The 144,179-nt window shown below is 43.7% G+C and overlaps 3 protein-coding genes across 3 annotated transcripts; 1 reads left to right on the top strand and 2 right to left on the bottom strand.

Moving 5' to 3' along the window:
* Nucleotides 1-19,206: 19,206 nt before the first annotated feature.
* TXLNB (taxilin beta) lies at nucleotides 19,207-73,015 on the bottom strand. The gene is made up of 9 exons (XM_073335218.1): nucleotides 72,574-73,015; nucleotides 68,774-68,865; nucleotides 57,731-57,901; nucleotides 39,597-39,791; nucleotides 37,273-37,392; nucleotides 32,509-32,583; nucleotides 28,659-28,751; nucleotides 20,940-21,035; nucleotides 19,207-19,752 (listed from the first exon to the last, which is right to left on the bottom strand). Exons 1-9 carry the CDS (start codon nucleotides 73,013-73,015, stop codon nucleotides 19,207-19,209), a joined length of 1,830 nt encoding a protein of 609 aa, XP_073191319.1.
* A 21,255-nt stretch (nucleotides 73,016-94,270) lies between these two features.
* On the top strand, nucleotides 94,271-96,266 carry LOC140908264 (uncharacterized). The gene is made up of 2 exons (XM_073335219.1): nucleotides 94,271-94,962; nucleotides 95,550-96,266. Exons 1-2 carry the CDS (start codon nucleotides 94,380-94,382, stop codon nucleotides 96,089-96,091), a joined length of 1,125 nt encoding a protein of 374 aa, XP_073191320.1. The 5' UTR covers nucleotides 94,271-94,379; the 3' UTR covers nucleotides 96,092-96,266.
* Nucleotides 96,267-106,082: 9,816 nt separating this feature from the next.
* Nucleotides 106,083-108,844, bottom strand: CITED2 (Cbp/p300 interacting transactivator with Glu/Asp rich carboxy-terminal domain 2). The gene is made up of 2 exons (XM_073337485.1): nucleotides 108,607-108,844; nucleotides 106,083-108,027 (listed from the first exon to the last, which is right to left on the bottom strand). The coding sequence occupies exon 2, from the start codon at nucleotides 108,018-108,020 to the stop codon at nucleotides 107,319-107,321; it is 702 nt and encodes a 233-aa protein (XP_073193586.1). The 5' UTR covers nucleotides 108,021-108,027; nucleotides 108,607-108,844; the 3' UTR covers nucleotides 106,083-107,318.
* Between the last annotated feature and the right edge of the window lie 35,335 nt (nucleotides 108,845-144,179).

Consider the following 144,179-nt stretch of genomic DNA (forward strand, 5'->3'; position numbering starts at 1 on the left):
CAGCGCAGGCTAGCTGCCCTGGGCACAAAGCAGAGCCATGCAGAACCTGGGTGAATCTTTCTGTCGTTTCCTTTGGGTCACGTGGGACTGCCTGAAGTTTGGCGTTAATATGACCCAAAAAATCTCAAAGATAAATTTACCTAAAACTGACACATGTTGACTAGCTTCTGGTTGAAATAAATTTATTTATCTTCGCTTTTTCTCTAGCACCCATTGCCATGGTATATAAGTGCTTGACCAAGAAAAACTGCCGAGTATCTCCATAAGTCCCTATTTGATATTTGAAGCTTAGCTCAAGTCTACTGAACAACCTTTCTATGAGCCTGGCCCAAGTCTTGTGTTTGAAAAGAAACCTGGAACTGGGTGAGTTTTGCTCTGTTTTTGCATTTTGTTATGAAGGTTTTTGCCCAACGAGCTGCAGTAAGCAGAACAGGGCTAGTAACTGGAAGGGACACCTACAGGAAAAACTTAGCTGCAGCAGGAAGTGTGGTCAGCGGTTCATGAATGGATACTTTGCTCTCTGCGCTATTCCTGGAGCAGGGGTTAAGAGGGATTGTGCTGCTGGAGGAACTGTCTTTTGGTAAGATGTAAAAAGTCATGACCACTTGCAGTCATTAAAGATCCCCCTTTGGCACTGTTCTCCAAACAGGGATGTTTAACAGAGTGTCCTGACCAAATTTTCCTTTGAGTAACTGTGCATCTAAATGTCCCCTGCCATTTCAGCTGGGTAAAATATTCACTTCCTCGGAACAAAGGAATTGCCTGTGGTTTATGCAGTTCCGGATGTTGGGCTAGACTCTTAGATGATGTAAATCAGTGTAGCTCTATTAACTTCAAGGAAGTTATGTAGATTTACACCAGCTGAGAATTTGACTCTTTTTCTCAGGCTGTGGTCATACCTACATGTTTCAGAGGAAGCTGCAAAAGAGCCCCATAATGAGCAATTAGGGAATAATCTGATCATTGGGAAAGCTTCTTCCTAACCCCAGGCAATTAATTAGTAGCTGGACTATACTCTGGACTATACTCTGAAGCATGAGGAATTTATATTCCTTATCTATCTAATGAAGCCAACTGTCCTAAATTCATTTTTACTATGAACTGTGAAAAAATGGTTCCAGTCCACCACAGAGCTGGTTGTTTTTCAGCAGTGGGTGAAGTGATTTCAGAATATCCATTGCTTGTAAAACATTTTGGGATCCTATGAGATTAAAGATGCTATATGTGATATATTATTTATAAGGCTGTGATTTAATCATGGGTATTTTCAGTAAAAGTCATGGATAGGCTATGAACAAAAATTCATGGCCCGTGACCTGCCCATGACTTATACTATAAATACCCCTGACTAAATCTGGGGGGGGGCATTGCTGGGGGGGCACCCTGGGGAGGGGGGCGCTGCAGAGGGGTGGGGCTGCTAACAGCAGCTGCTCCGGCCCGGGGACCACTGCCATGGGCCACCGACAGCGGCTGCTCTGGCCCCTTGGACGGCTGCTGGGGGGTGTTCCTGGGGAGGGGTGGGTTACTGCTGGGGGGGGTGTGCCACTGCTCGGGGGATGCCCGGGGCCAGTAGCACCAGCTGATGGGGGCTGCCAACAGTGGCTGCTCTGGCCACCCCCGGGACCACTGCTCAGGCGGTCCCTGGGGCCAGCTGCCTGGGACCACCCAAGCACCAGCTGGTGTGGCTGTCCCCAGGGCCACCTGAGCAGCTGCTTGGGCAGCCCTGGGGTCGGCCACACTGGCCGCTGCAGAAGTCACGGAGGTCATGGAAAGTCCCGAAATCCATGACTTCCGCGACCTCCGTGACAGACATGGAGCCCTTATTATTTATGGAAAGCACTGTGTAAAACAAATGCAAATAGGAGGGCATCAGAAACATCCGTGATAAAAAATAAGGAATATGTTACAAATTCTTAAATTATATACTTGGCTCCAAAGTTCTGACATTTTAACAAGTTCAGTAAGAATGAGATGATTTTCTCCCCTTATTTGTCCCATGCCTGCAGCTATCTGGTGGGAAGCCTTTGCCCAGATTTCAAAATATTTTTAGCTGAGTGTGGTGCATTTGCTGATGTTGCTTTTCATTCCCTTTGCATTATCATAGGTGTGGCAGGTGAATCACAGAGAAATAATTACTTACTCAGGTGTAGACTTGTATTCTACCTTATTTAGCAGACAGACTATTGCATGGAGCTAATATTTCCAATGGGATATTAAGAGAGACTAGCCTCAAAGCACATGTGCAGGGGGGAAAGCTCAGCTGCCCTGTGAAAATGCAGGAAGTCCTCATCCTATACAGGCCTCCAAAACTGGCCGCATAACCTCCGTCACTATGTAAGGCATGACTGCACTCTGTGACCACTCTGAATAGTGGCGAAGAGTATCAAAGGAACATTACTGCTGTTTCAAGAAGGATTCACTTTAACCCGCCATCTATGTGATGCAGATTTGGTCAGGGACTCAATGTACAGCAACTATTTCCTGATTCGGTACCCTGCTGGCTCTTCAGACTCTTTTCTTGCACAGCCCCTCATCCATGTGAACAGGGAGTGCATTGGATGCTGTGGCAGCCATGCTCCGATAGAGTTGCCTTTTCCCCTTTGCAGCTGTTCATAAATTACATTACACATTTATTTTTTGTGATTTTCAAAACTCACCCACCCCTTGGAACACTGAAACAAACATGCAAAATTAAGGACACCCACACCCCTTAATGCATTCCATAATTTATGGACAGCCCCTTCATCACATAGCCCAGAATCTGCTTTTGCCTTCCCACTCAGGATGTAGAAACAGGGAGCATGGGGGCCTATGTAACTTCAGTGTCCTCTGAAAGTATTCATTGTGCTGCTGGCAGGAAGGCAATTTTCTTTGTCAGGGAGGGAAACCCTAACTCTTTGTGTACTTTGTTTTGGAGGGTCGTTTTCTGAAATCAGGATGTACCTCCCCTGCTGTGCATCATGGGAAGGGACTCCTAGCAGTTTAGGAAAGTACAGGACTTCACAGCTCTTGTGCTAATTGGAAAAGAGACATAAAAAGGGAAGCAAACTAATCATATCTAATATTTTTCCATGTCTAAGTAAAGGTAGTTTATTTAAAGTGTTGGGAATCAAACACACTGCAGTATAAATAAAGGACAACTTTATGGAGGGATAGATAGGGTATAAATACCATGATTGATGCTATAGTTTCTTAAACAAACTTTTAAAATAAACACCAAGGGCCAAATTGAGCACTGATGTACATCCTGTGAATGCCATTCATTTCAAAGGGTAAATCAGCACTGAATTTTGTCCCGTGGGTGCATATGCAGTGCTCACTGATTGCAGTATAACAGGAGCTGTGTATACATATCCCAGGGAAGAATCTGGCCTAAAGTTAAATTGATGTAATTATTAGAAGGTGGGGGGAGTGGGGGAGGGGGAATTTAGAGAGAGAGAGAGAGAGAGAGAGAGAGAGAAGAGGGAAGGTCCTGGAAAAAGCTAGACAGGTGGCCACCCTAGAGAGTATTATAGACAGTTCTGGTTGTGACACCAATAGTTAAGTTTGCCCAAGACTTGCTGTTATAAGATCCTGTTTTCAGTTGCTTATAGTTTGGCTAAACATTTGAGCTGAAATTTTCCTTGAGGAGTGTCTGCCTCAGACTGACTTTTTGTGGGAAGTTTCAGATAAAATGGTTTTTATCTAAAATACATTATTTTATCCATGTTTGTCATAAATATAAAGGGAAGGGTAACCACCTTTCTGTATACAGTGCTATAAAATTCCTTCTGGCCAGAGGCAAAACTCTTTCACCTGTAAAGGGTTAAGAAGCTAAGGTAACCTTGCTGGCACCTGACCCAAAATGACAAATGAGGGGACAAGATACTTTCAAATCTGGAGATGCGGGGGACAAAGGATCTGTCTGTGTGATGCTTTTGCCGGGAACAGATTAGAAATGCAGCCTTCCAACTCCTGTTAAGTTAGTTAGTAATCTAGCTAGAAATGAGTTAGATTTCCTTTTGTTTAATGGCTGGTAAAATAAGCTCTGCTGGATGGAATGTATATTCCTGTTTTTGTGTCTTTTTGTAACTTAAGGTTTTGCCTAGAGGGATTCTCTATGTTTTGAATCTGATTACCCTGTAAGGTATTTACCATCCTGATTTTACAGAGGTGATTCTTTTACCTTTTCTTTAATTAAAATTCTTCTTTTAAGAACCTGATTGATTTTTCATTGTTCTTAAGATCCAAGGGTTTGGGTCTGTGTTCACCTGTAAAAATTGGTGAGGATTATTATCAAGCCTTCCCCAGGAAAGGGGATGTAGGGATTGGGGGGATATTTTGGGGGAAAACATCTCCAAGGGGCTCTTTCCCTGTTCTTTGTTTAAAATGCTTGGTGGTGGCAGCATACGGTTCAAGGACAAGGCAAAGTTTGTACCTTGGGGAAGTTTTTAACCTAAGCTGGTAAGAATAAGCTTAGGGGGTCTTTCATGCAGGTCCCCACATCTGTACCCTAGAGTTCAGAGTGGGGAAGGAACCTTGACAATGTTAAAAAAATGCATACAGCTCGTTTCCTTGAGAAGATGTAGCAACTCTGGGAGCAGGGACTTGACATTTGGCAGGGGTATTGTGAGCATCAGGGATGTGTCTTTTGCCATCCCTGTGGAAAATCTGCCCAAATTTGGCCAAGTTATAAGCCTCTGAAAAATTTCAGCTTACACATGCTCAGGGAAGGCTTCTTAGTTTGTCAACTAAATTTGCTGAAGATTTTGTCTTCACTGAGCTTGCTCTACTCCACACAGTTCCTACATGAGACTGGACTGGGCATGTGGCCATCCCCACACAGTGACTGAGCATGCTTCATCCTGGAGCTGCAGGGGCTAAGCCAGGACTTTCATGGCAGCTCCTCCTCCCATTTACTGCAGGCCACTGTGGTGCTGGGTGCCTTAACTAAGAGAGGGAGACTGTCTCTTCTGTGTTCTCAGTCTTTCTCTGCTGGCACCCAAGCAGTGTGGAGGAGAAGGAGGAAGCAGACTGACTGAAACACAGAGAGGTGAGTAGGAGAAGGAGGAAGCAGACTGACTGAAACACAGAGAGGTGAGTAACTATGGTAGGCCATATGGTGAGGCCCATTATTGTGCCGTGCCATTCCAGCAAGAGGGGCACTATATAGTCTGTGAAATTTGATTCAGACAATAACATGAGAGATTTTATGTTAAAAGTCTTCTGCAAGAAACCTTGAAGTTTTTGTCATGGCATATCCAAAGTTATCTGGCTGGCAACAGTTTTTGACACCATGCTTATTAAAGAATTTTTGCCTATAATTTCCTGAATATTTGCCTAATCTTGGCCCAAGATGTTCAAAATAATTGAAATATATTCAAAAATGTCTTGCAATGATCAGTGAAAGCATAATACAGCTTATAGATGATACATGGGTGAAAACATGCTCAAAATGTTCAAAAAAATGGTCAGAGTTTGTATTTTATCTTTGAATTATGCATGGAATTGTTTATAAGGCCCAGAAGTCTGGTCCACCTAGTGCATAATATACACCAACATTTTTCTCATTTATCATGCAAACAGATTATGTGCAATAATTAGCCATATCTCTATTTTGGTAAAATTAGTGGTGCAAAACTTTACCCTGCTCCCAATTTGTCTTATCATCAGCAATACTCATGGTTCAGTATCGCTATTAATGTGTTCCATTTTAACTCCAGGCAAAGAATTTGGATGATAAATGCATGATATTTAAAATTAATTTTTTCCTAAATATTCATAGTAACATGTCTTTTCATGGCAAACAGCATATTTTTCTTAGTGGCAGTGTTATAGAAAAATAGCACATACAGTCTTTTATGGGGAGATTTTGATGTCTCAAATGATGATACATTTGATTTCAAATAAAAGGAAGACAGTGTAGGAACACAACAAAGGGTGCTTGTACCTAGCACCACTGCATTTTTGTAGCAGCAATTAATATTTATGGCACATTGCACGTACAGCAATAAACATTGTCAACCATGTAGATTTTCAGAAAGTGGCTTTGTGTTGTCTCCTAGATGTTGCGGTTTTTTTTCCCCTTCATTTTTTAGCATCCAGTGTGCAAATGTTGGAAAGTTAACCCAGTATTGAGCCACTTGCACCACATAAAAAGAGACAGTAGTAAAGCTTGGCGGCTTTGAATTTGACCAGTTCCATGTATTCAACCAATATGGTCGTGCTCAAGGATGGTCACGAAGACCAGGAAATCCCTTGTCAATCATCTAAGATTCCAAAGAATTCAGTTTAATAAAACTGGTTTGCACTGTTATATGTATCTAGCCTCAGTCTCTGGGAAATCTTGTCCTACTCCTTGGCAGCAGTTTCCTACCCTTTTGCTAGTGCTGATGATGCTCTGGTAAAAACCAACAAATCAGCTCTGCTCTATCTTCAATTCAAAGGTGGAGACTGCCTTACTGACCACATTCCAGAGAATAGTGCAATAATCTTTGATGGAATGGCTGTCATCCAAGCATTACGTGATATTCTTTCAACATTGGGTGAGCTTGCAGATGCCCTTTTAATGTACATAATTAAGCTTGCAAGAAAGTACAAGTGTACTTTCTTTGGACTTTGTCACAGATCTGTAACTCAATGTGAACATCAAAAATGTGGAACAGTCACGCTGAGCAGCAGGTGGCTCCCAAGTGGTACAAATCTATGGAAAGGACCAGAAAACCTCCAGTCAGTGGAAGAAGATTCTTTCTTATGGCAACAATAAGGAAGCACTTCAGACATTCTTGTACATGATGTGAAGGGATGCAGATTTGCAAGCTGTAGGAAAGGACATCATTCTCTACATAGCTCATGGAGAAGAGTGTTACTGTCTGGCTGTGCAGAAGGGTTCAGTGACAGTCACAGCTGTTGATGAATTAAGTTGTGACCACGAAGAATGTGACTACGTGAAACAGGCTGCAAAGGACTACCAGACTGTGATCATTAGGAACCCAGATACAGATGTTACAGTCATAGGCATCAGTCTTAAGTCACAACGGCCAGTCAATTCGCATTTCTTCAGTTGTGATGGGAATCAAAGCCACACTATTGATTTGGAGAAAGTCACTTCAACTCTAGGCCCGAAAGTAAGTATCCCCTTTATTGGACTCCACACGTTCACAGGATGTGATTCTGCAAGTGCCTTCTATAGAAAAGGAAAGAGAAAGGCATTTGCTGTGGCTTCTCAGAGTGAAGAGTTCCTGGATGCTTTCACAGACCTTGGGAAAGACTTTACACTTCAAGACTCAACTTTCCTTGTGCTTGAGAAATGTGTGTGCCATCCAGTATGGCCATGCTTCACCATAGGATGTCAGTGATGCCCGATGCAAGGTGTTCTGCCTAGCTTCATCTTCACTGCCTGAACTGAGCGTGCCACCAACATGTAATGCTCTACACCAACGCAGCAAGCAGGCAAATGACCAGGCTGCTATAATGAGGTACTCTTTTGTTGACAGGATGAATGCTCATTCCCCCGGTGGCCCTGGATAGCATTTAGAAAACAAGGAGCTTGTCATGACCTGGATGGCAAGAAATCCAGCACCAGATTGTATATTGCAGTGATTCATGCTTGCAAGCATGTAAAATGTCAAACATGGTGATGTTCCATTGTTCCTGTTTTGCTGCTGGGCTTTCCTGCCCAGGCTTGTGTCAGAAGTGTGAGAACATTGACCAAAAGGCTGCTGAACCTGTTATTCACAATGATGACGTGTCCGGCAAGAGTGATTGTGGTGAGTAGGATGCCGGACTGGGAAATAAAAATGTACTTTACTCAGGGAATAAGCAATACAGGGCCAATAACAATATATATAATTCACAGCAAACACTGGACTTGAAATAGAAAATACAATTTTGACTTATATCAATAATTATGTCAGTTCATACCAATTCAGATAAACTGCCACTTATAAATATTTGAGCAAGAAATAAAGGGCAGTCCAGTCAAAAGATTTGTGTTTTACTTGGTTCAGTGTTGTGGCTGAAGAAACATGCTCATTGCCAAGGAAAATAACGTTTTAGGCATTTTCATAAATTTAATATATTTGATGCATTTTTCTATCATTTCATGTAGTTAGGCTGGTGCACAAACACTTCTCTTGAGGGTAAATGGTAACATAATTCAGCCTACAGTGAAAGGTGAGTATTGCCAAGAAAAACAAATGATAGGGATGGGGTAATACTTTGACCTATACTTACTACGAAAAGCTAGTCATGGTAATTTATTGCACATTATCTGTTAGACTGATGGTAGAAAATATTAATGCATAAACACGCCAGTAGGGCAAGAATTTGTAATTCTTTAGCACATTTTATTATCCACAACTACTAAAAATAAAAGATTTTTCACCCAAATTGGCTATTTGCAATATTTTTTCTTGTGTATGACTTCTAAGTTCCTCAGTCCATTCTGCCTTGCCTGTAATATACTTCCATATACATTTCAATCATTTGCAGTCAATTTGGGCCTTTACAGGGAAAATATTAATGAAATTATGGACAAGAACTATTTTCGGTATGGTATCAAAATTGGTAACTTTGTGCCATGACAGAAAAATGTAGGGTTTCTTGCAGAGAACTTTTAATACAAGGCCTCTCAGGTTATTGGCTGTATAAATCTGCAGAGAGTAAGTGGTACCCCTAGTGCCAGAATGAAACTCATTTTCTAAGCACAATAATGGGCCTCACTGTCTGGCCTATGCTGTGGGGCGGTAGGTGAAGAGATGCAGGGTTGGAAGACACGTGCAGGAGCCTGAGGGAGAGGAGGGAATTGGGAGACTTGGGGAAGGGAGTTAGGAGCAAGAGCTGGGATGGGAAGAGAGGCATGAGCAAAAGTGGCATGATGACATACTAATTTTCCACAGGACCTCTACCTTAGTCAGTGCACAGGATGGGTGGTGTGCTGAGAATGAATCAGGGTGGTGTTGGGGGTTGAGGCTGTTGTCTGTTGGTTACATGAGCAATGTTAATTCTGGTGTTTCCTTCCTTCAGAGTGCATGACTTTGTAAACTGAATGTTCTTTTAATGTAGTTTTGGGGGATGTAATTGGATATTTAAGTTTGTAAGGAACTTAGATACAATGGTGGTGAAGACATTATAAAACAAAGACAGGTATTAAAATGACAAAAAACAAAAACAAATGAATAAACAAAAACCCCCCAAACCAAACCAAATCAAAGCCCCAAACCCCAAAACAAAACAAAACCCCAAACAAACCCAAACCAAAAAATTCACAAATCACCAGAGCAGAAAGAGATTTAATGTATATATGAATCATGCTAATTTAATTTAAAAACACCCTAACAACAAGCAAAACTATATGCTTCAAATTTATACTCAGCTTCTATAGACACAAAATCACTGGAACCTAAAGAAAGTAAACCACATGAGTATAGATTTTCAACAATTGAAACAATTAATGTATAGGCTAAAAGTTTCAATGCTAGGCATCTAAGCGGCCTGATTTTCAGAGGAGATTACCAACATTTAGGTGCTTAAATATAAAAGGAAGTGCCTAACTTGAGGCATCTAAATTTTAAAAATTTTAGCCATAACGGATAAGGCCAACTCCAGAACAAACAACTGTCACAAATCATACTGTGAATACTGCAACAGATAACTTTCCAAAAGATTGTACCAAACAGTGAAAATAATGAAAAAAATTATATTGTGTTAACTGGGCTGAATTATCTCTTTGGGAATGAATGAAGATTAAAAATGGAGACTCATTTTTGGGTGAAATGGAACAAGAATTTTGTGATCACAGTATCTGACAAATGACATCTTTCCGCCTAGGTCACCAATATTTCAATTTAAATCTGCATGTATGATTTTCTAGAGCATTTGAGGGTTTCTCGACTTCTGTTCTCATATTAGTGGCTTTTTCACAGTGTTGAGATAGTCAGACCAGGAACTGGTAGCATGAAGGCCTGGACTAAGTATTCCTATTGTGGGTACTGGGATTGGTGGGCTCTGGATTAAGTGTACCTATTGTGGTAGCCAGAAGCTGGGAATGGGCGACAGGGGATAGATCACTTGATGATTACCTGTTCTGTTCATTCCCTGTGTGGCACCTGGCATAGGCCACTGTCCGAAGACAGGATACTGGGCTAGATGGACCTTTGGTCTGACCCAGTATAGCCGTTCTTATGTTCCTAAAAATGGCAGGCCTAGTCCCAACCATAGTTAAAGGCCTGCCCCCTGGTGGGGGAGGAACCACTAAGCTCAGGCCACAAATGATTACGTGGGAGAACGAATTAGAAAACAGCAATGGGAGTGAAGGTCAAAGGTTAAAAATCAGGGATTCAGAAGGGGACAGAAAGCAGAGAACCCTGACAGTGTCCACCACTCCTTAAAGATGTCTAAGGAGTCAGTGGATACCACCCACAGGAATCATACCAGTGGTATGATTTGATAAGGGACCAAAAATAGGCCCCAAAGTTGCCGAGTGCTTCTCCTGCCCCACCAAGCTTTCTCCTCCTGGTTTGGTGGTGGCCATTTTGGCCAGTGCCAGGAGCAGGTTGATGGGGAGATCTCGCAACATCCTGGGACCATGGATAAGGTGTGCAAAGATAAACAGGTGAGGGGAAAAGTGCAGCCAGAACCTCAGTAAAAGATTCTCAAGGAGCTGGAAGAATGGCTGCAGCCTGACATACTCTACATAGATGTGACCCAAGGTCTCTTTCTTGCCACAGATAGGAGAGGTGTCATGGGATTCCATAAACTGTGCCAAATAACGCCTGTGCTCATTGCTCCATCGAGGAACTGCCAACTAATATCCCCAGAGAGTCATGAAACCATAGCAGAATACAGACTGGCCCACTACGGCTCCCTGCCCACTGGATTAAGTGCAGAGGATGCATGCTGGGGATGAGAGAGGGATTCTAGCAATGGGCAGGCAGGGCAGATTAGGACTCTCCATCAAACATAACTCCTGACATTCCCTGCTGAATGCCCTACAAGCTCCCCCTTTTGCTCATGACTCTAAAAACAAGTTGATGACACACAGAAGCTGGCTAAAATAGTGAGGGCCAGAGTGTAAGGGGCCCTTGAGTGGGCTTGCGGATGGGTAGGGGCATCCTTCCTTCCTCTCCGATGTTCTACATTCCTGGCACTCAGGGGAGCACAGGGATTGTTTGCTTTTGTTCCACTCTGAGGAGCAGGATACCAAAAAGGGAGTGAAGAGGAAGCAGCATAGCTCAGCTCCCGTTCCTGACTGTACCAGCTTAAACACCCAGGTTTATGCTTCTGGGAGCAATCTGTGGACAGAGCAGACTGTACACCACCTGTGCACAAAGAGAAATCGGGGAGAGAGTATACCTGCCTGAGACACAATCTCTGGTGCTCCTGCTGAGGCAGGGCTGTTGCTGATGTAAGCAGTGTCAGGATGAGCTCCACCCTGACATCTGGTGGTGAGGTGTGGCAAGTTGTGGAAAAGAACTTCAGGGGCAGATCTCATTTGCATAGGCACACCCACCACGCCTAGAATGAGACCATAGCTGCCCAAATGGTCACTTTGGCTGCTGTGGGATCCCCAGTGTCTCTGTTATTGGGGCAGGAAGAATAAATTGTTATTACCCTGATTATGGGAACTGTGCTTGGAACTGTACGTGGCCTTTTGTTACGATGGAGGGATTCACCATCATCTAAGTAGCACTCGCTAGGCAAGGGTCATGGGTTCCAAAACTGTGTGAATGGAGAGAGGCTGGGGACAAGTATTAATACTTGGTGGCATGGGCCCCTTGGTGAGGGCCTTACATGCTGATTGCACTTCCTCCTCTCTCCACTGTGGAATATCAGAGCTAATTTTGATTTCATTAGAAGTCTAGTTATAGGCTGCTGAGCTCACTTTGGGCTGACAGTGCCCCAGCACTGGGGCTCCCCTACTATAAGCTGAATTCACCTAAGAGCTGAAATCACTGAGTGTTGTGTTAAGTAGTGGGGGAGCCTGAAGATATATTGTGGAGCAGTTTGCGGGAGGGCTGGTGAAGCAGTTCGACACGGAGCAGTGTGTGGATGGCAGGAGCTGCTTGTGGGCCGTGGAGCTGAGTGAAGGAGTTCGTGGGGCGGCTGGCGGAGCGGAGCGCAGCTGAGCGAAGGAGTTCGTGGGGCGGCTGGCGGAGCGGAGCGCAGCTGAACGAAGGAGTTCGTGGGGCGGCTGGCGGAGCGGAGCGCAGCTGAACGAAGGAGTTCGTGGGGCGGCTGGTGGAGCGGAGTGCAGCTGCGCGAAGGAGTTTTGTGGGGCGGCTGGCGGAGCGGAGCGGAGCGCCGCTATGGAGCTATGGGGCGGTCAGCTTCAGATCACGTAAGGTGCCTCTTACCCCCGTCCCATTTCCACCCAGGTTGGGAGGTAAAGCTCCGCCGATAAACTTTCGAACTCTGGGGCTGCCCTGACCAGGGACAGAGACTTTTGGGGCATTGGACTTTTGGGGTTGCTGGACTCAAGAACCAAAGGGAAAAGGGCATGCCCCAATTTGCCTGGGGTGGGGTTGTTTTTGCTCATGGGTTGTGTTATGAATCCGGTTGGTGGTGTTTCCCCAACATAATGCCACATTGTTTCTCTCTGTTATTAAAAGACTTTTGCTACACTCAGACTATGTGCTTGCGAGAGGGGAAGTATCGCCTCTTGGAGGCGCCCAGTGGGGGTGGTATATATTTGTCCCAGGTCACTGGGTGGGGGCTCGAGCCGGTTTGCATTGTGTTATTGGAATGGAACCCCTAGATATTGAACCCGGCCCTTGTTGCTGCCAACTCTGACGGGCAGAAGGGTTACATTTTTGGGGGCTCGTCCGGGATCGCCTGGGTCAGTACCCCTCGCAAGCACCTGTTGAGTGATCCACTACATTGGGAAACAATTTATATATTTTTTTTGTTTGTGCTTATATTTTGAGGAAATTACTGTTTGTATAATGGCTAATATGTCAGGTTTGTTGGGCCCTGGCTCAGCAGCTTCTAGCTCGGAGGCTGCAGCCTCGGCTGATGATTGGACAAAAGCTCTGGGGCAAATATTGGAAAAGGTTGTGCTGCCCCATGCTGAGTCAGACTCTTGTCGTAAGTTAAGATTATTTGCTGGGGAGGAGGAGTTTGAACCCTGGTTAGAGCATACCACTGAAATGCTGCAAGAGTGGGCCGTACCAGATGCAGAAAAGCGAAGATGCCTTATAGAGAGCCTTGGCGGCCCAGCATTAGATGTGATTCGCACCCTGAAGCTCATTGACCCTGGGGTCAGTGTGAAGGACTGCCTAGAGGCCCTTGAACACAACTTTGGGAGCGTAGAGGGCCCTGAAGACAGCTACTGTAAGTTCCTTAATTCCCGACAACAAAAGGGCGAGAAGGCTTCAGCCTACATACAGAGACTGGAGAGACTGCTTCAGAGAGCTGTCATGAGGGGAGCAGTGACTGCTGAGCAGATGGATCAGACCAGACTGGCTCAAATTGTAAGAGGAACTCAGTATCAGAACCCGATTCTACTTCATCTCCGGCTAAGAGAACGACGGGAACATCCCCCAAGTTACTCCCAGCTGATAAAAGAGGTCCGAGAGGAGGAAGAAAGGCAGGCTGCCAGTGAGTTTTGGGAAGCCCAAACATCGGAGCCAGCCAGCACAACACCACTGCAAATGGCCAGTGTACTGATGGTGAGCACCAGAGAGGAACTTGCCCAACAAATGCAGGTCCTGACGGAACGGATAGCTGAGCTGCAAAGTACCGTTGACCGAGTTAAGACTTCTAGGAATAAGAAGCCTCAAACTGTGGCGATTGAGAAGCCCGCACTTAGAGCCACCATCCCCCCCAGGCGAAGGGGGAAAGGTCAATTCTTCTGCTACCGATGTGGTCAGGATGGACACAGTGCTGCCAAGTGCCGTAATGAAGAAAACCCCTCCTTAGTGTATGGAAAGCTGAGGATCAGTTGGGAGAGATCCGGTAGCTGCCAGAGGGTCTGGGGACGGGGACCCCCCAGGTCTGCAGGATTTGAAGATTCCCCCAGAAAAGACTTTCCAGCTGGGATCCCTGCAGGACTGATAGGGCCTCGAGCAGAGGTCATGGTGAGGATCGAAGGGGTGGAGTGTAAAGCAGTGCTTGACACTGGATCTCAAGTGACTATTATATTTCAGTCATTCTACCAACAGATGCTTAGGCACTTGCCTATACAGCCACTGACTGGCCTTGGCCTATGTGGCCTCAGCATGGATGAATACCCCTATCAAGGGTATGTCATAGTGCACCTGGAATTCCCAGAGGAGGTTGCTGGGGTAAGAGAAGAGGTAGACACAGCTGCCTTAATATGCCCTGACCCTAAAGGGACTTCTGATGTGTCTGTGCTGATAGGGACCAACTCCAGTCTCTTCAAGGTACTCGCGGATTACTGCAGAAGGCGGGCTGGGGACCAGTACCTGAATACCCTGATGATCCATACGCTTTGTGCTGAAGCCTATAGGAAAATTGAGAGCGCTAAAAGGGACACATCTGAGCTACCGCTTGGGGCACTGAAGTACGCGGGCACAACCCCCTTAGTAGTGCCTGCAAGGACGGAGCAAGAAGTGCTTGTCATGAGTACCTGTCTGAAAGGCAGTAAAGGGAAGTTAGCAATGATAGAGCAGCCGATGGGAGGAGAGCTCCCTGAAGGAGTGCTGGTCCCCAGTGGAGTCATAACCCTACCTGCTGAAGCCCAGGAAAGGGTGACTATACTGATTGCTAATGAAACGAGTCGTGATATTTTTGTGAAGCAAGGACAAAAGATAGCAGACCTCTTTGAGCCTGAGTCGATTGTAAAACCCCAGTATGAAACTCCAGTTCCGGCAATAGACCCAGCAAAGTTTGACTTTGGAGATTCACCAGTGTCCGAGGACTGGAAAGATCGCCTGAGGAAGAAACTTTGTGAAAGATCCAAGGTGTTCTCACTGCATGAGTGGGATGTGGGATGTGCAAAAGGAGTAGAGCACAATATCAGACTACATGACTCTCGACCTTTCAGGGAGAGATCTAGGAAGATTGCTCTCTCTGAGATGGAAGATGTGCGACATCATCTTCAGGAGCTGGCTGCGAATGGCATCATTACAGAGTCCCGCAGCCTATACGCCTCACCCATTGTGGTAGTCCGCAAAAAGAATGGGAAAATCCGGATGTGTATTGACTACCGCACCCTAAACAGCCGTACGGTGGTCGACCAGTACACTATGCCTCGAGTGCAAGACGCCTTAGACTGTTTGCTGGGAAGCCAGTGGTTCTCTGTGTTGGATCTTCGAAGTGGATACTACCAGATCCCTCTGGGAGAAGAAGATAAGGAGAAGACAGCCTTCATCTGCCCATTAGGGTTTTATCAGTTCGAACGCATGCCCCAAGGGATTTCTGGAGCACCTGCCACCTTTCAACGTCTCATGGAGAAAGTTGTGGGAGACATGAATTTACTGCAAGTGTTAGTTTATTTGGATGACCTGATTGTGTTTGGAAGAACCTTAGAGGAGCATGAAGAAAGACTTCTTAAAGTGCTTGATAGGTTGGAGGATTATGGTCTGAAGCTTTCAATTGACAAATGCCAGTTCTGCAGAACCTCAGTGAAGTATGTGGGTCACATTGTGTCCCAAGAAGGTGTGAGTACTGATCCTGATAAAATAGAAGCACTCACTACATGGCCACGTCCAAGTAACTACAGAGAACTCAAGACCTTCCTTGGATTTAGTGGCTACTACCGCAGATTTGTGAAAAACTATGCTACGATTGTAAAGCCTCTGAATGATCTTACCAGGGGACATCAGTCCAGCAAGAACAAATCTAAGTCCAAGAATAAGGGGAGGTCCCCAAAGCCTCCTGTGCAGAGACACAATGGCCCCTGTGCACCATTTGGGCCACGGTGGGATGAGAGATGTGAAAGGGCTTTTCAAGAAATCATTACTTGCCTAACTCATGCTCCAGTCCTAGTTTTTGCTGACCCAAGCAAACCATTTATCCTGCATACTGATGCCAGTTTGGAGGGTCTGGGAGCAGTCCTGTACCAGGAAGTGGAAGGCAAATGTAAACCTGTAGCCTTTGCCAGCCGAGGATTGTCTGATAGTGAAACTCGCTATCCCACCCACAAGCTGGAGTTTTTGGCCTTGAAATGGGCCATCACTGAGAAATTTCGAGACTACTTGTATGGTGCTCAGTTCCAGGTGTGGACAGACAACAATCCACTGACTTATGTGTTAACAAGTGCTAAGCTGGATGCTACAGGGCAGAGATGGGTGGCCGCCTTGGCTAGCTATGAGTTCAGCATTCAGTACCGATCAGGGAGAAGCAATGTAGATGCAGATGCATTGTCCAGGCGTCCGCAGGCTCCAGAAGTTGCTGTGATACCCACAGATGGAGTGAGAGCTATTTGCAGTGTGAGTCGCCGAGAGCCAGAGGCCCGTGAAGACTTTCAGGGATGTGTTGCAGAAGCTTTGGGCCTGCCCCCTGAATGCATGCCTTCTGCTTCGGTGAACTATATTGCATTAGACCAATCTCCTTTGCCCATGCTCAATGCGGCTGACTGGCAAGAAGCCCAGCGGCAAGATATTGACATTCGTGATACACTACTTGCCAAAAGGGAGGGGCGAAGCCCGACTGCGGTTGTCCCACCTAACCCGGAGGGTAAACTACTATTGAGAGAATGGACCAAACTAAAACTGATTCAGGGAGTGCTACACCGAATGACCACTGACCCTTTACAAAAACAACGAGCACAACTAGTACTGCCAAAAAAGTACAGAGCCCTGGCCATGAGGGCCCTGCATGATGACTTTGGGCATTTAGGGATGGAGAGGACCCTGGAACTTATTCGTAGTAGGTTCTATTGGCCCCGAATGGCTGAAGATGTTCGCAGGAAATGTGAGACTTGCGCTCGATGTGTTCAAAGGAAAACTCTGCCCACGAGGGCTGCATATCTCAAGAACATCACCAGCAACAAACAAACAGTAATTTCCTCAAAATATAAGCACAAACAAAAAAAATATATAAATTGTTTCCCAATGTAGTGGATCACTCAACAGGTGCTTGCGAGGGGTACTGACCCAGGCGATCCCGGACGAGCCCCCAAAAATGTAACCCTTCTGCCCGTCAGAGTTGGCAGCAACAAGGGCCGGGTTCAATATCTAGGGGTTCCATTCCAATAACACAATGCAAACCGGCTCGAGCCCCCACCCAGTGACCTGGGACAAATATATACCACCCCCACTGGGCGCCTCCAAGAGGCGATACTTCCCCTCTCGCAAGCACATAGTCTGAGTGTAGCAAAAGTCTTTTAATAACAGAGAGAAACAATGTGGCATTATGTTGGGGAAACACCACCAACCGGATTCATAACACAACCCATGAGCAAAAACAACCCCACCCCAGGCAAATTGGGGCATGCCCTTTTCCCTTTGGTTCTTGAGTCCAGCAACCCCAAAAGTCCAATGCCCCAAAAGTCTCTGTCCCTGGTCAGGGCAGCCCCAGAGTTCGAAAGTTTATCGGCGGAGCTTTACCTCCCAACCTGGGTGGAAATGGGACGGGGGTAAGAGGCACCTTACGTGATCTGAAGCTGACCGCCCCATAGCTCCATAGCGGCGCTCCGCTCCGCTCCGCCAGCCGCCCCACAAAACTCCTTCGCGCAGCTGCACTCCGCTCCACCAGCCGCCCCACGAACTCCTTCGTTCAGCTGCGCTCCGCTCCGCCAGCCGCCCCACGAACTCCTTCGTTCAGCTGCGCTCCGCTCCGCCAGCCGCCCCACGAACTCCTTCGCTCAGCTGCGCTCCGCTCCGCCAGCCGCCCCACGAACTCCTTCACTCAGCTCCACGGCCCACAAGCAGCTCCTGCCATCCACACACTGCTCCGTGTCGAACTGCTTCACCAGCCCTCCCGCAAACTGCTCCACAATATATCTTCAGGCTCCCCCACTACTTAACACAACACTCAGTGATTTCAGCTCTTAGGTGAATTCAGCTTATAGTAGGGGAGCCCCAGTGCTGGGGCACTGTCAGCCCAAAGTGAGCTCAGCAGCCTATAACTAGACTTCTAATGAAATCAAAATTAGCTCTGATATTCCACAGTGGAGAGAGGAGGAAGTGCAATCAGCATGTAAGGCCCTCACCAAGGGGCCCATGCCACCAAGTATTAATACTTGTCCCCAGCCTCTCTCCATTCACACAGTTTTGGAACCCATGACCCTTGCCTAGCGAGTGCTACTTAGATGATGGTGAATCCCTCCATCGTAACAAAAGGCCACGTACAGTTCCAAGCACAGTTCCCATAATCAGGGTAATAACAATTTATTCTTCCTGCCCCAATAACAGAGACACTGGGGATCCCACAGCAGCCAAAGTGACCATTTGGGCAGCTATGGTCTCATTCTAGGCGTGGTGGGTGTGCCTATGCAAATGAGATCTGCCCCTGAAGTTCTTTTCCACAACTTGCCACACCTCACCACCAGATGTCAGGGTGGAGCTCATCCTGACACTGCTTACACTTAAAAGCCAGGATCTGCCCCTAAAGATTAAAACAGCAATATTAGGAGGCATCGTGCGAAGAAATTTCCCCTTTCACGATGGTTCTGTTGAAAGCAATGACACAATCACAGCACTGAACAGAGATGGCAGTTAGGGGTAGATGTTTGGAGTTGTGTGTGGGTGTTTAGATACAAAATTTCCAATAACAAGTTAGTGATTTGTGCAGGTAACTTTTGCAAAAATGTGCCATTATTGTATTTCTTAATGGCTTCAGTTTACCCTATCAGTGCTTCTGCTGTGATCACAAATCCTCATCACCTCATTTATTAAGCTCACCTGGCTTCTAAACAGGGCATGTTTTGTGCACCATCAAGCCAAATTGATATATTTAATTATATAGCTTTAAAAAATGTGTATCCATATTGCAGCAATTCTTAAAACATGAAACCTCAACACTTTGCCTGGATTTTGTCGAGTGAGATGACTCATTATGCCTGGAAAGAAGATCTTGTAATTTTGTTATATTTTGCTGACATTAAGAAAATATTATGCTTTGCGTATATCAGGGACAGCCAAAATAGCAAACCCATTATTAGTGTGGGGTGGTGGCAAAGAGGTAAGATGCGTTACACACCCTTATAAAACACATTTGAGCATGTTTTCAAGCCCCATTTTTTTTTGTTTCAGAAAATCAGTTTTGGGAGAAAATGGAGCTGTGACTGACAGAAAGACAAGCCAGAAAACAGTGTTACGTTTAATCTACTCCTTCCATGTCAGCATCTCCTGTTTGCTGTGTGGGCTGCTCTGCTGGGGTGCCTTCAAATTTTTCAGCCTTTGGCACACATTCAGTGGACTTCAGAGCAAGACTCAGCTGCCCAGAGGGATTCCCTGCCTCTGGCTGAGGGGTGGGATGGGAAGGAGGCCCTGGATCTGTGAGACAAAGAGGACTGCATGCTTGAGGGTCAGCTGGCTCTGGATTACTGGTCTCACTGGAGACTGTGAGGGGATCCTGCACGTGATGGGTCACCATGAATGCTGCAGCTAGATTCTTCAGGACGTTCTCATCAATCATGGAGAGCTCTGCACTATCCTGTTCAGTAACGGAAGGACTTGCATCAGCCTCTTTTCCCAAGATGTCATCATTTCTATCCTCCTCATCCTCCTCTTCCTCGTTAGTGAATTTTGCTTCTTTTATTTTTTTGTACAGTTCATTCCTCTCTTCCTGCAGCGCTCTGCAAAGGTTCTCTAGCCTCTGGATTTTCAGCACGAAGCACTCGTACTCCTTAGCCCTCATTGCTTTCTGTGATCAAATCAAAATCAGGCAAAGGTGTAGAAAAATGGAGTTAATATTCACGAAGTTCACACACGTATGTTGCAGTTATAAAGATATAATTTGTTACATGCAACCTTTCTTCACTGCAAGGTAGCTGGAGTCCCCAGAGTAATCAGATGCAATTACAATCTTCCTAATTAAGTACTAATTCATCCCAGTTAACTGAAGTGTGTCACTTAAGTGGTAAATAAGGCATTCTGCAGGTCCTCTGCACTCAGCTGAATTTCACCGAGAGATATGAGGCATAGGCATAGCCATGAATAATCTCTAGTGATAGAAGGATGATAAAACATTCAGAATGTCAGTACAGATAAGCACCCAAAACCTGTATTGCTTATCTGGACTTCCTGGAACACTGTGTTGGAATTTTCCTGAGAACAGGCTGCCTCATATTTTCAATCCACCTTGTTTTTGGTTGGCTGGAAATTCTGTGAGAACAGCCTTTCTTGCAGCATTTTGTGGACATCTACATTTTCTGATTCTAGCTGGACGTAGAAGTCCACAAAAATGACAATACTGGAGGTTGCAGCGGGGACGTTATTCATTCTTTTTTCAAACCTCAGAAACTTAGTCCAGGTTACAATTAAGTTTGGGATGAAACTTTAGGTAACTTCTTATTTTATCTGAATCAGTTTCCACATCCCTACTAATTTTCTATGCAATTTCTCTATATAGGGAACATTTAAATCTATTGTGGTCCCCAGTGACTTCTATATTGGAAAATAAGCTGAATTAACCAAAGGTCTGACTTTAAAGTGCATTATTTAAAGCACATTAAAACCCCTGTGTGGACACTTTCTTTCAGAAGTCAAGTGGCCTTAATCTAAAGTGAACTAAAGCCACTTCACTTCTGAATGAGAACATCCATATGGGGGTTTAATGCACTTTAAATTCACCCTTTTAGTCAATTAGGCTTAACTTCCCGTGTGGACAAGCTGTTAGTGTATGCACAGAGCCAGGCCCAGTAATATCTTGGTCTCCATAGTTAAGATGTTTTTTCCAAGATCTGACTTTATCAACATATACTAGGAAAAAGGGCCCTGATCCAGAGACCATCAATATCAATGGGAGTTTTCCCATTGATTTTAGTGGGCTTTGGATCAGCCCCTAATTAACTTGAAAATATGAAAAAAATTGTGAAGTAGGTTTCTCACCTCTTCAATCATGTCCAATAGAGCTTTATTACAGTTCTCAAACCTGGCTTTCCATGTAGCTGTATCCTTTTCCAGCTTCTTCATCTTCTTTGTCATCTACAGAAGCAGGAAGAGAATCACAGCAGGTATCCCAAATGTTATTTGAAGTTAGAACAGCATTTTAGTTATCTTTTCTTAAACCTCTACTTATAGCTCTGTTACCAGTAACTACAATAAAAATTAATACAGCATTGTCAAAGAATGATGGCTGACTAACATATAGCGAGAGACTTGTTTAATTTCAACTCCCCAAGCGTTAAACTTTGACACAAGTGAATACCCTCTGCCATTCACACCCACGTGCTTCAAAATAGGAAAAATATATTACATGGTTAAAAATGATTATACATGTTAAAAATAGTTAAGGCTGTGAGGAAGGAAAGTTAATATTTCCCAAAGGAAATCTACATGAAGAAAAGAGATATCCTGGTGCCACAGCCTACACAAAATGGTTACTCCAATAGTAATGGCCAATTTCTAAACTGATCACTCAATTCTCTCTCACTTTCTGCTGCAAAGATTACAGTCTTACTAGTGTTTTAATGTGAACAATTACAAACACTTGATAGGGAGACTTCTGATTTCCTTAGGGCCCAATCCTCTGAGAAAGCTGGGGGGGGGCGGGGGCTGTTCTGGATTTGATTCTGACAAATAGGGAGGAACTGGTTGAGAATTTGAAAGTGGAAGGCAACTTGGGTGAAAGTGATCATGAAATGGTGGAGTTCATGATTCTAAGGAATGGTAGGAAGGAGAACAGCACAATAAAGACAATGGATTTCAAGAAGTCAGACTTCAGCAAACTCAAGGAGTTGGTAGGTAAAATCCTATGGGAAACAAGTCTAAGGGAAAAAACAATTGAAGACAATTGGCAGTTTTTCAAAGAGATGTTATTAAGGGCACAAGAGCAAACTATCCTACTGCATAGGAAAGATAGAAGTATGGCAAGAGACCACCCTGGCTTAACCAGGAGATTTTCAATGATCTAAAACTCCAAAAAGAGTCCTACAAAAAGTGGAAACTTGGTCAAATTACAAAAGATGAATATAAACAAATAACACAAGTATGTAGGGACAAAATTAGAAAAGCCAAGGCACAAAATGAGAGCAAACTAGCTAGGGACATAAAAAGAAACAAGAAAACATTCTACAAATACATTAAAAACAAGAGGAAGACCAAGGACAGAGTAGGCCTGTTACTCAATGAAGGGGGAAAGACAATAACAGAAAATGGGGAAATGGCAGAGGTGCTTAATGACTCTTTGTTTCTGTTTTCACCAAGAAGGTTGGTGGCAATTGGATGTCTAACATAGTGAATGCCAGTGAAAATGAGGTAGGATCAGAGTCTAAAATAGGGAAAGAACAAGTCAAAAATTACTCAGACAAGTTAGATGTCTTCAAATCACCAGGGCCTGATTAAATGCATCCTAGACTACTACAAGGAGCTGACTGAGGAGATATATGAGCCATTAGGAATTATCTTTGAAAAGTTTTGGAAGATGGGAGACATTCAAAAAAGCTGGAAAAGGGCAAATATAGTGCCCATCTAGAAAAGGGGAAATAAGGACAACCCGGGGAATTACAGACCAGTCATCTTAACTTCTGTACCCAGAAAGATAATGGTGCAAATAATTAAGCAATCAATTTGCAAACACCTAGAAGATAATAAGGTGATAAATAATAGTCAGTATGGATTTGTCAAGAACAAATCATGTCAAATCAACCTGATCGCTTTCTTTGACAGGGTAACAAGTCTTGTGGATAGGGGAGAAGTGGCAGATTTCAGAAAAGATGTGGACAAATTGGAGAAAGTCCAGAGAAGAGCAACAAAAAATGATTAAAGGTCTAGAAAACATGACCTATGAGGGAAGATTGAAAAAATTGGATTTGTTTAGTCTGGAGAAGAGAAGACTGAGAGGGGACATGATAACCATTTCCCAGTACATAAAAGGTTGTTACAAGGAGGAGGGAGAAAAATTGTTCTTCTTAGCCTCTGAGGATAGGACAAGAAGCAATAGGCTTAAATTGCAGCAAGGGAGGTTTAGGCTGGACATTAGGAAAAACTTCCTAACTGTCAGGGTGATTAAGCACTGGAATAAATTGCCTAGGGAGGTTGTGGAATCTCCATAATTGGGGATTTTTAAGAGCAGGTTGGACAAACACCTGCCAGGGATGGTCTAGGTAATACCTAGTCCTGCCTTGAGTGCAGGGGACTGGACTAGATAACCTCTCGAGGTCCCTTCCAGTCCTATGATTCTATGAAGTACTGAGTGCTGCAAGCTCTCCCTGAAGTCACTTGTCACCTCTTGGGGTGACTGAAATACTTACAGAAGCAAAGCCCCTCTTGGTTGCATTACTAAATTCAGAGTGAATTTTCTGGCATTTGGCAGGGATTCCTTCTCCCTCCTTATCAGTCTAAGGCTAGGTCTACAGTACGAAATTATTTCAAAATTATTCTATTCGAATTTTCGGAAGCGATTTTATACATTTGGTCTTGTGTGTCCCCACTATAGCGCGTAAATTCGGCGGAGTGCGTCCACGGTACCGAGGCTAGCATCGAATGTCGGAGTGGTGCACTGTGGGTAGCTATCACACAGTTCCCGCAGTCCCCGCAGCCCATTGGAATTCTGGGTTAAGCTCCCAGTGCATGATGGGGCAAAAACATTCTCGCGAGTGTTTCTGGGTGTGTGTCGGCAGTCGCTTCTCCCGCCATGAAAGCTACGGCAGACAATCGTTTCTCGCCTTTTTGGTGTGCAGATGCCATACTGCTTTCAGCAGACGGTGCAGTATGGTGCACTGCTTCTTTCCTGGTACTCTGAAACCACCTCACATTTCCTCTCATCTTTCTATGTAATCTCTATAAGTATCTGCTCTTTCTCTTCCTCATCGACCGCTTCCACTGCCAACTCTGCTCGGCCATCATGAACTGAACAGCACAGCTTCCGCTGCCAACTCTGCTCTCCCGCTTTTGTCATGCTACCAAGCTTCTCCATGTTGTCTGTCCTGGGCTCCCGCCTCCGTGAAAGCTACGGAAGACAACCATTTCCCACCTTTTTTCGGCGATCGTGAACTGAACAGCACCTCTTCTGCTGCCACTCTGCTCTCCTACGTTTTGTGCCCTTTTTCCAGGATTACCCATGCAGGAGCCATAGTGCGGCAAGCATGGAGCCTGCTCAGATCTCCGCTGCAGTTTTGACCATTGTAAATACCTTGCGCATTATCCAGCAGTATGTGTAGTACCTGCAAAACCGGGCGAGGAAGTGACGACAGCGTGATTACGATAGTAATGAGGAGATGGACACAGACGTTCCTAGAAGCACGGCATGTGGCGATTGGGAGATCATGGTGGTGTTGGGCCAGGTTCATGCCATGGAACGCCAATTCTGGCCGCTGCAAACAAGCACAGATTGGTGGGACCGCATAGTGTTGCAGGTATGGGATGATTCCCAGTGGCTGCGAAACTTTCATATGCGTAGGGCCACTTTCATGGAACTTTGTGACTCGCTGTCCCCTGCCCTGAAGCACAAAGACACCAAAATGAGGGCAGACCTCACAGTTGAGAAGCAAGTGGCCACAGCCCTGTGGAAGCTTGCAATGCCCGACAGCTACCAGTCAGTCGGGAATCAATTTAGAGTGAGCAAATCTACTGTGGGGGCTGCTGTGCTGCAAGCACAAACACAATCATTAACCAGCTGCTATCAAGGGTAGTGACTTTGGGAAATGTGCAGACCATTGTGGATGGCTTTAATGTGCTCAGGTTCCCTAACTGTGGTGGGACAATAGACGGAACGCATATCCCTATCTTGGCCCCGAATCACCGGGGCGGCCAGTATGTAAACCGCCAGCGGTACTTTTCCATGGTGCTGCAAGCACTGGTGGATCACAAGGGACATTTCACTGACATCAACGTGGGATGGCCAGGAAAGGTGCATGACGCTCACATCTTCAGGAACTCTGGTCTGTTTGAACAGCTGCAGGAAGGGACTTACTTCCCAGACCAGAAAATTACTGGTGGGGATGTTGAAATGCCTATAGTTTTCCTCGGGGACTCAGCCTACCCCTTAATGTCATGGCTCATGAAGCCGTACACAGGCACCCTGGACAGTAGTAAGGAGCAGTTCAACTATAGGCTGAGCAAGTGCAGAATGGTGGTAGAATGTGCTTTTGGACATTTGAAAGCTCGCTGGTGCAGTTTAGTGACTCAGTTAGATCTCAGCACAACCAATATTCCAATTGTAATGGCTGCTTCTTGTGTGCTCCACAATATCTGTGAGACTAAGGGGGAGATGTTTATGGCGGGGTGGGAGGTTGAGGCAACTCGTCTGGTGGCCAATTTCGCACAGCCAGACAACAAAGCTATTAGAAGAGTGCAGCAGGGTGTGCTGCGCATCAGAGAAGCTTTGAAAGCCAGTTTCATGACTGGCCAGGGTACGGTGTGACAGTTGTGTTTGTTTCTCTTGAAGTTACCCACCCCCATATATATATGAAAGGAAATAAAGTCACAATTGTTTAAAAACCATTCTTTATTATTTGTTGCACAATACATTGAGAGAAATCAGAAGGTAGACTGGGGGGGAGGGGTGGAGAGGGTGGAGGAGGAGGGAAGGACAAGTCCAGAAACCAAATCAAAATTTCAGATATACCAGCTTTCTGCTGCTTGTGCAATCCTCTGGGGTTGAGTGTGTGGGTCTCTGTAGCCTCCCCTGCCATGTTCTTGGGCATCTGGGTGAGGAGGCTATGGAACTTGGGGAGGAGGGAGGGCGGTTATACAGGGGCTGCAGTGGCGGTCCATGGTATTGCTGCCTTTCCAGCATAGATCCACCATACAGCGGACCATGTCAGTTTGCTCCCCCATGAGCTTGACCATAGCATCCTGCCTGCTCTCATCACGTGCGTCCCTCCTCTCTTCGTGTTCATTTAACGCTTTACGGGACTCCACAGTTGTTTGCCTCTACACATTCAGCTGGACCCTATTATTGCTGGAGGACTGCATGAGCTCAGCGAACATGTCGTCCCGAGTTAGTTTTTTCCACCTTCTAATCTGGACCAGCCTCTGGGATGGAGTAGATAGGGGCGTTGAAACATTTGCACCTGCGGGAGGAGAAAAAGGGAGGGTAGTATTCTAAAAGATACATTTTAGAGAACAAAGGGGACACTTTCTCAGTGAAACAGGCAATTCATAGTACACAGCACATGTTCTTTCTGTACAAGGTCACATTTTGCCTCTTCTACTGAAGTGCCTGCCACTTTGGTGTGAGTAAGCCATCACATGTGGCCCGGCAACAGAATTCAGCTTGCCGGCAGCCATGGTAAGCCCTAGGGGCATGCGGGGTTCTGCTTCTTCCGCATTCATTTCAATGCTTTCAAACTGCCAGGCCCCCTTTCCCATAGCAAGCAATGCCTGGTGGGTTTGCCATAGAAAAGGAGGGCCTGCGGGCTCTCTGGGATGATCGCTTCACACACCACCCCTGCCCCCCCCACACCCACCGTGTGGCTCCGATGAGGCTCTGAGCAGGGATGAGCCCTTTAAACTAAAGGCGAACAGCCCAGCGTGGCTGGGTTTCCCGCCACCCCCCACTGCGTGGCTCCGATCAGGCTCTTACTCACCAGAAGTGCCTTCTCCAGGGTCATGGTCCGTGAGCCCACATTGGGAGTGGGGGAGGCTATTGGGTCCAGCGTTAAGAATAGTTCCTGGCTAGGGGGGAAATGGATTCCCCACTTGCTGCCTGTGCACTGTCCTCCTCCTCCTCTTCCTCCTCTTCATCCTCCAATAATTCCTCCTCCTTGCTCCGTGTCACTCCCCCCTTCCTTGCAGGTGTTCATGAAGAGTGGTGGGGTAGTGGTGGCGTCACCCCCCATAATTGCATGCAGCTCACGGTAGAAGCGGCATGTATGGGGCTGTGACTCAGAGTGCCCGTTCACCTCCCTGGCTTTTTGGTACGTTTGGCTGAGCTCCTTGATTTTTGTATGACTTTGCTCTGTGTCCTTGGAGTAACGTCTTTCCGTCATGGCCCTGGAGACTTTAGCGTACGTATTTGTGTTTCTTTTTTTGGAACCTAGTTCTGCCATAACAGATTCGTCTCCCCAACATGCGATGAGATCCAGTACCTCCCATTTGGACCATGCTGGAGCTCATCTGCGAATCCGGGACTGTGTGGCCTCTTGTGATGGTGGACTCTGCATGGTTGCCTGCGGTGGTGGACTGTGCTGATGGTGACCTGTGCTGATGGTGACCAAACAGGAAATGAAATTCAAAAGTTCCCGGGGCTTTTACTGCTCACCTGGTTAGTGCATCGGAGTTGAGAGTGTTGTCCAGAGTGGTCACAAGGGAGCATTCTGGGATAGCTCCCGGAGGCCAATAACATCAAATTGCATCCACAGTACCTGTAACCCGGAACTGCGATCTCAATTTTAGCACTACTCCACTTGCCGAGGTGGAGTACAGAAATTGGATTAAAGAGCCCTTTAAATCGAAAAAACCAGTTTGGTCGTGTGGACGGAATCAGTTTTATTTCGAATTAACTCGGCTAATTCTGAAATAACCGCGTACTGTAGACCAGGCCTAAGATTTCCCCACTTGAGGTCCTGCTCAGGACTAGACTGTGCTTCCCCTGAACAGGAGAGGAGAAGGAATGGGGATTCTTTCCCTTTGTGCACTCCTGCACTGGGTCCAGACACAAAATCCTGAGCACGCTCCTGCCTCCCCCTGGAGTGCAAACCATCACAAAAGGGGCACAAGGAAGAAGTGGGGCCATGCCCTTACCCTTTGCCCAGACTGTGGAGTTGGCTGGCTATGCTAAGGGGAGCAGGTGCAGTATGTGTCTCCTGAGGCACAACTCCTAGTGGAACACCTTCTGGGATGATCACCTCTGCAGTGTCCTCAGTACAGGCCAATAGCAAAATTCCACAATCTTCCCTTCAGTCTTTACTCAGACCTCACGCCCTCTGAAGACAATTAGAGCTCTTTTCAATTAGGAATTCAGAATTTTGAGCCCCTGGAACATGAAAATTATGGGCTAGATTCTCTCTTGTGTTGCACTTTGTGCAGTCATTTAAACCACCAGTGCAAAGTGGGGGGACAACTCTGACTAGATAGCATTTTAAACTCCTTTGGCAGTGGGGTAAATGGCTGCATGAAGTGCAGGGCAACAGTGAATTGTGCCTTAAATATTTATACCAACACTAAACGTTTTATGCCAATTCATAAATGGTATTGAATGGCCATATGAGCCATCAGGTTAGATTGTAAGCAGTTCATTGATTATACTTCCTTTTTCTTTCACATACTTGTTATTTCTTTGCTGGAGAAGAGAGTGGAAGCTTTAACTTCCAGTGCTAAGACACAAGGGGCCAGATTCCAAACTTGTATAAACTAGTGTAAGTCTATTACATCAGCTGAAGAGCTGGTCCCATAAGTTTCTGTGGAGAGGAGATTGTGGGTCTCTTTTTCTATTAGACGTTATATCAGTTGACAGAAATCAGAAACGTACACAAAGTATCAAAACAATATTGCAATATATTTGGTCTTCCTGAGCCCTATCTCACATCCCACTCAAACTTGGACAAGTTTGTTTCACCCAAGCGTACAGAAATTTTCCAAATCAAAGATAAATGATCACAAAGGAGAACCATGTGTATCAAAATGGAAAGTGTCAGATTTTTAGAAATGATACATGCTACTCACTTTTTCCATCTCCTGTTTGAAACTGGCGAACACCTCATTGCTTTTTGTCAGTGTTTTCTGAAATTCTTCAAACCTTTCAGAATAGAGGGTGAGCTACGTACACAGGAACAAACAGATCAGTTTCAGAAGCTCCATGTGGGCAAATTGAATGAACACACACCTTGTTTTAATGCTAATTAAATGAAAAGGGAATAAATATGATTCAATAATAATCCTTTTGTGCGTGTAGAGCAGCTTTCAAAGCATCACATTAGTGAACTTAGCCTCACTACACCCTGATGAGGCTGGGAACTATATTATCCTTATATTAGAGAGGAATAAAATGAAGAAGAGCAGAAAGATTGAGGCCAATATTTTCAAAAGTATGTGGGAGCTGTGGGTGCTCAGCATTCTGAATATCAGGCTCAAGGTGGCATGTGGGTACCCAAAAATTGGAAGAATGTCAAATAAGTAGAGACTTGAAAAATTTTGACCTATGTGGCTTTCCTAAGGTCCCACAGGCAGAGAGCAGTAAAGCCTCGTAAACAACCCAAGGGCTCAGAGTCCTAGCTGCAATGCCTTCCAAAATGCCAAGTGTGGCCTGGGCAGTTTAAGAAGCATTTGTAACAAAGGCATAGTAGATCCGTCTTAGTGGGAGCTTCAGCTGGCAGTGGCTTATCCCAAAGTGACACATTTCCTGCCCATTTCCATCTTGACCTTCCCTTCCTTTATCAGTCTTCCCTATTTTTATCTGTGTGTTTGTGTCTCCTCCTTCACTCTCCTCCATTTATCTCACCTTCTATCCTCTCTCCCAATTCTTGCTTCTTTTTCTCTCACTTCACTTTTCCTATTTTTAAATCTTTTCCCTTTCTCTCTTTCCTTTTTCGTTTATTCCGAGTCTTGTTTCTTTTCCTTCTCACTTTGTGCTCTTTTTATTTATTTCCTCTCTCCTCCCTACACCTTTATGTTCTCTGGTTGCTTTGCCCTTTCCTGCACCCTCTAGCTGGCCTCTTCTCACTACTCAACTCCCTGACCCCACCTGCTGAGCCACTTCACAGGGAAGCAGCAGAGTGAACTGAGAAGGAATCTAGTCAGCTTTATTTTCTGGCTTGTACCTGGAGTGGAGCAGCAGGTAGGGCCAGCAAAAGCAGAGTAGCAAGGGTCTCTTGTCAATTTCACTTTGCTGTTCACACATGAGGCAGTGCAACAAAGCAGGAGAAAAGTGCTATTACAGTGTGCCAGTGTAACCTTTGGTCGGGCTAGAGTTCACTTCATTACCCTTCGCCAGTTCCTAAAAAAACCCAACTCCCACGGAAGAGTAGCTGGAGACCAGGAAGAAAAGGAGGACTTGTGGCACCTTAGAGACTAACCAATTTATTTGAGCATAAGCTTTCGTGAGCTACAGCTAGCTCACGAAAGCTTATGCTCAAATAAATTGGTTAGTCTCTAAGGTGCCACAAGTCCTCCTTTTCTTTTTGCAGATACAGACTAACACGGCTGTTACTTGGAGACCAGGAGTTCAGTCTCTAAGGATTTTCAGCAAGGATGCACAGGGTCAACCTCCCCACACTGAAGTCCCAAAAGGAACTAAATAAATGAGTTTAATTAAATAACTTTATAAAATCTTATGATAAAGAAACAAATAATCTAATTTTTACAACATGACACGGCTATTTTATCATCCACAGACATTACCTTCACAGTTATACATAAACATAAATAAAGAAAACAAATTAAAATCTGAACAGTTCAGTCCCCACAGAAATACAGTGAGAAGAAACTGAAAGTTCCCAAAAGCTTAGGTTTTGTTCACCTAAGTCTCAGTTAGAGTCTTTGATCACAAAGTCTATACAGTCTGCTGAGTCTAAAACAACATCTTCCCTCCACTTGCTTGTAGGAATCTTCAGTTGGAATCTATGCAGACTCTTCCTCTGCTGAAATCACACTAGCCACTCAGCTGACTGATTAGCCAATAACTCAGTTAAGTGTCTAGATTGAGCTTGAGTGTATAGATTAATTTAAGCATGTGAGTAGTCCCATTAAAACCAGAGCCTCAACCCCCAAGTAAGGCAGTCTGAGAGAGGCTTGAATGGATTCCTTTATTACTATTTTTACCATTTGAAATGCATGTTTAATATATTCTCTCCTGTTCAATTTCATTAAACTGGCTAGTGAGGTCTGGCTGATACACAAAACTCTTTCTAGCTGAACATAAAGACTTAATTAAAAACACTCAAAGAAAATTGGGGACTGACTCCTCAGGAAGCCTGTGAGGTTTGATTGGAGAACCTATCAAATTGATGTCCATAAACAGTAGGTGCAGAATAAGTTTATTTAATATTTTTCAATTTCTTCCCTGCTTATTTTAACCTTTGAAAAACTGCATAAAGGACCATATCCTTCTCACCTTGTTGGCCGTTGGCTAGACTGTCACAGCTCTTACTTGGCTGCATAGGGATGTTAGGTCACCATACTTGGATTGTGAGTCTGCCTTCCGGGGTAGACCCGGATCCACACACCCAGTACTATGCAATGTGAGCAATTGGGCAGGGAGGAGGTGTGGAGTGGGAGGAGCCCTGGCTTTGTTTCCCCTTCCTCGCAGGCCAGAATAGTTGGCAGAGTGCAGAGCAGGAGATATGCTACTCTATGAAAAGGGATAAATAACTTATTCCTCATCCAGTGGGCGTGAATTTTGACGGTCTGAGTCATAGCGCCATCCCTGGGCTGCGCCTGAGAAGATGTTGCCCTTTACTGTGGGCAGAGTATAAAATTACATTCTAGCCCATAAGTAACCCCAAAGTTGCTGAGGCTCTGTCTACAATAGTCATTTTTCCATAAAACTTCCCCCCATAGCTATAGCCTGTGCAATTTGCCTGATGATTATAACAATGGAAGCACCAGTGCAGATGAGGTACGGAGCCATTGTTAGGGTTTTCACCACTGTGTTTGGCAGACCTGCTCTGAGCTCTCCAGGGATCTCCAGGAAGTGCTCTGAGGACCACCAGCATTTAAGAGTGAATTCTCTCTGGGCTATAGAGTACTAGAGGCTGGTTTAAAAATTCTACTAAATGGAGGTAATTCTCATTTAAATCCTAAAAGAAGATCATTCTCTATGAATATTTCCATTAGGTATTTCCATAAGGCTAGGAAAATCTATCAATGTTTTCTCTTTTTGGTATACACATCCTATGTCCCCTTTTAATTGCTTACCCACATTTCAGGTCTGGTATTGTGCCACTCTGTGATGGAGTAACTGTTGTATGTTTTTCTATTAGTTGTATGTTACTTGGCTGCCATTGCATTTTGCTCCAGCCTTATCTGTGTGATAGTTTATGTAATACATTCCATTTTAATGTATTTTTCAAACACTGTTTTATGCCCTGTTGAGCAGAAAGCACAAAAGGCTCATTTGTACAAGCACTCTGTGTTTGGAACTGCCATGGAAGTTAATGAGAATTCTGATTCAGGCCCGATTCCAGAAAAGCACTTAAGGACGTGCTTAACAACTGACTTCACTGCAACTCATGTGCTTAAAGTTAAGTATGTGCTTCAGTGCTTTGCTGGACTGGAGCTTCAGAGGCGTGTAGGTCTGGGCTGAGGAAGAGTTATGGTGAGTATACTGGTATGGGCATCCAACATTATTACAGCACAGAGCTTTGCGGCTCAGTATTGTATGCACATGCAAACACTTCAGTGTGGTGCTCTGTTTTACTACGTGCTTGAATATAGCCTGATTCCATTACTACAGTGTCTTAATGATTCAGGATAGGCTTAGGGGGCATGCATACAAAGCTTCTGGAATACTTTACCTGGAATGTGGCACGTGGGCTAAAAATGGGCACACAAAGGCACACCATGCAATGAACTTCACCTGGGCCTGTAGTACAGTCTCCTGTTCCTTCAACATTTTTGCCTGGAGCTTCCATTCTGCAGCTTGAGTCAGCAGCTGTGTTTAGAGAAACAGAGAGAAAATTGTTATATCTGTGCCTTAGCAATGATAAATCCTGGCATTCCAACTACTTTATATTAGTATCTTTGGAAATAGCTGGTATAAATTCCATCCATGTGCTGCACAAAGAATCTATCTAGATTGGGGCCATTAGCATGAGTTTGAAAATTATGGGGTGGGGGTTCAGTGAAAAAAAACCGGGGATTTCAAAAATAGTTGGAGTAGAAGCTCCTATATGTTGTATACAACATGGCTGTACAGCACCTAAGAAAATATATCTACATATACTTTACTCAGCCAGTTGGGTAAAATCTTAGCCCCACTGAAGTCAATGGCAAAACTCCCATTGACTTTAATGGAGACAGGATTTCAGTGTTTAGATAATTTTGGCTAGGATCCCAAGTTCTGACCAAGGTCAATTTAATAGGTGGTGATAGATACATATATAATCCAAGGGATCCTATGGAAGGCCATGCAGCATGAAGAGATGGTGTGGATAACTCTTAGTTAGGTGGGCCCTAATTTCTGAGTCACTTTCTTGAGGAAGTATGTAGATAACATATGTGAAGAATACTTAATTATGTTAACATTTGCAGGCTGCGCTGGATTTTCAAGTCCAGGTCTCCCTTTTTGGCACTTACATGGTGGCTTCTTGAGGAATTACAGGTTGGTTGGGTCTAATGGTTTGAAACAAAACTTTGAAAAGCCTCAGGGCCATTTGGTGTCTAGGCTAGTCATTAATTCCCAAAACTGCCTGTGCTTTGATCTTTATTTCTTAAATGTTCATAAGGGTCACCTTGATAGACATCCTGGCTAGGATGATGAAGAGACCCAAGGTCAGACCCGTATGTCCTCTGCTACAACAAAACAGAGTTAAAATGAGGCAGAAAAAGTAGTATTTTTGGACAATAATGAAATCCTTCCAACATATTATCACACTGCACTATTTCTGTAGCTTGTAAAATCCAGGAGTTAATAAACTTTTCTGTAACATAAGCAAACCACAGATTGGCTACACAGATTAATGTGCAGTTTTAGGCAGCCCAAGATAATCTGCAAAAAACAAACTGGGAGAAACTGAATCATAAAAATTAGTATTTGTATTGATAAAATGTGAAGTGATAATAAGGGCGGACTCAACTTGGAGACCAATTCATAATAAAAATATCGAATGCAATATTTAGAAAAATTATGATGTGATTGTTTGGTATTTGTGTTATGGTAGAGGCCCCAGTCAGGACCAGGCAGGCCCCATTGTGGTATGCATTATAAACACAGAGTAAGGGACAGTCCCTGCACCTAACAGTTTACAATTTGTTTTAAGGCAAGGTGTAACGAAGTATTATAGGCTAGATTTTCAAATCAGGCTCTCCTTTTGGCACCCACAGAATTGCAAATTCACGTAAACTAGATGTTCAAGTACCTGACTGTGCCTTCAAATCAAGCACTTAGAAGTCTAGTAGGCCTACATTGCACCCGTATTTAATTGCAGATCCAATAATACATGGCACATTGGGATGTCAAAGCAACACCCTCCAAATGTAGGACGGTGAAGAAAATCTACCTTAGGCCATTGAAGCCGTGTGCTAACACATCCTCAGGTTGTGCTAACAGTTAAAGAAGCACACGTAGTACTAAATGTTACATTTTTACTAGAGAATCACACTCTTCATTGCTTCTGTAGGCCAAGCTGTACAGCCCACGAGAGAGAGCAGTGTATGAAGGGGCTGCCTATGACATGTCAGCATCAGCAGGGGCCGCCAGGGCGATTCCGCCATCTGCAGCCCCAAGTGGGCACTTGGTGGGCCTGATTTTCCTCTCACAGCAGAAATCGAGCTTTTCCACTTTCACCAAGATGATTAGGGCTCTGCCCATTGATACCTAGAACACTTCTGGGTATTTTAGAATTGATCGGACGCAGTGTTCAAAAGTTATTGTGTTACAGACAAACTCCAGTGAGCTGAGTGTGGGGCCTTGCAGGCTCAGTCAATTAGACAATTCATTTTTATTAGGTGACTAACTTGTTTTCTCAATCGGTACTTATATTAATCCTGGCCCTGCTGCCTGACCTCAATATCGGGGCTGGGTGCTCTGGATCTTTGGGAGAAGTTAGAGGAGGAGGAATAGACTGGAGAAACCTGCTTCACAATACTGCATGCAGTGCAGTGCCATGTTTGCTTGAAGGGTTTGTTTTCAGGGTTTGTTTAATGTTCAGTGAGTAGGTTCCTAAGAAGCAAGAGCACATTTTAAAAACATCACTGCACAAATGTCCCTCCTTGTATGTTTTTGTAGATCTCGCAGCGCTTGCTGAGGGAGGTAAAGAGGTTTTGTGCTGGGGCAAGTAAACCATGTATGGTGTTGAAGTTAAGACAAAAAAGTACAATTAAAAGACTAATTGGATAACTATAAGAATAAAAACACTTTATTAAAAAACAGCTTGAAAAAGCTAAAAACTTAAGGCAAAACTGATGGGGAGAGCTCTGTAAAATGGTACATAGAGAGTTGTAAGACAATTCTGTCCCTGAAAGACTTTTCCAGCAAGTGCTTTCTGTGATTGAAGTTTGCCCTTCTGTACTACTGAGCTCATCCTAAGAGGGCTGGATCATAAATGTCTTAATTACATATATTTTAATAGCATGGTGCCTTGAACTCAGTAGTGTGCAATATGATTCAGGTGGAGGACAAGTATAGTCCTGCAGTCTGGATACAAGACTGTGAATGATGAATTCCAGTGTACCAATCCTACTCTGACACTGACTCATCGCATGGCTTGAGTCACTCACTCATAGGCACCGGCTTCCTCTGGACGGGTGTGTGGGTGTGTGTGTGTGCTCATACCCCCGCTCCACCCCAGACCGCACCCCCACCTGACCCTTTTCCCCAAACCCCCACCCCCGACCCACGTCTTCCCGCCCCCACTCCGAACCAGGCCCCGCCCCCACCCCATCCCTTCCCCCAAACTCCCACCCCCGCCCACCTCTTTCCTGCCCAGTTCCGCCCCCTCCTGCCAGCGTGCCCCATCCCCACTCTTTCCCCTCCCTCCCAGAGTCTCCAGCACTCCACGAAACAGCTGATCGCGGTGGGCGGTAGGCGCTGGGAGGAAGGGGAAGGCGCTGATTGGCGGGGCAGCAGCTGGACAGGAGGTGCTGGAGGGGGAGGGGAGAGCTGACTGCTCATGGGTGCTGTGATACAGGAGGGCCAGGGAGCAGTGGGAGAGTGCTAGATATATAAGCTCAAGACCAATTAAGGCATGGTTCCCTGTAGACTAGGGAAGGTGGCCACAGGTTAATTGGAGCACCTGCAGTCAAGTAAGGCCCTGTTAGGAACCTAATAAACCCCCCTGCATCTGGCAGACAGAGGAGGAGGAGGAAGGACTGGAGCTTGGAGGTGCGTTGAGAGATTTTGAAAACCTGAGGATTGGAGTAAGGGAGACCCTGCCCAGCAGGACAGGGAGACTCCCTTCTCCCCAGCATCTAAGGACCGAGGGTAACCCCACCTAAGGGGGATGAGGGTAAGAAACCCACAGGGGTTGAGAGGGGCTGGGACTCATAGCAAACCCAGACCCCTCCCCCGCTTCCCTCCTCTACCACCTTCCCGGGCTAGTAGCAGAGACTTCGGCACCCAAGAGCAGGGCAAAGGTGGCATCTTAGCTCCCCAACAAGAAAAGCGCAGGGCCCACCAGACTAAAATCAGCCATCTTGCCACAGTGCTAAACACCTACTAATTTCTTTCCATGGGTACTCCAGCCCTGGAGTACCCATGGAGTCAGTGCGTATACAGTCACTTAACTTCTTTGACTGAGTTTGGGCTGTATTATTACCAAGTTGTAATAATCCATACTTGCCTACCTCAAAGGCAGGCTGCGAGCATTAATTCAGTTAATGTTCATAAGACTATTTAAGCATAAGTATGTATTATTATATCCCATTCCCATATGATTTTATAGCTAATTGAACCAGTTATTGACCTTACTCTTTCATAGGTGCTAGTTGTTCCGGAGAATTGCAAAGAAAATTCCCCTCTCCAGAAAACCATGTACAAAGAATGTTGATTTTTCACTACTTCATGAAAAAATGGAAATAACAGAAATAGGTCCATATAGCCTGGCTAAAATACTTTTGGAGAAGGATTTTGTAGACAGAGTCAGCAAAGGTGACAACTCTAGCCCCCACATTCTGAGAGGGACAGCACTTCTAGGGGTTCCACTTTCAGCACCTGTTGATTTGATTACTGGATGATACACTCAAAACTCCTTCCTTGGCCTCTCTGTTAGCCACTGCCCGCACCCTCTACTGAAGACACCCTCTACTGGAGACACCCTCTACCAGCTGGGCCCAACTGGAATTCAGGCACATTCAGTGGGGTCATCAGAGCCCATGGGGAAATGTCATTGGCAGGCATTGATGGAGATTGGTGCTTTAGGACTGGTAGCATGATCTGGCCCCATGACTGATGAATTAGCCATGCACTAAGAAAAGGTGGCAATCTGGCAGTTCTGGAGGCTGCATTCCTGAATCTACAGTACAGGCACACCAAAGTTTCCCTCACACTGCCCTGTCACTGTCTCACAACTCAGACCTGTAGAGCCAATTATAGTGGTGAAATGGTATTCAGGGATGAGATGGGCCCATCTTTTATCTAATGACAGACAGACAAATGAGCAGACAGATTTAGATAGATAAGTACGTATTCCTTTTCTCGTTCATGTCGCTCCTCTGCTTCTTTCATCATTTCCTGTGATTGCTCCAACTTGGCATCCACCAGTTTCTGTTGAAGTTCTCTGTGCTTAAATATTTTATCAAGTTGCTGCAAGAAAACAAACTGCTGTGTTGAAATTGCACATGTAGTGAAAAAACAGACCTGCATGCTCACACATGTATGGCTGCCTACTAGAACAAGCATAAAGGCCAAAATATTGCAAATGAATAGAGCCCTGCAAATCCATGGATATCTACTTTATAACTGCAGATGTGGTTGTATTGCTTACCATCTTTACAGATCACCTATTGAATGCAGATCCAATTTTTGTACCGAGAAGGGCTCTACAAATGGAAACCCCAAACATTCCCAGCCTATTGCAGTTATTAGAAAATGATAGGTCTTGTCATAAGAACAAATTGTACCAGAATTTACTCTAGAAGTGAAACCAAGTTTGTATTCATTTAGACTTATAATAACAAAAAAGTCCTGGGGACCTTTTCCAATACTGTGCATTAGAATGTACAATATCCACATATAAACTCATTAGTAGAATCAAAAAGATTAATCATATCTCAAATGTTTGCTCATTAGATCATGAACATGCATAACACAGTTTATTGGTGCTGTTAACTGGTCAAGATTTTGATAGATGGAGCATATTAGAATCAAACATCAAAGTCAATTGATCCTATAAAGTGAAAACAGAGATTTTAGGCCCCAACCCTGCAAACAGCTCAATGTGGGTGCAGGGGTTCATCGGGACAGAGCTCTAAACAGGATCGGGCCCTTTGGGCTTCAGTCTACAAGGTGCTGAGCATTCTTGCCTGACATAACAAAGCACTTGAGGACATGCTTAAATTTAAGCATAGGAGCTGTCTTGCTGAGGCAATTGGACTACACACACATGTAAAGTTCAGCATGTGCTTCAGTACTTTACTGGATCAGGCCAGAGTGCTCAGCACTTTGTGAGGTTGAGCCCTTATTGACTATTGTTTCCTCCTGGTAATTACATGTGTTCCAGCTCAACCACATAACATTGGTTTGATGCAGAAATTAGTGGGTGAAATATACAGGAGGTCAGACTAGATAATCTCATGGTGCTTCTGGTCTTTGAATCGATGACTCTATAGCAGGCTTTCCCAAAAGAAATATTAGCAATAGCAATGGCTCTTGCTGTGTTGAGTAAATCATTAGAGCTGGCTGGGAATTTTCCAGTGTAACTTTTTTGTGTGGGGGAAAATGCTGATTTATGAAACCAAAACTGTCCACAGGAAAGGGTTGCTTTCAACCAATTGCTCAATTTGAAAAAATTTTGAGAAAAAACTTTTGAAATGGTCAAAACATCCTGTTTTGACATTTTCTAATAGAAAAATTTTGTTTTATGGTTTGAAATGACTTTACATTTCAAAATTTTAGCTCATTTATTCTAAAAAAAGCTTAAGAATAAAAAGTCTAAATCAGAACAAAACATTTTGAAATTATGAATTGACATAATCCAAAAAATGTTTCAGATTGTTAGTTCATGAACATTTTTAAAATTTTGATATTTTGTTCTGATTTGGGTTGGGAAAAAATCTGAATTCTTAATCTCTTATGAGATGGGTCTATAAATCATGCCACATTTAGATAAAATTTCTTTTTATTTTGATAGAAACCATTAAAATGCATTTATAGTTCATTCAGGGGATGGTCTCATGTGTGATACGATAAGATTTTAAAATAATTAGATGGATGTGCTCAGTCCAAAGTGGGTCAGCCTCTGAGACTGGAAGTACACAGTACTTATGTCACTTTTCCTTCTGTTTTTAGTGCATATATTTGGACTGAGAACCACAATGAACATACTAATTAACAATAAAAAGTCCCACAAAGTCATGAGTTGAGATATTTACTAAAGATGGGAAAAAAATCAGCATAGTTTGAAAATATAGGAGTTTTGTTGAAATTTTCTCAATAGTCCTGAGATTTACTGAAGGGATAATATGCTATCTGTATATTTTTTTACTGCGGGTCTGCACACTAGAGTCTGTTCAGATGCCGAGCATCCCTGGTTTACATTTTTTATTAATCTGCAGCTGCCAGAGAAAGGTTGAAACACTAACTTGCTTCTGATGAGGTCTGGATTAAACTGCAATGTGTTATTAAATCTTGACAATGTTATCCATGTTGCATTTCACGGAAAAGCCTCGTGAAGAACAAAAATGACTGCAGATGAAGAGGATGGGGTGGTGTCAATAAATCTAATCCTCATGAACTTCAAAACCTGCCTTTCCCTACCTCAAGGAGGCTGCATGCCTTAGTAGTCTCACCTCCTCTCTGAGTTCATACTGATCAATGATGCTTTTCAGTTTCTCGGCCAGTTCTGTGTTCTCCTGGCATAGTTTCATGTTCCTTTCACTTTGCTGCTCAATCTGAGTCTGGATATCACTCAGTGTGCCCTGGAAATGATTAGTGATCTCTTTTCTCTTCTCGTCTTCCTCCCGGGCCCGTTGAAGAGTTTCCTCCTGTTAAAAATGTGGAGAATGTGATAATTTAAATGGGTAACACAACAGCCAGCTTTAAAAAAAAAGAAAAGACTTGGACTCATCTGAAGGTTATAATGTCTCTTTAGAGCTCTGTCTTTCTTTTTTAAACCCAGGTAATGAGTGTGACTATAAATACATAGACTGGATTAGGCAGTAGCCTTGAAAGAAAGGAGGAAAACAAGGACTTGCATTTATACAGATTGAGTTAAAGGGAACTCTCAAACCAGAGCAGCTTGGGTATGAGAATGTTTATACAAAATATAAATGTACCGATTCCCAATATTTCAGCATTACCTTTGCTATGAAGGAAGATATCTGGTCAAAAATGTTGCATCCAAACTGTTTTCTGATGGAAACTTGGGTTTTTGACAAAATGACCATGTTTGTTGGAAGGTGTTTGCTTTCTGTGGAAAGTTTCGGCTTTTAGTTGAAACCCCCCCAAACCGAAAAGTTTTGGCCACGAACAAAAATGTTTGGTCTTAATTCAGCACCAATAGAGGGGTTTCTCTCTCATAACCCAGTCTCTTCTGCTTCATCGAGCAGTAAATCAGACAACTATACTGGGCTGTGTGTTGTACAGATACAGAAGTTTATTTGCCAACACAGAGCCAAATAATGGGAGTGTTGCCGGAGTAAGGATGGCCGGATTTGTTCCACACTTATCAGTGAAACTCTATTTAGGATGTTTTTATGTATAAGTGAAAGTATCAGATGCCTGGATTCAGTGTTCTAGCATTGGGATGACCCAGTTTTTTATTTCTTAGTTATTTGCTTCTAAGGGTGTGTAATCCTGTTGTAACATTATTGGTAGCCACACCTAACATGTTACAACACATTAAGAAACCAACCTACAAATTGCATAGTGGCTTACTTTACAATCCCATAGCATAGTTCAGCTAGCATATTTATTTATATGAAATCCCTGATTACACTGGACAAGGATAATTTATTATAACCATGTGTGAACACAGCTGTAGCTGACTAGCACACTCTAATTTATATTATAGATGTTCCTCAAAGGCATAGATTTATCTCCTATTCTAGAAAAAAAACGAGCGCGCAGTGGGTGTGTAACATTCTACACTTTCTACAAGGAACACATCTTAAAGATCTGATGAAAAACAACTACTGCTTCTATTGGAGGTCACTTTTCCTTGTGGTGGACTGGACATGGATGGAGATCACAGAGTCATGCAGTTTTCTGGAGGAGGGAAATTTGGGATAGCATTATTGTTTGTATTACAGTATTGTTTGTATTACAGTAGTGCCTAGGGGCCACAGCTGAGATTGGGGCCCCATTGAACTAAGCGCTATATGTACACACAAACACACAAAGAAGAGCTTCCAACCAAAATAGACAAGACAAAGAGTGGGAGGAAAGCAATATTATAATCTCCATTTTACAGGTGGACAACTGAGCCATAGAGAGAGAAAGTGATCTATCCAGCTCACTCAGGAAGCCTTTGGTAATGCTGGGAATTGAATACGTGTCTTTTAGACTCCTAGCACAGGGCCTAATCCTTAAGTCGAGCCTCCATAGATATTTCATTCTTTTAGAAGAGCAAAGTGCATTAATAAAATATCATTATCATTATTCTGAGCTCAGTAAAGTAATAAATATATCCAAATGAATATAAAGCAAAACATTTCCACGTCTTGGAGATGAGCTACAATGAACCATTTTGTAGCAAGGTGACATAAAATAGCCAGAAAGTAGCAATTGTGCAAATGTTAAAACATACACAGTGATAACACTTTGGGTCTCATTTATTATTCACCTTGGAAGGAAGAATAATTACCTGAAGCACAACAAAAGAATTGCTGGTTAAGGTTTGTTAGAGTCATCATGCATTTTTGGTGTGGGGTGCATTGTTCAATTTGATCTCCTTCTCTCCCCCAAACAAAAGGCCAGACGGTGGCTTTGAGCTACTGACTGTCTTGTGGGGTTTTGGAACACTCTACAAGCAGCTGTGCAGAACTGGGAGTCCATAGAGTAGCTGGTCCAATCAGAATTTCTCATATTATGATTTTAGGTATCAGATAATGGTCACCAGTTGAATTTCAAGTATTTTGAAACGAGGCTGCATCTAGCTGAAAGGAAAGCTGGTCTTATAGTTAAGACACTGAACTGGTCTCAGGAAAACTGCATTTAACTCCTGAGTGACACTGTACATTGGTTTTCCCATCTATAAAATGGGTATGATAATAATACTTCCTTTGCCTGTCTAGGTTGTAAACTCTTTCAGGCAGGGACTGTATCTTGCTATGTGTAAGTACAATAGCTAGCACAAAGGGGTTCTGATCTCAGAGGCCTCTAGACACTACTGTAGGAGGAATGCTGACTGACTTGTCAAGAATTCCTTCCCAGAGTGTACCAGGAAGCAGTAGCTTTAGCTCCCTAGGAAAGGGAGTGGCATGTACTGCACCTGCACTGGGCCAGTGGAGAGGCAATGGCTCTCTAGATCTAGCTTAGCAATGTTTCTTCTCTCCACACCAGTTGTGCTGCCCCCTGAGCAGGGTCACACGGAAGGGGGAAGGCTGTTGTCCCCACATTGGGGCAGCCATCACCTGGCTCAAAGTAAACTTTCCTATTTGTGTTACTGTGTAATTGTTCACCTCAAGTACATCCAAAATCTCCAGTCATTCCTATCCCTATTAATCTGTGAGCATTCCCTCTATTGCCTGTTGCTCTTGGTTTCTCAGGCTTGTTTCTGTACAGCAAGATCATTTAAGTTTTCTTCATAATTCTAAACGTTAAGAGTCAGATCTGCTCTTGCTTACAGCTGTTAAAGCTGGAGTAGCTCCACAAATCCAATGCTCTGGATTCACACTGCTGTCACAGAGCAGAATCTCTTCCTGTAGGATTTTCTTTCAGCATGTTCGAAGCATTCAGAACATGCAAATCATATTTCCTTCATTAATTAGTGAAATCTACACTCACTTCTCTAAAAGTTGTAAATTATGGTTTGGAGTTTTAACACAAATAAATATGCTGCATCTCCTCTATGCTTACAGGTGGATGAGCTTCCAGAAACTAAAATTGATTCTTAAGATATCCCCTTGATCCAGTTCTACTCTCTCCTCCACCTCGCTCTCTTTTCTTAATTCCCATATTGGAGGTATATCCATACCTCATATGCCAATATGATACTGATATAGCCTTCCTATGTTTCACTGTTAAAAGTGCAATAATAAATTTAATAAAATCTCATAACATCTGAAAGAAGATACTGTTATGAAGTGGGTGAAAGCTTGTTATGTGTTGGGTTAAAATGCCATTGAAGGTGATAGGTGTCAACTTACCCTTCAGTTAACTTAACTATAAACATAAGCCTCATCTAAGACAACAGGAGTGTGTAAACCCCCTCAGGAGCTTTTGGGCTGCGTATTGTTTTGGGGAGGGCTGTGTGGGACTGTGAGAGAGCATTCAGATACTGCTGAGGTCACAAAGAAGAAGAAGAGAGAGAGAGAGAGAGAGAGAGAGGCAGAGGAAAAATGGCAAGAAAAACCAAGCAGGAGCCTGTAAGCACAGTGGTGTGATGCTGGAGTGGGAAAAGCTAGAGAGTTTTTAGGTCTGGTGTTGGCCAAAGAGGTCTGGGGGGCTGGTAAGCTAAGGACCTGCTCCCTTTTGTTCTTGGGTCCTTCTGTGGTCAGGAACACAGGACTTTGTGCATTCCTTGTAAATAAACAAGGCTGCATCAAAGAAATACCTGGCTGCCACCAATTTCTCCTTCCACCTCAAACTCCCACATAGCCCTGAACTTTGACTAGCCACTTGGGTCAAAAAGGGGCAATGCTACCTTATGTGTAGGCTTAATCATTTTAATGAGTGATATTTTATGAATAAAAGACCTCATAGAATTAAGATTATCCAGGATTGATTTTGATCTTGTAAATTAAGAATACTGTAATTCCACTGAAGTCACACCTGAGTGAAAGGAGTGCAAGTGAGATCAGTTTACTACTCCCTGATTAGGTTGATGATCCTGTGATTCTGAGGCAGTGCAGTCTGACTCACAAACTGCTTCGGTCATGCCCAGAATCAGAACTGGTGACTGGCTGGTGTTTACATAAGAGTCTTTCACTCTTAACTGTCCATGAGCAAGAAGCACAAGGGACATGAGATATTTATGTAATTAAACAGCCACCAGACTGTCAGCTAATTTTCAGAACAATAACACAACACAGAGAAATGTATCACTGGGGGTATTAGCTGACTTCTGTAAAAGACAGTGGGATATACAGTATAACAATGAGAATAAATTCTGTTCTTTTTAGGAACATGTATTTTGCTTTTCTTGAGGGAGAATTAAAAATCTGTTTTCTGCTGTCAAGTGTAGTTGCAGGGAAATCATTTGCATGGTTGGTTTGTAACTGCATAAAGATTTGAGGTTCCTGATATTAACCAAAAAAAGAACCAAGACAAACTTTCCTTTCTGTTGTGTATTTCTTGTTTGTAGTACAATTCTATATTGCATATTCTGCAGCACTTCAGTGCATGTCAGTGGGAATTCCACACACTGAACGAGTGTAGACTATACACATGATATTCACATGACATGATGTGCATATAATATGCCATGGCAAGTGAGAGGAGATTCATAATGTGGATAGGAGAGGTAAGTTTTACGCTTTGTAACTTAAGTGACACTATCAGCTGCTTTCTATAGTTTCTTTTCCCCATGATTTATAATATAAGCAGATTTGCCAGCCCCAAGTGTTCAAAAATTATGTGCCAGGCTCTCCTTCCCCTCCCCCCACCAATAATTAAATTGGGTTAAAACCATGGTTAAAATAATACACTTTGGATTCTTTTTATTTGCTTTCTGGTTTTTTAGCCTCTCTCTCTCTCTGAAACCCTAAGGGCTAGAAATGTAGCTTTACTTTTTTTCCCCACGTAATCACATGACTCCAGAATGTGGGCCTTTTAAAAATCCACTAAATACTACAAGGATCATGTTAAATTTGTGAGAATTGGCAACTGACTTTCTTCATTATGAATTTCATTCTTATCCATTTTGGAGACACTGATATTTTTTCCCATAGGCTTATTTTATTTTGCTTGCTTGTAATGTCTGCACAAGGCTGGAGTAGGCTTAGTGCTTCTGTGTTTTACAGAAAGGTCTATAGCATCTTTATGTCCACACTACGAAATTAGGTCAATTTTATAGAAGTAGATTTTTAGAAATTGATTTTATACAGTCGATTGTGTATGTCCACACAAAGCGCATTAAGTTGGCGGAGTGCGTCCTCACTAGCGATGCGTGGCTAGCATCGACCTATGGAGCGGTGCACTGTCTCTGCCGCCCATTGGAATTCTGGGTTAAGCTCCCAATGCCTGATGGGGCAAAAACATTGTCGCGAGTGGTTTTGGGTACAGGTCGCCAGTGGCCCCTCCCTCCATGAAAGCAATGGCAGACAATTGTTTCATGCCTTTTTTCCACGCAGACACCATACCACGCCATACCACCGCTCAGCTCAGCTCACCGACACCGCTGCTGTTGTGTCCTAGGTGCTGCTGGCAGCAGACGATGCACTAGGACCGCTAGTTGTCATCCACCGTCATCCACCGTCGTCATCCACCACTTCCGCTGCAACTCTGCTCTGCTGCTATTGTATCAATAGCGAATTTCTCCATGTTGTCTGTCATGGGGTCCCGGGTAAGTGTGTTCTTCCTCGGGAAATGTGCGCGGTGCTAACCGTCATCCTCCACCGCTTCTGTGGCAACTCTGCTCTCTTGCTCTCATGAATCCACCTTGCAGGTGCTCTCATCATTCTCTGTAAATATCTATTCTCGTGGCATCTGTTGTCAGCCACCGCTTCCGCTGCAACTCTGTTCTCCTGCAGACGCCATACCACTGCAAGCTTTGAGCCCGCTTAGATCACCAGGGCAGTTATGAGCATTGTAAACACCTTGCGCATTATTCTGCAGTATGTGCAGAACCAGAACCTGCAAAAGCAGGCGAGGAGGCAATGGCAGCGCGATGATGAGAGTGATGAGGACATGGACACAGACTTCTCTCAAAGCACGGGCCCTGGTAATGCGGGCATCATGGTGCTAATGGGCCAGGCTCATGCCATGGCACACCAGTTCTGGGCCTGGGAAACAAGCATAGACTGGTGGGACCGCATAGTGTTGCAGGTCTGGGATGATTCCCAGTGACTGCGAAATTTTAGCATGCGTATGGGCACTTTCATGGAACTTTGTGATTTGCTTTCCCCTGCCCTGAAGCACAGGAATACAAAGATGAGAGCAGCCCTCACAGTTCACAAGCGAGTGGCGATAGCTCTGTGGAAGCTTGCAACTCCAAACAGCTACCGGTCAGTTGGGAATCAATTTGGAGTGGGCAAATATACTGTGGGGGCTGCTGTGATGCAAGTAGCCAACGCAATCAAAGATCTGCTGATATCAAGGGTAGTGACCCTGGGAAATGTGCAGGTCATAGTGGATGACTTTGCTGCAATGGGATTCCCTAACTGTGGTGGGGCTATAGACGGAACCCATATCCCTATCTTGGCATCTGAGCACCAAGCCAGCGAGTACATAAACCGCAAGGGGTACTTTTCAATGGTGCTGCAAGCACTGGTGGATCACAAGGGATGTTTCACTGACATCAACGTGGGATGGCCGGGAAAGGTACCTGAAAGGTTCAGGAACGCTGGTCTGTTTGAACAGCTGCAGGAAGGGACTTACTTCTAAGACCAGAAAATAACTGTTGGGGATGTTGAAATGCCTATAGTTATCCTTGGGGACTCAGCCTACCCCTTAATGCCATGGCTCATGAAGCCATACACAAGCACCCTGGACAGCAGTAAGGAGCTGTTCAACTATAGGCTGAGCAAGTGCAGAATGGTGGTAGAATGTGCATTTGGACGTTTAAAAGCTTGCTGGTGCAGTTTACTGACTCGATTAGACCTCAGCGAAACCAATATTCCCATTGTTATTGCTGCTTGCTGTGTGCTCCACAATATCTATGAGAGTAAGGGGGAGATGTTTATGGCGGGGTGGGAGGTTGAGGCAAATTGCCTGGCCACTGATTATGCATAGCCAGACACCAGGGCGATTAGAAGAGCACAGCAGGGTGCACTGCACATCAGAAAAGCTCTGAAAACCAGTTTCATGACTGGCCAGGCTACAGTGTGACAGTTGTGTTTGTTTATCCTTGATGAAAACCCGCCCCTTGGTTCACTCTACTTCCCTGTAAGTCAACCACCCTCCCCCCGCTTGATCACCACTTGCAGATGCAATAAAGTCATTGTTGCTTCACATTCATGCATTCTTTATTAATTCATCACACAAAATAGGGAGATAACTGCCAAGGTAGCCCAGAAAGGATAGGGGAGGACGGAAGCACCGGGTGGGGTGGTGGATGAGGGGAGGAGGGAAGGACAAGCCCACACTGCACTTCAAAACTTATTGAATGCCAGCCTTCTGTTGCTTGGGCAGTCCTCTGGGGTGGAGTGGTTGGGTGCTCGGAGGACCCCTCACCACCCCACGTTCTTGGACATCTGGGTGAGGAGGCTATGGAACTTGGGGAGGAGGGAGGGCAGTTACGGAGGGGCTCCAGCAGCAGTCTGTGCTCCTGCTGCCTTTCCTGCAGCTCCACCAGACACCGGAGCATATCAGTTTGATCCCCTAGTAGTCTCAGCATTGCATCCTGCCTCCTCTCATCGCGCTACCGCCATCTCTCATCTTGCTCCCGCCACCTCTCATCTCGCTCGTCCCTCCTGTCCTCGCGTTCATTTTCTGCTTTCCTGGACTCTGACATTGTTTGCCTCCACGCATTCTGCTGGGCTCTTTCAGTGTGGGAGGACTGCATGAGCTCAGAGAACATTTCATCATGAGTGCTTTTTTCTGCCTTCTTATCTGTGTTAGCCTCTGGGATGGAGATGATAGGGGGAGCGTTGAAATATTTGCAGCTGCAGGAGGAAAAAAAGGGAGAGTAGTATTTAAAAAGACATATTTTAGAGAACAATGGGTAGACTCTTTCACAGTGAACCAAGCTGTTAACATTATGTAGCTTTTGGTACATGGTCGCATTTTGCCTCTTATATTGAGGGCCTGCCGGTTTGGTGTGAGAGATCACACATGCAGGGCCGGGCAACAGAATTCGGCTTGCAGGCAGCCATGGTAAGTCACAGTCTTTCAGCTTCTTCAACCTTCATAACATGTGGGAATGGTTTCAGACAGCAGCGCCCTCCTTTCCCATACCAAGCACCCATTGGGTTGGCCATTTAAAAGGAGGGGCTGCGGTTTTCAGGTTAACGTGGAGCACAAACCCAACTAAACCCCCCTCCCCACCCAATTCTCTGGGATGATCACTCTCCTGAGGATAACACAGAGAGATAAAGAAGGGATGTTGCTTGAATGCCAGCAAACACCAGGACCATACGCTGCCAGGCTCTGTGATGCAATGATTCCAGACTACGTGCTACTGGCCTGGTGGTAAAGTGTCCTACCATGGAGGATGGAATAAGGCTGCCCTCCGCAGAAACCTTTTGCAAAGGCTTTGGGAGTATCTCCAGGAGAGCTTCATGGAGATGTCCCTGGAGGATTTCCACTCTGTCCCCAGACACGTTAACAGACTTTTCCAGTAGCTGTACTGGTCACGAATGCATCCCAAGTCTTCAGGGCAAATTAATCATTAAACATGATTGCTTTTAAACCATGTATCATATTTACAAAGGTACACTCACCAGAGGTGCCTTCACCAGCTGCATGGTCCGGGAGCCCGTCTTGGGAGGGTTGGGAGGGTATTGGCTCCAGGGTTATAAACAGTTCCTGGCTGTCAGAGAGAACGGTTTCTCTGCTTGCTGCTGTGCGCTATCCTCCTCCTCCTCCTCCTCATCTTCCTCGTCCCCAAAATCCTCATCCCTATTGCAGGAGACTCCCCCCTTGCAGGTGTCCACGGACATGGGTGGGGTAGTGGGAGGCCCCCCGCCCCCAGAATTGCATGCAGCTCATCATAGAAGTGTCATGTCTGGGACTCTGACCCAGAGTGGCCGTTTTCCTCTTTGCTTTTTTGGTAGGCTTGCCTGAGATCCTTAATTTTCATATGGCACTGCTGCGCGTCCCTGTTGTAGCCTCTGTCCATCATGCCCTTGGAGATTTTTGCAAATATTTTGGCATTTCATCTTTTGGAACGGAGTTCTGATAGCATGGATTCATCTCGCCATACAGCAATCAGATCCAGTACCTCCCGTTCAGTCCATGCTGGAGCTCTTTTGCGATTCTGGGACTGCATGGTCACCTGTGTTGATGAGCTCACCACGCTGGCCAAACAGGAAATGAAATTCAAAAGTTCCCGGGGCTTTTCCTGTATACCTGGCTAGTGCATCTGAGTTGAAAGTGCTGTCCAGAGCGGTCACAATGGAGCACTCTGGGATAGCTCCCGGAGGCCAATACCATCGAATTGCATCCACACTACCCCAAATTCGACCTGGCGCTGTCGATTTCAGCGCTAATCCCCTCGTTGGGGAGGAGTACAGAAATCAATTTTAAGAGCCCTTTAAGTCGACAAAAATGGCTTCATCGTGTGGATGGGTGCAGGTTAAATTGATCTAATGCTGCCAAATTTGACCTAAACTCGTAGTGGAGACCAGGGCTAAGAAAGTAGTGGCCAAATTTTAAACTTCTATCCCCTTTAGGGGACAGACTTACACTCGGTTCTTGCTATGGGTGTAATTGTGTTTTGTGTGTTCACATGGCAAGTACTGAAGCCAGACAGAATTTGGCTTTATAATAATAGCCAAAAGTTTGCCTGGCTGGTCACCCAGTTCCAAAGTAAAATGGTTTAAAAGGTGACAGATATTGGAGATAGTCTCACTAGGTTTAAGGGTAAAAGGCCCTATTAACTACTTATGCCCCATGCAAAAATAGGGAGCAAACTCTGTTACCCTAGTCATAGTGAGATCAAGAAGTATCTGACTACTGAGATGTCATTTATGATATTCAACAATGCAACCAGTTCCATATCTACTCTCACCATACTATTAGGTCTGCTCTACACACAAAGTTGCTCTGGTTTAACTAAAGGTGGGTTTTAAAAAAAATACTTAGGGTTTCCACTGGTTTAACTATGCGTGGACATACTTTAGTCACTTTAAAACTGCCTGATATTGGTTTAAGGTAAAATGATCAGAAGAGATTTTTTATGTAATAACAATAATAATATTTATTATTTATAGGTATTCACAAACAACTAGCAGGAAAATTAGCAACAGAGCCTTTTTAATAGAAAATAAGATATTTAAAGAAACATGGTTATTGTAGATTTCACATCTAAGTGGCATATGTGAAAAATGGGAATTTTAGTAATATTTTTATGATTCCCGTGTGTCTGAGATTCCCTCCATGCTTTGCCTTGCTATGCTCAGAGTATAAAGGGCCAAAATGTTACTGTTGGGGCAAAGTAAGAGACATGAAGTATTTGTGTAACTATACTGTCTCTGGTGGTATGGATAGGTCATGAAAGGACTGGCTGAAAAGCATATCAATTGAGAACCTGGAAAGACTGGGACATTGGCCAGGACATTCATAGCAATCAGCAACCAAGAGGAAGGAAATTTCCTCCCCACCTCTCAGAAGGAAGGCAGAGCAAAGGCACCAGCTGGAGGACAAAAGGAAAAGCTGGGTGAGAACTGGCCTCTGGAGAGAGACACTCAAACACCGGGAACTAAGGACAAAGGGATGGAGATGGAGAGAGAGCCTAGATGGCTGAAGGGAGCCCCGGCCTGGCATTGGCCAGGCTGAACTCTCTTAACCTTTGCCTCTCTGTGCTAACCTAAGGACTTTCAGATTCTGTATGCTAGGTGACTAATAAATTGTTAACTTGTTTGAAAAAGCTGCTTGGTGTCACTATAGATACTCACTGAGAACCCTGAACCCTGATGGGGCATAGACCAAGTCTCCCACAGGAGTCTGGTTTGGCTGGACTCACTGCAGGGAGCCATGGATTGCTGGTGCCTGAAGGCCTACTTTAGGAGTCCTGGAGGCATGGGTCTTCCCCTATGGAACTGTGTGGATCCTTGGGGACGAGCACACTAAAGGGGTCACTCCCAAGGGACTGGTTACAGCCTGGGGCATAGACCAGACCCTATGAATCCATGACAACCTAATACACCAAAGAAGTTACAGACACACTTTGAATCTGAGCCCATTGACACACATTAAAATTTCTCTCACACAGATACTGTAACTTCAGACAGTTTTTGCAGACTAGGTCAACATCTTTCTCATCCTCAAGGCAAATAAGACTGACTTTTTGGCTTGGTTCATCCTCAATGGTCATTTCAAAATATCCCAGCACCCAAATTATATCAAAATACCCAATAGCTCCTTGTGAGTCTCCTGCAGCAAATCACTAGTGCTTATTTTGTTATGGAGACACATATATAATATATAAAACATACTGAGTCTAAGGGTATGTCTACATTGCAATCAGAGCTGTGACTACAACACATGTAGAAATACCTGAGCTAGCTTTGATCTAGTTAGCTTGAATAACAATAGCAGTGATGCCATGGCAGAATGCGTAGAGAAATGCTAAACTGTATTATGCTGTTTAGTCACTAAGTGGCGCAATGTGTAATATGCCTTATCGGAGCATATACCTCAATGGCTATACCTGTCAGTGCATTAAAGTGTGTCTTAAAGAGAACACATCTCTGTCATGGTGCGCACCACTCACAGCCAGACTGGTGAGTGGTAGTCTGGGGATTAACTCAAGGCTGATGCCTCCTGCCTGCGGTTTGTACACCGTCACTCTGTCTCTGCTGTCCACCTGCAGCCCCCTCACAGCCTCAGGACCTGTAATATCCTCTTTGTGGCTTGGCCCTCCAGCTGTTTCACAGTCCATGTTCACCCCTTCCAGGGGAGGTTTAGCTCCCCAATAGTCCTAGGCAGTCTTCCCACTCATTGCCTTGGTGCTACTTGCCCAATGGCTGGTAGGTGAACCTGGGCCCACCCTCTTCTCTGGGTTCCAGCCAGGGGCCCTCAGCTCAGCAGTTCAGGCCTCCTCTCTCGGGCATCACTGTTCTATCTCTGGGTTACTTCCTACTACTGGTTCCCCATTTCTTCCTGGGCCTACCAGTTCCCCAAAGCCTTTCTCCCAGGTAGTAACTGCAGTCTCCACTTATGCCTCCCTTTCTCCTAGGAGTGTCTACCTTTTCCCAGCTACCCCTTCTTCTTTCAGCTCCTGGGCTTTATAGGCCATGCTTAATCCTGCCCAGCTGAGCTTCCTTAATCAGCTACCTGATGGGTTAATTGGCCCATCTGGCCTGCATTAAACTCTGCAGGGTAAGTGTGGGATAGTCATCCCATCACAATCTCTCTGTATCTCTCTCTGTGGTGGAAGCTCTGTAACTAGTTCATATGTGGTACATGACAAGATGTCAGCAGTAAAGGCAACCTAACTGCAGAGGAGAACAGAAACAGAAGGAAAGCAGCAACAAAGGTTGCACATTGAAAAAAAGCAACAACGTTTTCAGGATCTATTTTATCAGCATGCCACTCTTTAGGGCCCCAGAGAACTTCAGCTTTGATACACCTTAAGAATGGAGAGACTGGAAGCAATATTTTGCAAGATTTCACAATGTAACCAAACTCCATAAGGAAACTGGAGATATCCAGGTATGCTCTTTAATTTATGCGATGGGAAAGTACCCAGAGCACATCTTTAAGTATTTTACCTTTACTAAAGAGAATCACAGAGATGACTGTGAAAGGTTTCTGGCTATGTTTGATGAATACTTTATACCTCATGGAAATGTGATTTATGAAAGGGCATGTTTTCACCAAAGAATTCAATAAACAGGGGAATCTGCTGAATCTTTTATCAGAACTTTACATGCATTAGCAGAAAACTGTGATTTTGGGCCTGAGAATGCAGCTGCTTTGAAAGTTTTTATCTACGTGCTCTATGATCAGTTAAAAACAGAAAACCCTACAGGCAGCTATTCAAATAGCAAAGTATCTGAACTGGTCAAACAGCAAAATCAAGAGCTATTTGCCAGTCTTGAAAGACAAGAAACTAGCTTACAATCATAGAATCATAGAATATCAGGGTTGGAAGGGACCCCAGAAGGTCATCTAGTCCAACCCCCTGCTCGAAGCAGGACCAATTCCCAGTTAAATCATCCCAGCCAGGGCTTTGTCAAGCCTGACCTTAAAAACCTCTAAGGAAGGAGATTCTACCACCTCCCTAGGTAACGCATTCCAGTGTTTCACCACCCTCTTAGTGAAAAAGTTTTTCCTAATATCCAATCTAAACCTCCCCCATTGCAACTTGAGACCATTACTCCTCGTTCTGTCATCTGCTACCATTGAGAACAGTCTAGAGCCATCCTCTTTGGAACCCCCTTTCAAGTAGTTGAAAGCAGCTAGCAAATCCCCCCTCATTCTTCTCTTCTGCAGACTAAACAATCCCAGCTCCCTCAGCCTCTCCTCATAAGTCATGTGTTCTAGACCCCTAATCATTTTTGTTGCCCTTCGCTGGACTCTCTCCAATTTATCCACATCCTTCTTGTACTGTGGGGCCCAAAACTGGACACAGTACTCCAGATGAGGCCTCACCAATGTCGAATAGAGGGGAACGATCACGTCCCTCGATCTGCTCGCTATGCCCCTACTTATACATCCCAAAATGCCATTGGCTTTCTTGGCAACAAGGGCACACTGCTGACTCATATCCAGCTTCTCGTCCACTGTCACCCCTAGGTCCTTTTCCGCAGAACTGCTGCCTAGCCATTCGGCCCCTAGTCTGTAGCGGTGCATTGGATTCTTCCGTCCTAAGTGCAGGATCCTGCACTTATCCTTATTGAACCTCATCAGATTTCTTTTGGCCCAATCCTCCAATTTGTCTAGGTCCTTCTGTATCCTATCCCTCCCCTCCAGCGTATCTACCTCTCCTCCCAGTTTAGTATCATCCGCAAATTTGCTGAGAGTGCAATCCACACCATCCTCCAGATCATTTATGAAGATATTGAACAAAACCAGCCCCAGGTCCGACCCTTGGGGCACTCCACTTGATACCGGCTGCCAACTAGACATGGAGCCATTGATCACTACCCGTTGAGCCCGACAATCTAGCCAGCTTTCTACCCACCTTATAGTGCATTCATCCAGCCCATACTTCCTTAACTTGCTGACAAGAATACTGTGGGAGACCGTGTCAAAAGCTTTGCTAAAGTCAAGAAACAATACATCCACTGCTTTCCCTTCATCCACAGAACCAGTAATCTCATCGTAAAAGGCGATTAGATTAGTCAGGCATGACCTTCCCTTGGTGAATCCATGCTGGCTGTTCCTGATCACTTTCCTCTCATGCAAGTGCTTCAGGATTGATTCTTTGAGGACCTGCTCCATGATTTTTCCAGGGACTGAGGTGAGGCTGACTGGCCTGTAGTTCCCAGGATCCTCCTTCTTCCCTTTTTTAAAGATTGGCACTACATTAGCCTTTTTCCAGTCATCCGGGACTTCCCCCGTTTGCCACGAGTTTTCAAAGATGATGGCCAATGGCTCTGCAATCACAGCCGCCAATTCCTCCAGCACTCTCGGATGCAACTCGACTGGCCCCATGGACTTGTGCACGTCCAGCTTTTCTAAATAGTCCCTAACCACCTCTATCTCCACAGAGGGCTGGCCATCTCTTCCCCATTTTGTGATGCCCAGCGCAGCAGTCTGGGAGCTGACCTTGTTAGTGAAGACAGAGGCAAAAAAAGCATTGAGTACATTAGCTTTTTCCACATCCTCTGTCACTAGGTTGCCTCCCTCATTCACTAAGGGGCCCACACTTTCCTTGGCTTTCTTCTTGTTGCCAACATACCTGAAGAAACCCTTCTTGTTACTCTTGACATCTCTTGCTAGCTTCAGCTCCAGGTGCGATTTGGTGCAAATTTTTTTTTATTTTGGTCCAGGTGCAAGCTGTAAAGAGGGCTAAAAGTAATTATCATAGGACCTCTGAGACTAAGAGGGATATAGCCCAGGCTAACTACATACTTTTTGGACTAAATGCATAAGATATGGGAAAATTCATAGCCCAGGGATCCATGTCCAGTCAAAGGTGCAATATGTAATAAATGCACAAAATATGGACGTTGTGCAGCAATTTGCTGCACTAAAGCAGTTAGGGTGTTGACTCATATTATAGGCAATCAAGAGCCATAGTTTCTGGGCTTTATCATGTGTGATGACACAGAGCCCACCTGGAGAGTGAAACTGGATGTTCATGGAAAGACTATTGATTCAGCAGCAGACATGAGTCATATTATCAGAGGGGACTTACAATCACCTTCAGCACCTCCCAGAGCTGAAGTCACCTGACACATCTCTGACTAGCCCTGGAGGTATTCTGAACTGCACAGACCAATTCCCCACAGAAACAACATACCCCCCCTCCAAAAAAAAAGAAAAAGTTTTGCACTCAAAGTGCATGTGATCAAAGGATTAAAGACCAATGATCTTCTCAGCTTCTGTATGGCAGCCATGATGGGACTAGTGAGAAAGGTGGAAGAACTCAATGAAGTATTTGATGATACTGGAGTTTTAAAAGGAGATCCAGTAAAATAACTTTAAGAGGCAATGCTGAACCACATAGATGAAGTGAGCTGTAGCTCACGAAAGGTTATGCTCAATAAATTTGTTAGTCTCTAAGGTGCCACAAGTACTCCTTTTCTTTTTGCAAATACAGACTAACACGGCTGCTACTCTGAAACCTGTCACATAGAATAACAACTCTACCAGACAGGCCTTGGAAGAGACTAGCTGCAAATTTATGCTAATTCAGAGGCCATCATTAGCTGGTTGGTAGTTTTCCAGGTATATAGAAATGTATTTGAAAGACATAATATGTCTTAGTGTTATTGAGAAACTGATGTGCACTTTTGCTTATTTTGGTATTCCAGAACAACTAGTGACAGACAATGGACCACAATTCACCACTGCAGAATATAAGTAATTCCAACTGAAATATGATTTTGATCATATTACTAGCTGCCCACATTACTCACAAGCAAATGGAGAGTCTGAGAGAGCTGTTCGGACAACAGGAAGATCCATTCCTTGTTCTTCTGATTTACAGATCAATGCCTATATAATCCAATACAACTCCTGATGGGAAGACCTCAGAACTACTGTTAGGTTCTTTTCCAAAGTCATATCTCCAAAGTGGCCAGACATGAAGGGAGTAGCCGAATCAGCTAAAAAGGAAAGAGCTTAAACTCTTTTACAACAGAGGTAACTCAGAGAACTGCTGGGTGTAGAACATGATTGTGTTTTTGTCAAAGCTGAATGGAGAAAAAGGATGGAGAAATCTAGCTATTGTAAAGGGGAAAAAAACCCTTCATGCCCAGATTATATGTGACTGAAACCAACATGGAGAGTTCAGCAGAAACTGTTGACAACTACAGTTTGTTGCTGAGAGATCACAATCAACAGAGCAAACTCTGCAGATAGTAGGTACATAACAAGAAAAAAAAGACACAGATTCCAAACCAACCATGGCCAGTTGTTGCAACTATGGATAGCCAGATGATCGAGTTGTTACGTGTTCGGGTTGTGTAATTAGAAAACCAGTATGATTCAGAGACACTTAACAGACTAATCCATATTGAACTTTAAAGACCGTGTCCTAGTGTACATTTTGTAAATGATTGGAATGTAAAACTTAAAGGGGGAGATATAGTGCAATATAAAGCTGCATTATAATGTTTTGCCACTAGGTGGTCTTGTGTGAAACATACTTTACCTGAGTTTGTAATAAGCCAGAGACTAGCAATGCATTAAAGCAGCGGTTCTCAAACTTTAGCAACTCGAGGACGCCCATTTTGATTTAAAATTTTTCACAGACCCGCAAGCCCCCCTGCTCAGCCCCAGGCCCTGCCCCCACTCCACCCCTTCCCCCAAGGCTCCACCTCTTCCCACCCCGTTTCACCCCTGCCCCTCCTCTTCCCTGTGTCTTTCTTCCCCCTCCCCAGAGCACACCCGGTCCTCGCTCCCCCCGCCTTTCTCCTAGCTGGGGAACAGCTGTTCCCCAGCATGCAGGAGGCACTGGAAGGGAGGGGGAGGAGTTGATCAGTGGGGCTGGTCACCCTGGACATGATTCCACTCCCTCCCACAAGCATGCCCCATCCCCACTCCTCGCCCATCCTCCCAATGCCTCCTTCACACTGCTGAACAGCTGCTTCCCGGTGTGCAGGAGGCACTGGAAGGGAGGGGAGGAGTTGAGGGAGAGAGGGGGATGGAGTTGATCAGCCAGGCCCGCAGACCACCTGGAGTACCTTCATGGACCCCCAGGGGTCCACAGACCCCAGTTTGAGAAACGCTGATTTAAAGGATCTCATGGCAGGCACATCTGATGTATCTCTCTCTGTAAAGGAATCTCTGTAGCCTGTCCACATCTGGCACAAGAGTCTGAACTGTTAGCAGTAGTCCTGCAACTTACTGTGTACAAGAATTACATGACAGAAAGGGTGGCAACATCGATTAGCCACTTGAGTAGCTGCCCAGGGTTCCAGGCATGATTGTACAGCCCATGCTGCCACCCTTGCTGCAATGGCTTCAGAGCTAGTTCAGGTATGTCTACACAGTCTTCAGTCACACCTCTGATTGCATTGTAAGCATACCCTGTGTGTCATTCACACAAAGGGCCCTTTGCACCACTCTGACAGCATAAATAAGGATTACAATTGGTGAAAATGTCATTTACACTCACCTAATGGCCCTTTTACAGAGCCAGAACTGAGTAAAGGGCCTTAATGTAAGCAGGAATGAGGCCTACGGTATATAATTGCATATTGTGTACATTAATGTAAATAATCTTTTCAGTGTGATGTTTGAACAGCATAGTAACATTTCTGAGCCTGCCCACACAGTATGGGGCATATATCCTGCTGTATAGTTTGAGAGGCCTCTTACTAACCTTGAGGGTTTTGTTGTGTCTCTGGAGCTCCCGGCAGAGGCTCTCAAGTTTGCTGCGGGCAAGGATGGCTCTGCTGTGCTCACTCTGCAGCTGGTCCTTCTCTTTGATGATCTGCGCCTGTCTCTTCTGTAGATACTTCAGCTTTTTCTGCTCAGCACGATGTTCTTCCAGCTGAAGACACAGGGGCAAAATGTAGGTAAAAATAAAAATGCAGTATATTGAAAAGAAGGAAAAGAAAATGCGCTCTTTGGTTTTTAACTAAGTTCCTCCTCTTTCATAACTGTTTGGAGAGTTTTTTGTATTTATATCAGCACCTAGTAAAGAGAGGCAAACTACTGGCAGTAAAATCACAATCTGTACAATAGCCCAGTGAATGATGTGTTTGTGTGTGTGCGCGCGCATGTAGATGGGGGGAGCATGAAGGTAATTTTTAATATTCTGTCCTCCCGTTTCAACCCTTTCTTCTTCAGTCTGCCAGATCCAAGCTTGAATGTTTTTGTTCTGTTTTGCTGTTTAAAACTGGGGCAATCACTGGAGCCTTATGCAGTGGGAATTCTCATACCCTGTCATGAGGTAACTCAGTGATTACTCATTTTATACTGTGGCTTTGTGAGAAGTAGAGCGGTCTTTCAGACAGGCCTTGTTCACTTATCACTGCCAGAAAGCAACAAAACTCAAAAATTTACTAGATACCCAAGCAGCTGTTGAAATAAAAGCCCTTGGTAATCAAAAATGTAGCCTTTCTGTGGGTTTCTGCTGTCACTGGCAGTGCATTCTTTAGCGGTACAAATTCCTTTAGGGCACCAAAAAATAATATCATACTATATTGGCTGAAGTAAGTATTTGGTGTGAACTTCCAAATATTTGCCACAACTACGTTTTAGTGGTGCATTTGATCGTAGAATTACAACTGTACTTTTGATTGGTGCTGTTCATTACTGTGACAGGGTGAGTGGCTACTTTAAGAAGGAGGGGATCCAGTGCACCTATGACTGCCCAGTTGTGCTAGAGCAGGGGTGGCCAACCTGTGGCTCCGGAGCTACTTGCAGCTCTTCAGAAGTTAATATGCGACTCCGGCGCTGGAGCTACAGGCGACAACTTTCCAATGTGTTGGGGGAGGCTCACTGCTCAACCCCGGGCTCTGCCATAGGCCCTGCCCCTGCTCCACCCCTTCCTGCTTGGATCTTCTTTTGGGAAAAGGGGAGAAGCCCCAGGATTGAGTTTGTTTTGAGTTAGTCACCCCTGTAATCACACTCTACGCACTACTGCAATAATATTTATACAAAATATGCCTTATGAAGTATCATATGAAAGCTAATACAGTGGTTATTAGTATCACTGTAAAATGCCTGTGTTCATGTTATATGTGAAGTTATGAATTCCCTCTGTATGATGTTACTAAAATGTATTTGAACTAGATAAATCTGGGGAGTGGAGAAAGAGGGTTTTTCCAGGCAAAGAAAATGCCTATGCTTCCATTCCGGTACAATCACAGACAACTAGTAATTATAATCAAGTGATCAGCCATTGGCATATTGGAGCCTGCAGGGACAGATCACTTTGCATTGTAGAAAGCATGAGCGGGGAAGAAACCAGGAGGGAACTTTCTCCATCGGACTCCATGGCACTTTTCCTCACAGCAGAGGCACTGGACTTTGGGAAGGATACATTTCAAAAGTTCACTGGTGTATAAAAGAGATGGGCAAAGAATCCCAAGTTATTTTTCACCCAAGAAGACAAGGGAACCAAGACTTTTGGATTTTGTGGGAGATCCTGACTAATGGGTTGGTCCGCCATCTTGCTGGAAGGAGCAAGGTAAGAGTCTTACCTTGAATCAAGACTGTAGTTTTGTTAAGACTTTGTCACTAGAAAGTGTTTTTCACTTTTATTTGCTTGTAACCATTTCTGACTTTATACCCTGTCTCTTTTTGATTAAATAAAATTAATTGTTTTACTTTTATTCTAAATCAACCCAGTGCTTGTTAGAATTGAAGTGATTGTTAACACTATTTAAAGAAACAAACTGCTGTGCTTTTGTCTCTTTAAAGGAGCAACAGACCTTATTACTCTTCTGAGTAGTCCAGGAGGGGGCTGGGCATTTCAGGACAGATGGTTTTGGGGAAATTTGGGAACTACTAGTCAAGTGTTGGAGTCACTTGACTAGTAGTAACCAAGGCTGGTGGAGTCCTGAGCATGGCTGTGGTGTGACAAGCAGGCTGCTGGAGTCAGAGTTGCTGAACCAGGGCTGCTTAACTCACACAGACTCAGTACATGCTTGTACGCAGGGTTGGAGCGTCCAGATGGAGAGCTACAGCAGCAGAGCATTTTAAGGCACTCAGGGTTACAGAAGAAGCAACGACACAACCTCTCACTGATCTGAATTACAGCCCCGAACGTGACAAGATAAGCAAACAGCACGTGGAGCACTGCTTTCAGTGCTACACTTCTTTGTCCGTTCACAGTGCAATTGATCCCTGTGATAAAGAGTGGGGCTGTCCAACACCAATAGAAGTAGCAAAGTCCACAGTTTACTTCATGGAGCCCCTGACGTGTCTCCCTTTATGAGGTCAAAAGTATGCTTGGGGGGTAGGATGGTGATGGGTCTGTTTGTTTTTCTGGTAGGCACTGTGGAGTAGAAGGGGATATCTGGGTATGCCATTCTTAGGGTGGAAAGGCTTTGTCCAAGAACAATTGTCTATGTCAGAAAATTAGACCCAAAAGGGAAATGTTTAAGGACTCTGGCCTGGTGGAGTTTAATTAAGGTGTTCAGGAATAAGGGAAACCGAGGCAGGGTGCTGTTGAAGCAACCTTGACCATGAGGGGCTCTTGAGAGACACCTGATCCTGTTACAGTTAACGGGAATTGCACATTCTACAATAAAGTAGACAATTCAATATTTGCACTGCGTTGGTCGGTTACATAAGTTACATGGTATTATTTATGTTCCCTGATGGTTGACGTATGCAACTGACCAATACAGTGCCGATGTGAGTTGCGAATATTACAATAGAATATAAAACTTGAATTTTAGACTGTGTTGATTAGTTACGTAAATCACCCAATCTGTGAACAGAAACAATACCACATGATATGTGGCTAATTAAAGCAGTGGAAACTGATTTATCTATTCAACTATTAATTAATCTAAGTTTCAATATCCACAACTGGAATGCTCTACAGGCCAGGAATTATTCACTGAAGAAACTTGTGAATAACGTTGACCTCACAATCCCCTACCAACAAAATACTCCTTGGACAAAGTCTTTCCACCATAAGAATGGTAGTTACTGATTCCCCTTTCTACTCCGTAATACCTACCAGAAAAACAAACAAAATTACCACCCTACACCAAGCAGACTTTTGACCCTATAAATGGAGAAGTGCCAGAGACTTCAAGAAGTCAGATAGGGTCTTTGCTGTTCTATTGATGCTACACAACACCACTCTTCACCACAGGGATCATGTTGTGAACAAAGACATGTAGCACTGAAAGTATATTCCACAAGTAGTTCATTTTTCTTGCCATGTCCCTGTGAATAGTATTGTCTGGTTTAAAAAAAGACACTGTGAATCACTATTTTATCAGAAATATCACAGAATGGCCTCTGAAACACTAAAACGGCATGACAAGGAGAGTTCACTAAGTGAAATGATATGTAGCTCAAACCAGAGGACAATCTTAATATTGTTTTATACTTCCATTGCTTCAAATATATTTGCATCTTATGTCCAACTTTCACTATACATATTCATATTTTTATATGTAGCCCAAAACTGTGTTTACATATGATCAGACTGCACTTGCTGAAATACGTTTTCTACCATTATAGAGAGTCAGTAGCCTCTCTATAATTAAGGCTGAGACTCGTTTTCCTTTATAAGCCTGATTTTTGACCCACTTTCCCTCTCCTTTTAAAAATATAACAAAAATTCTCTTTGCTTCAGATTTTGCATGTGTGACCTGTGCCCAGCAGATAATATTTTTGTCCAAATCGTAGATGACTCAGTCAAGCTGTTTTTGAGACACTGGACTTAGAAAGAATTAGGTCTTAATCATGACTTGGAATTTCTTCTGCTGCTTTTTTGCTACATCTCATAAAAACGGCTTGCCCTAGAAACTTGTATTTGAAAGTTCTTGAGAAGATGGTATTTATTTTGAAATTGAAGAAGAATCTTTGGGCAGTAACTCACTGGCAAATTAAGAATGACAGAATGGCCATCATATTTCAGTGGACTTGTAAAGGTTAACAAATGACAGTTGGAGACCTGAGCCTTCAGTAATGATATTATGAATAAAAAATGTTGCAATCATGGTCCCGCTGAAGTTAATGGTAAAACTCCTGTTGATGTTGGTGAGGCTAGGATTTCACGCTAAGGTTCTAGCCTTTTTTTCCAGATAGGGAGAGCCTTAAGAGTGTAAACTGACCACAAGGGAGTTTGGCACAATGCTTTGTGGGGAAAAATTAAGATAAACCACACCCTGCTCCACTAATCCAAACCACCTTTACTGGGTTGTGCTGGACTAGAGCACAGCTGGTAGAGCAGAGTAAATAGCATAAGCATTTGTCAGCAAAACCTTTGGTTAATTTTGTTAATTTATTCACTTTAGCAATGTCATAAGAACAGAAGAACGGCCATACTGGGTCAGAACAGTGGTCCATCTAGCCCGGTATCCTGTTTTCCCACAGTGGCCAGTACCAGATGCTTCAAGGGAATGACTAGAACAGGGCAATTGGTGAGTGATCCATCTCTTGCTGTCCAGTCCTAGCTTCTGGGGGTCAGAGGCACAAGGACACCTGGAGCATGGGGTTGCATCCCTGATCATCATGGCTAATGTATGTCAGAGTTATATCTCGAGAGGCAGCAGAGCATGAATGCTTTTGTGCTTCTCTTCTGATAGATTCTTCAAAGCTTCTCCTCTGCAGGGGCAGTTGGTGGTATGAGCCCATATTTTCAAGCTGTGATTGACTGTAGTGGAGAGTAAATTATAGCAGGACCGGTCCTGCTTTAACTTATGCTGCAGCCATGAGATCTCTTTAAGTATGTGCTTAACCCCCATCAAAGTCAGTATAAATCACCCAGGTTGTTAAATTAGGGCATTACTTGAAAAGAGCACAGCTCAATTTTGTGATGAAGCATCACACATAACATCAGAGACACTTGTGCATAAAACCAATTATAAAGCCAATGTTCTGTGAGGCAAATTTTCAATACTCTGCAAACTGTACAAATGCAGTGGTGTTTCCAAATGGAAGATATCAACCGGCTATGGCTGTGGAGTCCTTAGAGCACTTAGAAAAAATTCTTAGCCCAAAAATAACACATCTTGCAAAGTATGAAAGAAACAAAGAAGGCTGGCGTGGGAACAGGGGTTTGGTGCGTTTGACAGTTCATTCCCATATTCTGTAGATATTTGGGGTTTTGGTTTTTTTAAGTTTAACATTGACTCTGAATATTCTGGTTTTTTACTCCTCCTCCCTCTTTTAAATAACTGAACTCATATTACTTTTACTCTTAGAATCATAGAATCTCAGGGTTGGAAGGGACCTCACAAGGTCATCTAGTCCAACCCCCTGCTCAAAGCAGGACCAATCCCCAACTAAATCATCCTAGCCAGGGCTTTGTCAAGCCTGACCTTAAAAACTTAAAAACCTCTAAGGAAGGAGATTCCACCACCTCCCTAGGTAATGCATTCCAGCGTTTCACCTCCCTCCTAGTGAAAAAGCTTTTCCTAATATCCAACCTAAACCTCCCCCACTGCAACTTGAGACCATTACTCCTTGTTCTGTCATCTGCTACCACTGAGAACAGTCTAGATCCATCCTCTTTGGAACCCCCTCTCCAGGTAGTTGAAAGCAGCTATCAAATCCCCCCTCATTCTTCTCTTCCGCAAACTAAACAATCCCAGTTCCCTCAGCTTCTCCTCATAAGTCATGTGTTCCAGTCCCCTAATCATTTTTGTTGTCCTCCGCTGGACGCTTTCCAATTTTTTCACATCCTTCTTGTAGTGTGGGGCCCAAAACTGGGCACAGTACTCCAGATGAGGCCTCACCAATGTCGAATAGAGGGGGACGATCACATCCCTCGATCTGTTGGCAATGCCCCTACTTATACAGCCCAAAATGCCATTGGCCTTCTTGGCAACAACGGCACACTGTTAACTAGTATCCAGCTTCTCGTCCACTGTAACCCCTAGATCCTTTTCTGCAGAACTGCTGCCTAGCCATTCGGTCCCTAGTCTGTAGCGGTTTATGGGATTCTTCCGTCCTAAGTGCAGGACTCTGCACTTGTCCTTGTTGAACCTCATCAGATTTCTTTTGGCCCAGTCCTCTAATTTGTCTAGGTCCCTCTGTATCCTATCCCTACCCTCCAGTGTATCTACCTCTCCTCCCAGTTTAGTGTCATCTGCAAACTTGCTGAGGGTGCAATCCATGCCATCCTTCAGATCATTAATGAAGATATTGAACAAAACTGGCCCGAGGACCAACCCTTGGGGCACTCCGCTTGATACCGGCTGCCAACTAGACATGAAGCCATAAATCACTACCCATTGAGCCCGACAATCTAGCCAGCTTTCTATCCACCTTGTAGTCCATTCATCCAGCCCATACTTCTTTAATTTGCTGGCAGGAATACTGTGGGAGACCATGTCAAAAGCTTTGCTAAAGTCAAGGAATAACGAGTCCACTGCTTTCCCCTCATCCACAGAGCCAGTGATCTTGTCATAGAAGGCAATTAGATTAGTCAGGCATGACTTGCCCTTGGTGAATCCATGCTGACTGTTCCTGATCACTTTCCTCTTCTCTAAGTGCTTCAGAATTGATTCCTTGAGGACCTGCTCCATGATTTTTCCAGGGTCTGAGGTAAGGCTGACTGGCCTGTAGTTCCCTGGATCCTCCTTCTTCCTTTCCCTATATTAGCCTTTTTCCAGTCATCTGGGACCTCCCCTGATCGCCATGAGTTTTCAAAGATAATGGCCAATGGCTCTGCAATCACATCCACCAACTCCTTTAGCACTCTCGGATGCAGCGGATGCAGCCCCATGGACTTGTGCTCCTCCAGCTTTTCTAAATAGTCCCGAACCACTTCTTTCTCCACAGAGGGCTGGTCACTTTCTCCCCATGCTGTGCTGCCTAGTACAGTAGTCTGGGAGCTGACTTTGTTCGTGAAGACAGAGGCAAAAAAAGCATTGAGTATATTAGCTTTTTCCACATCCTCTGTCACTAGATTGCCTCCCTCATTCAGTAAGGGGCCCGCACTTTCCCTGACTTTCTTCTTGTTGCTAACATACCTGAAGAAATCCTTCTTGTTACTCTTAACATCTCTTGCTAGCTGCAACTCCAAGTGTGATTTGGCCTTCCTGATTTCACTCCTGCATGCCAGAGCAATATTTTTATATTCCTCCCTGGTCATTTGTCCAATCTTCCACTTCTTGTAAGCTTCTTTTTTGTGTTTAAGATCAGCAAGTATTTCACTGTTAAGCCAAGGTGGTCACCTGCTATATTTACTATTCTTTCTACACATCAGGATGGTTTGTCCCTGTAACCTCAATAAGGTTCTTTAAAATACAGCCAGCTCTCCTGGACTCCTTCCCCACTCATGTTATTCTCCCAGGAGATCTTGCCCATCAGTTCCCTGGGGGAGTCAAAGTCTGCTTTTCTGAAGTCCAGGGTCCGTATTCTGCTGCTCTCCTTTCTTCCCTGTGTCAGGATCCTGAACTCGACCATCTCATGGTCACTCCCTCCCAGGTTCTCATCCACTTTTGCTTCCCCTACTAATTCTTCCCAGTTTGTGAGCAGCAGGTCAAGAAGAGCTCTGCCCCTAGTTGGTTCCTCCAGCACTTGCACCAGGAAATTGTCCCCTACACTTTCCAAAAACTTCCTGGATTGTCTGTGCACCGCTATATTGCTCTCCCAGCAGATATCAGGGTGATTGAAGTCTCCCATGAGAACCAGGGCCTGCAGTCTAGTAACTTCCGTTAGTTGCCAGAAGAAAGCCTCGTCCACCTCATCCCCCTGGTCCGGTGGTCTATAGCAGACTCCCACCACGACATCACCCTTGTTGCTCACACTTCTAAACTTAATCCAGAGACTCTCAGGTTTTTCTGCAGTGTCATACCGGAGCTCTGAGCAGTCATACTGCTCTCTTACATACAATGCAACTCCCATACCTTTTCTGCCCTGCCTGTCCTTCCTGAACAGTTTATATCCATCCATGACAGTACTCCAGTCATGTGAGTTATCCCACCAGTCTCTGTGATTCCAATCACATCATAATTCCTTGATTGTACTAGGTCTTCCAGTTCTCCCTGCTTGTTTCCCAGGCTTCTTGCATTTGTGTATAGGCACTTGAGATAACTCGCTGATTGTCCCTCTTTCTCAGTATGAGGCAGGAGCCTTCCCCTCTCGCGCTCTCCTGCTCGTGCTTCCTCCCGGTATCGCACTTCCCCACTTACCTCAGGGCTTTGGTCTCCTTCCCCCGGTGAACCTAGTTTAAAACCCTCCTCACTAGGTCAGCCAGCCTGCTTGTGCAGATGCTCTTCCCTCTCTTCGTTAGGTGGAGCCCATCTCTGCCTAGCACTCCTCCTTCTTGGAAAACCATCCCATGGTCAAAGAATCCAAAGCTTTCTCTCCGACACCACCTGCGTAGCTCTTAAACTACTCATAATTACAACTTAATTAGTTTTTAAAAGCTCTGTATATTATTATTGAGAAAATGATGCCTAAATTGTCTCCACTCCTTTTAAAAGATCCTTAACACCAGAGTATAATTTCCTATTTAAAAATTATATATACATACACAAACACACACATAAATATCAGTCTCAAAAGAAAGGAAATGGAAAGTTAGGAATGTCAGTCATTCTTAGCTGTGGAGTGTCCATAGTAACACCCACTTCTGAAAGCAGGGATTCCACTAATCTCCAGTGTGTGTTGGTTTGATAGTGCAAAGCCATGCTCAGTTTCTCAGTTTTCTTTTAATCTGTTTTAGGAAGCAAACAGTGCAGGAACCAATACACTGAGAAAATCATTGCCTGAGGAAGTCAGGCTGTCAAATGCGATAGGCTGTTAACTTTTATTGTTTTCTGGTTTTTAGAGAGCTGTTTAAAGTACAAACTTGACCTGCTCTCTGTTTCATCAAAACCCAAGACTTTTGGTTGGTGATGTAATTGGAATTCTTAACAGTGTTTTTCACAAAGATTGGTTTTCCTAAGCACAGTGGATATTAGTAGGCAGGTTTCCAGTGTATGAAATCGCTGATTCCTACAATTTTAAGGGTCACAAATCACAGGCCACCTTGCTGTTTGCGCACTTTTGTGTTACGATAAGCCAGTTTTCACAGAACTGCTGTTTCAGTTACACAAACAAAACTAGATGGATCTCTACCCATCTCGGTCACACCTCTTCTGATTCCTTATCCTTAATATTCTAGAGATGGATCTAAAGCCAACTCCCAGAAATGAACACCCCTGAACTTTGGAGAAGATTCTTTTCCAAACCTTGGTACTTCAGCATATCTCTAAATGTGCATGAGAAAAACGATTTAACAAAAGTTGCATTGAAGTGTTTGCAGCAGGCAGAGTTAAGAGAGAATGAAGACTAGTGTTCCCTGAAATTTTCTCTCTAAAGTGCTGTCCAGTAGCAAGTGCTGCCTATTTTACTACTGCCCTCCATGTTCATCGTACATGATCACGGGTGTCACCAGGCAAATTCCTTGCACAGTGTGGCAAATTTAGTCCACAACATTTTTATGGCTGATTTTTCTTGGTTCTTCATCAGGTCTCTTATCATCCTGCTCCTAAATCAATCAATGTACCTACCTAATTCTTCTTATTTTGTTGGTGCCCACACTGGGCCAAATGTAGCCAATAGAATTACACAGAGGATGAACTAGATCCTGATCCCACAATTAGTTCAGCATGGGAAGATCACTGCGTTCACATGGACCCAGTTTACTTATGTTGAAAATCAGCCCACACTGACTTAAATGGGGCTCTGTATGGGAGAGAGTGCAGAGGTGCTGCCTGCAGGGAGCTCACTGCAGGATCAGGCACTTGGATGGTAGCTATAGGGCCCACTTCTCTCCTGTCTGGGAGCTTGTGTAGTAATTTACACATGTGAAGTGTGGGTATAAAACCCTACCAAATCAGAGTGGTAGTGTTGTCCATCCACTTTGCACTGGTGCTAATAATACATGGAGCAGGGCAAAGGAGAATCAGGCCCCTAGTGGTTTTACAAGCACTCTGAAAAGATGTAAATAATTACACGAGGTGCAAGTAGGGAACAAGCCTGCCACCTATATATTTGTGTCAAAGATACTTTCCTTAGCTTTTCCTATGTTACAAGTGATATTGGCCCCAGGCCTGATATCAGTTCTACCCAGTTACATCCAGAATAGAAAATCAGTGGAGCTACTCTGATGTATATGAGATAAGATTCTGACCTAAACTATGTGCTCAGAATCTTCTTGTGAAAGTTGCTTGTGTGATGAGGGGGCAGGCAAATCTTGAGAAATGAAGAGGAGAGAATACATGGAATTAGAAACAACTGTTCTGGTCCTTGGTAAATAAGCTTATACCTATAGTATAAAAAAATAATGTTTAGTCTTCTTTAAACAGGACTAGGAATAGTAGGAAATATGCAAATTTAATAAGGAGAAAATCCTTTTTCAGCTGCAGTAGATGTTAATTCTTTATCATGGCTGTAGCCTCACAGCTGGTTGGCAAAATCCATGTCTTCAATTCGGCTGCACTTTACCAAAAGGTTTGGTACATATTTCATTTAAACTGCCAATGTTCTGCCTCATCAACTCTCCATCTCTTTTCAGTTCTCCTCTGAAAATATATCTTTTGGTCCTTGCCCTTTAGTTTTTCTTCTTCTTCGGCTATGATTTATTATTTAACCCTGAAAAGTGTTTTGAGACACAGTTTGTATAAAAGACTTTATACAGAATAAAGTCGGAGCATATTGCATTGCACATCTTGTTTATTGCTTCAGGTATAGATTATTTTTTCTCACATAAGTCAACAAATACTATACTAACCATCTCAGCATACTTCCTAAATAACATGTCCAGCTTCTCTTCTGGTGTACTCAGTTTGCTCAAGCTTTGCATCAGCAGTGTGGCTTCCTTCCCTTAAAAAAAAGAAACAGAGGATTGAGACAGCAGTTAGTATATGGTATGCTGTTAGGAAATAGGCTGTTTGATGTGTTAATCTAAAAGAATCAGTTTGAAATGAAACCTCTTGGTATGAGAGGAATAATTTTCACCTTGTTTGTTTTTGTTTTTTTTAAAGAAAGACATGAACAGAGCCTGCTGATCACAAACATTTCTAGAACTTGATCCCATTCTAGAACTTGGTCCTGAACAGTTTTCTCGCTATAGGTGTAGATTTTTCAAAAGCACACTTAGGTGCATAAATTCCATTGAAAGTCGATGGGAGTTAATTGCCTTTGAAAATCTGCTGGGATCCTAGTTTTCTATAATACAAAAACCAAAATTCTCCAATAAGAAACTATAAAAATCTGCATTTTTCTAGAATTAAAATGAAAAGCTGAACTTTAGTTTTCCTAGCAACAATATATATAGGTATCAGTTAAACACAATGTTTTATTGATGTATTTACAACGTTTAAGAGTTTGAAGCCTACCAGTGCCATCAATCATTATAATAAAATAAAATTAATAGAATGATCCAGTCAGTGTTTCTTTACTGTTGTCGATTGCCCTGCTGTTTCAGCCTCTTGTTTTCATTTCTTTTCATTGATTGCTTAGCGCTTTCCATGTGTCCTACAATTATCTGCCTTTTAACATAATATACAGCCGTGCTGCATAAAGTTCAGAAGAGCCCATTACCATCCACATGAAATTTGTCCTTGCCAAACTCAGTGACATGATTTAGGGTGATTTTTAATGTTTTTGGCATCCTTTCTTACCCACGTCTGGAAGCTGAAGTGAAATTTGAGATGCACTAAAGCACGAACCCCCTATACGCAACGGAGTAACCTTTATTCCCGGAAGCAGTTTATTGGAGTACGTTTAGCTGTGTAAATTTAAAGCACATTCAAAAATCAACCACCAGGTGGGGAGGTTGCACGCATTGAATAAATGACATTGGTATTTTCAATAAAATTTAGTTAATAGTTAATATATTTTTTATTTTTTCACAAACTTTAAAACCTAAAGATCCTCCTGTAAAAACCCAAATTCTGCATTTTTCTGCATTTTTTTCCATGGCAAACGAATTTCTAGGATCCCTGCTCATGAACAATTTTTATTCAATACTTTTTAGTAAAGTGATTGGGTTATATGCACAGTACTACCCTAGAGATTTCTGGGCCAGAGTCTTTGTATGGTGCAAAAGGGCTGGATTCTGGCTGTAACATATAAGAATTCCCTCAGCAGGTGGATACTCTTAGCTGGTGCTGTGTCATCCTCTTTGCCTAGTATAGGGGGCATGCTGGTGCTGGGAAAGCTCATGCTGGGGGTCTGCTGAAGTGCGGGAGGGACAGGGTAGGATTGTATGCCATTATGCTGATCATCTGTGACCACATGCCATTAGCATAGATGGAAGCAGCCCCCAGGCTACTCTATCGAGGACCAGTGCAGACTTGCCCATGCATTCAGGTAGCCACATCTGGCTCCCTGACCCCATGTGGAATCTCGGATGCAAGAGAGAATCTAGCCCTATATCTTTAATGCACTGTACATACATTGCCAGACTTAAACCCACACCCACCTTTGAGGTGGACAACTAAATACTTTATACCCACCTTTGTAACACCAATATTCTGGTACTGTTTGGGGACAATTTTGACCATTGGTATAAATTAGAGCAGCATTAGTGCTGCTCTAATTTACATCCAGCCTGCAAAAGGTCCCTTCGGGGCTGTGTGCAGTTGAGCATAGTTGGAGCATAGTATGCTGTGGTCATGGCCCCTTCTGTTCCCACAGTACTCTTCCTATTCCAAAGGCTGCGAGGGGAGCTAATTTACCAGCTTTACACCAGCTGGACATCTTTTTAACTCCGGGTGTACTCCCTGTAGGAAAAGTCCACTGTTTTGGCCCTCATACACCACGATAGCAGCCATGACCCTTTGCGTGCAAATTAGGTGCAAGTGGACAACTCTGATCTGATCTTTACACTCACTTTGCACAGGTATTCTCAATCTCATGTGCCTGCAGTCAGAACCGGCAATCGCATTCTTTATTGGTTGTGTTGATGGTTTTGTTATGGACTGACATTGGATTTGAATTCCTGGGAAGCTCAGAGACTTGAGGACAAGCTATGTCTCTATGAGCTGAGGGTGGATGGGTATGTCTATGATATGCTGGCTAAATTGTTATGTGATTATACTGCTCTCTAGTGGCTGGCCCACAGAAATCTGAAAGCCATGATAGTAGGAAGAACTAGCAGAGACTTTTGTTTAGCTCAAATAATAGAACCCTGTGTCTTGGAACTGAGGATCCTGATTTCTATGCCCAGGGAGTTGTCTGCATATATGTAATACATGGATTTGTTACATATTTTTGCATCAATTCCAAAAGCTTATTGGGTAAAACATCACACAGAAATCTGCATGCCTTGCAGTTTGACTTTGCAACTGGTTCTGCAATTTTTCTCATGACCAATCCTCATAGTGTTGCAACAAACACTTTGTCATTATTATTGATAAGCTATTTCAAAGAAGTTGGGGAGGAGAGATTTGTTGAAGTATAAGCTAATGATCAGATTTTCCTTTTCTGAAGGTACACCTAATAGGAGAGGGAGATTTTTGGTAGCCCAGAGCGCAGTAACATGCCTGGACCACTGCCTGCAGCTGGAATATCAATTATTATGCTCATTGCTGAAAACAGCTAGAAAGGCTGTTTCTGAGACCTTAGCACAACTAACTGACCAGAAGGGCAGAGGGAAGTGAGTGACCACGAGAAGTAAAGATGGCCCTGTGCCATCCTGACTTGAGCTTTTTGCTGAAGCAAGACGGAAAGTCTGGCAATAGTTAACTATGGTTATGTGAAATACAGCTGGTTAACTGTTGGAAAATTCCCTGCCTGACAAGCTGGAGAACTCCACACTTCTGCTCAACAGGTTTTTTGATGAACAAGCCATGGTAATACTAACAAACTGGGTATAAAAAAAGGAAACAATCTGAGCTCAGTGGACACTTGTTCACTTGGGATACTTTGGACATTTCTCGGACACCTCTCAAGTTCCCCTGCAGATGGAAGGTGGGCCACTGGAAGTCTACAGATATCCACTGAAGACCTTCAACCCTCAATCTGGGGTTAATTTGGGGTGCTCTGCTAACCTGTGTAAGTGCTGGAGACTAAATAAAGTAGAAGCTTTGAGTGAAAGCACTTTTGTTTGCCTGCTTGCATCAACAATCTATCGGCCAGACGTTCTGTGTCCTCACTGATTTATTGCCTGCCACTGCCTCGCAAAGAGTAAAGTTACCGAGAACTTTGGATTCAGCAAAACCCTGGGTAACACCTCTCACCCCAGCATATTCTCCAACCCACAACTTCCAAACTGCATTGACTAGGAGAAAAAAGTGCTAGTTGGGTGGCACAATATTGTATAATATTCTCCTGAGTGTCTGTGCCATTAAAAGGCTCAACATCTGATGCAGCCTAAACTTATTTCTTGGATAATTATGTAAAACATATGTAACTAGATAAAGTTTGCAACAACAGTCACACTTCTCCACACGTAACCAGAAAATTCTTACTATCAATGACCAATAGAGATTTAATGTGGGACTCAACATAGATCAGAGTGTTTCTTTTTTCTGTTTTAAGCAATGACTCATAGAAGGGCTGCATTTCAGTTACATAAATACTTACCTAGCCCTTTCAGGATTTTCTTTTCCAGTTTTTGCTCCTTATTTATGCTGGATTCCTTTGCTCCTGAGGCATCCCCGGTAGCTATCTGCTCTTTCTCGCTCTCGTCATTTGCATCGTCATAGTCTCCATCCTCGTTATTGAATGATTCTCCCTTCTCAGGCCTGTCAGTTCCTTTAGCAGCTCTCTCTTTCTCCACTAGACTAGCAGCAGACCCATAGGTTTTAATAATGTCCTCCAGCTGTCGGCTCAGCTCTTCAGATATGTCACAAACTGTTGTTTCAGGCTGAACACTTGTTTCATTCTCCGGGGGCTGGGGTTTGGGAGAGGATTTCTCACAGTCTTGTTTCTCAAGGCCATTCTGATTAGGTGATGTTGAAGTGCCATTTGCAGGAGCGAGTGCTTGGTGTTCAGGTTTGAGATCAGTGGACTGGTTATTCTCCATACTTGGTGTAGTACCTAGTAGCACACAAATGTAAGTTTAACATTAACAAATTAATGTAGCCATCTAATAGTACACAAATATCACACAACACACTAGTGGTTTTGTCTAGGTTACAGGGGAATGTGTTTTTCTGTTACTTGATAAATATGTCATGTAAAAAACTTTAGTATCTGAGGCAATTTATCCCCAGTGAAAAAAGCAAATTTTGTACATTAAAAATGGAAAATGCCCACATAAAACTAACATTAAAAAAAAATCCTTATCCCCATTGCCAGTGATACCACAGACGATTAAACCAGATATTATCTAATTTACTGTGCTTTCTGAGTGTACTGTATGCCACTTGTTTTACTACTTGCATTTTTTTCCCAGCTGACTGCGGCAGCTTCACTTTACACCAGAGGTTCCCAAACTGTGGGGTGCCCCTCTGAGGGTGGGGCAAGGAGGAACATTCGGGATGGTGCAGCGGGGCCCAGGCCATCCCGCAAGGGGGGGCAGGGAGGGAGCGCCACCCATCCCTGCTCCCAGCTCTGTTCTGGCCCCGCCCCTGGCCTTGGCCCCCGACCACAGCCCAGCTGTGGCTCCATACCCAGCTCCGCTTCCGGCCCTGGCCCCACCCCCAGCCTTGGGCCCTGGCCATGGCTCCATTCCTGGCTCCGGGGTGGGGTGGGGGACACGCACAGGATTAAGGGGGTGGGGGCATGATCCTGAAAAGTTAGGGGACCATTGCTTTAGACTTTAATCAGTTTCACTTTCTAGTTCAGACTCATTGTGGCACAATGTGTCATACCTTCAGTTAGCAACATAGAAGAGAAATATTTAAATCTAAAACTGCTATGTAACTGTACAGCATCTAGTACGGTGGGGCCCATCAGCACTACCACAATAAACCAAATAATTAACAACAAAATAAACTTCTGCAAAACACTATTCTCATATTTAATTAGTACTGCTAACTGTGTGCTTGGCACTGTACAAAACATATAAAAAGACAGAATCCCAGCATCATAACATTATTTCATGATGCTTCACTGGTTATGCAAGAGATGAATCTGGTACACTATGTGTTCTCCTCCTCCTTGTAAAGCTAAACAAATAAAACCCATAATAGTTCTCATCCACAGTCACTAGTTAAATTATGCTGTGCGTTAATCCTCCTTTATGTTCCCCAAACCCTGAGGTCTGGACTTTGCGTGAAGGCTGCTCTAACTTAAACAAGAGCCTGGGACCATTCTAGCAACAGGGGTCACTGGGGCATAAAGATGTCTTGACCACACCCTGAAGGCTGGGGTCCTGGAGGGGGTGTGGTGTAAGAGCTAATACTTTGGGTCCATGCCATTCAGACATACAGTTTAAACAAGGGAAATCCTCAGGGAATAGGTTGAGTTGACTTTACTGCTACTTTGCACTCCTGAAGTGGTGCAAACCGGTAGGATTAGATCCCAGAATTGGTTCCTGATACTAGAACTAGTTCACACTGCCCTTGGATTTCTCTCTTTCAGTCTTGTCATATGTCTTATTTGTTGTTGTCCCCTTTAGTGATAGCACAGGTCACACATCTGGTAAAACATAAAGCCCCAGAGTGTCTAGTAAATAAGAATTCTTTGTCTGCTTTTAATCCAATATGTAAGATCAATGCTGTCTTATCCTGGAAAGATGAGCTTGCTTTCACAATAAATAGGGCCCTATCAAATTCACGGTTCATTTTGTTCAATTTCATGGCCCCAGGTCTTAAAATTGATCAGTTTCATGATTTCAGATGTTTACATCTGAAATTTCAGGGTGTTGTAACCATGGGGGTCCTAATTCAAAAGAGGATTGGGGTGGGGGCAAAACTGTTGTAGGGGGGTTGCTGGATTGCCATATTAACTTCTGTGCTGCAGTTGCAGAGTTTCCTGCAGCTCGAGGAGGCTCCCAGAGGTGGAGGTAGGTCCGATCTCCCCAGTGCTGCAGGGAATGCCCCAACTGGGGGCTCCTAGCTGCTACTCAGGGCCAGTGGTGGATTAACGCATGGGCCCATGGAGCCCATATCCAGGGGCCCCAGACAACTTGAAAAATGGGTGCCCCAGCTCTGGCAGGAGCCACGGGGTGGAAGCCCTGAGCCCAGGCAGGAGGGGGAATGGGAGCCCCAAACCATGGCAGGAGCTGCAGGCGGTGGCAGCAACCCCCAGCCTGTGTGCCCTGACCCTGGGCAGGAGCTGTGGGGGGGTGGCAGCCCCGAGCCCTGGCAGGAGCCTGGGTGGCCCCAGCCTTGGTAGGAGCTGTGCTGGTGTGGGGGGGGGGGGGCAGATTGTCGGGCTCAATGGGTAGTGATCAATGGCTCCATGTCTAGTTGGCTGCCGGTATCAAGTGGAGTGCCCCAAAGGTTGGTCCTCGGGCCAGTTTTGTTCAATATCTTCATTAATGATCTGGAGGATGGTGTGGATTGCACCCTTAGCAAGGTTTGCAGATGACACTAAACTGGGAGGAGAGGTAGATATGCTGGAGGGTAGGGATAGGATACAGAGGGCCCTAGACAAATTAGAGGATTGGGCCAAAAGAAATCTGATGAGGTTCAACAAGGACAAATGCAGAGTCCTGCACTTAGGACGGAAGAATCCCATAAACTGCTACAGACTAGGGACCGAATGGCTAGGCAGCAGTTCTGCAGAAAAGGACCTAGGGGTTACAGTGGACAAGAAGCTGGATATGAGTCAACAGTGTGCCATTGTTGCCAAGAAGGCCAATGGCATTTTGGGCTGTATAAGTAGGGGCATTGCCAGCAGATCAAGGGATGTGATCGTTCCCCTCTATTCGACATTGGTGAGGCCTCATCTGGAGTACTGTGCCCAGTTTTGGGCCCCACACTACAAGAAGGATGTGGAAAAATTGGAAAACGTCCAGCGGAGGGCAACAAAAATGATTAGGGGACTGGAACACGTGACTTATGAGGAGAGGCTGAGGGAACTGGGATTGTTTAGTCTGTGGAAGAGAAGAATGAGAGGGGTTTGATAGCTGCTTTCAGCTACCTGAGAGGGGGTTCCAAAGAGGATGGATCTAGACTGGTCTCAGTGGTAGCTGATGACAGAACGAGGAGTAATGGTCTCAAGTTGCAGTGGGGGAGGTTTAGGTTGGATATTAGGAAAAACTTTTTCACTGAGAGGGTGGTGAAACACTGGAATGCATTACCTAGGGAGGTGGTGGAATCTCCTTCCTTAGAAGTTTTTAAGGTCAGGCTTGACAAAGCCCTGGCTGGGATGATTTAATTGGGGATTGGTCCTGCTTTGAGCAGGGGGTTGGACTAGATGACCTCCTGAGGTCCCTTCCAACCCTGATATTCTATGATTCTATGTTGCCTGTGCAAAGACGGCAGTGCCTGGTCCTACGGACAATGCTATCATATCATATCATATCTCTGCTGCTTTGTCGCTACTGTAGTCAGTACCCCTGTGTGAAATTAGTTTAAAATGTTACCATTCTGATTTGATAGCATTTTGTGCCTAATTTACTTAGGAAAATTAGGCCCAGCATAAGTGATTTATCCAAACAATTCCTGTTCGCATTAATATATTTGTCTAGCCTAGAGTTTGTGGTCCTATTTTAACTTGAGTCCATCGATTGCCAATTATTCAAGTTGACTGCCATGATTATAAATGCTAGTCTGGATGCTCTACAAATGTTTGTTCCAGAATACAAACATTTGTGAAGTGTTTAGACTAGCATTTACAATTGTGGTCATTAATTTGAATTAATTGGCAATAAATGAACTAGAGTTAAAACAGGACCACAAACTCTAATCTAGGCAAACCCAGTGTGAAATTCATAACTAACATTCTATAACATATAACCTTAAATGTGCTACAGTTGCTCAATGGTACCACACGTTAGGTCATATCTGGTTATAACAGACACATGAATATGTTAATATTACCCCTTGAAATATCTGTTCCACCTGGTGTTCAGCTGTGATACTCTGAGTATCGTTTCCAGGCCTGAAGAAGAGCTCTGCGTAAGCTTGGAAGCTTGTCTCTCTCACCCACACAAGTTGGTCCAATATAAGATATTACCTCACCCACCTTGTCATTCCCTGCAGAGTAACCTGGCATTGCATCAGGAATCCTTCTTCATCAGGCCATAAAGCAGTTATAGAATCACTCTGGGTGGAATCCACAACAGGATTTAGGCATTGCAATGCTGAGAGTCACAGTGCTTAGAAAATCACATGAACAACAGGCGATCCACAAAGTCAAGTTAGGTGTCTGGACTTGGCTCCAATACAGTGAATGGGGAGAGATAGGTGCCTAAGAATGGGATTCACAAAAGCTAGCATGCTAAGAGAGGAGCTGCCTAAGCTAGCGGATGGCAGATACTGATATGCTGAGCCCAACCCCTTTCTCAGAGATAGGTGCTGGGAGGTGCCAAGCTCTGCGAGCGATCCATGAATGGGAATCCCTCTCCTGGCTTAGGTGCCGGTGTAGTTTCCCGAGGGAATGAGTTAGGTGCCTGCCTCACACCACACAAAATGGCCAGAGGTGGTAATACCCAACTTAAAATTTTTAGCTCAGTGGTTAGCACACTCACCTGGGACGTGAGCGATTCAGGTTCAGATCCCACCCCTGCCAGGTAGAGGGGGAGAAAGGATTGAACCTGGAGTCTCCCACCTAAGAGAATGCACTATAGATATTCTAATGTCAGACTCTCTCCTGTTGAAGCTGTTGTACTCTGGATTAAATAATGACAGAACGATTGGGTCAGAGAAAGAGAGCGGGACTGACTCTGTAGTCCACTAGTGAGGGCACCCACCTAGGGGGCAGGAGATTCTAGGTCAAATCCCCTTGCTTCAGTCACTCTTCCATTATTCAGCCAGAATAGAACAGTTTCAACAGGAGAGCTGAGACTCAGCTCAGAATGTCTCACAGCTCAGTAGTTAGCGCACACACCTGGGAGATGGGAGGGCCCCCGTTCCAATCCTTCTCCCCCTGCCATGGGGGAGGGAACTGAATCTGGGTCTCTCCCATCCCAGGTGAGTGGTCTAACAACTGGGATAAAAGTTATAAGGTGGGCACAACTACCTCTGCTATTTTGAATGGGGCCTGATCTGGTAGGTGCCCTCTTAGTCTGCCCACTGGATCAGGCCTGTTGGGTGAGCTAGGCAGTGGAACATCTGTCTTCTCCTGGTTTGTGAATCACTCTGGGGCTGAGGCAGGAGACAGGTGGCTGGATGCTTAGATCAAGGTAGCAGTGTGCATGCAAGAGGCAGAAATGTAGGTACTGAAAGAATTTTTACTTTGAAAAAGTTCGGCACCCAATGAGTTTGGAGGGTAGGAGTTTTATGGATCACAATGGGGGACTTAAGTGCCTAAAAATGGGACTTGGTGGCCTAAATCTGGGTTTAGGCACCTAAGTGGATTCCACTCTGTGTGAATACTACAACTGCCTCATGGCTGTGTTAGTTCCCATATGGGCTGCCCCCTATTCTGTGGTGAGGGGAAGGAGGAATGGGCAATGAATCTGTCCATTCATGAATCTATGGGCCCTGCCTTGTTCCCCAACTCGGCTGCATGCTGGAGCTTAGGAATCATGGAACTGCACTGTGTCCCTGGGACCAGAGCCATTTGGGCCTGTCTACGCAGCAAAGAAAAACCCGTGGCTGGTCCGTGCCAGACAACTCGAACTCACAGGGTTAGGGCTGGGGGCTGTTTCATTGCTGTGTAGACTTCTGGGCTGGAGCCCATTGCTGTCTACACAGCAATGAAACAGCCCCGCAAGCCCAAGTAGACTCGCATGGATCAGCTGTGGGTTTGTCTTTGCTGTGTAAACCTACCCTTTGTGCCTTCAGGGGGGAAAAGTTTTGTTGGTGGGAATGTTGGTTAGGACACTGGAGTTATCCTCTAATATTCCTTTTCAAAACAAATGTAACAAGACTTTAACTTCCACTGGAGATAACACCCCACTTTAACAGCCAGTCCAACTTCTAATATTGCAGTCAGCCCATGCACTGGTGGGGAAATTCGAACATACAATCTGTTTAGCCTGAAGGGAGAGAGAAACTGTGAATCCCCGTTGGATAATCCCAAGACTGTCAGTGTTGTCATATGTTGTTTGTTTGGATCTAAAATACAGCACCCTTTTAAATGTTTTCTTACAGTGACCCTTAACATCTCACTTTCAGGTCTCTACCTTTACTTTAAAGGCCAGTTAGTCCCAAAATAGAAAAGGAGAGTGCCCTGATTTAGCAGTATTGTGATAATAGTATTCTTCTACTGCTGGAAAAAATAGTCACCCATGCAGTACAGACGCTCTGCTACCTTGTTACATTCTGCACTTAGGAAATACTGATCTATTATGAACAGCCACAAAAATAAATGGTTTTTTTCTGTAAACAACATAAGTCCTTTAAAGTGGGGATGGGGGTTATTAAAAGTGTCATTTTCTCTGCCACAAGTATTTCTTTATCATTCCCCTCTTTCAGTTTGCACTGCAAGTAGGGTTGCAAACACTTGTCTATATTTAGTTCTTGCCTTCTCTTGTAGCCAGCAGAAAGACACATGGCATCTGCTTTGCAGCCAGAAGCTATTTTAAGCACTTCTAAAATGGGTAATGGTATTTAGCACTTTATTCTTGAAATTCATTAAAAATCATCAGTAAAGCAGAGTCTTCAACATGATTAAACCAAACAGCATGTGTTGATCAAAACTAAAGTGTTATCTTGAAATAAACTCAGCCTTAAACTACAGCAAAACTTAAAGCAGTAAATGTCAAACTCCGGCAAGTCCCATGTCAGATTAGCTCTGATTATCCACAGACAAATTAATGTGCCTTGTATTATCCTAAACCCTTCGTATTCCTTCAAAAACAATAATAAACCTGACATGACTAATTATGTAACAGGTATCAAGGATTTGGCATTTATCTACAACTTCTAGGACAAAGATCAGCAAAGTAACTGGATGCTGCAGGACACACACCCAGAGAAGAATAGTAAGAAACCAGACCCAGAAATTTTACTAGATGACCTGCTTTACGTCTCATGCCACACCTGAGTCCTGATTATTTTTGTAGCAAAACTGCCATTTTCCTTCATCTCACATAAGATCCATCTTCATCTAATTCTGTTTTATTTTTTTAATCTTTCTTTAGAGAAATGCATGTCTGGCTGACAGTGGCAGCCCCCGCAGGGCTGTTATTGTTATATCGGCTTTGTGTCTAACACACACAGCACCTATGCTTTCAAAGTAACGCCCCCAAAATAAACTTATCTTGAAAACTTGCACTGACAGTACTGAAGTAGGCATTTTGATGAAAGGCACAAAATAGTGTCAGCAGAGAAATTGTTTATCAGACTTACCAGAAACAGAAGAAGAGTTGAGTGAAGTAAAAATCAGGAGGAAGGCGCAGGCAAGGACAGGACAGCAACAGGACTCTCACCGGTATTCCAGCTAGCAAGAGAGAGAGGGACTGAGCGACTGAGGGAGGGGGAAGGACTGGATGACACAGCAAGAGAGAAACACTCCAGAGTTTGAGTGCAAGTATCCCAGCGGACTGACTCTAATAGCAGAGCAGAGAGGCCCCTTGCAAGTTGACTGCCCAACAGACATTTCTGCTGCTCGCCTTTCTGACATCCTAATGAGAGAAGAAAGATAATGACAGATTGAGGCCCTATAATCTTGTCTGCAGTGACTCAAGCGCATGAGTACCAACCTCAGGGTGGACTAAGAACCAGGGCACAAACCCCAAATTGGTTGTGAGTTCTATACTGAGATATCTGCAAGAATTAGCAAATGTAAACTGTTCAGGCATTATAACAGCCTTAACATGGAGTCACAGACAGTCCCCTGCAGTACTCTGATCTATCTTGCCACCTGGGTGAGTGTGCCTTAGTGATAGATGGTCCTGTACTCCAAAAATCACAATATTCAGGTTACTCCCAGCCCCAAAGGATCAGACAGTTACCCCAGGTAAATAGCACCTTAGATCTCACACCAAAAATAATGCTTGTAGCCAATCCTATAATTAACTATATAAAGTCTTATTAAATAGGAAAAGGGAACCAAATAGTTATTTGCAAGGTTAAAGCAGAAAAACATACATACACAAATGAGTCACAATTTTAAGTTTAAAAATATAATAGAAGCTTCCATAATCAGCAAGCTCTACATGTCCCTTAGGGCTGAGGGACCCATTTTACAATGTGCTGGACCAAATCCTCAAGACAACCCAGCTCATTCGATTATTAGAGAGCCCAAAGGATACCTTAAGCTTAGGACAGTGAGGAAGCGGAAAATTGCAGGTCAGTGAACTGGGTGACGAGTGAGAGTTAAGGCTGGACCAGAAGATGCTCAACATGTTGCCAGGATCTCCACCTGACTTTAGGGGGAACTAAGGATCCTAATGCAGCAGTAGGCACAGTGGGAAAGAGTCCACATATGCACACTTTGCATGGAGTTTTGTTGCTTGCTTTTATTTCCCAACATGGGAAATATGGCTTCACACATTATCCAGAGGGAATCCAGACATTATGGCTTACAAGAAACATCAGTCCTTAAGGGAAGTCCTTTTTTAACTTGACAATGCCTCTGTAAGCAGGGAGGGATGAAGTAGGACCCTTAAAAGTAGGGTCCCTGAAGGCCCAGCATCAACACAGAGAAAACCCAGACAGAATTTACCAGCATTACCGACTCATACGCTGCTACTGATTCAAATTTATTAAAAACTGGCAACGGCAGACATTTTGGGCCAGATTGTTCCTAGCCCTCTGGGAGTGCACAATTGGGGGGGGGGCTGAGGGGGTGGGGAAAGCTGGGGTAGTGAGTGCCATGAAATCCTGAGCAAGAATTAGTAGCGCTGGTTGGAAAAAATTTGGCATAACATGTTTTTGTCAGAATTTGTCAGTTTGTCAAACTCAGCATGTTCTGCAAGACCATGTGGATTTTGATGAAATTCTGTCAGAAACCTGCCTTGGTCAGGTCACCAGTTGAGCTTTCTCCCTTCTGGGGTAACAGAATCCAACAAAATATATACAGCCCAAAGTCCCCGCAAAAGAAAAATCTTCAGTCCACCTCCAAGCTGGTTGTGGGTGACACACCCTTGACTCAGTGCTTACAATATCCCTATCCTCTCCTTGGGGCAGGGGTTTATACCCTTTCCACAAAAAGGGTGGCTGCTAGGGGAGCCCAGGCTCTTGCTCTCCACCATACTCTGACCCTGAGCCCTATGAGATGCAGTGATATCAAACACCCCAGAATGCTTCAGGGCTGCCACCCTAGAGCACTTCCTACCACTTGCTTCCCCACAAGGCATCAAAATCCTTCACTCCAACAGAAGATAGCAAACACAACTGAATCTTCAGCTCAACTGGTAGCCTTTTTCCTTGCAGGCTGGACCCCACTTCAAGCTGGGGCAAGTTCCTGGGTTTCATTCCCACTGCCCAAGGCTGTCATGCTCTCTCTCAACCCATGGTTTCAGGCAGGCTACAGTCCCTGACCAGCCCTGTTTCCAGCCAGGATCCCAGCTCAGGGCTCAGGCTCCCAGGCTTCTCTTAGCCCTCTGCCCAAGAGGGAAAGCTCCCAGCTGGATCTCTTCCATAGCCCCTTTTCTAAAGCCTTGAGCAGCTGCCACTTGCAGGCCCCACCCTTTCAGGAAGGACTCTGGCTGTACCCTTATTCAGGAGCTCCCAAGATAGGTTTCCTCTCCTCTCACCTCTTTTCTACCTTGCTCCCTCCATTCCCTCTCCTGTCCCCTTCTGAGCTATCTCCCTCTTAAGCTTCTCTTCCCACTGCAACAGGGTCTAAAGATGTAGAGGGATGGAGTCACCTGGGCCCAGAACAGCTCCTTAATCCCTTCCGTCCCTAGGGTGACCAGATAACAACTGTGAAAAACAGGACAGGGGTGGGGGGTAATAGGCACCTATATAAGAAAAAGTCCCCCCAAAAGGGATTGTCCCTTTAAAAATGGGACATCTGGTCACCCTATCTGTCCCAGTGTGGGGTTGTGACGTTACTGACATAAACTGGGACTGTATAGATCATTGTTGCAACCAAGGTCCTGTAGTGGCACCAAATCTTGTATAAAGGGGGTCAAATGAGGTGTCTAAGACAAGGTTATGGTTTGCTGGTTATGATTCTGCTGTCTATATGTGTGTATCATTTTTGTAGTTAAAGTTATGAATATTGGCTCTATACTGTCTGTACTTCAAACTTGTGCTATGCTTCTGGGGAACACTTCAGACAAGTTGGTGTCAGCTCTGCCTAGCCTGCCTGAGGGCCCATTAAGGACCATCAGCTATACAACTGACCCACTGAGAGAAGGCAGACACGCCTTGCAACTCAGCAAGGCATGCAGGGACATGCCTATGGACAGAACTCTGAGGTTTTTCCAGGCTCTGATGGACAGCTTGTCTTTGGAACAAAGAAAGAAAGACCACATGGCAAGAGAATATAAAAAGCTGCTGCAGCTCCTCCATCTTGTCTTCAGTCTGGCTTCAAACCTCTGGAGGAACTTTGCTACACTGAAGCTTTGAACCAAGGACCCCAGCTGTGGATGTTCTCCAGAGACTTGATTTGAACCTGCAGTTTATTCTATCACTGCTGCAAGCCGGAACCAAGAACTTTGCCATTACTGTATGTAATTGACTCCATTTAACCAATTCTAGCTCTCATCTATATTTCTTTCCTTTTATGGATAAACCTTTAGATTTTAGATTCTAAAGGATTGGCAACAACGTGATTTGTGGGTAAAATCTGATTTGTATATTGACCTGGGTCTGGGGCTTGGTCCTTTGGGATCGAGAGAACCTTTTTTTCTTTTACTGGGGTACTGGTTTTCATAACCATTTATCCCCATAACGAGTGGCACTGGTGGTGATACTGGGAAACTGGAGTATCTAAGGGAATTGCTTGTGTGACTTGTGTTTAGCCAGTGGGGTAAAACCAAAGTCTTCTCTGTTTGGCTCGTTTGGTTTGCCTTGGTGTGCACAGAAACCCCACCCTTGGGCTGTAACTGCCCTGCTTTAAGCAATTTGTCCTGAATTGGCACTCTCATTTGGGTCCCGCCAGAACCAGCATCGTTACAGGGGTTTACACACAAATGGGCAGAATTCATTCCTGGTGTAATTCTACTTCAGGGATAAATTTGTCCCATCACATTTAAACATATGTGCAATGTATTTTTTGAAACACGTAAGAGAAGTATCATGTGGAATGAACACTATATGACAATTGTTTCCAGGATATGTGGGGACACATTTTGTTGCAAACAATGCAGAGGCTTGTGCTTAGTCTGGCAGTGTTTCTCTGCCTTATACAGCTACAGTTTTGTTGCCATCGGGTCCTACACATAGGTGCTGAAATTAGGGGTGCTGGGAGTGCTGCTGCATCCCCTGGCTTGAAGTGGTTTCCATCATATACAGGGTTTACAGTTTGGTTCAATGGCTCTCAGCACCCCCACTGTACACATGGTTCCAGCGCCCATGGTCCTTCAAACCCCTACTGTGAGTCATGAATTGTCTTCTTTCAGATTTAATTTACCCCTGTAGGAATGTGGTAAACATTTGGATCAATCAGATGTTTATGAATGGTGACCTTGCTGGCAATGGGACGAAGTTCTGCTATCACCAGCAGCTCCCACATCAAAATGGAGAAGGGGAAAAAAATCATATTTGCATATGCACATATATTTATTTACATACATAAACCAGGTGTCCCATACAGTATTCATTTCCCTCTGATTTTCTGGCTCCAAATCAATCTCAGAAGAGCTGTGAGTTTATGATTTGCCTCTTAATAACATTTTATGGCCTTGAGGGTTTCTTATATAACTAAGCTTTTGCAGGTTTCCTCTACAATTCATAGATCCTGGATACCAATGACAAAGTTAATAACACAGCCAAATTAGCAGATACTGAAAATCACTAGAGGTAACAGAGTTGTCTATTTTAGGCAAATAATTTCATTCTAAATTTACATCTGTAACAGTATCATTTCTGGATTTAAGCGAGAAAGCTGCTCTAGAAATCTGGAAGAATTCCCCATGGCTTGCTGCTGAGCAGTTTTGATTTGATCTTGGAAAGACTCAGGACTTTCAAAATCTTAACAGCAATAAAAATCAGTTATTAGGGTTTCAATTTTCTCCAGGCAATTTCCACCACTTCAGCTTGCCTAAGAGATAAACTCGCTATAAATCTGTTATGCGATCTGCCGTTTGAGGAACTTGGTGAGTTGATTAATAGTCTCACGAAAAATCCCACTGAAGGTAATGGAATCCCTCAGGTGGTGCATGCAGTCATATCTGAATGCATCTCTGCAGTTTTGAAATAGCCTTTCTTTACGCCAATATATGCAGGAAATCTAATGAGAAGAAAAAGGGCCAGATTTTCTGCTCAGTTATTCTGTTACTTCAGTGGAGCTACTGGGGACTAACACCACTGTAAACTGGAGCAGAATCTGAACAGAAGTGCAAAAAAATCCTTGAACCGAGGACAGTTTTTTTTCAAATCTATTTCAGTACAACTGCCTTAAAAAATGTGTCACCCCTCCACCAAAAAAGACTTCATATCAACACACCTGTGGGATCCAAAATTGTCTGGCCAAATTTAGACCTGGTGTAAGCAGGTATAATCACATGGAAGTCTCTGGAACAAATTCAAATGTAAATAGTGGTGTAAATTATTTCAGAACGCAAAAATGGCCATACTGGGTCAGACCAATGGTCCATCCAGCCCAGTATTCTGTCTTCTGACAGACGCCAATGCCAGGTGCTTCAGAGGGAACTGAGGCAGCAGTGGTACTGAACCAAGCAATAGAAGAGACAAAGAAGATGACCAGATGTGGAAGCTGCGGGATGTATGTGATCTTGGAGCGGGTATCTGAAAAAGGCTTAGTTTGTATGAAGTGCTGCCTGATAGAACTGATGGAAGAGACAATCTGAGGTTTGGAGATGCAGGAGAAAACTATGGTTGAGTTTTGAAGGGGATTCAAGCAAATGATGGAGGGAAGGCAAGAGGAGGCTGAAGGGAAAAGTCAAGATTTGAAGATGCAAGCTGGACTGAAGAACTGTGATGGGAGACTGCTGGATGAGGAAAGTAACAATTGGAAACATGTGACTATGAGAACCAGGCAGAGGAAAAGACTAGATAATGAGGGAGAAAGTGAGCTCATGAACAGGTTTGCAGAGTTGGAAAATGAAGAAGGGGCAGAGCAGGCTGTAACTGAAGGAGGGAGGGCAAGGAAGAAGAGAATAGCCAATGGAAATACCTGTAACTCAGAACCACAGGAGAATACAGGATGACTCGCAGAAGATTGCAAGGGAGAATAAAAGACAAGAGGACTTGCAGCCAGAAAGAACAGGAGGAAGGCCAGAGAATCACACCATTACCAGGAAAAGGCAGGTCTATGTGATTGGTAACTCTATACTAAGAAGAACAGACAGGCCTGTGACCATAGCTGATCCAGAGAACAGAAGGGTGTGCTGTTGGCTGGGAGCTAAGATACGGGATGTGGACCTGGGGCTGAAGAGGATCCTAATGGGAGCAGGAAAGAATCCACTGGTTGTCCTTCATGTGGGAACAAATGACACAGCTAGATTCTCACTAGAATGCATCCAGGCTGGGGAAGCCGCTTAATGAAATGGAGGCTCAGGTGATCTTCAATGGGATTTTACCTGTCCCTGGAGCAGGAGAATGGTGGTGAGACAAGATTATGATGATCAACAGATGGCTCAGGCTGTGGTGCTATTAGGAGGGCTTTGGGATATTTGACCTCTAGGAGACATTGATGGACAGAAGACTGTTCTCATGAGATGGACGCCATCTGAATAGGTTTTAGAGTGGTAGCTGTGTTAGTCTGTATCAGCAAAAATAACGAGGGGTCCTTGTGGCACCTTAGAGACTAACAAATTTATTTGGGCATAAGCTTTCGTGGGTTAGAACCCACTTCATCAGATGCATGGAGTGAAAATACAGGAACAGGTATAAATACATGAAAGGATGGGTGCCTAATCTGATGGTATCTAGTTTGCAAATTAATTCCAGTTCTGCAGCTAACCATCAGATTAGGCCTGAATAGAGACTGGGAGTGGTTGGGTCATTACAAAACCTAAACTTAATTTCCCCAATACTAATTTCTCCCTACTGTTACTCATACCTTCTTGTCAACAGTCTGTAATGGGTCATGCTCTTCCCACTTCAAAAGTTATTTTTTCTCCCTTGGTATCCTTCTGTTAATTGATTTATCTCATTAGACTGACCTCACACTTGGTAAAGCAACCCCCATTCTTTCATGTATTTATACCTGCTCCTGTATTTTCACTCCATGCATCTGATGAAGTGGGTTCTAACCCACAGAAGCTTATGCCCAAATAAATTTGTTAGTCTCTAAGGTGCCACAAGGACTTCTCGTTATTTTTGCCATCTGAATAGGATGTTGAATTAGTTATCCTCCAGTCATCTGGTACAGAAGCTTATTTAAATGATAGGTTACATACCACAGTTAGTGGTTGTGCAATTTCATATTTGAGTTCCTTTGTAATTTATTTGTGTTTATCAAAACCTCCTCTATTGACACCTCAATCTGGGACAATTCCTCAAATTTATCACTGAAAAAGAATGGCTCAGATGTAGGAATCTCCCTCACATCCTCTGCAGTGAAGATTGATTCAAAGAATTAATTTAGCTTCTCTGCCATGGCCTTGTCTTCCTGGAGTGCTCCTTTAGCACCTTGATCATCTAGCGGCTCACTGATTGTTTGGCAGGCTTCCTCCTTCAGATGTACTTAAAAAAATTGCTGTTTGTTTTTGTGTCCTTTGCTAGTTGGTTTTCAAATTCTTTTCTGGCCTGCCTAATTATATTTTTACATTTGACTTGTCAGAGTTTATGCTCCTTTCTATTTGCCTCAGCAGGAGTTGACTTCCAATTTTTAAAGGGTGCCTTTTTGCCTCTAACTGCCTCTCTACTCTGCTGTTTAGCAATGGTGATAATTTTGGGTCTTCTTAATGGTTTTTTTATTTGGGATATACATTTAATTTGAGCCTGTATTATGGTGTTTTAAAATGGCTTCTATTCAGTTTGCTAGCTTTCACTTTTGTGACTGTTCCTTATGATTTCTCTTTGCTAGCTTCTGCATTTTTGTGTAGTTCCCCTTTTGAAGTTAAATGATACTGTGGTGGGTTTCTTTGGTATTCCCCTCTACCAGGATGTTAAATTTAATTACCTTATGGTTGCTATTACTGAGTAGTTCAGCTACATTCACTTCTAGGACCAGATCCCATGCTCCACTTAGTGTCTCTCCTCTTGTGGGTTCCAGGACAAGGTGCTCCAAGAAGCAGTCATTTATGGTATCTAGAAATTTTATCTCTGCATCCCATCCTGAGGGACATGTACTCAGTCAGTATCAGGATAGTTGAAATCCCCCATTATTATTGGGTTTTCTGTTTTGGTAGCTTCTCTAATCTCCCTGAGCATTTCACAGTCACCATCACCATCCTAGTCAGGTGGTCAGAAATATATTCCTCCTGCTATACAGGTATAATTTCTGTATAGAATGTCTATCTATAGCGATTCTATGGTACAGTTTGAGTCAGTTAAGATTTTTACTATATTGGACTCTATGCTTTCTTTCACATATAGTGCCACTCCCCCACCAGCATGACCTACTCTGTCATTCCTATATATATTTTAATCCGGTATTACTGAAGTTTCACATTGCATGTAAACTGGAGTAATTTCCATGCCAAGGACAGTGCTGGGGACAATAAAAGGGAAAGCAACTATACCAAAGGTGTGTAAGATAAAGTAGGATGGGCTTACTTTATATAATACTTTCTTACATTGCTAGTTGTTTTTCCTGCTACATCCTCTTTTTACCTCCTTAAGTGTGAAAATAACATTCACTTACATCAAAGTTGTTATCAACATGCACCACCATTTAGGTCATCACTAAAACTTAGAAATAGAGAAGATCTACCAGGGTCCATTTCTGCAGCTGCTCTGCATGTGGCACTTCCCTGGATTTCACAAGCAACACCCGTTAATGAGAAGAATAGAAAATAAGAAAGTTGGAAACTGAAGGCTAGATCCTCAGCAGTGCAGGAGACCATGGGCTGTAAGGCATCTCAGGATTGGAGCCAAAAGTCTTTATCTGGAGTGTCCCTCCCAGGACCAGGTTCTGATGACAATGAAATCTAAGAAAGGAGAGCAGAACGATATTTAACTAATGATACAAATGGGGAGAATAAAGATTGATACAGTAGAAGGTTAAAAATTGAGATAGTAGATGTACAGTGCTTGGAAATGGTAAGGACCATTTGTGCTGGAAGACAAAGAAATATAGATAGAGATAGAAATAGTAATAGACACAATGATGGTGAATTAAGTATAATGATGATCCTGTTTTCTAGACAGACTGGCAGATGAACTGTTTGTTCAGAAGGGAGCATGCAGTGAATAACAGAAAGAGCAGATATTATTGTGTGCTGTCTAAAGCTGTTTGTGATGCAAACAACAACTTTTCTGTATTGAAGCACATTTTAAGATGTCTATGGGCACAGAAGCACCACGTGAAGAATCTTTAGCATGAGGCCTCTCAGTACATAGGTATAAAAATGTATTTCCATTCACAAATTAAAGTTGTGTTGCAGACCTAGCATATGGGTATGTAGGCGTGAGAGTTTGCCTGCTATGTACGTGGACTCATCTCCTCAAACATGCTTCTACTGAGAACAGTTCAAAGCTCAAGTAAGTAAAGACACAGTAAGAAAAACAAACACATATAAAACAGCAGGGGTAGAGACAAATAGAAAAAAAAACAAAAAAACAACCAGCTCTGATATGGGGAATATCAAGTTTTATTGACCTGAAAGGTAAATATGGCTGAAGTGAAGCCAAGATCAATAATAAATCTTCATGTCCCCAGATATAAAAGTCAGTGTGTGTGTGTTGTCATTTATACTGTAAGCACCAAGTTCTGTCTTAAATTATACCCTTGCCGCCCCACTGACTTCAACGGGGTTGTAGAGAGATGTGTGGGTGGTATTTAGCCCCGAATATCTTCAGATATATCTTAACATTTCTCTATTATGAATTTCAAAAAGTATAACAAGTTTTCCTCTGCATATGACATTATAAAGGCAAGATTATGATTTAGTTTGTAGCATTTCTCCATTACCTCCCAGTGATTATGTATATCAGACACCCCAACCTAATCAGAATGCAGGGAATTGCAGAATTAGGAAAAACCTGAATCAATAATTGTTATCCCCCCGAACAATTCCATTTCACTGCAGTACCTTATAAGCAGGAAGTACCCCAAAATGATCATCAGCATTCTGATTATTTTATTATAGATTTGAAAGACATGTGACTGCTCACATTTTCATTTTGTTCTTAAGTTTGTTAATCACTTATTCATAATATTAACAATGGTTTTATCAGGTTGCTTGAACTGAACAATTGTTTATATACAGATCATGGATTAGCTAGGTTAAAATAAACAGGCCTTTTTTAAAAACATAGGTCAGACTTTTCAAATTAAGAACTAGTTTTGATGTTAAAGGTTAAAGGACAAATAAAGGGATCTCCTTTGCTCTCTGTGATAATGATTTCCATTTATATAGTAATTTCCATGCAAGGATCTAAAAGTGTTTCATAAACATCTATTAACAGAGCTCCACAATACACTTTGGTGAGGTATGGAAGGCATATATTATTGTACTTATTATACAGATAGGTAAACTGAGGCACAGAAGAGTTAAATAGAAATACAGAAATATAATGACTGGCCCAGATCACAGAGTGAGTCAGCTATAGAGCTGGGAACAGAAAGAGTTCTGACTCTGTCTCTTGCTTTAATTGTTAGACACACTCTTCGTACATGCCAATGGGAATTATTCACATGCTTGGAGAAAATGGAGCCACCTCAAAAAGGGTCTTGGATCATTAGATCATAGAATATCAGGGTTGGAAGGGACCTCAGGAGGTCATCTAGTCCAACCCCCTGCTCAAAGCAGGACCAATCCCCAATTTTTGCCCCAGATCCCTAAATGGCCTCCTCAAGGATTGAACTCACAACCCTGGGTTTAGCAGGCCAAAGCGCAAACCACTGAGCTATCCCTCCCAAATCATTTATATCATAGTCATTAAATTTCCCCTAGATACTCCTATATTAAGACCAATAACTTGAGTTAGACTGAATGAGACTACACTGTTATGTACCACAAGTAGAGACCGAGGTGCCTCAATGTGTACACTATATAGAGTGTTCTGCAGTAGTCTAATCTCAAATTAACAAAGTCACACATCATGGTAACAAGGCTCAGAACTGAGACAAACTTACTGGCCATATATAGCTGGAAATGAGCTAGTCTGGGCACTGCTGCTATAAGACTCATTGAGTATGCATAAATTGCAGATTCTTATAATGAATTATGGGCACATATCCTCACCACACCTTCTCGTGGCTTTCCCATTCTACCAATATCACTTCTGTCTTAACTGGACTGATATGCAGTCAGCTAACCCTCTTCCATGCTCCAGTCTGTTTTGAACACCTGCTAAAGAATTTGACAGCACTGGCTGGATTGGATGAGACAGTTATAAAACTTTATTGTCTCACTAACGCTCCTAACAAGCCCGGATACACACTGAACAAGAGGGAGGACATGATGGAGCCCTGAAGAACCACACCTGAGACTGTCCAGGGGATACAAAGTGCAATTGCACAAAACAATGCTTGTAACCTCTCCAAAAGAGAGGAATGAAGCCATTGAAAGTAGGGGGGTCTCAATTAATTGCAGGTAACTCACATGATTAACTCAAAAAAAGTAAATTAAATTAAAAAAATTAATCACGATTAATCGCACTTATAACAATAGAATACCAATTGAAATGTATTAAATATTTTAGATGTTTTTCTACATTTTCAATATTGATATCAATTACAACACAAAATACAAAGTGCACAGTGCTCACTTTATATTATTATTTTTGATTACATATATATGTACTGTAAAAATTATAAACAAAAGAAATAGTATTTTTTAATTCACCTCATACAAGTACTGAAGTGCAAATCTCTTTATCGTGAAAGAGTAACTTACAAATGCAGATTTTTCTGGTTACATAACTGCACTGAAAAACAAAACAGTGTAAATCTTATAGCCTACAAGTCCACTCAGTCCTGCTTCTTATTCTGCCAATCGCTAAGACAAACAAGTTTGTTTACATTCACAGGAGATACTGCTGCCTACTTCTTATTTACAATGTCACCTGAAAGTGAGAACAGGTGTTCGTATGGCACGTTTGTAGCCACGTAGCAGGGCTATTTACATGCTAGATACGCTAAACATTCATATGCCCCTTCATGCTTCAGCCATCATTCCAGAGGACATGCTTCCACGCTGATGATGCTCGTTAAAAAAATAATGTGTCAATTAAATTTGTGACTGTACTCCTTGGGGGGAGAATTGTATGTCTCTTGCTCTGTTTGACTCCACATTCTGCATATATTTCATGTTATAGCAGTCTTGGATGACGACCCAGCACATGTTCATTTTAAGAACACTTTCACAACAGATTTGACAAAACGCAAAGAAAGCACCATTGTGAGATTTCAAAAAATTGCTACAACACTTGACCCAAGGTTTAAGAATCTGAAGTGCCATCCAAAATCTGAGAGGGATGAGGTGTGGAGCATGCTTTTAGAAGTCTTAAAAGAGCAACACTCTGATGCAGAAACTACAGAACCCAAACCACCAAAAAAGAAAATCAACCTTCTGCTGGTGGCGTCTGACTCAGATGATGAAAATGAACGTGTGTTAGTCTGCACTGCTTTGGATTGTTATCAAGCAGAACCCATCATCAGCATGGAAGCATATCCTCTGGAATGATGGTTGAAGCAAGAAGGGACATATGAATCTTTAACGCAACTGGCACGTAAATATCTTGCAACGCCAGCTAAAACAATGCCATGCGAATGCCTGTTCTCACTTTCAGGTGAATTGTAAACAAGAAGCAGGAAGCATTATCGCCTGCAAATTGTAATCAACCTTGTTTGTCTGAGTGACTGGCTGACCAAGAAGTAGGACTGAGTGGACTTGTAGGCTCTAAAGTTTTACTTTGTTTTATTTTTGAATGCAGTTTTTTTGTACATAATTCTACATTTGTAAGTTCAACTTTCATGATAAAGAGATTGCACTTCAGTATGTGTATGAGGTGAATTGAAAAATACAATTTTTTTGTTTTTTACGGTGCAAATATTTGTAATCCAAAATAAATATAAAGTGAGCACTGTATAATTTGTATTCTCTGTTGCCACTGAAATTAATATATTTGAAAATGTAGTAAACATCCAAAAATATTTGAAATAAATGGTATTCTATTGTTGTTTAACATGCGGTTAATCGCGATTAATTTTTTTAATCGCTTTACAGCCCTAATTGAAAGGCATCCTGATCTACTCCTGCTAAAGTTCACAGAGAAGCCAACATTACCTGAGCACGGATACCTGAAACCTGGTTCTCCAGTCCACTAAGGCCACTTTGTGCCACATAAGCATAACAAAGCAGTCTTAAAATGACCAGAGATGGCTTGTGGAGAATTCCTCTTGCTTAGGACAACTCTCTGAGGGTGGAAAGCTGACAGAAGTGGCTGCATTGCCTCCCACACAGCTAAGATGTGGAGGACAAATCAGGACCTTGATCTTTATCCAGTGCCAGTAGGAGATCATCCATCAAACAACCAGAGTAGTCAGTGTGTGTAAGATGGTGAGTAGTTTCACCAGCCAGGAAAAGACTCAGTCCTGCTGAGGCTCTTTCCTCCGGGCTTGCTTATTATCTCTACCAAACAATCACCAAAAGACAATCAACTGGAAAAAAAAAAAGCTCAGTCCTACCCCAGAGGTTTTCCCTGTTTTAGCCAGCCAGGAGAGAAGGCACACCCATTCCCTTTGAGCCAGGTTTCCCTTCCGTTTATACTCTGGCCAAGCAGACATGTGACCAACTGCGACCTGTTAATTCTTTTCAGGCTGCAGTGCCTTTACCTAGCCCTGGTCTACACTAGGACTTTAGGTCGAATTTAGCAACGTTAAATCAATTTAAACCTGCACCCGTCCACACAGTGAAGCCCTTTATTTCGACTTAAAGGGCTCTTAAAATCGATTTCCTTACTCCACCCCTGACAAGTGGATTAGCGCTTAAATCGACGTTCCCGGCTCGAATTTGGGGTACTGTGGACACAATTCGATGGTATTGGCCTCCGGGAGCTATCCCAGAGTGCTCCATTCTGACCGCTCTGGACAGCACTCTCAACTCAGATGCATTGGCCAGGTAGACAGGAAAAGAACCGCAAACTTTTGAATCTCATTTCCTGTTTGGCCAGCGTGGCAAGCTGCAGGTGACCATGCAGAGCTCATCAGCACAGGTGACCATGATGGAGTCCCAGAATCGCAAAAGAGCTCCAGCATGGACCGAACGGGAGGTATGGGATCTGATCGCTGTTTGGGGAGAGGAATCCATGCTATCAGAACTCCGTTCCAGTTTTCGAAATGCCAAAACCTTTGTGAAAATCTCCCAGGGCATGAAGGACAGAGGCCATAACAGGGACCCGAAGCAGTGCCGCGTGAAACTGAAGGAGCTGAGGCAAGCCTACCAGAAAACCAGAGAGGCGAACAGCCGCTCTGGGTCAGAGCCCCAAACATGCCGCTTCTATGATGAGCTGCATGCCATTTTAGGGGGTTCAGTCACCACTACCCCAGCCGTGTTGTTTGACTCCTTCAATGGAGATGGAGGCAATACGGAAGCAGGTTTTGGGGACGAAGAAGATGATGATGATGAGGAGGTTGTAGATAGCTCACAGCAAGCAAGCGGAGAAACCGGTTTTCCCGACAGCCAGGAACTGTTTCTCACCCTAGACCTGGAGCCAGTACCCCCCGAACCCACCCAAGGCTGCCTCCTGGACCCAGCAGGCGGAGAAGGGACCTCTGGTGAGTGTACCTTTTAAAATGCTATACATGGTTTAAAAGCAAGCATGTGAAAGGATTACTTTGCCCTGGCATTTGCGGTTCTCCTAGATGTAGTCCTAAAGCCTTTGCAAAAGGTTTCTGGGGAGGGCAGCCTTATTTCGTCCTTCATGGTAGGACACTTTACCACTCCAGGCCAGTAACACGTACTCGGGAATCACTGTAGAACAAAGCATTGCAGTGTATGTTTGCTGGCATTCAACCAAAATCCGTTCTTTATCTCTCTGTGTTATCCTCAGGAGAGTGAGATATAATTCATGGTCACCTGGTTGAAATAGAGCGCTTTTCTTCAGGGACACTCAGAGGTGCCCATTCCTGCTGGGCTGTTTGCCTGTGGCTGAACAGAAATGTTCCCCGCTGTTAGCCACAGGGAGGGGGGAAGGTTGAGGGGGTAGTCACGCGGTGGGAGGAGGCAAAATGCGACCTTGTAACGAAAGCACATGTGCTATGTATGTAATGTTAACAGCAAGGTTTACCCTGAAAGAGTGTAGCGACTGTTTTATAAAATGTGTCTTTTTAAATACCACTGTCCCTTTTTTTTTCTCCACCAGCTGCATGTGTTTCAATGATCACAGGATCTTCTCCTTCCCAGAGGCTAGTGAAGCTTAGAAAGAAAAAAAAACGCACTCGCGATGAAATGTTCTCCGAGCTCATGCTGTCCTCCCACACTGACAGAGCACAGACGAATGTGTGGAGGCAAATAATGTCAGAGTGCAGGAAAGCACAAAATGACCGGGAGGAGAGGTGGAGGGCTGAAGAGAGTAAGTGGCGGGCTGAAGAGAGTAAGTGGCGGGCTGAAGACAGGGCTGAAGCTCAAATGTGGTGGCAGCGTGATGAGAGGAGGCAGGATTCAATGCTGAGGCTGCTGCAGGACCAAACCAGAATGCTCCAGTGTATGGTTGAGCTGCAGCAAAGGCAGCTGGAGCACAGACTGCCACTGCTGCCCCTCTGTAACCAACCGCCCTCCTCCCCAAGTTCCATAGCCTCCACACCCAGACGCCCAAGAACGCGGTGGGGGGGCCTCCGGCCAACCAGCCACTCCACCACAGAGGATTGCCCAAAAAAAAGAAGGCTGTCATTCAATAAATTTTAAAGTTGTAAACTTTTAAAGTGCTGTGCTTAAAGTGCTGTGTGGCATTTTCCTTCCCTCCTCCACCACCCCTCCTGGGATACCTTGGTAGTCATCTCCCTATTTGTGTGATGAATGAATAACGAATGCATGACTGTGAAGCAGCAATGACTTTATTGCCTCTGCAAGCGGTGATTAAAGGGAGGAGGGGAGGGTGGTTAGCTTACAGGGAAGTAGAGTGAACCAAGGGGCGGGGGGTTTCATCAAGGAGAAACAAACAGAACTTTCACACCGTAGCCTGGCCAGTCATGAAACTGGTTTTCAAAGCTTCTCTGATGCGTACCGCGCCCTCCTGTGCTCTTCTAACCGCCCTGGTGTCTGGCTGCGCGTAACCAGCAGCTAGGCGATTTGCCTCAGCCTCCCACCCCGCCATAAACGTCTCCCCCTTACTCTCACAGATATTGTGGAGCACACAGCAAGCAGTAATAACAGTGGGAATATTGGTTTCGCTGAGGTCTAAGCGAGTCAGTAAACTGCGCCAGCGCGCCTTTAAACGTCCAAATGCACATTCTACCACCATTCTGCACTTGCTCAGCCTGTAGTTGAACAGCTCCTGACTACTGTCCAGGCTGCCTGTGTACGGCTTCATGAGCCATGGCATTAAGGGGTAGGCTGGGTCCCCAAGGATACATATAGGCATTTCAACATCCCCAACAGTTATTTTCTGGTCTGGGAATAAAGTCCCTTCCTGCAGCTTTTGAAACAGACCAGAGTTCCTGAAGATGCGAGCGTCATGCACCTTTCCCGGCCATCCCACGTTGATGTTGGTGAAACGTCCCTTGTGATCCACCAGAGCTTGCAGCACTATCGAAAAGTACCCCTTGCGGTTTATGTACTCGGCGGCTTGGTGCTCCGGTGTCAAGATAGGGATATGGGTTCCGTCTATAGCCCCACCACAGTTAGGGAATCCCATTGCAGCAAAGCCATCCACTATGACCTGCACATTTCCCAGGGTCACTACCCTTGATATCAGCAGATCTTTGATTGCGTGAGCTACTTGCATAACAGCAGCCCCCACAGTAGATTTGCCCACTCCAAATTGATTCCCAACTGACCGGTAGCTGTCTGGCGTTGCAAGCTTCCACAGGGCTATCGCCACTCGCTTCTCAACTGTGAGGGCTGCTCTCATCCTGGTATTCATGCGCTTCAGGGCAGGGGAAAGCAAGTCACAAAGTTCCATGAAAGTGCCCTTACGCATGCGAAAGTTTCGCAGCCACTGGGAATCGTCCCAGACCTGCAACACTATGCGGTCCCACCAGTCTGTGCTTGTTTCCCGAGCCCAGAATCGGCGTTCCACAGCATGAACCTGCCCCATTAGCACCATGATGCATGCATTGTCAGGGCCCATGCTTTCAGAGAAATCTGTGTCCATGTCCTGATCACTCACAGGACCGCGCTGACGTCGCCTCCTCGCCCGGTATCGCGTTGCCATGTTCTGGTGCTGCATATACTGCTGGATAATGCGTGTGGTGGTTGATGTGCTCCTAATTGCCAAAATGAGCTCAGCGGCCTCCATGCTTGCCTTGGTATGGCGTCCGCACAGAAAAAAGGCGCGGAACGATTGTCTGCCGTTGCTCTGACGGAGGGAGGGGCGACTGACGACACGGCTTACAGGGTTGGCTTCAGGGAGCTAAAATCAACAAAGGGTGTGCCTGTACATCAAGGAGTATTTCAGGCAGGACTGCACGGAGGGTTCCAATAAGAAATGGTGCACCAAAGTTATCGTTGTTATTGGAACAAGGAGGTTAGCCTGGCCTCTGATTGATACATGGCTAGATTTACCTCGCTGCGCCTTCTCTGTGAGTGACTGCAGTGTGATCTAGACAGGGGAGGAGGAAAATGAGTACAAAACAAATCTGGTCTATTTCTTGTTCTGACCCACTCCATCTATCTTTTACATCTTTGGCTGGCAGCAGACGGTGCAGAAGGACTGCATGCCATCCACATCTCATGGCTGCTTGGCAGAAGATGGTACAGTACGACTGCTAGCCATTTTCATCTCTTGCCTGCCTGGCATAAGATGGTACAATACGACTGCTAGCAATCCTCATCTCTTGCCTGCCTGGCAGAAGATGGTACAGTACGACTGCTAGCAGTCCATATCGCCTGCCCTCTCACCATAAGACGGTTCAATAGGACTGACTGCAGGACTAAAGAGAATGACCTGCTCAAGTCACTCCAAATTTAGTCCCTGCGCCCATGTCTGCCCAGGCGCTCCTGATCGACCTCACAGAGGCGACCAGGAGCACCTCAGACATGACGATGACGGCTACTAGTCGTACTGTACCGTCTGCTGCCACAAGGCAAGGGGTTGCTGCTACTGTGTAGCAATGCCGTACCGCGTCTGCCAGCATCCAGGAGACATAGGGTGACGGTTACCTGAGCGGGCTCCATGCTTGCCGTGGTATGGCGTCTGCACAGGTAACTCAGGAAAAAAGGCGCGAAATGATTGTCTGCCCTTGCTTTCACGGGGGGAGGGAGGGTGGGAACGGGGGCCTGACGATACGTACCCAGAACCACCCGCGACAATGTTTTAGCCCCATCAGGCATTGGGATATCAACCCAGAATTCCAATGGGCAGCGGAGACTGCGGGAACTGTGGGATAGCTACCCACAGTGCAACGCTCCGGAAGTCGACGCTTGCCTCGGTACTGTGGAAGCGCTCCGCCGAGTTAATGCACTTAATGCACTTAGAGCATTTTCTGTGGGGACACACACACTCAAATATATAAAACCGATTTCAAAAAAACCGACTTCTATAAATTCGACCTAATTTCGTAGTGTAGACATACCCCTAGTCATATTATGCCATAACCAGGTCTGCTCCCAGACTATAGACACTCCCAGTCAAGGAGGCCGGAGGTATCTAGATGTTCAAAGAATTGTCTTGTCACAACCTTCTCAGTAATCTTGACCAAAAAAGGGAGAAGATACCAGGAAGTGGTTTGATCCAGTTTCGGTATGGGAGACTGCCTGCAATTCAGACTGGAAGTGAACAGCACAGCTACATCACCAACCCATCAATCTTACATAGTTTTATGCTGTTTCAAACACAGGTCATCCCCATGTGCGCCAGAACAAGCCCAGCAACATCATTGAACCAGGTTTTGGTGATGCTTGCAAAGTCATGGCCCTTATCTCTGGTCAAATCATGGATCGATGATTATTAACCACTATTAAACAGCATGCACCAAAAACCAGGATCCTTGTTTGCAGATACGCCAGCCTTCTGAGAGCTAGCTGAAGATGAAAGCAATGAAACTGAGAGTAAATATATTGATCCTGCTTTACATCTTACTCCAAATCTTTTCTTGGTTTGTCTCCCCCATCCACAACCAAAGATCCACCTTCTTGGCCACCTTATAGTGACCATTTGAGGGCTGCAGCTGAGCACCTGCAAAAAGGACCTGCAGGAAAGACTACAGAATTCTCCTTTCGTCTCTTGAACTGCAATAATAAGCAATGGTTCAGCTTTGGAATTAGGTGACATTTCAATAGGTTGGCAGCTGCAGAGCTAATATGGGCAAATAGAGGCCCTAGTGATAGCACTGGGGGAGGTGACTTTCAAGACTTCTATGGACTGTGAACAGTCTCTCAACAGAAGTGGTGAAAAGCCCCATTGCTTGAAACATTTATGGCTAGAATGAACAAAGTAAGGAGCTATCCTGGACTGGCTGGGAAGAGGACAGCATGGATGACTGTTTCCATATTACTCTTATATCTGTGATTACATTACATTATGGAATTTTTAGCATAGTATGATGAAGTTAAAGAGAAAAAGAACAACTGTCCATTAACATGAAGCACTGTTCCTTTTTGTTGACTGCCTTTCAGTTAATTAAGACGTACATTATAAATCAAATAGAAATATCTATCTCTAACTATATGCTTAAATAAGACAGAGCTTCAGCTACATCTAGTGGCCAGAGGCTGAGTACTGCAGACTCTCTGCAGCCATGGCAGTAGATTTTTTTTTTAATCTGTCATGTTAAATTACTCCTGTTCTATCTCAGTATGTACAATGAGAATTAACTCTAAACATTTTTCATGTTAGAGTTTCAACAATGTAAGTGGCTCCTTAACAAATCTATGTGATCATCTGTACACTGTTGTCTTTCATTTGCAGTGTTTGATTAAAAGCTTTGAAAAAAAGAAGCTCGCTTCAAAAGGTGAGAACATTTTCTAAAGAGCCATGTGGCTTATGATCTAGTGATTTATCGCACAACGTATTGTTGCATGGAGGATCCAGATCAGTGAACACATGGACTAGGTAGGTTACCTATGTAATGATGTTCTCATCCTTTGTTGGCATGGGGTCAATTCTCTGATAGGTCAATTCAGGTATTCCATACTATTTTAGGGTGCAAGCCTGTAAAGAGTCCCAATGTGTATCTTAAAGGCAACTCCCCTTCCCCAAAAACAATAAAGTACATTTTAAAGTGTTTATTTTGGTATTTATTTAACCTAAATTAAACTGATGAGTGTAAAACTGAACTGTGCTGTCTGCCAGTCTTCTCAAAAAGGGGATTAAGTGAAATTGTGCAGAGAGAGATCAATGGATCAGGGGAAATAGAAGAATGATAGCCTAAAACAGGTTGAGCAAAAGGCTTAAGACTGCATCCTGGACAAGCCCGATCTGAACTTTGTGATTGACTTGAGAAGGCAAAGGATCCTTGCTGAATTAGGTGAAGCAAAGATATACCAAGCACTTATTTAAATGAAGGCAGAATGGACATCTTACAGACTTAAAAAACTTCACTTTCGTGTGCAGTGATCTAACATTAGCTGGCTGGGCTGTGATATAGAATTCACAATACTTTTGAGTGGCTCAAAATCTATTCCCCTCTCACCCCCCCCCCCCCCCCCCCGTATTGTGCTTCTTTGTTTAGCTAAGCAGCAGATAAAAAGTCAAAATAGGTTTCAAAGTCTTACCATGATCTTAAAATCTTCCTACACAACAATCAAATGAACTATCAGCTTGTTACACGGCATACAAAGAGGCTGAGACAGGATAACATTTGTCCCAAAGCACCCTAGTGTATCTATTACTTGGAGCCTGATTTTATGAGGTGCTGAGCACCCATACTTGCTATGAACTTTAGCTGTAGGTATAGGTGTTTGACACTTCTGAAAATCATGCCCATTATCTTTTATTTTACTTTACCAGTAGCCTTAGCAATAGTCAAGTTGGTGAATAGCTTTCCTGGTAAACATTCTGCTATAAGAAACCATCAAAAAGAAGACTAGGGAAAAGAAAAGAGATGAGGAAAAGTGATGAGCATTTTAGGAATACTGAATATCAATGGATGGAAGCCTTTTATTTTTTTCACGTAGCAAATCTCTTTTTCTTTGATATGGCTATTAAGATTGGGCACTGATCAAACTGCCCATCAGAGTGTGCGTGTATGTGTCTGTGTCAGATGGACTGGGATTGAAACACCTGACCCTTCTCTATTAAAATCGTGATGTTGCAAATGTCTTTTCTATAATGGGACAAAAAGAAAAACAGAGAACATACAATAATAGTGATTCATCTGTTCAGTCATTTGATGTGTTTCTCTATTGTTGCAGTTCCTGAGACTCAGCTTTATCCTGTATGTGAGCTCTGATTTTAACGATAGGGGCATGCTATTGAAATGAGTAAATACAATTTCTGAATCTCTTGTCTACTGACAAAATGTACTTGAAGTACATGCAAGCCTGAGAAACTGCCTCTGCCTTGGGTCCCAAATTCCTTTGATTTCTAGACTTATTTCTATTTTCCTGACAATGTTATCTGCCAGTTTTTAAAAAGTAAATGACTTTGCCTTCATCATTTATTCTGCTTCCCTCACTGTCAGGTCAAATTTGGTCTCGTAGTTAGTCCCCAGTGACTCCTCTGTCAACATGAGAGATGAGAGACAGACGGAACAGATGAGTTTAAGGAGTAGGCCAGATCTACAGCATAAGCCTTCCTTGCCCCAGTAATGTGGGAACACTTCCGTGGCTGCTCTGCAGGAATTGAAGGCTCCATGGGTGAGAGGATGCAAGGCCCATGCATGGACAATGGTAACTTTCTGTTCCATCATTTCCTCTAACAGCCCTGTAAAGGTTTTTGGTATAAATGAACACTGGTCCCTTCAGTAGTAACTAACCCTGTACCCCTATTGCATGGTAATACCTCACTCAGGAGAAATTTTGGGAGAAGAAGCCAGTGGGGAGACAGACACAGGAGGGCTATGAAACATAATGGGTATGGGTGTCCATACAGATAGATGACGGTAGCTTCTGGTCAATCTCCAAAGATACATAGGTTGCAGAATATAAACTCCCTGTCAGATCTGGGTGTGTGGAAACCAGTGTCTCTGCCAAACAAAAATTTAAATGGAAACTCCACCAATCCAGACTTGAGAGACAAGGTCAGTGAGGTAATGTCTTTTATTGGACCAACTTCTGTTGGTAAGAGAAACAAGCTGGTCCAATAAAATATATTTCCTCGCGCACCTTGTCTCTCTAATATCCTGTGACAGACACAGCTACAACTACACTGCATGCAACCAAGACTTGGGCAGTTTCCAGTCCCTATCACAGGAATAACTTAAGCAGAGGACAGTTTAACTCTTAGATTTTGTAGAATAATAAACTTTTACAAAACATGAGACTGACAGAAATATTTTCATAATTTTTTCTAATTATAATGGAAAACTTCTTTTTTAAAACAAACATTCTTCTGCAGCACTTGAAACCCAAACTCTGTAACACCGTGCTAGTGAATAAGAACAAGAAAAAGGAATTGACTCAAAAGCGATCACTGTCCATGCTGAGAGAAATATTAAAAGTAAACAAAGAGCAATCATAGTGAAAAGGAAATGTTTTCATTTTTAGTTACGTACAGTGCGGTATGTAACATAGAAAGGGAATTTGTTTACTTTTAAATACATGACATCTCACTCTGGTCCTTTTTACAGAAATAAGGCAATTTCCAAGCCAAGTAATTATATTTTGACTCCTTGTGGGTACGATTGGATACTTTTATTATTCACTTCATCCCCCAGTAGTGTGGATAATGATGCTAGGGTGCAGAATAGTTGCCGTCTTTCCACCTGAAAGTGACTGCACTTGAGAGCTTCCCTGTTTCCATATACTGTATTATACAACAGTGTTTTGGACTGCTCCTATAGAAATCTGTAGCACTGGTTCCTGACTGGGAATTTTCATGGAGTAAGGAGTGCAGTAAGCTGCATACAGTTTGTTATAACTCTTTGTCATATAAGGTTATTTTCTTCTGAGTTTTAATGTACCTCCTTTCTCCAGTTTTTATCAGTTTGTTTTCAGAATCCCTTTAATTGAACTGGTCATCTGTCATTCAGATGTATGCTTGTTATTCCACAGGTAAAAATGGTTCTGAAAAAAATATCCCTTTAAGAAAATAGCTGCTTTCCTGTTAATATGCAAACCACAAGGGGGCGCAAACACCTAATATATTCAGGGTTGAAAAGAGTTTATATTTCAAAATGACCACCCATAACAGATTAGTGGATTAATATTTTGCTCTAAAGAACCTGGCCTTTACTGATGACATCAATTTATATCCAGCCCAGGCTTTTACAGTTGTAAAAGTCATGGAGACTATAAACTTCACAATAGATGTCAGCCTGTTCTTGGTGTGCTCTGTAGAGCACTCCATAAACAGCCGTGATGAGGTAACTGTTCTTGCAAGACCCAGCTAAGGCTGTAATGGCTTTATCAGCACCAGCAAAGTGGCCGTGCCTATATTTTTCCAACCATAAGACCCTGAAATTATTTTATTAATCAGAATCTATTTTTCTGACAAGTGTGTTTGGTGTTATGTGAAAGCTTATCCTTGATCTCCCCTGCAACTAAAGCAGTGCGTCTATTTATGGACATGGCTTAAAGAACAGTAGATCTCATGTACCATATTAGAACTTTTTGAAAAACAGCCAAAGTACAGAGGTCAGGTTTCCTGTACTATAAGCAAATTAACAGGATGCAAGACCACAAGGTTTATGAATATCTGGTAAACTAGGTCACTGTACATATTTCACTAATAATTTTGCTCAAACTACAAATTATATAAACATATCTATAAACACTACAGAAAGCCAGCTAGGACCAACTCAAGGCCTTCTACTGCTCCACATCAAATCAGTGAGAATGTTACCATTGACTTCACTTCAGAGAGAGTAGGGTCAGGCTCTAACTGTTGTTTGGTAGACAATGCTATGAAAAAGAAAATGTAGTTTGAAATGTAGCAAAAGAAATATAGTTACGACCTCCACTGTGATCTGACTCTTTGTTAGCAATTAAGTGACAATGTAGGTGATATGATTATAAATGTTCTGCAAATTTATCTGTGGTATAATCTCAAAAGTCAACACAAATTCTTTGCACTGTTTCTCTCTGGAAAAAACCAGTGCTTTTTGCAGTTCAGTCTGATCTGACATTGTCTGGAGGAACTGGAGCACAGGAGTTATGCAATAAGGTGTATGCAAATAGATTTTTCCTGTGTGCCTATAAAACTACCTATTTATGGAAAAGCTTATATGGGAGGATTTATCACTGCACACAGACTAAGTAGTAATGCTTCCACTAAGAAGAATGCATGTTTTCATCAACTTTATAAATCAAGAATCTGTAGCAGTAAACAGAAAACATAAGGGAGTAGTCTTAGGAGTCTACTGAAGAGGACTTAAATAGCAGTAAGTATCATATTCAGATAGTTTGTTTTATACCAGAAAAAAAAAAAAACATAAAGGAGGCTGTCAAAGCAATGTGTAGGACAAACAGCCTCAAAAATGGAAAAAGATTTATTTAGTGCCAAATTAGGCAGCAGGTATTAAGACTATATCTGCATTCTTCAAACACAAAGTTTTAGGACATTTGATAAGATATGGTTTAATGGCATTTGGTATTAAATTTAGCGTCACACAAAATTAGTGATCATGGTCTGAAACATACTGTCGTCTCTTCAGAGGCAGGTCGAAGGAAAGAATGAATGTTTCCTACCCGGAAATACTGGGGAGTAAAGGATCATTATACTACTGCCCCCGCAAACCTGCACACCTGCTTGTCTCTAGTGTTATCTGTTGGTGTACTTTATGAACATTAGCCATTTTGAATAGGAGTATGATTTGTCACATAGTAACTCTAGTTACAAACTTGTTTGTGTGTAAAAAGGGTAAAGCTAAAGTATCACTTTTACCATCAGTTGTTTGGCAATACTAACCAGCTTAATTTCCCAACTGGATTCATAACACTGTAACTTACAAACACAAATACTCTACCTGGGGTTATTGTCCTCTGTTTATACACACCCATGTTCAAAATTCAGCTACATAATAGTTTTGTTCTTTCCCTCACACTTGAGCTGACAACACTGAAAAAATAATTTAAAAAGAATTAGAAAGACGATGGTGTCAGATCAGTGTCAAGCTTGGGAAGCATAGCTAAATGAGATTATAAGTATTAGGGATATGATCTTGCTGACCTTACTGAAGTAAGGATTTACATGGAAGGGATTTTGTTGGGTTTTTTTTGGGGGGGAGGGAAGGGGAGCAAAGAGGACAACAAGATTTGGCCCTTAAAAAGAACAAAATGTATATATTGCCTTATAATGAAAGGAGGTTCCCCCAAATACTGGAAAGAAATGGGTATAAATTCATTTAATTGTGAATTAGTTGGCAACCATGTCTGGGGGGGCGGGGAAAAATGGATTAGGGTTGTCCCACAGTAGAAAACTTATAACTGCTAGGTATTTCCTTTTCCTAAATAAGAAAAATAGTAGATTTCAATGTGATGCATGTCTTTTAGTTTCATACAGCATCTATGTAATCCAAATAATCAAAGATGGCATAGAAAAAAAATCCCTACCACCTAATGAGTCCATCTCTTAAATAACTCTTCAACATGACATAGTAAAAATACAAAAGAAAAAAAGTCTAACATGTAAGTGAAAGAGAATTTATAAAATTACAAGTTTAATAGATAAATATAATAAATACTTTATGCATCATAATTCTGGACAACTACATTTAAAGCAACTATGCTGGCAAGTCACACACAAAAAGTTGCTTCTTGGCAACTTTATTTTTGATAAAACCACACTGACAGGCATATTACAATGGTTCTTATTAAGCTTTATGCCATAATTATGTTTAAATCCTGCTCTCCTGAGCTCAATATACATTGGTGCAATGTAATTCTACTTTGGAATGTTTTCCTGCACACCAACACAGTTTTACAGGTAGATGTTCTACTTACCAGGGGCAAGGGGAGTTCTGAAGAAAAAATTTCGTAAATGACTTCTAGAAAAACTAAAGCATTTCTTAACTTTTTATTGACATTGGCAAATTAAAATAGAATAAATTAACAATATTTTCTCAAAAAAAATGTTTTGTACAAAAATACTGTCAAAATTTCCTAAAAAGCTTTCAACACAGTAGTATCTTTTCATGTACTGAATAAACTATATTAGCACAGTGTCAAAAATGCTGAAGACAGAAACAAAATAAAAATCTGTGAAATGTTTGCCACTGACTAGTCAACATTTCATCCACACCATATTATTGTCTATACATATGGGGGAGGGGGACTGGGTAGCAGACTTTAAGTAACATTATTCTTTTCCTGATCTAGGAGGGGTTGGCCCACATCTGTTAAGCTTCCAGTTTAGCATATTTAAAAAAAAAAAAATAGTCTGCACTGCAATGCATAGTTAAAAATGAAGCAAGATGGCAGCATTTGTGCAGTAATATCTGCCCTTCAAAGTTCATGCAACCAACTAATGCAATTTTTTCCCTGTTCACTCAGAATCTGAATGCAGTTCAAGTCATTGGAAATCATTGTTTACAAAATCCACAAGATTAAGCAATTTGCCAAGATTAGTATCTAACAGCTGAGCACTGTAGAAATTACGGACATGTTACTGTGAGGAAATTAAGAGGTGGGGGGAAACCCATAAAAAGCCAGAGTTAGCCAGAAATAATTATTACAGGAAGCGAAGTGAGTGTCAAAGCAAAAAAGAAAGAAAAAGTGGCAGCAATTATTTAAAAACAACCCCAATTTATACAAGCTCATAGTTTACTCTGTTTTCCAGATTCTCAACCTTTCAAGCACTGAAAAGCGAGATACTGTGTCTAAGGGAATGTTTTCATTCACACGGATAGAAAGTCCTTTGTTTGTTTTAAAGAAGTCAGCAGCTCACTCTGCTGGGCTGTTGTTTGCAAACGAAGTCTGTCATGAAATCAAACTCGTTCTGTCCCAACCACAGCTCAGGAAGCTCCTTGATGCGGTCCAAACCCATTTCTATGACTAAGGACATGAGCACCTCCTCATCTATGAAGTCAGTGTCTATGACATTGGGAGGCAGCATTGCTGCAGGGACATGGGGGACTGAAGGAGGCATGCCGCTGCTGCTGCTATGCTTTGGGTTGCAGTCTCTGAAATGCTGGTTTGTTCCGTTCATCGGATGATTTGCAGGGTGCAAGTCTGGCATATAGTGGTTGTGAGGATAAGGATGGTGGCTAAAATACTGGTTGTTTAGCTTCTGCAGCTGCATGCTGGCCGTTAAGGGGCCTCCTTGGCTTGCAACAGGGGGGGCCATGAACTGAGAATTATTAAATCTTGCCGTGGGAGGCATGCTGCTAGGAGGATGCCCCCCATTCACGTTCCCTGGCCCCATTGCATGTCTGATCCCGCCATTTGCGTTCATATTTCCAGCTCCATAATGTATATGCTCGCCCATCAAGGCGCTGAAGGCATGTTGCTGCTGTTGGTGATGGTGATGGGGGCTCGGAAACTGACCCATCCCCATTCGATGTGCAGGGTGGTGATGAAGCCCGCTGGTTCCATCAGGGAATCGCCCATGATTCATGGCCATCATGTGGTCTGCCATTTGCCACCTAGGAAGTTAACACACGGGAAGAGGTATTTCTTAAAATCCACAGACATTACCCACACTCTTTTACACTTACAGGAGTCCCTTAAAAAGCGAGCTCAGTAGCACCCCTCCCTCCGAGAGGGCGTGCAGCAGCGCTCCTCCACACAATACTACTGATTTCTTTGGAAGAAGTCTGCAGTCCCTGCTGCGAATCCAGAGAACTCACCCACCTTCCCATTGCAACTCCTGCACACCGAGCACCTAAAAGTATCGCGTACAACGCCCGCCTCCCAGGCGAGTGAGCCATTCTTTCCATTCCAAGCCATGGAAACCTTTCAAAAGATACCCTGCAAAGAGCAGCGAAGGAAACAAGTCCCACCTCCCCGCGTCACCAACTTTTGGAATTAAGTCCACAAGGCTTCCCGCCCCCCCCCCCCCCGCACCCATTATTTTATTTTTATAACACGCATTTTAAGGCGCTTATGGTGCACCGCGGAGAATGAGCCGTATTCTTTCTTGCGCCGTTCACATCCGGGCTGCCGCCGCACACCAAAGTATAAACAAGCAAAACAACAATCAAACCCCCCTCCATTACCCTCACCTCTCTCTCTTTGTGTTGTTGTTGCGCCAAGGGTGTTGAGGAAACCAGTCAGTAAAACTAGCCCAGCATAGAGAGGGCTTTTCTTTTTCTCTTCCCTGTGGTTACTTGAGGATACGAATGACTAATTAGCGTCGGTGCGACTGCGGCGGCGGCTACGGACGCAAAAGCTGTTTCTCGCTCCTCTGCGAGGCTCATCGACACTTGCCAACAATGCGCTGTGTTTCCCTTACCCTGCTTCGGCCACAGTTAATATAGGATTTCAGAAGGGAGGAGCAAAAGCCTCACAGGCAACCAGAAGTAAAACCTGGAGCAAGCGAGGGGGGCGGGGGAAGAAAGAAAGGGGAAAAAAAAGCCAGGCGGATCTGGAAGGAATCCAAAGAATCCTGTTCGTTCTGGTTGAGCGACACGTGTGTTTGCTGATCACTTATGCGGTGTCTTCAGATCAGCTAATGCTAGGAGCCATATCCCTGCTACACTCCTCTTATATCTCAAAGCGAGGGAGGGGGAGGGGATTACGAATCTATTGCATAGAACTGGAGGAGAGAAGACTGACAGGGAAAATAGATTCTGTATCATAATGGACACTGTTGCAGCCACTGCTAATAACAACTTAACAGGCTTCGGTTTTGTCAAATAATATGGTACTCAACTTGCACTCCCTCCCAACTCAAATCAAGCAGGCTGTTTTAAACTGCCGTCGATTTGTGGAGCAGGGGTTGTGTGTATGGTATCCCCCCCCCCCCATGCAATTCTGCAACATTGCTTCCGATTACAAGCCTTACACTGAAAGCAACTGAACAGCCTTGCTCGTGCCTTGTTCACAGTTGCTGGGTTTCCTCGATACAGCTCCAGACACGTGAGAATTAATGCTGTGTCTACTTTTTTTTTTAGGAAGGGGTAACTCCCTCCCCCACATCCCTCGAGGTATTTCTTCCTCTGCCTCTATTTGGAGGGGGCTGTCGCACGCATAAAGCAGAGGTTGCAGGTGGCAAGGAATAGAACTGGGGATGTTTGTCTTCCATGGCACACAGAGACACAGATCCAATCCGCACTTTCGGGGTTACACTCGGCTGCTCCATGTACGTGTGCTTTTGCTAAGTTTGTGTTTACCTCTCTCGGTAGCTTTGGCATTCACACGGAGGCGACTCTGCTCTGTAAACAAATTCAGCAAGACTCATTCCCGAGATCCACCTTTTTACACATACACGGTTGTTGCTGCTGCCGCCCTTGATCTGGGAGGTGGGGGAGGAAAGAGGTGATTGCAAAGTTGCACAACCTCTCGCCTGACTGGCTTTGTCTGGTGGTGATTTGGGGCTGATTTAGAGGGATCGGGTTTGCAGGAAACGAATATAAGCGCTATTTGATACTGCTTTTTTGCTGGAAAAGAAAAAAGAAAGACATAAACATGGTAACTGCTTTGTAAATACAGTAGTCCTGTAAGCTGAGGCACATCACCATAAACCTGCCCGTCAGCACATCATCTCTAACATTCACCACTCATTTGGTACGGTGGGATGGCATGCAAACAGAACCCCACATTTCAGAAATCCTGGATTTTCAAAATGCATCTCTAGGTAAAAATCTACCAAATCTTCCCAGCTGCACTAAATTATCACACAAGAGGGAGAGGGCAAGGGGAGGACAGTTGCAAACACTGCAGTGAAGTTGAATACTGTCCTATTTTAAAGCTTATCTAGTATAAAACTCTTAAGAAGGGACACTATGTCACAGCTCACTGGGAGTGCTGAAGGCTCTGGTTCAGCTCTATGGCAGCTGTGCTTGGAGACAAAGAATGGGGCATACCCCTTGTTAGGTTCAAACAGCCATCAGTAGCAAGCAGTAATGCTTCTGTCCCCTCCACTTCCCAGTGCAAGAACAGAAGTGTGCTGTGGGCACACATGCATCTCAAAGAGTAGAACTACAGGGCACTGCTGTGACAGCACAGGGCAGGCTGTAGGTCCCTACTGGGGAAGGAGAAGTCTGACCCTCTTTTAAAGCAGTTTGACTGGCCAGGGCCTTACTTGTCTACCCTGGCCATAACCTATTTAGATGTCAGTTAAAGGTGATGCTTTTCTGCCTAAATTGCTCTGGCGGCAATGTTCCCTCTAATTTTTTCCATCCATGTGAGGAATGAATTTTGCTATGTGCACCAATATGGAGGTGATATGTGGCGGCGGTGGGGCTGAGAGGTTCGAAGTGTGGGAGGTGGCTCAGGGCTGGGGCAGACGGTTGAGGTGCTGGGGGTGTGAGGGCTCTGGCTGGGGGTGTGGCCTCTGGGGTGGGGCTGGGGATGAGGGGTTTGGAGTGCAGCCTGTCCTGGGGCTGCGGCAGGGAGAGAGCCCTCTCTTGCTCAGCACCCCAGGGCCTGGGGGAGAGTGCCTTTCCCTGCTGCAGCAGCTCTGGGGCTGTGGCCTGGAGGAGAGGTGTCTCTCCCCACTGTGTGCCTGCATGGCCCTTGATAGCCTGCTGCACAGGTGCGCAGCTTAGAGGGAACTTAGTCTGGTGGGTAATGTGAACAGTGCTATTGGAACCAACTCGGGTTCAGGATACAGATGCAACTGGAGCAGAAGATGTGCAGAGAGCAGCAGTCCTGCACACAGCGGGTAAGAACCAAGCACAGAGCTGATAAGTGAACAGAAGGAGGGGAGAGGCAGACCACTTAAAAAACAACAACAGTGAAGTGTGACAAGGATGGAGTTCCCTGGGGAAAGGGGTGGCAGGAAGCATTAAAAGATGGGAGCAAGGACATCACCAGAATAGCTTTGCTAAGGAAGTGACCTCATCATCTGGCTTGAATTTCTACAGGAATTGAATGGGGTCTCTACCATGTGATGCAATATCTGGCCTGCTGGAGAGGATAATCAGGTGTTCTCTGGCACATTTGAAGCTCTTGATTTGGGGAATATGATTTAGCCATGGTCTCCAATCTGGGCCATGAGTGATAAAAAGAGGGACAATCACCATCCTGGAGATTTTTCCCTTGATGGTAGTAGTAGTTTTGTGGGCAAAAGAATGAGTATTGAGGACATACTGTTGCTGTTTGACAATTAGGCAGTTGTGGACAATATGAGCAAGCAATTTGCTAAATACAAATCCATGGTGACACTGGTAAGACCATTTGTATTGCAATGCCTTTTCAAAGCTCAACACATATCAGTTAGGATTAACACTGCTTTGGATGCTCTTTCTTATTTTCAGTTTTACAGATTCTGGAAGCTGGCACCAGAAGTAGAGATGCCAAAGCAGATTGTGGAGAACTGGCACATGACAGCAAGAAAGATGAGTAGGCATATCACCCAATATACTATGGGCCTGAGAGGTGTTTTCAGGCATTTACATCTTATATGGTGTTTTCTTCATCAGAGGCTGCAAAGCAACTTAGTTTATGGTTCACCAGAGGGATGCATAGGATTCTACAGCAAATCGGAAAAAACCAGGAAGACAAGGTAGGGGACGGGTAATGGGGAGTACTCGGTACAAAGCATGAATCCATCAGTTTGCCAGTCCCAGTGTGAAGCACAGTTATTTAAGGCAGCATACACATTGGTGTTCTCTAGGGCCTTTTGCATAACTGAGCTGGTGCTGCCATCAGCTAATGAGAAAGTAGGGCACTGCATATGCAGGGAAGGCATGCAATGGGAATAAAAGTATGGCAGAGAAGTTCAAAAGCTGATCCAGCTACAACAGGCTCTTGGGTATAGTTGGTACCTGTGTTCAGAAGAGGAATGGAGAAATATCTGACAATGTGCTAGCACAGGAGTATGAAGATGGACCCCCCCCCCCAACTTGGGAGTTAAGAGTTTGAAGCAGAAGGCCATGCAGGATAGTGGGATCCTGAGTGCTTACTCCTCTCATTCCTTGCACATTAGAGCAACAGCAATAGGCATAGCAGAATGGAAAACCAAAAAGAAGAATCCAAGCAGATGCAATAAATGTTATGCACAGCTGCCTTTCCCAGACCTGCAGAAGAGCTCTGTGTAACTTGCAAGCTTGTCTCTTTAATCAATAGAAATTGGCTGAATAAAATATATTACCTCACCCACCATGCACCTCTAATTTCCTGGGACCAACAACAATGTTCAGCTCTAGACATACAATGATAGGAAGATCAGGGTATCTCTCTCACTGGGACAGTGAATTTCAGTGGGATTTGGGCATCTGACTCTCTTTGGCTCCTTTGAAAAGCCAAGCTGTACTTATTTGTGACCTTGCCAACGCAAACCATCCTGGAGTGCATTTGTGAGCATTCTATCACACATTGTACAGAGCAATGGACAAAGACTAGTTCAGAAGGACAATAGTTAGGGTTGTCTGAGGAGTCTGCCACTTTTACTTGGTTTGGTAGAAGGAGAATGTAGTAGACACAGCTGGTGCCAGCACTGCAGAGTTGGTTATAAGCCTCAGCACCAGATTCCCTGATTATCCAGCTGGAAGAAAATGACTTTGGCAAGTTTTCTAGTTTGGATATCGTCAAAGTCAGGAGGCTAGAGCTGGAGAAGCTACAGCATGCAATGCCAGGCACAAGCCTCATGTAATCACTGTTGTTGTTCCTTCCACTGGTTCCGTAGACAAGCCAGGAGTTCCCCAGAGCCTACCATATGTCTTCCTATTTAGAGCATCCTCTCACCACAGTGAAGCTAGCTACTTAGTGAGTCTATAAACCCTGGCACATAACCAGCCAACCCTGGTGTGGGAGAGCTCCCCCAGTGGGAATCCCCTGCAGTAGTGGCATGATGCTAAAAGATTGATAGACTGATGACAAGCATCTGCAAGATGCAGAATCTGTAGTGGATAAGCCACAGTCAATTAGTATGGGAGAAAGGAAAGCTAGAGAAAGAGTTATCTGCACAGGTCAGATTTTTTTCTTTGCTGGGCTTCATAGGGTAGTTAATGCCCTCTGGTGAGAGATGGTCATGAGGCCAGAGTAAAGTGACAGTGGGGAGCTAACAACACACTGCCACTAGTGAGCGGTCCCCCCATACCTAAATTACCCAGTTACATGCCAGGAACCATAGGTTTGTTCAGTGAAGAGATGTTCTAAGCTGAGGGACATGTGCCAGGAGAATGATAAATTGAGCTAGTCTCACCAGCACTTCCCCACATGCCTTCTTTCTATTTGTCTAGATGGCTCAAGTTAGTTTATATATATATATATATATATATATATATAGTGGCTGTATCCTTTGCACCATAAACCTGTGTTGTCTCTTCACTCTAAGAGAATCCAGGGATAATGGGTGGTTGCCAGGATCCATTTTTTTTGTACTGTGTCCCCTTCCCCGTACACTTACTTCATAGCTGAGGGAACATAATTAACATTTTTGTTTTGTAAGCGTAATTCTATTCTAAGACATTTTCTTTTAAAATTTAAATCTGAAAATGAGACTATTCAGAACAAAGTTATTTCTCAGGTGGTTCAAGAAGATACAATAATCAAAATAATCATTAAATTTCATCTGTTTGTATTCTCTCACACCTAATCCCAGTGTGGACATCTTTAGTACATCTCTATATCTTTTGGATATTGTTATTAAATGGGACTAAATAATAGGATTGGGAACTTCTTTGGGCATTTAGGAGATTGGTAATGGCTTCTGAAGTAAGCTCAAGGTCACTGGGCTCAAATTCAGTCCAAATTAGTTGTGACGAAAAGTACTCACCAACTGATAGCCCAGTGGCCGTCATGAAATAAATTGAAGGTCTCTGTCCAGTTTCTAGTAGACAAATGTCCACATTAAAGAAACATGACAAATGGTATAAAATGCCATCTATCCTTGTTGCAAGTCTCAACCAAAAAGGTGAAAGACTGAATAGGCACAAAGATTGAACGACTCTGTCTGAGGTCACGAGGAGAGAGGAAAGAGATTTGGGGGAGCAAACAGCACATTGCTACCTAGGGGGTACCTCAATGGGTGGGCTCTTCCAAACTGAAGTTGTCTGACTGTGTACTAGGGACCTTCAGTGAGGTATCTCCACAACTAGACTGAAACATTGATGGGACATGGGAAATTTACATTGTCTCTGCCCACACTGCCTCTTCTGTGAATAAACAGAAGACTTTGATTTCCAGATATGTTAATTTAGTACCTTTCATGAGCACAGTTAAAAATATTTAAGTATGAATCTTAAACATTTTACAATGAAAAGGAAATGTCTCAAATCACCCCTAGGTTTATGTGATTTACAAAGGTTATATGAAGAGGGAGTAGAAATAATGATAGATTTAATCTAGTTTAGAGAGAGTTCTCTTATACCTTTTAAAAACAATTTAAACTCTTTTTAAATATGATTCCTATATTCATAGATGGCTAGTTATGGTTACTTATAAAGTGTAGAGAATAGTGGCCATATACCAATGAGAGTTTCAATACTGATGTTCACCATAAATTAATCTATTGATTGTTTTAATAAATTAAACCTCTCTCCTTTACTACCTCATAATGCAAATGCTAGGATTCTCCAGAACAGAGGATGCCAAGTATGCTGAATTGTACCAGACTCTATTGTAGTTTTGTTATGTGAACAAACATTCACTGGGAGATAGACTAAGCTCAAGAAACCATAGATAAAAATGAGTTTAAATACAATTTGAACCTAGATCTCCAGCATAATTTTGGAGTCTTCCAATTTCAGCCATAATCTCACATGCTTTACTTGGTGCATAAGCATCTGTAGAATGGAGACCATATTTAGAACTGTAGTTGCTGTCTTGATTTCATAGACGAGTCCACTGTGATAATCCAGTCTGACCTGCGTAACACAGGCCAAAGGACTTCACTTAATATTTTATGTATCAATACCACAACTTCTGTTTGAGCTATAGCATATCTTTTAGAAAGAGCTCCAGACTTGATTTGAAAGCTTCAGGTGACAGACAATCTACCACATCCCTCAGTAAATTGCTCCAATTGTTAATTACACTCACTGTTAAAAATGTGCGCCTAGTCTGAGTTTGTCTAGCTTCAGCTTCAAACCCAGGAATCTGCAACCTTTGGCCCATGGCCCATCAGGGAAAGCTGCGGGGGGGCCGGGATGGTTTGTTTACCTGCAGCGTCCGCAGGTTCAGCTGATCGCAGCGTCCGCAGGTTCAGCTGATCGCAGCTGTGGTTCGCCGCTCCAGGCCAATGGGGGCTGCGGGAAGCAGCGACCAGCAATTCCCTTGGCCCACGCCGCTTCCTGCAGCCCCCATTGGCCTGGAATGGTGAACCGCGGCCAGTAGGAGCTGCGATCGGCCGAACCTGTGGATGCTGCAGGTAAACAAACTGGCTCAGCCCGCCAGCAGCTTTCTCTGATGGGTCGTGTGCCAAAGATTGCCAATCCCTGTTCTAACCATTGAATCTCCTTATGTCTTTTTCTGCTAGATTAAGGAGTTGTCTACTATCAGAATTTTTTTTTCTCCATGAAGGTACTTGTAACCATGATAAAATCACCTCTTACTTACAGCCAGTAATTACTGAGATGGCTGATGTCACACTGCCCTACTTCTGGTGGTGGTGCGCGTTCTAACTTGGGACTTGGGCTTGCTTCTCACTTTAAACTCAGACCCCTTTATACCATTCTTGTTGCTTCATCTGATAAAATATACTTCTGTGGACCTGAAGTACACAGAAATCCATCAAAACCTCCCTTTTACAAGAACGGACAACAAACACTAAAGATAGATGTCAAATTGAGAAAAAAAAGCTGGAGGTATTCTTCCAAGTTCCACACAGAAAATAAGCCCTTCTTCTGTGAATTGGTAAGAGGAAACACTACTCGTAGTAGATTGTACAGATGTTAAAAGTAAGACTGCATCTCTCTGAGCAACATTGGGCTCCTTGAGCCTAACTCTCCTTTGGTGGGCCTTGCCCATGCCCATAGACTCTGCTACGTTCCTAGAGCTTGGCTCCTTGATTGAGGGGGGAAAAATAAGTGGTGCTATCTCCTAAATGCCAGCTATTTGTGGCACCAAAATCAGATCTCACTCATAGTACATTTTCAGATCTGTGATCCTTCCTGTCCTTTCTTACATGTGGAATGAAATAGTTAACATAAAATTATCATCACTGGTCGTCTTAGTTAACACCTATCAAATGAATGGGGCAGTTCTTACTTCTCAGAGCCATTGTGGCAGGCTCTTTGCAGACTCGTGTAGACTTCTCCACATTGGTTACTGTCCGTTCACATATTTGAGGTTTTCTTTACAACTACACCAGGTAATGATTTAGGGCTTGTTTAAACTGGCACTTTACAGCGCCGCAACTTTCTCGCTCATGGGGTGTGAAAAAACACCTCGAGCGCTGCAAGTTTCAGTGCTGTAGAGCGCCCGTGTAGACAGTGCACCAGCACTGGGAGCCGCGGTCCCAGCACTGGGAGCTATTCCCCTCCTGGAGGTGGTTTTTTTAGAGCGCTGGGACCTGTCTCCCAGCGCTCTGCTGTGACTACGCAAGCCACGTTAAAGCACTGCTGCGGCAGAACTTTAACATTGCTAGTGAAGACGTGCCCTTACTATTAAAAAATGAAGGCTGAGATTTGGAGACCAAGATAACCCCTGGAGAGAGGTACTTGGACACCATGCTGCCACATACTAGCTGGATCCAAGCCCTGGTACAGATGACCTTATAAAAGATAATCATACAGATAGTATGTATTCTTGTATTGCATAAGTGCATGCAGATGTCTTGGTGGGACATTTCTGAAAACTTCTTTGGTACAGAAAATAGAGAATTCCCTCTAATTATATCCTAGAGGTTGAACATGTGAGAAAATATTCCTGAAATAAATTAATTAATTGGTAGTTGACAAGTAATTAATTTGATGCAGACCACAGACATTATTCACTGGATAAGTTGTTAGACTGTGTTGCTATGTTCTACAAAAAAAAAAAAAAAAGCAACTATTGTTCACAAAGATTTGTGGTTACACCCGTACAGGCCCCAATCTTGCAAATACTTACGCACATGACTAACAGCTCTATTATATTTTTGTAGATCATTGCACATTAGAGCCTTGCACTTCATTCCTTGCATACCACAAACTCGCATTTAAATCAATGGGACTACCTGGGAACTGACTGCTCAGCATGAGCAAGGTTAACAGAATCTGGCCCATTATGATTATGATCTAAAATGACAAAACCTGGGCAACTCAGACATAAGCATGATGTCAATCTCAGTTCTGACTTCCGTAGGCCCAGATCCTCAGCTTGTGTAAATTAGCATAGCTTCACTAACATCAATGGAGATATGCTGATATACACCAGCTGAGGCTATGGCTCAAAGATTTTTCATGTCAAATCTAAAATGTGAATGTACTTTTCTATTTACAAAACCTGCATTTTACCTTTACATGTCCATTATTACATATATGTAAAAATATTAGCCATATTAAGATGGACTGTAATAATATATTAGGATATATAAGAGAACTATCTTTGGTATTATACTTCACTTCAGGTTTAGGTAAGTACAGACTTGCATACCCTTCTTGGATCTCACATCTTCATGTGGAGCAGTATCTTCTAATCTGCACACACAAAATTGACTTCAATGGCACTCTGCGTGGGCTCAAAATTCAGTACGTGTGTCTGCAGGATTAGGGGCTGTGTATGTAAGTAAGTAATTCCTGCTCTGTTGCTGTCACTGTGACCATGGCTGCCACTAGTGCTTCACCAGCATCCTTGCTAATTTTAAATGTTTATGTTGTATTTACATACACTGTGAAGTATTTGAATCCTTCCAATTTACTTTCGGTGATAAAGGGTTACAAGGAGAGGTGGCAGTGGTCATGGATTATGCACTGCTGACAGTTGCAGAATTAGTTACATTTTCCCCTTTGATTTGATTCTGTTTTTCTTCTAAATTAAATAATTATAATGCGTATACAATGTGTGTAATGACAAAAACATTCACGCAAGGACTATCAGGAATATGTTGTGGTTCAGGGGAATTTATAAGCTTTGAGCCTTCTTATTTTGTTCAGTCAGAATTTTGTGAGACTCTTTCACACACATTTCCCCCTGATTTGATTTCCTTTTACAATTATAACCCCTGGGAAAGGGAAAACATCCCAGTCTGACCAATCTTTTCAGAAGCCCTTTAGTACATATCTTTAGTTACAGGTTGGTAATAATTTTTATTGCAAACCCTTAGGTTTCAGGCTTTGTAACTCAGGCCAGCTTTCAACTCAACACTCCCCCACTGTCTCCCTAAGGCATTTGAGATAAGATAAATTGTCCTGGTTTTTTGTCATAAGAGTTAATCTTATCTGGGTAGGGCATTCTCAGTTCAGAAGCTACATGTCTGTGGATCTCCCTTCCTGAACATATCCAGAGGAGACTTGCTGTTACAACCATCAAGACTTGTTCTAAGGCAGGGATGGGCAAACTTTTTGGCCCGAGGGCCACATCTGGGTATGGAAATTATATGGCGGGCCATGAATGCTCAAAAAATTGGGGTTGGGGTATGGGAGGGAGTGAGGGCTGTGGTTGGAGGTGCAGGTTCTGGGGTGGGGCCAGAAATGAGGAGTTCAGGTGCTGGAGGGGGCTCTGGGCTGGGGCAGAGGGTTGGGCTACAAGGGGGAAGTGAGGGCTCCAACTAGGGGTGCGAGCTCTGGGGTGAGGCTGGCGATGAGGAGTTTTGGGTGCAAGAGGGTGCTCCTGGCTGGGACCAAGGGGTTCAGAGGGCGGGAGGGGGATCAAGGCTGGGGCAGAGGGTTGGGGTGTGGGAGGAGGTCGGGGTGCAGGCTCCAGGCAGCGCTTACCTCAAGCAGCTCCTGGAAGCAGCAGCATGTTCCCCCACCAACTCCTATGCGGCAGCATGGCCAAGTGACTCTGCACGCTGCCCTGTCTGCAGGCGCCGCCCCTGCAGCTCCCATTGGCTGTGGTTCCCAGCCAATGGGAACTGTGGGGGCAGTGCTTGGCTTGGGGGCAGTGTGCACAGCCTCCTGGCTACCCCTCGGTATAGGAGCTGGAGGGGGGACATGCACACGTGGAGTGGGGCAAGCCCCAGACCCCACTCTCCGACTGGAGTGCAAGAGCATGGCAAGCCCCAGACCCTGCTTCTCCGCGGGAGCTCGAGTGCTAGATTAAAACGTCTGGTGGGCCGGACGCGGCCGACCCCTGTTCTAAGACCTTTCCATTTGAATTGTGTCCTTTGGGAAACCTCACTTTTTTACTTTCTTTTCCTTTTGGATAACTTTTGTGGGTGCCTATTTTCATTTTTGACAGTGGCTGGTTCTTGGGCCATTGTGTCTAGAAGCAGTACAATGGGTCCAGATAGATTTTAACTGTTGGCTGTTTAACTGTTGGAATATGTACAGTAACACAGATGAGCCCTCTGGGAAACAACTAAGTAATTATATTTTAAAAATTAATGTCTAAAATATAAAATTACTCATACTTTCTAAAATTATTTTTAAACTTAAATTTTGTTAATAACAATAGCTTAGAAACCTAAAATTAAAACCTGTTTTCTAATCAAATATATGTTAGACAATTGTGCAATTTTGTAACTTTAACTTTTAGGCAAGCTGAGCAGGTTGTATTGTCCACGTACGTCAGATTAATTATATCATACTCATGCACTAATAATAGTAAATAATAAAATAATAATAATACTTAATATTTACTTAAAGTAGCACCTTATGGCTTCAAAGCACAATACCAACATTAACTAATTACTCTAGAAAGCAGCATGCATTCTTTTCTACTTACTTTCTAAAGGAGAAGCGTTTGATATATTTAAATAACTATTGTGTAATCAGAAAAGTAAATTAGAGTTATATAATGACTTATGCCACTTGTTATAGCAAGGGACTGGGAGTCAGGTGGCTTTTTTCCCAACTCTGCCAGTGACATATAAGTCAATAGGAGTTGGACATCTGATTTCCTTATACACTTTTGAAAACTCCATCCCCTCAGTCTCAAATGCACCTCATCTTCTCTGTCTGTAAAATGGGATAATAACATGTTCTCACTTCTGTAAAGTGCCTGGAGGTTCTTGGATGAAAGACACTACATTAGTTTGAGTTATTGTTATTATTATATGTAGTTGTTGTCATACAATTATTAAGACTATGCTGGTTCCTTGTTTTTATTTAAGATCATGTGTGAAATCCTGGCCCAGCTGAAGATAATGGGAGTTTTGTTATTGACTACAATGGAGCTAGGATTTTGTCCTATATATATATTTAAACCTATACTACAATACATTTCCAGCTCCCTACCCTTGACCGCAGTTCCTTTCCACACTCCCAAACAGCAGAATTAATGGATGGATGTGAGGGCAAACAGCAGAATTAAACACTGATATCTACTCTTACCCTTCTGTATGTCCCAAATATCCCAGCTCCAAGACCCTTACAAATTACCCCTGCAAAAATGATCCTTTTGGAGCCCCTGCTTCCTCTCAACTCCAGGATAAAGTATCCTTGCAAACTCTCAATCTTCACTGTCTATGCTCAGTAAGATCACTGCAATTTTCTTTCCAAATTACCCATTTCCTGCGGTTTACCTGCAACTCCCCATTAGAAAAATATCCTTGATACAGCAAACAGTAGCAGCCTAACAAATTATCCATGTTCTTCAACAGCAGCTCCCCCCGCCCACACCCCTGTCCCCACCCTTCTGCTGCCTTCCAAACAAACTCTCCCAAAATTAATCCCAGGACATCCTCACCAACCAGTTTGCCCACTCACTAAGCAAATAGTCCCCCCCAATAACTCCCTCATAGCTTGCTCTGGGATGTGAATGTGTGTTGGTGGAGGGGAGGGAAGCCTTGTGTGAGAGCCCTCACATCCATCTGAAGTTGTCTTAGAGATAGTCTCAAGGAATTTTAGTGAAAGATGTTCTCAGAGGAGCATCACTGACTCACTTCTCTATCTGCCATGGAGTCCTGCCTAACCCACCCTGGATGAGGATGGTAGTAAATCTGGTAGGGTAAGACTTGTTATTAATACACTAATAAGCATTTATGTAAAGCTTTTAATCTTCCACAGGCTTTACAAACATTAATTGCTCAATAATTTCATTTGCAGATTTTCTAAAGGTCTTCATATTTGAGAAGAAAACTTCTGTCAGCTAATAATGTTTTATTAACACTTCAATCATTATCTTAAATGTATAACTTGTCAAGGGCAGTTGATTCCTCACAGAATACTTATGATGGGCTTGCAGAATAAAAACAAACAAACAGCTCTGTGACTGTAGCAGGCTTAAATTGAATTTATGCTATTTTTACCCTAATACTAGGTTTGTTCTTGCTCATGTATAGCCTTGGTTTATTTTTGTTTCGCACAGTGCTCAGGGATTTGATTTCAGGAAGGAAAACAAACAGCTAAAAGGACATCTGAAGTTCAGTCACACATCTTTTGCCTAAACATAGGAACTGCTATGACAGAACAGGCTAGTGACCCATTTAGTCCAGTGGATCCGGCCTCCAAGTAGTGGTCTACATTAACTACTTCTCATGAAGACTTATAATGCACCTGCCAATTGAACGATATTATACCATGGATGAATGGGAAGAATTTTTTCCTGGTCCCATAGTTCAGAAGACAAACCACCCAAGATAAAGCAGCCAGCCAGTTATCTATACAGTGGTGGAGATATATGTTGGAGGGGATTTCTATCTTAATCCAGCTGGCATTCAGTTTTGGCCTCAAAACAGGAAGATGAATAGCTGTTGTCAATTTTATCTTTCTATAACTGCAGATGCTGGGCCAGATCCCTAGCTGGTGATCAAATCAGCATTGCTCCGTGGACTTTGAAGGACCTACACCAATCTACACCAGCTACAGATTTGGCCTGCTCTTTTTTGCATGTGGCTAATCCATTTGTGAATTAAACTAAGCTATTTGCATCAATAACATTCTGACAGTGAGTTTCACAGATTAATTATACATTGCAGAGATAAAATGTATCCTTTTGAATAGCCCCTTATTATTAAGGGACAAGATAAAATAAGAATGTCACATGGTCTTCTCTCTTCCATCCTTCATTGTATGTGTATATATAAAATTGTACTTTTTGCAGCTCCCCCCCCCCCCAAACAAACAAACAAAACCCTTAGGCCTTTCTCCTGTAAGGTGCTGAAAACTTGAGCTAATACTGTAGTCAATTCTAGTTCAGGTCACTCAACTTTGTAAGATTGAGCCCTAAATTGTCATTCAATTTTTTCCTCATACAGAGTTATCCCCACATACCGTTAAAGATAAAGGTGACCAAAACAAAATAATCAAAGGGAGAACCTACTTAGCAATGTTTTATATAATGGTATTACAATATTTTCTGTATTTTTCTCTGTTCCATTTTTTATTACAGCCTAACATTTTATTCGCTGTTTTTGACCACCATAGCATATTGAGCAGACATCTTCATTAAGCTGTCCACACGGATGCTTAAATCCTATTGTTGAAAGGTTACAATTAATTCAGAACCCATCTGTGTGTACAAATAGTTTAAATCATTCCTTCCAAGGTGCATTACCTTGCATTCACCTACACTGAATCCCATCTGCCATTGCATTACCCAATTATTTAGTTTTGTCAAGTCATTCTGTTGTGCCTCCCCAATCTTGTATAACCTATGTCATTTGTGAAGAGAGCAGATTTCAGTGCCTCATTAGTCAGCATCTCCAGCAGGCCCTTAATAAATATATTAAACAACACTGGGCCTAGTATTGATCACTGGGGCACCCCACTATTAACTTTCTTCACAATGAGAATTTGCCATTTATTCTTATTCTTCCCCCCACCCATCTCTTAACCAGACTTTAATCCATGATTGACAGGATTTACCTCTCCCTCTGTGGTTAGCAACTTTCCCTAATAGCCTCTTGAATGTTTAAATAAATTACATCCACTGGATCCCCATTATTTTGTTACCATTATAAAATAAATAAGAGCATGTAAACATAACTTCAGAGTCCTTTAAAAACATGTTTTGATCCAGCAGTTTTCAATGTAATATTATTTAGCAGCATTTTTAAAAAATCTTATGTCGTCCCAACATGTTCCAAAAAATGCAGGAGTCATTCTCAGTCCCATTTTAATCAAGTGCCACAGCAGAAAGGAACTATTTTGCAAGGTAAATACATTCAAGAGGCTAATCCATTTTGCACGATTAGAAACCCTCCAGGGGCAAGGCTTTCAACCACTTGCAAGCTTGTTTAAAAAAAAAATCAGGAAAATCAAGTTTTACCAATGAGAAAGCACCACAGACCTGTTGTAGGACTAATATTTGACAGGTCTCACTCCAGTGAAGGGTTTATTTTCACCCCAAGAGCCACTCAGGTGGCTCGTTTTTGCACATGCATGACAGCAAAGATTGCAAAGGTGAAGCCATATTTTAATCACTTCCTCTCCAGGATGTGGGTGTATGTCTGGGGTGGGGGGATGGAGGGTTGGTTAGCTATATTTGTTTCAGTGGCAGACTCTCCTGCATACTAACTGACCCTACAGCCCTAGACGATTTGGGGGCAAATCCGCCCTGTTCTCTTTCAGTCAAGCTCTTGCCAACCAAACGCCCCAAACCCTTCTTCAGCCTTTCCCTCTTCTCCCCCTCCCCTATCGCCTCATTCAGCCACATGTCCACCTTCTCCCTCCCTCCAGCTAAGCCCCTCCTGTCCTGCCACATCCCCCACCTCCCTCAAACTAATCAGCTGGACACCTCCCCACCAGCACAACGCCAGCCCCCATCTCCTCAGCCAATAGCCAGCCTTCTTCTCCCCGCCACTGCTGCCACTGGGCACTTCCCCCACCATGCAGCGCCTATTAGAAAACTCGGGAGGTGGGCGGGCGCAAGCCCTAGCGAGCCTGCCCGCGCGGCGGGGCGCGTTCCATCAGCCCTGCGCCGATGTTGCGCGCTTCTACCTCCCTCCCTCCTCCTCACCCCTTGGCCGAACGAGACGAGCTGCGAGGGAGGGGCTGCTGCGCCGCGCTGGCCCTGCCCTCCTCTCCCCTCCCCTCCCGCTGTGGTAGGAGGGGGGCAGCAGGACTGCGCTGCGGGCCCGTCCAGCTTTGCGGGCAGCTGCCCGGGTGGGATGACGAGGGGGGTGTAAACCGGATCCGCTCTGTGCAAGGCTGTTTGTTGTTCCCTTCTCAGCGTGCAGTGGAGCTGGCGACTGCTTGCAGCCAGCTAAGAAGACAAACGCAAGGGCAAGCGGGCGTGGCGTGAAGGGAGCAGCAGAATGACCTGCAACTGCATGGCCTTTTACCGGGTGGCACCCACTTACAGCCTTGTGAGCCCCAAGCATTCGGAAATCGTGAAATGGGCTCCAAAATAATGAGATTGTTTGTTTATATTTGCTCTCTAGTTTCTAAGTCCTCAGGGTGCGCTTGGTTCACATTTACCAGCAGTGTGTGTGCGGGCTACACTTCTTTATTTTTCATTGAAAGCAGAGGTTTTCATGTAATCCCTTGATTCCAGCTGCTGGGCTTCAGGAAAACCACCAAATATTGTGAGACTTGAAATAAAATTGTGACACTGCACTTAGAACACTAGGGGGAATTCGACCCTCTGTTTTGAGGGCTGGCCTCAGGCACAAAGACAGAATCTGTTTGGACTCCTGGTCTTCTGAGGTGCTCTGTTTTGGGGGGGATCCCACATCCCATCCAAGTTCTGCATCTCATAACTTAATCCAATCTCCCTCCAGTTGCAGAACTGAAGGTAAAGAGACAGCTTAAGGCCAGTTCCCCCTCACCTAGTATTGCCAACCACTCGTGTTCAAAAATCATGAGTTAGACCCACCAAAATCATGAGATTGGCTTAAAAAGGATGAGATTTTTAAAAACAATACATTGTTTGCCGTTAGGGTGGACTCATGCCACATTTTCAAACTTTCCTTCACAGCCTTGAGGGCTAGAGAGAAAGATAGGAAAAGAAAATCATCCTTTTGCTATTTAATTTTTAAAATCATCTTGCTAATGGTGCATTGAGAAATTTAAATAATCCACTCATCAGCAAAATATTTTAGAATACTGATGTAGCTCATAATGACTCAGAAGGAGCGTTGATAATGAATCTTGTCAATGACTATTATAGAGGGCCTGCTTCTAGTTTCCGCTGAAACTCCAGTTGACCTAATTGGGAGCTTTGCAAGTGGAGGAGCTGCGGAATCAGTCCCAGGATGAACAACATATAAAATAAAAATATACTGGATTTTAGGGGTGCTGGAACAGTGAGGCCAGGGGGCCATGGCCCCATCACTTTTTACCTGCCTTAAGGGTCGGTGATGGGGACGAAGGGGGTGGAGAGGAGTGAGTGGGGCAGGGCCTTGGGGAAGAGGCAGGGCAAGAGCAGGGCTTTGGGGAAGGGGTGGGGCCATGGGGGAAGGGATAAAACCATGGTTTGGGCACTGGTGCCCTCCCCCCCCACTTCTAGGGAGCTTCCGGCACTCCTGACTGGACTTTTATTGTACCTGTACCTTCCATATGAAAGTCTCGTGCTTTACAAATTTGAGCTAACTAAGCATTATGACCTGGATCCACTAAGGGACTTGGGTGCTCTGATGCTGAATGTTGCAATGTCTAACTTTTAGGAACCTAGAAAATCACAGGAATAACATTGTCATCCACAAAGCCTGAATTAGGCACATAGGCTCTCTATACAATGAACAGGGAGAGCTAGGTGCCTAAGAATGGGATCCACAAAAGCCAGCATGCTAGGCAGGGAGATCTCAAACTCGCCAACAAGAGATGCCACGGACAGATGTGTGTCCTAAGCCCTTCCCTTCCCAAAGTGATTGGGGTCTAAATCCAGGCTGCAAGGATTGCTGTCTCTGCTTGCAATCCACAACTGGGAACCCCTCTCCTGCAGTTAGGCAGTTGAGGTGCCTAAGTTTGGTTTTGTGAGAATGAGTTAGGTGCCTGCCTTACTCCACACAAAACATCTGGAAGAGGAAGTGGTGCCCACCTTATAATCTTTGGTGCAGTGGTTAGAGCACTGACCTGAGGGGGAGAAAGGATTTTAATGGGATCTTTCACACACCTCAGGTAAGTGCTCGAACTGCAGAGCTATGGGATAGTCTGATATGGGGCTCTCTCAATCTCGCCTGTCAAAGCTCTTTCCACTGTAGATAAATAAACAGTCATCATCAGCTCAGAGGGACTGGACTGTGTCTCTTACCTTGATGCAAGGGTATGAAGTCCTTCTCACACGCGCACACACACTCTCTCTCTCTGGCCCAGTGACTCTAAGTATTTATACAAACTGGAAAAATCTTCCAACAGGAAAGACTGAGAGCCCTCCACCGCCCATCATAACTCAGTGGACTCTCCTGAGAAGTGCATTCATATCTTTTCTCCCCATCAGGTAGAGGGGGAAATTGAACCCAAATATCTCACATCAGGGCTGTAACCACTGCAGCTTTTGAATGGGACCTACTCTGGTAGGTGGTTTCTGTACCTGCCTGTCAGATTGGGCTCCTCATGTGAGATAGGCAGCCAAGGCCTATCTTCCCCCCAGTTCATGGATCAATCTAGGGCTTAGGTGGAAGATAGGCACCTGGATGCCTAGCATGGGCCAGCAGTGCACATGCTCAGAGGCAGAAACTTAGGCACCTAGGGAACTTTTAACCTGAAAACTGAGGCACTGAGTGAATTTGGACACCTACAGGCTTGGGGGTGGGGGGGAGTTTTGTGGATCACAAGGAGCCTAAAAACTGGGATTTAGTTACCCAAACCCCAGACTAAGAGGCCTAAGTATTTTTGTGAATCTCACTCTATAATACCCCTATGAGGTAGGTAAGTATTAGTATACCCATTTGTAAAATGGGTAACAGAGGCACAGAGAGGTTAAGTGATTTGCCCAAGTATACACAGCTAGTGGCAAACTAGTGGCATAACTGGGACAAGAACTAGGAGTTTTGACTGCCAGTCCCCCACTCCAACCACCACTCAGACTATAGCCCACAATGTGCTGTGTGATGCATTAAAAAGAGTGGGATGCAATTTTAATATTTCTTATACCTTTCAATTAATTGGTCATTATTATGTATGTTAATGTTATTCTAATGAGTCCAAATATAATCAGTCAATATTAAGCAAGAATCAATGGGAGCTGTGGGTACCCAAGTCCTTTGAAAAATAAGCCTCTTTTATTTAAGGTGTCTACATTTTTAGGAACCTAATTTTTGGCACCTACATTTGACAATCTGGACCATTGTGTGCATTAGGGTATAACTGCATATCTCCTACAGTTCCTGTGGAAGAATAATAAATCATGTTTCTCTCTGGCTTAATCACTTAGAAATGGCATCCTCTCAATTTGAAATAGCTTTTCCCTATTAACAAACCCAGGCATGGTTTCTAAGCTCCATCCCTCCCACATCCACCCCTCTTTAACTTACTTCACCAGCTGTGTCCTGCATAATTCCAGAGCTCAAATAACAAAGCACTATCCACAGGGTGAGGGAGTGCTGAGGGCGGAGGCACACTGAGAGGGTATAACTGCCCACTACAAATTTAGATCGCCTTTCACTGAATCAGGTGAAAAAGATAGTACTTAACATCTTTAAACGAGGGCTGCCTGTGTGACAAGTACAAATTATACTTCATGTTCCTGTAATTTGACCGGTCAACACCTGGTCCAAAACAAGTGCTATAATGTTAAAGAGAATTCCAAAGCCACATCTAACACAGACATATCACTTTTCGTACAAAATCAACAAGCAGTTAAAAAAATAAAAACCTTCCAAATGAGATTAAAATAAATGAAGGAAACAAAGGTAGCACAGTCCAGCAGCTTATATTTACATACGAGTTTAATTTTTTTATGAATGGTTAAATAAATGAATTTCTAGATTCTGAATGGAAACATTTTTAGATATAATCTACAAAACAAACAGTTACTAGACAAAAGCTCCATCAAAATAAGTCTGGTTTATCGGTGTTGGTAAATTAAAGAGCAATTGTTACCAAGACCCTTTCCATTTTAGCAACAACAAAAAGGGTCAGTATTTTTATTTTGTGTATATAAATAAGAAAACTGAAGCACTCAGATGGCATTGGTTTAATAACATCCACTGAGAATTATTCTTTAAATTCTGTGCACTGACAGAACAGACTGTACAGACCCAGCAGACCAAACAAAAACAGAACAGTAAATAATTGTTCAAGAAACCACTTCTGAATTGTGGCACTTGCAGTAATAACTGTTTGGTTCACTTTAATGCACTACCTAATTGAATCAGGAAAAATAAACCAACTGAGGGGGAGGGGAAAACCTCTTTATACAAAAAAAATGACCTAGTCATAAAGAGCAATTGAGCGCAAGAGCAAAATATCATGTGCCTGCTTCTGTAGTCTTGGTTCACTCCAAACTTCCATTAGCCCGAGTGGAAGTTTTGGGAATGCAGGACTGGGCCATGTATTGTGTTACATCAGAAGAGTCTAATCCTGAGAGGTGCTGAGTGTGCACAACTCCCATTGGCCTCATTCAAACTGCTTGTGTGAATTAAGGGGTTTCAGGATAAGGCCCTAAATTCAGTTTGGCTAGTTAAGCAGGCAGTCACACAATAGCAAAATCTCCTTTACCGTGGTTATATAACCCTTCTATCTATATATAAACATTTTAAAAAATGCTCAGTAAATTACAAGGAAACTGTTCATAATAGAGAATGATTCCCAGGATTAAATCTGAATAGCACAGTATTAGATAGTGTTAATGGTATATATCATATATCCCCACAAGAATAATTAATAGTTATACAAATAATTACAAATGCTGTTGTACAGGTATATATTAAAAAGTTTTAACAACAAAATGAACCATTCGTTAAGGAAACTAATTGCTGACCTATAGTGCTCTTTGAGGCATTGTCACCATTGTATACCTAGGTCCCAGTGGGTAGATCCTTGAGCCCACATGAAACTTCACTTAAATCAGTGAAGCTCCGGGCAGGCACAGAAATCTGCCCTTATGGGGTATATCTACACAGCAAACTAAAACCCATGGCTGGCCCATGCCAGCTAATTCAGGCTCATGGGGCTCGGCCTACAGGGCTGTTTCATTGCTGTGTAGACTTGTGGGCTCAGGCTGGAGCCTGGGCTCTAGGACCCTGCTGGGGGGAGGGTCCCAGAGCTCTGGCCCCAGTCCACACCCAGAAGTCTACACCGCAATGAAACAGCCCCACAGCACAAGCCCCTGTTCCTAGGGGCACCCAAGATGTAAATCCAGCCCTGGATGCAGACCTGGTAATGAAAAATTGAGTCATTGTTGAGTGGCTCTATTCTTTTCCCGAGGAGAGGGTTGATTGTTTTACCCACTGTCTTGCCAGAATCAGGGTATGCAATGTAATCCAGACAAGGTCAAGATAATGCTGGTAGGTTGGAGGAATAAACTGGAAGAAGTAGCAAGAGTTGATAGTTGCTCCCTCAGCTGGGGGAGTATGCACACCTTGTGTTACATAGATTCACTAATCATCTGTTTCTAGATGTCCAGCAGGATGTCTAAAAGCACTTACCATTTACAACTTTTCCTTTCAGACCTCACCACAGTGACCCATGCTTTTGTCAACTCATGATTGGGTTACAGCAAAGTACTCTTCATGGGGCTGCACCATAAGAGCATTCCGAAACTTCAACTCCTGTAGATGTGGCAGCCCTCTTGCTGAGTAGTGTTTGTCATACAGAGCACATTGCACTTCTGCTCTGTGTTCTGAGCTGGCTTTTGATATGTTTCCGGATGGAATATAAGGTGTTAGTTTTAAGCCCTAAATCCTTAAATGTATTTGGTCCTAGTTAACTCAGGGACTGCCTTTCTCCACAGGTGATAATACGGCACTGGAGATATTTAAGGAGCTTGAGCTAACAGCCTCCTGATTTTATTAGAGAGATAGATGGGTAGATGTGGTAATTTTTATTGGACCAACTTCTGTTGGTGATAGAGAGAAGCTTTCAAGCTACACAGAGCACTGCTTCAGGTCTTATTTCAATATTTCTTCAGATCCTGATTTTGTTTTGAGGGGTTGTAGTCAAGGCAAATTTAGTGAGGGTATCTTTTATACTATGGAACATACTTCCTTCATTTATTTCCCAGAGCCTTAACTTGTGGACCTTTAAGTCATAGTATCTGTCCTTCTGGGTCTTTTCTTGGGGGAGTAAGATAAGAGGATGAGGGAGGTGTTTCCAAGACATTTTTTAATATGTTGGCCAGGGGGAAGTGGGAGAATCTCCAGTTTTGGACCTTAGCCCTATTTATTAATATATAGTTTGTAAAGATTGTACCTGCACAACAGCATATGGGATAGGCACATTTTTACTAAGTCTAAATAAATAAATAGTAGAGGTACACATCTTTGAAAAACATCAGTTAAGTTACTGCATTTATGGTCACTTTAACTCATGGAACTGGCATTCACATGATAGATAACCCAAGGTTTTCCTGACCTTGGCAACATTATAGAGTAATCATTCATTAAGTAAGCATGAAATGTTCTTGAACAATTTACTCAGTGTCTTAGGCACTTAACATACTTTCCTTCAACAGCAACCATCTTCTCGTTCCACCTTCTATTCTGGGACACATATTTGTACTAATTCAAAGGATAACTCCATTCTCCATTTACTGTTTGCCTTTTCCTCTCCTTTGTACAGTATTTAAGGGGTATGACTAAGTAATACAGCTTCTTGTTCAACATTTATTTTTTTGCATATGTCGCATCTCCCTTAATAAATTAATAATAATACTCAGCCTATCACATCTTCAAAGAGCAGTGCAAAATCCAACACTCAAGGGCCTAATTCTACTCTCAGATAAATAGGCACAATTCCTATTGAAGGCAATGGAAATGGTGTCCACACACACCTATGGACAGAACTGGGACCTAATTAATTTTCATGACAGCTCTGTGAGGGAGGCAAACAAGAATTATTATATTAATTTTTACAGATAAACTGAGGCAGAGAGGCTTAATGAATTGATTGAGTCCATGGAAAAACTCATTGGTAAAGCTATTATTAGAATTTAGGAGTTCCTGGGCTCCCAGTCAAGTGCTTAGTCCACAAGATCAGAATGTTAAATAACCCCCCACACCAGGAGTTAGTTTATTTTAGATTTTTTTGGGGGAGGGGGAAGGGAGGGTTTGTCTATTTTCCTCATCTTGGCATGAGAACAACCAAATGGTACCCCTTGTCCCATCTTTTCAGTGTGTGAAAGAGAGAAGAGAAAAAGTATGAAAGAGAAGCAGCAGCTAAAGAGGCAACCAGGTTCATGGCTAAAGTACACATGCCATTCACTCTTTTATACATTTGTTTTATTCCTGGACCAACTGTGAGAACAGAGATGGACTGTCACATTCATGTAGTTCTGATGGGCCAGCAGCAAAGTGACAGTTACTAGAATTCTCACCTTTGTGGCAATATTTGTGCTTAGTATACATCACTAAGGATTCTAGTACATTTCAGAACAGAGTTGGGGGAGGAAATTGAAATTGAAAAAAAGAAAGGGAGAAATGGGAGGAGTATGGGAGGAAAAAGCTGAATGTGATATGAAGAGAATATAAAACTAAACTCAGCAAAACATGGATATTGATTTTTGTCACATTTAGGATCCATTTGGCTAATGGTTCTATTTTAAAATGATCCTGCTCATTTTGCAATTATTGTAGATATATTTTTTGTTTTTACTCCAGAAGTGATTTAGCATAAAACACATTTATTTGTTTGTTAGTAATTGTTTTCTTTGAATCTTTTGTTCTGTTTTATTTTACCCTTCATAGGCATCTCTATACTTCACTATTGATTGAAATTAACTGTTTCATTTTAGCCATCTATATTGGTAATATTTATCTAATAGTGATCATCCTGGGTAAACTCTTACGTGGTGCAATATCATTGACTTTAGTTGAATTACACCAGCAATTAATTTGGCTCACTAGGCATAATGAGATGACTGCTTCAGAGAATGATGGGAACAATCAGAAGGAAGATGTTAAGAGAAAAGATTGGGGCAATATATTTTCTTATAGTATATAAATATTAATAGCTGATAGCTACCACCTAGGACAAGAATTAGTTATGTGGGTATCAGAAATTATTAGCTAAAATACATTGTATTGAACCAGGTCTTCTCAAAAGGCATTCACCTATTCCCACTAAATTTAATAGCAAAATACTCATTGACTTTAGTTAGAGCTGGATCATGTTTGTACATTGAAACCATGCATTTTCTACGCTCTCCTTCCTAAGATTGGGGGCCTTTCTACTACACTGTTCATTCCACATTAGTATTTGCAGAATATTTTTTATGGTTGAATTTAAAATAATGATGCCCATATCTATCATTTATACTTTAATGTAAAATATGTGTAACCCTACCTGAATGAATGCTCTTTTATTTTGAATATTTTAAAGGGACACTGTCAGCTCGATCTTTTTTAAACTTACGAATTTAAAAAAAAACAACAAAAAATCCAAACAGATTTCTGGTAGCTTGCCCTTTAAATAATAGGTCCTGAATTAAAACAAAATCTTTTAAAAATTAAGGTTTTCTATTCCCCTGCTGCTGTTTATAAGGGTCTTTTTAGCCAGGCAGAAACTAAGACCCTGATCATATAAACAGCCTGATTGTAGAGTGAAGCTGCTTACACATGATGGGCAAAGTAAAAGTACTGAAAAGAAATAGCAAAAATAAAAAAAACCCCAAGGCTAACTCCTTTCAGTTACAGTAATCTTAGGTATTATTGTTTAATGGGATAGATATAACATTTTGTAGGTAGAAGAGAAATGTGGTTTTGAAGCGGATGGTGTCCCATTTAAGGTTAAATAGTCTGAAGCTAATGCACCCATCCTGCTTCAAAGAAGATCTGTGAATGGGAAGGGGAAGGAATATCCATGCATGAGTGTTTAATCATGATTGAAGCTTTGGTTTTTTTTAAGATGCCGCAGAAAATTACATTTCTGTTGGAAGTCATATTGTAGGCTTACAAATGAAGGCCTGATTCTGTAGTCCTTATCTGACAAAACTCCTGTTGAGATAAGCAGGAGATATGCCTGTGTAAGATCTGCAGGATCAGGACCATGGTACTGTGCATGTCGTTTTTATTATACCAGTGAAAACAATTTTGGTTATCACTACAACCCTTAATAGGATATCATGGATGAAAAAGATCTTCAGTGTAGTATAATGAGGTGTTCAAATAGCTAGACTTTTCACTTGATTTGAAGAATTCATTTAATATCAGCTACATTTTAAATACCTATTAGTACAACATAAAATTCAGAGAGCCAAATCTCAATGATTAGATTTTGTTTGAATATGTTTTAAAACAGCTGCTTTAACTTCATTAGATTACTTTAATGCCCAGTGGGTAGCCATTTATAAGTTATTTTTTATATACTAACGTTCACAGGGAAACTGTCTGATATAAAGCATGGTAATGCTTATGACTAGCTTATTTTTTAGAATGGGAGGCAAATGCACTCAAATAAATGATATTAGAGTTAATAGGCTAAATTTCAAGCTTTTGCATAGAGAGACTGAAGTGGATACCTCCGCTACCATTCGCAATTGCTTAGAGCACTGTAAATCTGTTGCCTTCCTGTGGCAACTGTAGCAATTTTTTTACAAGGTAAAATAGTATTAGGAAAAGATGTATTCTTAGCTGTCTTTTAATGTGTTAATTGTTTTGTTCTGTTTGAAAAAAGTGAATCACGCTATCTACTTTTTCTACTTATTTATCTCCTCCTCTCAACTGTTGTTTCTCTCCGCTGGTAACAAGGAGCAGGAGCCAATACCATGTGACCTGCCAGCTCTCTAGGTGCAGTATGAACACAAAACAAAAAGACAGGCCCTGCCGCAAGACCCTTGCAATCTAAGTATAAAATAAGAGACAACAGATGAATACAGACAGACTCTTATCCTGTGCACTTGTGACGACAGCACCCTCCTCTGCTCTGCAGGGGTTCTTCCTCTGTAGTGTCCTGATTCTACAATGGTCTGCTGCTTCCAGGGCCTAGCTCTCTGGCCAGGTCAGCTCTCAATCTAGCCCCACAGTGGACAGGAAACAAATTAAAACTCAACTCAAAAATAGCCATCTGGGTGTTAAAGTCCATAATATAAACACTAGTCCTTCATAGAGAGCCAACGCCAGTGTTGTCAAGGTTAGGCCCCTGACCAGGCCACGTTACTTGGGTTAGGACAGGGAGAGCCTTTCACCCAGACCTGGCCTGATTAGGAGAACGCACCAGGAAGGGGCTGCCCTGTGACAGAGACCAATCAGACAGTGTTGGTTAGCATGACAGACTGCGGTCTCAGCACACCAATAACCTCACTGTGATCACTGAGCACCAGATTTTAAGATCCAGTCTCCAATTTTAATGCCAATTTTTGAGCGTGCAACCAATCGAACCCACAATCAAGTTAACTCAAGTTATAACTCAAGGGTTGCTCCTCCTAACCCAAGTCCCTTCCACACACAAAAGCCGTTAGATCCAGTGCCATCATGCTTTTAACACAAGTGGGCTGTCCTGTTAGGAGGTATAGGCTAAAGCTTGAATAAACACAATTTGTCCCCTTGTAACATGGCTACTCTGTAGTGTGAACACAAGCTAGCACCACTTGAGTGCTACTAGTTCTCCAATCCCTTTCCACAATCCCCACCGTGTGCCCGAGAGGGACAGGCAAATTCTCCCACAATTCACGGGGGAAGAATTCGTAAAGTGGCTCAGTTTAACGTTTACTACAATGCAAAAAATCATGGGATGTTCCCCCAGAAGTCTTTTTAGTGCTACACACGAATGAGTGCAGTGTCAGTGTGGACAAAGCAGCTGGAGTGTTATTTCAGTGTGGCCATTCTTACCTGAGTGTGGTTAAGTCAAGATAATGCACAAGTGAAGACATACTGTGAGTCACATAAGGTATTAATAATGATTCAGGAGTCGTCACAAAATTTTGCCCATCTACAGGCACAACCCTGTTCTAGGTAATTAATAAACCACCTGAAATGCAACAGACCCACCACTGATTCCTGAGGTACCCCACTGGTGAGTTCTGTCCACTGCAATTGTCATCACACTAACTTTTTGCTTATGCCTATTTAACCTTTCTAATTTATATATCTGCATTCCACACAGAAATTGGCCTCTCTGAGCCTCGACAAGGATTTAAAGGTGTGATGTTAGCACACGTTAACTATAACACATGCTAACCTGGCTGAGTCAAAGCCTAAGCTCCATCTTCTGCAGTATCACAACCAGCTAACATATATTAAAGGCAGTATTCCTTGCCTGTGTGAGACTTTTAAAATGTATTTGCCCCACCTCTTAGATTCTAGTCTAGACATAGCCCTAGAAAGAAATGCTTGGCAAAAGCTTTACAGAGACAGTAATATAGACAAATAGTTTTACTCTGTTCCTCTTTAAAAAAAGTTGTCCTAACATACTTTTGTAATACTATATATCTTTGTTTACTTTATTTATAAGCCTATCTATCGTTTTGTCCTTTATGGTAGATTCCATAGTTCTACCTACGAATGGCTGAAGCCCTGTCTACATTGTTTTGGTTTTTGTGCACTTATGTAGCTGCACTGGTGTTAATCCCTAATGTAGACATGCTGCATCAGAATACCCAGGCTAAACTGAACTGGTGCAACTCATTTTTTGCACCAGAGCAGGTTGTCCACACTAGGGGTTTGCATTGGTGCACCTTCATCTGTACAGCTACAGCAATGCAAATGACAATTCACACCAGCTGAGGATCTGACCCCTCCTCATCGCCCTCCCAATAGATAATGCCCTAACATCCCATAATTCATGCCTTTTAAAAGATGGAGCTAATATGAGTCCCTTTCCAATTGTCTAGGATATGCCTGAGACCTAGCACACATTGCTTACAGATGCTAAATGGTTTGAAAGAGCTCCTTTAGTATTCTGAGGTATAAAGCATTTATGTCTATCAGTTTATGTATAATTTTTGAACACAATGCTTGTGGCTATTATAAAATCATCTTCATCTCTTGCCCTCTTGCACACTTAAAAGCATATATTTTGGATCTCTCATCTCCTAATGTTAATAAATACCTTTGAAAAAAACCTAAATTCAGATCTTCAGCCATTCTCATGTCCTCTGTCAAGGTCTCTACTGCTTCAGTGTTCAAGAGTCCTACATCATATTATTTTAGCTACCATGCCCTTTACACATTTTTGTCTGTGATTCTTCTTGTATGTGCCCAAGATAACTCATTGAAACTAGTCTTCATTTCATTCTTTCACCTCACCCACTACATCCTTTCACCTCACTACTCTTCCACTTTTTATAAAGACATTTCTTTTTTGATCACATAATTTTCATCTCTCTGGCAAGCCAAGATAACTGGTTTGTGCTTTCTTGAAAATTGGGATAAATCTGCTCTGCATGATAAGTAGAACCAAATTAAATATGTTCCATCAGGATTTCACTCCCTTACCTTTAAAATACTGAACTGTACAGTAGTTCCAGTTAAACATCTGAATGCATTTTCTGAAAAATAAAAAACCTTGCTTTTCTAAAGCTTCCCATTAAACATCTTCTGTCTGCTCCTGCCCAGCAATCAGAGAACCAAATCATCAGAGAACTGATGCTACCAAGAGGTTCTCAGATATCCCAGGTAAGGTCTGCAGGATCAGTTGTAGCCAGGTCCAGAAGCACCTTCCTTCTCATTGGAAACCATAGAAATGGTGTGAGAAAGTTCTCCTAATAACTCAGTGAAATATAAACACATCTTTTAATAACCTATACTCTGATAAATGTAATTAAGATTGGAATTATTCATATATTTGATTTCATTAGGCAGATGTATGGAAAACACTCATTCTGAACATAACCCTTGCCAGCTCATTGGGGTGCTCTGGCATGGGTTATATGAACATTATCAAGATGTACTATTCTGGACTGACAAGAGATTTGCTACTATTGTGCCTTCATGAGAGCAGGACGCAAATGTCCTGTAATACACCAAATGCTATGCTTTGTTCAGCAGCACAAAGTAGCCTTCCATCCATAATGCACAAAACTTAGTTGGAATCATAAGGCAGAACAGGACACCTGCATCAGCATGGTTTTTGTTCATGCTGGCTTTCCTGATGCAGGCATGAGATGCTTCAAAAGCTCTTGCCTCTTCATCCTTTGTCATTCCCCTACCTACACATATTTGACTAATGAGTCAAGGAACATATTCCAGATCTTCACATTATAAGATGAGGAAAACCAAGTATAATCACTTAAATATTGAGGGACCGATCAGCCCCTTCTGCAGCAATGCTTGCAGGAGGGTACAGAGAGAAGTTTTCCATTGGGGTGGGGGAGGAAGAGTTTTCCCACCTACAAGCCCTACAGACCCCAGGACTCACCCAATATCCTGAAGGATCAGCAGGAGGAGAGGCTCACCAGTGCACAGGCTCTATGCCTTTGTCTGACACTGACCCCATCTCCAACAACTAGGCAGTGTGGCTCCATTAGAACTCTGCTGCTAGGGCTTCGGCAGCAGGTGGCAGACCCTGGGACTCCACCTTAAAGAAGGATCCCCACCACAGAAGCTGTATTACATTCCCACTCTACTGGGTTCTACTGGACACAGAAAGAATGATGTCTGGTCCTGCCCCTCCTCCCCCAGCCTTCCCACTGCCTGTTATCTCCCGCTGCACAGATCCATTTTTTCCATGGAAGCTGTAGGGGTAGTTGTGGGGAATGCTGCTGAAAAGGCATTTGAGACCACTTCTGCATGGGAGGCAAAATCCATATACAAAGGTCCCCCTCTGTGAACAGATCTTCAGGGCACAATCAGTCCCTGAATTATTAGTCCCTGAATTAGACAGTTTCTAACTACTGCTGTGTTCTCGAACGTCAAATGCAGAACACTGTATTCTATCAGTACTTTGGGCTAGGGGGAGGCACTGTTCATCACAAGTTTAGTCATTGAGTCCAGACAGACAAATACATTGGTGCACTGTAAGAGGGAGATGAAAGAACCCTAAAAGGGGCCCGCTTTCCAGAGGCTGGGTGCTCAACACTTTCTAAAAGTAGTGTGTCAAGGAGGGTACCCAAAATTTGAGGACCCCAAATTATTAGTCAGGTCTGAAATCTTGGCCAAGCTTGTCTAATTCAGGATCTTGTAGTCTAGATCAGACAAATACAACACTTAGAACAAAAACAAAAGAATACATGGAGAAGGGGACATCAAAGGGAATGGAATAAAAACCTGGCTTTTTTAGATCAGCTCAGCTCATTGGTCCATGAAGTCCAGTATCTTGCTTCTAGCAGTGGTCAATCCTCCATGCGGTAAAGGAAGGCCAAAAAAATAAAAAATAAAAAAAAAATCTACTTTATAATGCACCATGGAGAAATCCCAAAGAACAGGGCTTCTTTGCATTGTTCATTGTAAATACATTGGCTAAATAAGAATGAGGAGGAACAAGAAGACACGCATTCCTGTTGATGAAGGAAAGCATATCTGTGTCTAATATACTGGCAAAATTCTACAAGAATAGTTCATCCTTAGGAAAATATTATCCCTGTAATGCTGCCAAGTTCAGTGTCTGCTTGAGTTATATATGCTTTGTGTGGTAAGTGCTGGGTTTGCAAGTTAAAACTGTTTGGAACCACTGTAATTTGTTGAGTTCTCAGAACACTTTTACATTCTTCCATTCATGAATGTGAATTCATTGCTCCTTTGTGCATGTTCTAGTGCCCAAGGAAGGTCATAATACCTGAGAGGAAGGACAGTCTGGTGCTTAGGGTGCTAGCCTGGATGTGGTAAAGTGGGGTCCAGTTCCCTGCTCTGCCACAGATCTTCCTGAGTGACCTTGGGCCTTATTATTTAGGTCAAGATTTATAGACAATATTTAGGCATGGCTCTGCTTGATGTTGCAATGCCTAACTAACTTAGGGTATGTCTACACTACGAAATTAGGTCAAATTTATAGAAGTTGGTTTTTTAGAAATCGGTTTTATATATTCGATTGTGTGTCCCCCCACACAAAATGCTCTAAGTGCATTAAGTGCATTAACTCGGCGGAGTGCTTCCACAGTACCGAGGCTAGCGTCGACTTCCGGAGCATTGCACTGTGGGAAGCTATCCCACAGTTCCTGCAGACTCCGCCGCCCATTGAAATTCTGGGTTGAGATCCCAATGCCTAATGGGGCAAAAACATTGTCGTGGGTGGTTCTGGGTACATGTCATCAGGCCCTCCCTCCTGCCCTCCCTCTGTGAAAGCAAAGGCAGACAATCATTTCGCACCTTTTTTCCTGGGTTACCTGTGCAGACACGGCAAGCATGGAGCCCACTCAGTTCACTGTCACTGTACATCTCTTGGGTGCTGGCAGACGCGGTACTGCATTGCTACACAGCAGCAGCTCATTGCCTTGTGGTAGCAGACAGTGCAATAGGCCTGATAACCATCGTCATCATGTCCTAAGTACTCTTGGCCGCCTCGGTGAGATCAGTCACGAGCACCTGGGCAGATATGGGCGCAGGGACATAAATAGGAGTGACTCGACCAGGTCATTCTCTTTAGTCCTGCTGGCAGTCATATTGCACTGTCTTCTGCTGAGCAGCCAGGAGATGAGGATGGCTAGCAGTCCTATTGCACCATCTTCTGCCGAGTAGCCAGGAGATGAGGATGGGTAGCAGTCCTACTGCACCGTCTGCTGCCAGCCTAAGATGTAAAAGATAGATGGAGTGGATCAAAACAAGAAATACGCCAGATTTGTTTTGTGGTCATTTGCTCCCCCCTCCCTGCCTCTGTGAAATCAATGGCCGACAATCATTTAGGTGAGGTCTGTCGGGGCACCTTGAAAAGTTTAATGGTGATTCAGTCCTGCCTGGAACACCGGGGGGAGGGATAACCAGTGGGTTGAGCATTGGCCTGCTAAACCCAGGGTTTTGAGTTCAATCCTTGAGGGGGCCATTCTGTGTGACAGTTGTTTTTGTATCTCCTTGATGTAAAGCCACCTCCTTTGTTGATTTTAATTCCCTGTAAGCCAACCCTGTAAGCCATGTCGTCAGTCACCCCTCCCTCCATCAGAGCAATGGCAGACAATCATTCTGCTCCTTTTTTCCGTGCAGATGCCATACCACGGCAAGAATGGAGCCTGCTCAGATCACTTTGACAATTAGGAGCACATTAAACACCACACACATTATCCAGCAGTATATGCAGCACCAGAACCTGCCAAAGTGAAACTGGGAGAGTAGGTGACATCAGCGTGGTGATGAGAGTGATGAGGACATGGACACAGACTTCTCTCAAAGCACGGGCCCTGGCAATGTGGGCATCATGGTGCTAATGGGGCAGATTCATGCGGTGGAACGCCAATTCTGGGTCTGGGAAACAAGCACAGACTGGTGGGATCGCATAGTGTTGCAGGTCTGGGATGATTCCCAGTGGCTGCGAACTTTCATGGCACTTTCATGGAACTTTGTGATTTGCTTTCCCCTGCCCTGAAGCGCAGGAATACCAAGAAGAGAGCAGCCCTCACAGTTCACAAGTGAGTGGCGATAGCCCTGTGGAAGCTTGCAATGCCAGACAGCTACCGGTCAGTTGGGAATCAATTTGGAGTGGGCAAATCTACTATGGGGGCTGCTGTGATGCAAGTAGCCCACGCAATCAAAGATCTGCTGATATTAAGGGTAGTGACCCTGGGAAATGTGCAGGTCATAGTGGATGGCTTTGCTGCAATGGGATTCCCTAACTGTTGTGGGGAGATACATGGAACACATATCCCTATCTTGGCACCGGAGCACCAAGCCAGCAAGTACATAAACCACAAGGGGTACTTTTCAATGGTGCTGCAAGCACTGGTGGATCACAAGGGACATTTCACCAACATCAACGTGGGATGGCTGGGAATGGTACATGAAAGGTTCAGGAACTCTGGTCTGTTTGAACAGCTGCAGGAAGGGACTTACTTCCCAGACCAGAAAATAACTGTTGGGGATGTTGAAATGCCTATAGTTATCCTTGGGGACCCAACCTACCCCTTAATGCCATGGCTCATGAAGCCGTACACAGGCACCCTGGACAGAAGTAAGGAGCTGTTCAACTACAGGCTGAGCAAGTGCAGAATGGTGGTAGAATGTGCATTTGGACGTTTAAAAGCTTGCTGGTGCAGTTTACTGACTCACTTAGACCTCAGTGAAACCAATATTCCCATTGTTATTACTGCTTACAGTGCGCTCCACAGTATCTGTGAGAGTAAGGGGGAGATGTTTATGGCGGGGTGGGAGGTTGAGGCAAATCGCCTGGCTGCTGGTTACGCGCAGCCAGACACCAGGGCAGTTAGAAGAGCACAGCAGCGTGTGCTGTGCATCAGAGAAGCTTTGAAAACCAGTTTCATTACTGGCCAGGCTATGGTGTGACAGTTGTGTTTGTTTCTCCTTGATGAACCTCCCCCGCCTCCCTTGGTTCACTCTACTTCTCTGTAAGCTAACCACCCTCCTCTCCCCCTTCGATCACCACTTGCAGAGGCAATAAAGTCATTGTTGCTTCACACTCATGCATTCTTTATTAATTCATCACACAAATAGGGGGATAACTGCCAAGGTAGCCCGGGAGGGATGGTGGAGGAGGAAAGGACAAGGCCACACAGCACCTTAAAACTTAAAAATGTATTGAATGCCAGCCTTCTGGTGCTTGGGCAATCCTCTGGGGTGGAGTGGCTGGATGGCTGGAGGCCCCTCCACCGCGGTCTTGGGCGTGTGGGTGAGGAGGCTATGGAACTTGGGGAGGAGGGTGGTTGGTTACACAGGGGCTGTAGCAGCGGTCTGTGCTCCAGCTGCCTTTCCTGCAGCTCAACCATATGCTGGAGCATAGAATCATAGAATCATAGAATATCAGGGTTGGAAGGGACCTCAGGAGGTCGTCTAGTCCAACTCCCTGCTCAAAGCAGGACCAATCCCCAATTAAATCATCCCAGCCAGGGCTTTGTCAAGCCTGACCTTAAAAACTTCTAAGGAAGGAGATTCTACCACCTCCCTAGGTAACACATTCCAGTGTTTCACCACCCTCCTAGTGAAAAAGTTTTTCCTAATATCCAACCTAAACCTCCCCCACTGCAACTTGAGACCAATACTCCTTGTCCTGTCCTCTTCTACCACTGAGAATAGTCTAGAACCATCCTCTCTGGAACCACCTCTCAGGTAGTTGAAAGCAGCTATCAAATCCCCCCTCATTCTTCTCTTCTGCAGACTAAACAATCCCAGTTCCCTCAGCCTCTCCTCATAACTCATGTGTTCCAGACCCCTAATCATTTTTGTTGCCCTTCGCTGGACTCTCTCCAATTTATCCACATCCTTCTTGTAGTGTGGGTCCCAAAACTGGACACAGTACTCCAGATGAGGCCTCACCAATGTCGAATAGAGGGGGACGATCACATCCCTCGATCTGCTCGCTATGCCCCTACTTATACATCCCAAAATGCTATTGGCCTTCTTGGCAACAAGGGCACACTGCTGACTCATATCCAGCTTCTCGTCCACTGTCACCCCTAGGTCCTTTTCCGCAGAACTGCTGACTAGCCATTTGGTCCCTAGTCTGTAGCTGTGCATTGGGTTCTTCCGTCCTAAGTGCAGGACCCTGCACTTATCCTTATTGAACCTCATCAGATTTCTTTTGGCCCAATCCTCCAATTTGTCTAGGTCCCTCTGTATCCTATCACTGCCCTCCAGCGTATCTACCACTCCTCCCAGTTTAGTATCATCCGCAAATTAGCATATTAGTTTGATCCTCCAGCAGCCTCAGCATTGAATCCTGCCTCCTGTCATCACGCTGCCGCCACCTATCATCTTCAGCCCTCTCTTCAGCCCGCCACTTACTCTCTTCAGCCCACCACCTCTCCTCGCATTCATGTTGAGCTTTCCTGCACTCTGACATTGTCTGCCTCCAAGCATTCGTCTGTGCTCTGTCAGTGTGGGAGGACAGCATGAGCTCAGAGAACATTTCATTGCGAGTGCGTTTTTTTCGCCTTCTAATCTTCGCTAGCCTCTGGGAAGGAGAAGATCCTGTGATCCTTGAAACACATGCAGCTGGTGGAGAATAAAAAAGGGACAGTGGTATTTAAAAAGACACATTTTATACAACAATGGGTACACTCTTTCACGGTAAACTTTGCTGTTAACATTACATACATAGCACATGTGCTTTCATTACAAGGTCGCATTTTGCCTCCCCCTACCGTGTGGCTAACTCCTCACCCTTCCCCCCACCACGTGGCTAACAGCGGGCAACATTTCTGTTCAGCCACAGGCAAACAGCCCAGCAGGAATGGGCACCTCTGAATGTCCACTTAAGAAAAGTACCCTATTTCAACCAGGTGACCATGAATGACATCACTCTCCTGAGGATAACACAGAGAGATAAAGAACGGATGTTGTTTGAATGCCAGCAAACATACGTTGCAATGCTTTGTTCTGCAATGATTCCTGACTATGTGCTACTGGCCTGGCGTGGTAAAGTGTCCTACCATAGTGGACGGAATAAGGCTGCCCTCACCAGAAACCTTTTGCAAAGGCTTTGGGAGTACCTCCAGGAGAGCTGTATGGAGATGTCCCTAAAGGATTTCCGCTCCATCCCCACACACATTAACAGACTTTCCAGTAGCTGTACTGGCCGTGAATGCCAGG

The sequence above is a fragment of the Lepidochelys kempii genome, chromosome 3 (genome assembly GCF_965140265.1).
Source record: "Lepidochelys kempii isolate rLepKem1 chromosome 3, rLepKem1.hap2, whole genome shotgun sequence".
In the NCBI taxonomy this organism is placed as follows: Eukaryota; Metazoa; Chordata; order Testudines; family Cheloniidae; genus Lepidochelys; species Lepidochelys kempii.

Coding starts and splice junctions, on each gene's coding strand:
- TXLNB (XM_073335218.1), bottom strand. CDS start 73,015: ATGGAGAATAACCAGTCCACTGATCTCAAACCTGAACACCAAGCACTC. Junction 37,393..39,596: donor AGTATGAACTCAGAGAGGAG/GTGAGACTACTA, acceptor GTTTTCTTGCAG/CAACTTGATAAAATATTTAA. Junction 28,752..32,508: donor AGACTGTACTACAGGCCCAG/GTGAAGTTCATT, acceptor CTGTGTACGTAG/CTCACCCTCTATTCTGAAAG.
- LOC140908264 (XM_073335219.1), top strand. CDS start 94,380: ATGCAGAGCTCATCAGCACAGGTGACCATGATGGAGTCCCAGAATCGC. Junction 94,963..95,549: donor AGGCGGAGAAGGGACCTCTG/GTGAGTGTACCT, acceptor TTTCTCCACCAG/CTGCATGTGTTTCAATGATC.
- CITED2 (XM_073337485.1), bottom strand. CDS start 108,020: ATGGCAGACCACATGATGGCCATGAATCATGGGCGATTCCCTGATGGA.